The sequence below is a fragment of the Cibotium barometz genome, chromosome 9 (assembly GCF_041138505.1).
Source record: "Cibotium barometz isolate CiBa-2024 chromosome 9, ASM4113850v1, whole genome shotgun sequence".
NCBI lineage: Eukaryota > Viridiplantae > Streptophyta > Polypodiopsida > Cyatheales > Cibotiaceae > Cibotium > Cibotium barometz.
This window is the reverse complement of record NC_141054.1, coordinates 54,391,413-54,535,591: the sequence shown is the minus strand read 5'-3', so window position 1 is coordinate 54,535,591 and position 144,179 is coordinate 54,391,413. Positions and strand designations below refer to the sequence as shown.

The window sequence follows — 144,179 nt, the reverse complement described above, 5'->3', positions numbered from 1 at the left end:
GTGCTGTAAAGCACGCTAGGACCCTTTAAACGATACGCTCGTTTTCGAGCTATCACACGCCCTAGTCCAAGTTCGACCGTAAGTAAGGGGGTCAAAAACAAGTTAAAAACAATCTAAAAACAAGTAAAAATGGGGTGCAAAACACCTAAGAAACCACTTGTGTGAGTTTCAAGGGTAGTTACCAACGCATGTAGGGTACCCACGTCACATGCATCTACATTCTGGTCGGGTGCTAGAGCTTGAGCCACTAGAAAGCGTTTCAGTTTACGCAGGCTCACACCATCCCTCCACGTTAGCATCTTGGCCTTCGGCTGGAACCCAAGGGAGTGCAACCCAAGATCCACGAATAGTGGATAGTGCCTCATCCTCTGACTCAGAAGCCATGGAAGGGCACCCTACCAAGAACCCTGAGGAGACAAGCCAAAACATGCCAGTGTGGGTCCCACAACCCGGATCTAGCATGTTTAGTCGTCTAATAGAGACCTTTAGTAGAGCTACACGCTCTGAACATGCGACAAGCAAAGTAAATGAAGAAGGAGGGGTAGTGGATTCGCCATTCACATCTCATGTAGACCCTACCCTCCCAAAGAGTGTCCATGTGGATATTCTACCCACTTCGTTTAATGAGGGCCCTACTGAGCTACCACATTCCGATGCTCTTCCTAAAGTAGAGGTCCCTAGAAGCCAATCCATAAGAAGTGACATTGCGTCCACTTCAAGAGAACCGTTTGGCATACCAAGTCTAGATGGGATATTTCTCAATGAAAATTGGGAATATGATCTACACACAGAGACTCTAACTGACCTATACACGGGCTACACATACCATGTAGGTTGGTTAGAAGTCCTACGATCTACATCTAGCGCCACTAATCTAGAGGAGCAACAACAAATGATATGTGAGGTTATTCATAGAATTATCCAATTTGAGAGGCAAAATAGGGGAGTGAACCTAGTTTCCACTGGCCCTATGAGGTTTTTGGATACGGGCAAGGCCAAACAACCAACCCTATCACAATTGGAGACTCCCTCGGTGAGTCCCATAGACCCTTCATATGTTGTTTCGCCTGGAGTCTCAATGCAGGTTGAGCCCACGAGCAGTAACTTTAGCTTTCCCACCTTGGCTCAACTTTCCATTAGGGAATCCACAATGCCTACCCCAATGATAAGCATGACAGAAAGCGCACCTGTTACCACTGTAGTTAGTACGACGCCACTACCTAGTGGAACAGTACCTACAACAGTGTGTGCCAGTGCCTATCGACCCTATGTACCTATCGCTACTCATGCTCATGTAGCTCCTACGCCTCTTAGTATACCAATGGCATATGCTCCACGACCGCCTTATCACAACCCTTATCCAGGAGGAGCTAGGCCTAGCCACATGTCATATCCTACATCATTTGCCAACATACTTAGACCAACGCCAACTCCTATCAGCCAGGCTATTCCAGAAGTGCCTCCACCAGCTATGCCTGCTCACCTAGGTGATCTCGCAGCGTTTGCTCAGACGATCGGACGATCCATTGCGGAAAACATGCGGGGCATGCCTGAGAGAGAACCTAGAAGCAAGGCAGTATAAGTGGCTAAGCTCACTCAAAACTTCAGTGGTAATGAGGATGTTAGGAAGCACATTGAAGTCTTTGAACACGTGTGTGATTCCTTGGAGGAGCACAATGAGCTGCATAAGTGTAAAGCCTTAAGCTTAACCTTGAGTGGGAAGGCCGGAGATTGGTATCAAACCTTAAGGGTTGAAGAGCGCACTCACTACCCCACTCTCAAGAGATTGTTCTTGAAAGAATACATACGTGAGGGTGTGCTTTGGGGAGTAGCATCTTAACTCCAAAAAGCTGAACGCAAGGAAGGGGAGTCAGTGAAAGACTTTATAAGTCGATTGAAGCATCTAAATTCTCGCTGCACTCCCGATGAGCGCTTCAATAATAACCAACTGCTCGATAGATTCATCCGAGGATTGCGCCACGAGGACATATACAGTGGCCTAGTCATTAGAGGTCTTACAACGTGGGAAGCAGTCACTGTCCATGCAATCCAACTAGAAGACAACTTGATGATTACAGGTAAAAAGGTGTCTTCGGAGACAAAATCCGTTAGTTCGCAAGTATCTGGGCACGAGCCAATGACGGTAAAACCTATTGCCAAGGAGCCCAAGATATCTGAAGTGTCTGTGACCGACCTTACTAAGGCTCTCCAAGAATACTTCAGGGGTAATCGAGCTCCTCAGAATAGCCATATGTACCCAAGGAGAGAGCAACAATGGTGTTCGGTGTGCTTAGGACCACATAGCATGAGTGAATGTCCCACATTCAGAGTCAAATTCAATGGGAATTTCAATGCATGTGGTAAGTATGGCCATCAATCTAAAGATTGCCTAGTACTTAAGTGAATGTTGGCAAATCAGGCACCACTAGCTTGGTCAAACACACCTCAAGTACCCGCGCTGATGCCTGCACAACCTGGCAACCGTCACAGCACATAGTTCCAAGGAATCCGAATGTAGTCCAGTCTGTGCCGTTACCACCGCCAGTGCTAGGACCACAACCTCCACATCCAAGGATAATCCTAATAAACCAGATGGGTTGTGAGTCACATAGTGCGTGTGGGGATTATGAAGAGGAGATAGACCCCACTGCTCCATATGGGATTGATACGTTTGAAATGATTCCCCAGTACTACATGGAGGATCATTTCGGGCAACTCAAGCCTGTATATCAAGCGGCTGCTCTCACCACAAGAGGACAAAACCTTAATACCTTGGCGAGGAGACCACCTCTTCAATGCTATGATTGTGGTGGACCGCATCGTGTAGCGGAGTGCCCTGATAGGCTACAGAAGATCGCTACTCAAATGCAACCAAATCAAGGGAGCACATCGGGAATGCCGGTACTTACATGTAATCGTTGTGGCATAGATCATTTGATCGCTCAATCTCCACATAATCCTAATGCACCCAAGATTACGCCATTGAATTTGGTTGAGGTCACCAACCAAGCACGAGGAACCACACCTGTTGTACCTGCGAATGTAGTTACACGGTCAATGCTTCAAAATCAAAACTACATTCTTGAAGAGAGGGATACTGCATCAATTGCTCAGGCAAAGAAAAAGAAAACACGACGGAAGAGATCGCTTAATGCCACGAGCTCCAAGCCTAGTTCAAAGACTAACATAGGGACAGGAGACGACCCCGTGTATATGAATGATCCTGAAGATGATTCCGATTCAATAGAAACCATGGGGACCAAAGCCACTACCTTAAGGGAGGAACCCACTCGGGAGCTCACTGAAGGAGAATCAAGCGAGTACAAAAATAAGGGAAAACAGAAGGAAACTTCCTCGGCCCCACAACCAAGTCAATTAATGCCGTCTCGACCACCCAAACTGACTGAGACTCCCCAAGACAAGCGACGTGGGCCAAAAACCCTCAAGAAAAAGATTGGAACTTACCCAAACCCAATTGAGGAGATTGAACAAGTGCAACACTTAAGGGGTTTGGTGGAAGAAACACAAAGAGAACTGGAGCCAAACCCGAGAAAAATCAAAATTCCAGACACAGTGTTTCCTACGCAAGTTCAGCCTCACCGGAACCATAAACCGTTAGCTATACCTAGTATCATTCGAGAAGAAAGTGAGGATAGGACATCAGGAAGTGGGCAAACACCCTTTTTGCTTGAAAGAATGTTTAGTGAGGGAATGCCTGACCCCATCGAAGAGGAAGTAATTCCATCTTCACCAGTCCCTAGTCAAGGGGCGATGTCTCGAAAAGTACCGTTGAATGTGTCTAAGCTAATGGATTTCATGTCCTCTGAAATCAGAACCACGATCATATCCAAATTATACGGAGATCCTGAGTATTCTTAGCTCTTCGAGCATTTCTCAATGGAGAACTAAAGGCGGGGCTACCACAATTTGCAAATATGGATAGACCCGACACGCTTCAAGATGAAGGGGAGCATTGGGATCTACAACCCAACTTAGATGAAGATTCGGTCGTTGAAATACCTGTGAACAAATTGGGCCAGTACTTTGAAGGTGACGAATCTAATGCAACCCTCCCCATTACTACCAAGGGATTAACTCTAAAGGGAATCCTTGATGGTGGTGCTGGAGTGAGCATTGTGACTAAAAACTGTTGGGAATCTACGGGGAGACCTCACCTCGAAGTCACAAACATAGTGGTTAAGATGGCAAACGGAACTATTGCTAAACCTATTGGAATGTTAAGGGACCTTAAGATCAAGGTTCTGGGATACAAGGTACGACATACCTTCATTGTAATGGATTTCTCCAAGCATCCTATGTCATATCAAATGATCTTAGGACGTCCTTTCATGAGGGAGGCACAAATGGTGCATGACTGGTCGAAAAACCATGTCTATCTACAATTCCAGGACTCTGTCATTCGAGTTGATCTTGAGAATGGTCGTGCACATCCTTTAGGAAGCAAGGTTATCATTGATAATCGATCGGATACCACTATTCACTCCGCCCCATTAAGGTATTGCTATACATACAAAAAAGAGACTGATGATGGGAAAGATTCTCCTTATATGGATGTCCTACCGGGTATGATTGAGTCGGATAACGTGGATTGGGTACACCTAGCGGCAACCATAGACACATGGGGAAATAGAGGCACAAGTTGGGTAAATCCTGAGGGGCAAGATATGCCACCGTTAGTGCCAATAAACATGATAGGTGTTATGCACTTGACTCCTGATGGCGAGAAAGTGGCAAACTCCACTGGCACTGAAAGTAGCGAAGACTCTGACCAATGCAACTCTGAGTATGAATCTCAAGAAGAAACTAACTCTGAGCCTGATGGGGGGGATAAATCAAATATTCACCCAAATGTGGAAGCAGGGTGCTCAAGGCCTAGGACAGTGACCTCCTGCAGTTCATCCGAAAGTGAAGATCGACCAAGTGAGTCCGAATCTAATAGAAACAAAAATCAAAAACTTGGTAAGAAGAAAACGAGACATAAGCGTCAACGCTATCGAGCCAATGTACGCACTGCAATAAACAAGGAAAGATCCACTGCAGAATGGCTTAGTTATATAGGAGCCATTGATGGAAGTTAGCGGATAATTGGGGACAATACCTCCAAAGTGTCATGTGGTGTATTCCGCAACCTCATGACGTCGCCCAATTAGAAATTGATGAGAAGCCAAAACTAAGTCGTACTGCAAGGAGGCGGCAAAACCAAGAGTTGGCTCAACAGCAAAAGGAAGCAGAATTGAAAGAAAAAAGCCTGGCACAACAAGAACCAGTAGACTTACACCCCGCAACCGAGCATTTCAAATCATTCACCACAGGGGAACGTAAAGTGGTCTACACAAAAGCCCAACGAACGCCTACCGATGGGAGTAGCGGTGTCTACGATGGCCCTGCAGTAGTTAAGGAGATAAACTTAGCAGATCCGGGTGAGGAGTCTAAACCAGTTTTTATTGCTCAAGACCTCACCAAGGCGGAAGAAGCTACACTTACGAAGCTTCTTAAAGAATTCAAGGACATATTTGCTTGGACATATCATGATATGAAGGGTGTTCCACCCTCGGTGGTGCAACACACGATTCCAATGATTAGCACTGCTAAACCAGTCCAGCAACGTCCCTACCCAATGAATCCTAAGTACGCAAAGATTGTACAAGAGGAAATTGAAAAGCTTGTAAAATGTGGATTCATATACCCTATTGAGCACTCAGAATGGGTTTCTCCGAAAGTCATCGTACCAAAGAAGAATGGGAAACTTAGAGTGTGCGTTGATCTCAAAAAGGTTAATGCAGCCACCAGAAGGGATCATTACCCCTTGCCATATTCTGAACATGTGCTTGAAAGAGTGGCAGGCAAAGAGGCATATAGCTTTTTAGATGGGTACTCGGGTTACAATCAGATCACAATTGCAGTCGAGGACCAAGCTAAAACAGCATTTATCACGGAGTTTGGAGTGTTTGCCTTCCGCGTCATGGCTTTTGGCTTGACCAATGCACCTGCAACATTCCAACGATTGTTAAACACGGCCTTTAAGGAATATCTAAGGGACTTTTGTGAAGCTTTCTTAGATGATCTTTGTGTTCATTCCTCTTGGGACGAGCACTTGATGTGTTTACGAAAAATATTTGAAAGGTGTAGATTATATCGCATCTCCTTGAATCCTTTCAAATGCCAATTCTGGGTTAAACACAGAGTTATCTTAGGGCATATAGTTTCCAAAAATGGGATTTCCACGGACGAGAGTAAAATCAAGGTCATTCTGGAACTGCCACCACCCACCAACTACAAGGGAGTCCAACGCTTTATGGGCCACGTTGGTTATTATCGAAGGTTTATTCTCTTCTTTTCCGAGATAGCTCGACCATTGTATAAGCTTCTCATCGAGTTTATTTGGACCGAAGAATGTGACCGTGCCTATGAGCTATTAAAGAAGGCCTTGGCGAGTGCTCCAATCTTGAGAATGCCTAACTGGGATTTACTCTTCCATGTGCATATTGATGCATCAAACTTTGCTATTGGGTGTGTGTTAACTCAACCTGGAGAACACAAGCTAGACTACCCCATTAGCTTTGCCAGTCTCGCCAGTTGAATGATGCTGAGATGAACTACACCACTACAGAGCGAGAAGGGTTGGCAATGATATATGCAGTAAGGAAATTTCATTATTACCTCCTTGCCACCAAGTTTGTTTTCTATGTGGATCATCAAGCATTGTTGTATCTGGTAAACAAACCATGCTCCACAGGAAGAATCACACGATGGCTGTTGATTCTTCTTGAGTTTGATTTCACTGTTGTTGTGAGACCTGGCAAAAAACATGTTATGGCTAACATTTGTCTCGCATACCTAATGGTGAGGCTCCTATGGGGGTTGATGATGACTTACCTGACACTTCCCTGTTCATGGTGGAGACAATGCCTGAATGGAGTGAGAAGATTGTTAACTTTTTGGTTAATGGCTTCCCACCCAAGGAGCTTCGTAAAGATCTAGCTCGAAAGCTGATCAAAGAATGCGAACCCTATTGCCTAATAGCTGGGACTCTTTATAAAAGAGGAAAGGATGACGTTCTTAGGCGTTGTGCCCGAGAAGATGAGTATCTATACATTTTGCAAGAGGCACATATGGGCGTAGCCGGTGGTCACTTCTCAGGAGACTTAACTGCGCGAAAGATCTTACAATCGGGGTATTGGTGGCCCACTATGTTCCAAGATGCATCACTCTTTGTGAAGGGTTGCGATGAATGCCAACGATACAAGAAACCCCAACGGAAAGATCAGATGCCCCTACATCCAATCAAAGTAAACCATCCATTTGAAAAGTGGGGTTTAGACTTTGTAGGTCCAATTAGCCCAGCGGCCCGAAAATCACAATCTCGCTATATTATTGTGGCCACTGACTATATGACCAAATGGGCTGAAGCGAAAGCGACACGTAAGGCAGATGCGAGGACAACAGCCAAGTTCCTCTTTGAAAATATAATCACACGCTTCGGTTGTCCTTTTGAACTTGTGAGCGACAATTGGACGCATTTTATAAATGACGTGATTAAGGAGCTCACAACAAATTTCATGATCTCCCATCATAAATCTACTCCTTACTATCCGCAAGCGAATGGCCAAGCCGAGAGTACAAACAAGACATTAATCTCTGTTTTGACAAAGACAGTTGAAGCTCATCGCACGGATTGGGATCTAAAGCTTATGACAGCTTTATGGGCCTATCGTACTGCATACAAAGTGGCTATTAATTGCACACCATTCAAAATGGTATATGGCCAAGAAGCAGTCATGCCGTGGGAATTTATCATTCCTAGTCTTCGTGTTGCTACTCAAGAGGGTTGGGATGGTAATCCCTTAGTAGAGCGTCTATGTATCCTTGAGCGGCTAAACGAAGAAAGAAAATTGGCTGTGTACAATGCCCTTGTGGAGAAGGATAGAAGGAAAAAATGGTTTGATCGCCACCTAAAGGACAAGGACATCAAGGTTGGGGATAAAGTCCTAATGTATGGAGTGCGAAACAAAAAGAAGAAGCTCAAATATGCTGGTAAGGGACCGTATTGTTGAAATTTGAGCATAATGATGAGCTATGGTGGATCATACACTAGAATCAACATCATTAACAAAGTGATTAGTAAATGATTAAGATGTAATTAGTGAATAATTAGCAAATAGATTAATGTAGGCATGGATACTCAAAAACCAGCAAAATTCTCATTAGGGCTATGCCTCAATTTATAGAGTTTACATCAAGCATCAAATCCCATTGATTTCTCCATGATTCACTCCCAGAATATCTCCACCTCTTGCCTGATTCTCTCCACCTCTTCTCTTTTCCCTGAATATCTCCCAGAATAACTCCACACTCCTAAATTCTCTCATGCTACCCATTATTCTCTCCCAGTAGATTCTTCTAACCTTTTCACAGGTTCTTTCACAATTACATCTCCTCTTTTACAGCCTCTATCCAAGAGCTTGTTCCCACACACACCCTATTCACTTGTATATTTCAACACCTCCCCTCAAGTGAATACTCCTAGTACACCTAGACCCTATACCAAGTTTACCTCCCCTTACTTGGAGGTCCGCGACCAGTGTCTACTCCTCCCCTCAAGTTATCTCAGCACACCTGGACCCTGTATCAAGTTTCTTTCTTACTTGACAGTCCGCGACCAGTGCCTCAAGTCCCTAAACTCCATAGTCCTTGACACTCTCTCTCTCTCTATGTGTCCAAGGCTACTTACTATAAGTGCCCGTGACCTTGACTAAAGTGCTCACACATTCATCTACCACGTGGCCTACATCATCGGTGGCTCAGAGGTGGTTTTACTTTATTGGGGCAGGTTACATTGGGTTGTGGGGTCTCTCTCTCTTTCTCTCTCAGAGATTTTCACATGGCTCCTCACTCTTTGGAGCCTCACATCTTCTCTTGTCTTCAGTCTTCTTGTCGTGGCAGCTTCTCTCCACGCATCCGTCTCTTCTTTCAGTCTTCTTGGGGCAGTTTCTCTTCTTGTGGCAGCTTCTCTTCTCGTGTCCATGTCTTCCTTCAGATCTTCTTGGTGTGGATCCTCTTCTTGGGAAGAGATATTCTTCTGCTTCCATGGCTGGGGCCATGAGCTCGTCCGTCATCAGGTCATTTTGTTCCATGTGAGCAACATGTTTCAATGTTTTGCTGACAGTTCCTTCGGGCTTTTGATGTTCATCTTGTGTCATTATGCAATGCAAACCCAAATTTATGCGGGAGGTCTTACCTCTTGCCTTAATCTGGACAAGGGCAGTGTCTGTTCCCATTTTTACACTGATGCAATGTGCCCAATACATAATGCGTATAGCATTCATTCTCATGCACATTCCAAATGCAACTCTGGCTGTGAATAATCTTGAATTTGAGTGGGATTTACAGGCATTACCAAGGGTTAAATGCAAAATGATGATTTTCACAATTTTATCAGCACAATTTTACCAGAAATTACATTAAATCAAGGGTAACCAATTTGTACGGGATGGTTGGAGTATCAAACCAACTCCGATTTGCAATCTGAAGTTATAGGGATCTGTATCAGATACCTAATGGTTAATTTGAACCCTCAATTGCACCAAAATATAGTGATTAGTACTGATTAATCACTGATTAGCAAATTAATGCTCTGGTTTGTGTGCAAAAAATAGAGTATGCGGGGAGCCCAGATCTGGTGCTTTCCACTTCAAATGAGCTCAAATGCTTTCAAAGGCATCAATAGCAATGAGTCTAGTAGAGGATTAAGCCAAGAAACACAAGATTTGACCAAATATTGAAAGCTTAATCTCTATTTACCAAAGTCACCTGCAGATTTGATGAAGAGCTTGGATCTCAGTGTAGACTTGATGAAACTCAATTCTGTCTTCACCAGCTTGTAGAGCATGCTTGATTACCCCTTGGGCTAGGAGGAATTAGAAGGATTTGACCTGATGAAGTAGCAATGGTAAAAATAGCTCAGAAAAACGGCGCCCAACAAATCTGCGATTTCTCCCTCACGGTTTGCGCTTTTGTTTGGATAGGATTGAAGAGCTTTGAGGTGGCTACCACATGCTAGAAGGGCTTGCCCTAATTTGATGTGTGCAAGGTGATAGAGACCCTCCACTGGCTGGGGGTGAAGGGGGAAGTGTAAAACTCACTAAAAATTTGATTTTTTGCTAATTATCTACTAATTCTAATTAATTAACTAATGGGCTCATAAACCTAATTGATTCTAGGCATGGCTCTGATACCATGTTGAAATTTGAGCATAATGATGAGCTATGGTGGATCATACACTAGAATCAACATCATTAACAAAGTGATTAGCAAATGATTAAGACATAATTAGTGAATAATTAGCAAATAGATTAATGTAGGCATGGATACTCAAAAACCAGCAAAATTCTCATTAGGGCTATGCCTCAATTTATAGAGTTTACATCAAGCATCAAATCCCATTGATTTCTCCATGATTCACTCCCAGAATATCTCCACCTCTTGCCTGATTCTCTCCACCTCTTCTCTTTTCCCTGAATATCTCCCAGAATAACTCCACACTCCTAAATTCTCTCATGCTACCCATTATTCTCTCCCAGTAGATTCTTCTAACCTTTTCACAGGTTCTTTCACAATTACATCTCCTCTTTTACAGCCTCTATCCAAGAGCTTGTTCCCACACACACCCTATTCACTTGTATATTTCAACACGTATAGAGTATGTGAAATTACCCCGCAAGGTACCATCAGAGTGGAGACTCTCGACGGAGTTAAAACCATTGGATTCCTTAATGGGAGTAAATTCAAAAGATACTATGACCCCCTAAGCCAAGAGGAGTTATATGCAATCCATCAAAAGAAGGCAGCTAAAGAACAAGCTGAGCTTAAGAAAATACAAGCGAGAGTTGAAGCCAAAGAACGTCAACAGCGTGCTAGGCGCCAACGAGAAGCCAACTTGGGAATTACGCAAGTATTTTTCGAGGAGGCAGAGGAGGATTCACTGGAATCTGACGACCCACCTCTAAGAAAAACCTTGCAAACCAATTGTTGCCACCCCAATGACAATTCAAGACCGTGGTAAGGAAAAGGTAACAGAGTGCTCCGCACCACTTCTTCCAGAGCTAGTTTGGATTCCCAAACGATATCGATCAATACCACCTAGCTCAGGAAGGGGGGGGTCACATGAAGCTTCTAGCTCTTCATGCCAAACACACATTGATATAGAAGTTTCTTCATGCTCTACACCTACTCTTGTCAACACCTACTCTTCATGCTCTACACCTACTCTTGTCAACACCCAACAAGAGACCAATGAGTCTATGTCTCCCTTTGTAAAAGTATCATCAGAAACCATTTCCTCCATTCGTCAATGGGAGCGTACACTACCATCTCTGTAATTGGATGTGGCTACAAGGGTCATAAAAAGCTATCTGCCCACATCACAACCTATGACCCGCTGGACAAATTGGTTCCAAGAAGCTGCAACATCATTGCAGAAAATATGATCTACCCAAGGAAAGGGGGAGCATGTACTCACGCTCGACATTCTAATGCTTCCTCCTTAACCTTCTCCCCTGACCATGTAATTGCCAAATTCAAGGGGATGTATATATATAGCTTCATACATTTTTTTAAAAAAAAACAAAGAAAAGAAAATAAAAAATAGTAAAAAGAGCAAGAGCACAAAAAGAGGATAAATATCCGTATACAATCAAGAACTAGATTGACCTATCACAAACCTACTGATGCTATATCTGTGTTTGCAGATATGGCAGATGCATGATCATCATACACTTCATCCACTCCCACCTTTGGTGAGAGGTATCATCTATACCTTTCTCAGATATTTCACATGTGCTATCCTGTTATTGAAACTGAATGGGATCATATAGATGTACTAGCCAGAGAGGAAAATGTTGAGGAATTAGAATGGCTAATTTGCCTATTGACCATGACTGACCCCTACTCCGTAGAGGAAATATCCCCGATAGCCCAATGCTTTCCTTTTCCACAAGATGACTATCCTCACACGGTTACATTCTTGATGAGTTTATGTGGATGGGAAAATGAAAAGGAAATATCTGACAATGATGAATGGACGGATGAAACTCATGGCACTACTGAGGTTGACTTTATTTGTTTGGATGATGCGGATAGAGGCTTAGCCTTAGGGCTAGAGCCAGGACTCTACAACATCCTCTTACCGTATCCTCAGTAGTAGTGTGGTGACTGGTAGGTAGGTTAGTGTTTTTAAGTTTTTTCTCTGACATTCCGATGGCACTCTAGCTCGGCGGTGGTGGCTGTCTGGGGCTTGCGCACAGCTGTTTGGTGGCACAACAGATAGGATGAGTAAGGATTGGCCCTCTAAGTGGTTGTAACAAGCTAATATGAAAAGAATTGTGTATTCTCTCCAATGAGAAGGTAAGTCTACTCTATATACAAGATCATTAGTCTTTTCAATGATTTTAAATGGTCCATAAAATTTAGGAGCTAATTTCACAACAAGGCTCCTTTCAACAACAAGGCTCCTTTCAACACCTTTCAGTCTTCATTTCTCAATTCTTAACAAAACAAAATCACCAATAGGAAAATTCATCTTTTTATGCTTTTGTTCTCTTGTTTTGTGTATTTTTCTTGTGCCTTATGTATAGCCTGCCTAACTTGTTCATGGATTTTTTGAAAATCCATAGTGAGCTCATCTACAACATCTATAGTATGGGAGAAGAGTTTTACCATAAACAATTTCAAAAGGGGCTTTCTTTGTAGCAGAATGAGTAGTGTTGTTATATGCAAACTTTAATATATAAATATACTTATTCCATTGTTTTGGATGAGAAACATAGGTTCTAAGTAATTCTAGAATGGTACTGTTTATGACTTCTATTTGATCACCATTAGACTCAAAATGAAAGGTAGTTGTGAAGTCCAACTTAGTGCCTAGGTTACTAAAAGTGAAAATATGTAAATAGATTTTAAAGAAAAAGTATAAACTTCATATGCAAATAGACGGAATTGAAAATTTCTCAAATGATGGTAATACTTATCGCTTTCTCTTGTAATTTGTAAAAAGTCATTGACTTGTTCAAGTGTGCAACAAGAAAAATAATTCGCAAGTGACAAAAGAGTCTATCGAGTAGTATCAAAGTGGGTACAAGCTCGCAATGAAGAACTCAAGCAATTCTTCCTTCAAAGGCTTCAAAAAAATGAGGTTAGTTCTTCAAAAAACTGAGGTTAGTTAGCCCCAAGTTTCTGAAATTTTTGGCCCCAATCTTTCTGAAATTTTGTTTGTTGTTGACAGCCCCTAAAATGCTCTTGATTTTCCTCTTTTTTTTTTAAGATGTCAAAAGGCTTAGAGTATAGCTTTTGAATGGTTATAAAGCTTTAGGATAAAATGTTTTATAACCTTAGTGTCTAGCCTTAGGCTAGTCTTAACTTAGCTAGGCTAAGCTTAAGCAAAAGCATGGAAGAAAAGCACAGAGCTGATTTCAACACAAAGAAGAAAAATAAGGGAAGAAGCATCGACCACTATCCATTCAAAAGGGAAAAAATTATGTACATAAGCTTGGTTCTTGAGAGTGGGATTAGGGGCTTCAAACTATGAGAAATACATCTATAGCTTCTGATTTAAAGGAGATGCAACTAAATGAAAAGTGGTTTTCTAGACTGAGGTGTGGTATTTCTATGAACAGAGGTGGTTTTGTCCAAAAGGTGGCATTAATTTCTTGCCCTTCATCAAGGATTTAATCTTGTGGTATATATAATTTACCAAAACTATCCATGCTTTATCCAAACGTCTTCATGTGCTTGCCTTCCTTACCCTTTGGACTTTTGTGAGCTTCTTCAAGTCCTTGTACCCAAGCTTTGATATACCACTGTTAGGATCTTTGTACAACTTGAAGAATTAATCTCTCATAACATACATATCAATAGAACAAAACCTTAGACTTAAAAAAATTGACAAGATCAAGTATAGCATAAAAAATAGAAATTAAAGTAGACATCACCATCCACAAGTATTGGGTTGACTCTCCCCCTCTACGTAAGTAGCTCCTCCTTCCTTCTTACAAGAGTATTTAAATATATTATATTGGCAAAAATATCCCAAGGGGTCATTAATAACGTACCCTTTTCTAAAAGTGGGCTTACTTACAAAAATATATAGACTAACCACAAACCTTAGTGCAACTAATAATATTGTGTGAACCCAAAAAGAATGGCTAGCACATGTATACAAAATATTGGGCACATGGTCATAGTCGAAAACGATCAAAATTGTGGTATGAACCACTCAAAATAAATTCTCAATAAATAGCGCTATGCGACACACGCATATACCAAAAATGTCAGGAGATTAACTCAACCATGCATATATCATCATCAATGGGAGTCACACTTCGACCGTGCGCTAGCATCAATGGGAGGCACACTACAACCATGCGAATACCCGCCGCTCATATACCTACTCACAATAAATAATAATGTTAGGTGTGTCACATGCAAATAATCCTGGAGCGACAAATGCAAATAGTTAGGGCTAAAAATACAACAAGTCAGTACCAATCATACATATATTGTCCATGTAAATAATCCTAGAGCAACAAATGCAAATAGTTAGGCCTAAAAATACAACAAGTCAGCACCAATCATACATATCTTGTCCGTACAGATTATGTGAGAATTACCCACATGTGGAGTCACCCATGTAGTACTATAGGTAGTACAATGGTGTCACAAGCATCCCTGATCAACCATAGAGGTGTGTAGCTAATAAAGACTTAATGGAAAAGCTACTAGATTCGAGTAGGAGAAGTGGATAGGGGGTTTGTTGTCTTACCTTAATAAAAAAGCTTGTAAAAAACTCACTACCTTTTCTATGTCTTTCCATGTAGATGTGAAGATTCTTTACCACCCCATACCTTAATGCCATAGAGTAGCACTGATGTGAGTATCTTCTTAAGAGCCCAATTTTTTATTTTTGATTTATTGCATACATTCTCTCCAAAATGTTCTTAGACTTGCCTCAATTCAATGGAAGCTTGCTTCATTGGGTACACTTTCTCAAATGCATAGTATGCTCCTTTACTTGCCTCAATTTGATGGATTGCACATTGTTGCCATCATCCATGGTTTTTGAAGGTACATAGATGCTATGAGAGAATTTGTCACTATGTGCTCATCCTAAAAAATTGGCCATTGAGCATCAAGTTGACTTGGTTGAGTGGTTGTTTTAACATTGTGCATCATCATTCTAATCACACTTAACACCATATATTAAACTCAAATCACATCATTCTATTCATTCTCAATTATACTCCAACTATCCACCAACCCTAAATGCATTATATCAATACCCCAAACAATAATCATTTCTCTCATGTCTTTACACACAAAGTGAACACCACATATTAAGTCTTTAGTTTTTTGTCCTATATCTTTCGAGTGAGACTCATAAAACCCATACAACTTAGTTACAATCGTCAAAGATATATATATGCATTGCCATTCACATACATTAGTTACAATGGTCGGAGGCAGATATGCATAGCCACCATGAATTATTTGAGTGTATACACAGACTCTGTATACACTCAAAAGCAAGCAGCCATCCCCATATGGAGCTCGGCCAACAGCTCAAGAGCTATGAGTTCCCATCGTGAATAAGTGGCTGCTCAAGACTGCCACCCAACGTGGAAAGGTCCACGACTCCTTACACATTGCTACCTTCCAGCAATAACCCACTAAATTCTACATAGCTAACCCTAAGGTTGAAATTGTGGACCCAACATTGATATCAATATTTATGTAGCCCCAATGCTAAGGTGTTTCTATACCCTAAGAGGAAAAGAACATTGTATACATATACACACACACACACATACACACGTATATCAAGCTTCCATCAAATGAGGGACCTCTCACCCCCCTCCCCCCCATGCATGAGTATTTACGCCAATGCATGCATACCCAAGTGTCTATTGCATGACTTTATACCTATATACATGATGAGAAGATCCCCATACCCTCTAAATAAAGTGAAAGATTTCTAGTAAAAATAACCTTCTCATCCTCTCCTCCCCTCAAATTGATGAGTGCTAGTGTTCTCTACACTTTCCAAATGAAGATCAAGTCTTCTACTCCAACAAAAGAATCGAGAAAGGGATTTCCAAGAGGAAAGCCTAATCAGAAGAAAAGAATTACTTCATCAAAAGCAAATCATTTTAGCAAGCAATGAAGAAGAGTCGGCCTTCAAAGAAGAGGCCAACCTCATCAAAAAATTGTGAATGGGCCTTCTAAAAAGTTTCCTTGAACCAAAGCCACACATAATATCCCTACTCTTTTGTAAAGCCTCACCTTCACTAATTTAGTGAAACCTTAGCCAAAAATTACTACATAAATAAATCATCCAAACATATCAAAGGATAAGTTGATGAAACTAAAGCTAAAGATTGTTTTGTAAATCCAGACGTGTCTAGAGTGATTGATAATCATTTGAGAAAGAGTGTTAAAAATAATAAAATAATCATCTATCAACAAATAGAGTGTGCAAACCTACATAACGAACCATTATAGAATCTACATAATGAATATCTCCCGGATCAATGTGGAAAGAATGATCCACAATCATAATAACATCATCATGAACACGTTACTTCAATGTGATTTGTTTTCCTCCCTTGGAGGCATAATCACATGTCCAAATAACTCCTCATATCTAGTGAAAGAAGATGGTACGGTTGTGCTCATGCTACTAATGGTGTGATAATCACTCTCTCAAAAGCCTTGTTTGTGCTAGGCATTAAAAATAACTTGTTGTCAATCTTGGCCACCATTGCTAAGACAAGCTTAGTGGTTAGATTTGTTGATTGATAGGTGTAGTGATGGAGACATTACTATGGTATTATCTAGTACTCTAAGCCCCTATCAAACATATATGTGAGGGGCCCATTTTGGGCAAGATGCAACGAGTGTCATTCCCAAAAGATGGATCGGTAAGGGTTGTCCAAAAATTACAACTTATATATCATGATGTATGTGGTCCAATGAGGACACCATCAATTGGGAGATATCTCTACTTTGTGACTTTTATTGATGACTACTCTAAGCACACCTTGTGTATCTGTTGAAAGCAAAGTCTCAGGTTTTTACATGATTTAGAAACTTTGTTTCTATGGCTAAAAATTTATCTACATGTAAAGTAGGCACACTTTGCATAAATTGAGGATAAGGGTATATGTCAAAGGAGTTTTATGTATATATGGCTGGAAGAGGCATAAAACATCAATGCATAATGTCTTACACACCTCAATAAAATGGGGTGGCTGAGAGGAAGAACACATCTCTCATGGATATGGCACACTGCATGGTTAAAGACCGAGATTTGCCTCATTTTTTTTGGTTGGAGGCAGTTATGTGTGCCACTTATGTGCTAAACAGATACCCCACCATAAATCCTTGTGAGATAATTACCCCTTATGAAGCTTGGAATGGTAGGAAGCCCTTTGTGGTTTAGTTGCATGTTTTTGGTTGTCTTGCTTATTCTCTTGCACACCTGAGAATATGCCTCAGTAAAACAACAACATGATAAGCTAGATAATAAGGTGATAAGCTGGATAATAAGGTGATAAATGCATTTTTATGGCTCAGAAAGCAAAGGGTATAGACTTTAACATCCGATCACAAAGCAAATTTCAGTGGTAGAGATATTATCTTTGTTGAGAAATCAATTCTACCCATGTTGTTATGCAGAAAAACAACAAAATGTATGCTCATAGGACATCTTTGATACACTTCTACCTTTGTACAATGTTGGGTAGTGGAGCAGGTTAATCCTCAATATAAGGTCTTGTAAATTAGCCCATATCGGTTGAAAATTAGCTCAAATTTCAGCCCACATATCAACCTATTAATGATTTAATTGTGGATGATATAGTGGATGAGGAAAGGGCTGCCATATAGTGAAAATTAGCTCAAATTTCAGCCCACATATCAACCTATTAATGAGGCAATTGTGGATGAAATAGTGGATGAGGGAAGGGAATCCATATAGGCATTCAAGGGTATGCCAAAATGGTTGGTACATACATTACGGTATAGAACATTGACTCATCTAAAACTACAAGGGGACAAGAGGTGTAGTTTTAAAAAATTTATGAAAACTACCAAAAATGCTAAAAATCTACAAGTTTTAGACCTTTTCAAAATGTTAAAGGCAAAAATTCCTCAAGTGATCTAAGACATAAAAATGAACCACCTCAAACACACTTGCATGAATAACCTTTGAAAACACCTCTTTTCATCAAATATTTTATTTTTTACAAAATAAAACAGAGTTACAATTTAAAAACTTACTTCATTATTGAAATCTTTCAAAGCCTTCAAAAATTTATGCATACAAATTTAATATCTTTAATTATAACTTTACATCTACATTAAAAGAATAAAAAATGACATTCTTTAAAGTACTTTCAAAGACAAACGTAAAGCCTACTGCAAAAACCTTGAAATTTGCATGTGTTCACAACCAATAGTGCTTGCCAAAAATGGCTTACAATATTTGAGCAAAAATACAATGTCAAGGATATCTAATATAATCCACACCATAGAAACACCTTTCTAAGGTAGTACTTTCCACCTTGAGTGAGCACAGAAGTCGTCTATGAAGACTTCTAACCACTTTTATGCAAGTAGTCCTTGAACACAGTACACATCAATTGTTAAAACTGGTAGGTGCATTTATTAACCCACAAGACATGACTCTACAGGCAAATGTTTGAAAATGAAGTCTTGTGCTAGTCTTTGGGGATAATAAAACTTAATTATATCCCAAGAAACCATCCAATAAGCTATAAGCTTTTTCTCTGGCCACTCATTTTTAAACATACTCAACACTATTTGCATGTTGCGGCATTGACATTCTTTAGGTCCACACATACCCTCAGTTCTCCATTTTTCTTTGGGGATAATGACAATGAATGGTTATCCAATAGTAACTAGGTTCTTTTTTGTAATGTTTGGAACATGAAGTACATCAGCCAGGTACTTCATTTTGACATCCTACATAGATAATGTCATTTTACCAATGTGTGTAATATGTTGCACAATATCATCACTTGTTTCCACATACCTTGATTTTTTCATTTTCTATGAACTCTCCATGAATCAACACACCATACATCTCCAGGATTCCATACATCTACAATCATGGAACTAAGCATATGTTGCATCACAAAAAGCTTCTCACTTATATCTTCAGCTTACTTACTTACTTAAAGATGCTTTTTTTTTTTGCGACTTCCCCCTTTTAATGTCATTCTACTTTCTAGCACTCCTTTGCTATATGATGTGGTTTGCCACAATAATAACACTCTATGCTATTTTCACTCTCATCCTCTTTGCCATCCACCTCAGCCTCTCTAGCTCCCCCTACATCCCCCATCATTAACTACTTAGGAAGAGTCTAGTGAAGATCGAAAAGGACCCAAAGCTCCATGAACAATAGATTGCATATCCACCAATATGTGGGATCGCACATTCTAAGGCAACTTTCAGAACCATCGTGATATGACCTTTGACATGGCCAAAATGCATCTAGTGAATCAATACGTGGATCACCATAGAAGATCAACCACACATGGCACACTAAAGGAGGCTAGCACTTTTTTGATCCCAAAACCAACCTCTGCAAGTCACATAGGAGTCCAACCCAAGTGGCGCACTCGCTATCTTGCTAGTGATCACTAAATGTGGTTGGGGCATACATGGCCGCAACTAGAGAAGTCTACACTAACCCCAAGTACATACCAATCAAAAGGTCGTCCTAGTGAAAGTTCCCATGCATGGAAGGAAAAGGGCCCTTATATAATTTTCCATACACATTGAAGGCCTCACACCCATGATGCGTCTCCAAATAAAGAACTTTAATAACCTCTACTACACCAAGGTCCTCGACCATGCTGATATAGCCACATGTTGTGGTTTTCTAGCTCATCATCCTCTATTCCTTGAGGAGGTGCCAAACAAGAAGACCTCAATGAAGGTCCCAACTTCTACGAGCATATAGATCTTTACAACATTGTCCAATACTTCTGTGGCCACAGATTGGTCACTTTTGAAGACATGCCAGATATTCGGTTCTGGAAACCCTTTGATATTATCATGTGTGAATCTAACTGTTGGCTTTCTTGCAAGTCCTTCATCACGTCCTCTTATGAGGCTGGTGGTATCTTTGGAACCAATGTGGGTTGTAAGTCTCATCCCCTACCGAGCCCCGTCTACTACTTTCCAAATTCTTTATGGGCCTAAAGCTTATATAAAACCCTCCTCAAGCTACATGAAAAGAGTATCAAAGAAATAAAAATTAAAAAAGTTAAAGAAAGAATTATATTGGAGTTTCCACTAGAAGAAGGAGCTTCTACATAGGTACACCTTTACCCCCATGCCCACGACACGTGCAATACATATTAATAGACACATGGGCACCACTTCTTTAAGCACTTGCATTAAGCCTCATTGTTGATAGCCATCTAGGTATATTTCTAGATGAGGGGACCATGGCGGGCGCAAACATGGCCCATGGTACGATGACCCATTGCATGTATCCTCCATAAATCACCAGGAACCTTCCATGGCCTTGCTTTCAACCACTGTTAAAACCACTCCAATGGTTAACATGATTTCGCTCACCTAACCTATTGTAAGGCATTTTGGCATCTTACCCATGCAAAACAGGTACATATTTTTTGTAAGGTGGCATTGGAACATATAAAGTAGCCTTACCATAAGCTTAATGTCAAATGGGAAAAGTATAAGACTTAGTATACATAGTTGCTTAAGACTAGTAATAAAGACCAAACCATTTTTAAGTTTGGGCAACTTAGTGTGAAAACTAGTCACTTATATATAAGTCACTTTTGACACCTCTTGCTTGGTCGCATGCTATTATGTTCTTACTTTCTTGATGGATGCTTGTTTAGATAGGTGTGCTTGTAGGTTTCCCTCTTATATTAGCTTCTTTTTTTCCTGTCTTTTGTGAGAGAGAACCATAGCGAAGGACCATCTCTTCTTGTCTCTGTCTAGGTATTGAGAGCTCTCCCTTCACCTCTTTGGCAAGGAACATTCCAATGTGACAACAGAGTGAAGACATGAGACAAACAAGTTAGCACACCAACATGGGAAGTTAAGGCAAGACCCAACGACACGTGGTTCGGCAAAGCCAAGGTAAGCTTTTAACTTGAACATATTTGGCACTGTTTTATCGGGGACTAGCCTAAGCCTTAGCTCCACTTTTCCATCCATTTCAGGCTATTGCCCGATGTTAATTAGGAGGTTAAACTCCCAAAAATGTATGGTTTTGGAGCCTTGGATGTGTTTGTTTGTTGCTTTTGATTTTGATTTTGACTTTTTTTAACATTAGAGCATTCCATTTCGTCTATTGGTAGGACAAAACCCTAGTTTTTTTATGTGACTGGCATGAAATTAGAGCCCTAGAGTCTTACATTTCATTGCTTTTAGCTAAGAATTGGCTTAATAATTGTGATAAGGAGTAGAATCCACTCCAAAAACATGGGCATTGAGCTCCATTAGGTTGAATTTGAGTGAAGTTATTAATTTTAGTTTATTTATTTCATAAATTATTCATGTATTATTGAATTGCTAGAATGGAAGCATACTAAATTATCTAAAAACAATAAAAAAACACTTAATTAATTAATCATAATCCTTAATTAAGATTAAAAATACCAAACACACCTCATCAAGTTAAAAAAATCACAAAAACCAAGCCAAACTAGCTCCTGGGTAGGGGATGAGAGCCCACAGTCTTGCCCAAAAAGATACGTAAACCGAGAGCCATGAGTTTGGAGACATAAACCATGAGCTTAAACACATGATTCGTGAGTCTAAAGATGTGAGCCATGAGCCTGGAGATAGGTATACATAATATAGTATGGATTAATTATTACAACCATAAAAACTCGTATGGACACACCTACCCATATCCTTGGAAATATTCTTGTCATACAATATGTGCCAGCTACATTTCCAAGGAAAATTTCTTATCCTTTTAGGGAATTAAGTACACTTATTACCCAATAAATGCATACCAAGATAGGCCTATTTTACACCAAGGAAGTATGTGAGCCGAGTTCATATAAAAAAGAACGTGAGACTACAAATGTGAACTTGCATACGTGAGTCATGAGCTGTGTGTTTAGATACGTGAGTCGTGAGCCTAACAACTCAAAAAAAATCCACTAAAAAAAACTTGTCTAAAACAATTCGCATACCTTAACTAGAAACACCAGGGACATTTGATGCGAACACGATATGGACTAATTGTTGGAAACAACAATATGGTGAATTATAACGCATCAAACCAGACCTCTTCAAATCCACCAAACCTTTGGTCCTAGAAAATGACTAGCACTCAGTAGAGTGCTCCCTAGACTCCTTTGGATCCACGTCAAGCAAGGAACCTTAAAAAGAAATAATATAACAAAACATAGACATGAGTGGAGGAATAATGGAATGCCTTAAAATAGAAGCCGACATGGCTCTCTAATAGATTCGCCACCTAGCTTGGTAAATAGCACCTTAAATTGTATAAAGAAGACATTCAACTACCCTATTTTTTGGGTGTAGCCTCAGTGAAGGAGTGGGATCACGATCTAGAACCTCAAGATTTTCTCCCAAAGGAAGCAGTCAAACCATGTTTGACACCATAATGTTTCAAATATTGTGTCGATCTTGAGCTGGGTTTATCCCAGACCATGACCAACAAGTAGCCCAATAAAACTATGGTTATATTCAACACCATAATGTTTCCCATAGGGCAAGAGATCCCATACTCTGAAATAGATGGTCTCGCACAACCACCTCCTTACATTCCACTGCCACATGAATACACAGAAGACATGCTTAGGATGACATATAAAATGGAAAGGGAGGTTACAATTGACATAGCACCTAGAGACGCAGAGTTGGGCAAAACCAAGCTAATCCACATCTCAAATTTGGATGATGATCAAATTTTATGGAAGTGGAGATCCCACTCAACACATAGAGACTTTGCTTAAAGGCAAAGTATGCTAGTGGTTTTGGTCACTAAACCCACTTGAAAAGGCCAACTAGGTCTTGAGACACACTTTTATTATTATGAGATTCTTACCTAGTGGGGCCAAATGGTGAAGCCCTATCACATAGATCTATAACCTTAAGCAAGATGAGGGCAAAACAATGATGTGGGACTGCATTTAAAAAAAATTACTTTTAGTTTTATATTTTGATGCGGTGGTGGGCCAACTTTTTCTCTAGCGTTGGCATTCTACATTGACAAGATTACAAGCTTTAAAAGTAAAGCTTTCATTAGCTTTTTAATAAGCCTGATAAATTTAATATTAAAAGCTTTATGAGATAAAGCTTAGTATAAAGCTTTGATATAAGCTTAGTTAAATTAAAAAAAAGAGGACCATATCTATAAATATATCACCTCTTCTCTAAATTTAGGTTAGCTGAGGTGACAGTTTCAGGCCGAGAAATGCTTGAAAAAGCTTTTATTATAAAGCTTTGTTAAGTTTTTTTTTTAAATAAGCTTTGTGTAATATGATCTTTATGTAAGCTTTTTCACGAGTCGACCATGAGGATGAACTAACAATGATGATGTAGTAAAGTTACTTTAAATTTTGCACAAGTGATTGAAGCTTTAATTATTCAAGCTTATTTTAAAGGGTGCATGGATTATTTCTTGAAAAAAAAAATGCATTTGTGTATTGAGCTAACTTGGCAGGACTCACATCTAGTTCGACGTTCCATATGAGATAAGAAATCCTATCTTTTCTCTTGTTTTTAATTTTTCCTATTCCTTTTAATTGTCAAGAAATGGGTGAATATCTGCACCATCGTACTATTCAGGAACAGCTTGACACCGAAGAGGTTAACGCACTCGACACATTAACCAAAGGTGGAGGTATGTGTTAAAAATTATTTATTGTATACAATTTCTTGTTTGCTTTTGTATCTGTTTTCTGAATATTCTTTTCTTCTAGACCTAGTTAGAAAACTTTGGCTCCTGAAAAGAATTTTGGATACAGTGACCTAACTACAAAGATCGAGATAAGATTAGCAAAAGTTATCTTCAAGATCTAGTTGCCCAAATTCAAGTAAAAATGATTGCAAGACATTTCATAGAAGATTAAGACCAATTTGAAGATTCAAGAACCAAGCAAGTTTCTCTAGTCTTTGATTCAAGTTATCAATTGCTTCACCATCGAATTTAGTGATGATGAGAAAAGTAAAGAAATAGCTCTCAAGTGATTAGAAACCAAGCTTAAGTTGTATACCAATCACAATTACAAAGTTACCAATTCAAGTACAAGATTTTGTCTAAATTTTCAAGTGTTCTAGTTTAAGATTCATCCAAGTACAAGATTCTTTCTAGACCAAGAATTGCTCTAAGTCAAAGATATATTCAACCACAAGATTTATTCAAGAATTACAATTATGATTAATTAATTGTAAGAACAAGATTTATTCAAGTTTTATAATTATGATTTAATTAAAGACTAATCTCTCACTCTCAATTGTAATTATGATTTAGCTAAAGACTAATCTCTCAATTTTCGTCAATTCAAGTATTTTTAATCTAAGCCAAGATTCATTACTAGTATATCAAGTTCTTGCTATCAACTAGGACACAAGATGTCCATCTTTATTCAAGTTCTGATTTCAAGTTTAAGATTAAGCTTAAGATCAAGATCCCCTTTAGATTTCATTGTTTACAAGTAAAGATTCACAAATTCAAGAATTATAAACCTATTCAAAGATTATAATTTTTGAAATTTAGTCAGACAATTACAAGATTAAGATTAAGATCAAAAAAATAACTCTCGAGACTTCATCAAGATTAAGATCAAAAACAAATCCCGAGAATTTAGTTAAACAATTACAAGAGTAAGATCAAGAACAAATCCTCAGAATTCATCAAGTTATTGACAGTAATGTAAGTGATTATTCTTCAATCTTAAATTGATAAGAATTTCCATTTTGACCTAATTCATTTTTGGAATAAGACTTGTAGTTTAATTTTGAGGATAGAGAAAAGTTATGTCGGAATGAAAGTTTCAGAGGGAATTAGCTACTCCGTCTTAAACTTCTATTCTTGTAGTGTCGTGTGGAATTAATCTATGGTATGGGACATTAGATTGGTTTTACATACCTACCCCAGACGTATCTATGTCTTCTATCTTTCACCAACGAGTGTTTGTATGTGGAAGGTACCTATGTGGTATGGGATACTTAGATCCTTTTCACATGCGTTCACTTGTTTGGTTTTATTTTCAGAAATTGTTTGATGTGATGATCTTGTCCTCCACTTGTGCCATGAAGCCATCCACTCATTGATTACGCAACTGAGGACAGTTGATTCCCAACAGGGAGGACTGTTATGACCCATGTTATTTGAATAATAATCATGGTCATTTAAATTTGTATATATTTTTTATGATGCCTATTTCTCATCATGAACACGTTAGGATTGATTGATGTGATGTCCAACAAAGAGTAAGAGACCTCAACAATATGTACGTAGGCCATGTATGTAATGTTTCTGATGCAAAGACCCACACCATATTATGGAGTTCCAATTCCCTCAAGTGCTCATGGCACTCCGACTCCTGTGCCCAACCTAATGTAATTCCCTATGGGTGTACATGCTATAATTGCATATTCAATCATGCCTACAAAGGATTGTCCCAATAGAGTGACACAATTGTCCCATGGTAGCAGAAGCATCTACCTCCACTTTGACAAACATAAGCCTTAACCTATTAAAAGCATATGAGGAGGACTCATTCACATAGCCCCCATTAATGCAATTATAAGGAGGACTCATTTACACAATCCCCCATTAATGCAATTATAAGGAGGACTCATTTACACAATCCCCCTTAATGCAACATAAAAGGAGGATTCATTCACATAGTCCCCCTTAATTCAACATACAAGGAGGACACATTGTAATTACAAGGCTCTAAGCTAAGATGAGGGTGGTAGCCAAAGGAACATCCATAAGGTTGTCAACAAGCAGGAAGCCAAGGCTTCGACTTCAAAGCAAGTAACTAAAGAGCTACAGGTGCAAGTCCCAAAAGCTACAATAGTCCCTAAGAAGGCCAATGGCTCAGAATCAAAGGTCCAAAAGAAGATCTCAAAGAGCACGTGTAAATGTAATGCATGACCAGCTTTGTCAAGGGCAATAACATCGTGACCATTAAATGCGATTCGGGGACAAGAGCTCCGAAGCTGCCTCCCTTTTGGAGACAACCAATGATCTCTTGCTCTTCTCATAAAAAATAAGCCCATAGAATATGAAAGCCTTTGCAAAGAAAATAAAGGAGTTACCCAACCTCATGTTGAAGAAAGAGAGAATGAAACAAGTCCAAGAGCATGTAAGGAAGGTACATGTTGAACTAGAGCCATTATTAGAGTAAGTGGTCAAGTACGAACCAAGAACTGTGTCCGCGTGAATCCCAAAGTCAATTAGAGAGCCAAAGAGGAATCCTGAAACTTTGCCCAACCCCTCCCATATCCATTATTAAGAGCTGCAAACAGAACGAGTTCTAATTAGAGAGCCAGAGAGGAATCCTCACACTTTTCCCAACCCCTCTCCTATCCATTCTTAAGAGCTGCAAATAGAACCAGTTCCAAAGCCTCTGCCTATGGAACCAATCCAACCAAGCCCCACATTGCTAGATGCGGTGAGGGAGGACTTTTTTGAGGTGATCAACAACGGCTTTATCTCATCCCCTTCAGAGGTAGTACCTCCTAGGGAGGATCAATGCACATACCCAGAGTGAGGACAAGCCTAGTGAGTGCAAGTATCAACCACACGTGACATAGCATGCCTCGTAGCATTCTTGTCCTCGAAGGTCCGAGTATGGATAAGTTCTTTTTTATAAAGGAATTATCAACTTTGGAGAGACTTATCAGATTGGATAAATGGGAATTTAAGAGCCCATATAGCTAAACCGTAGCCTAAGGAGGAAGAAGAAGAACCATGTCCCATTGAGCATCCTCCCTCCATAGCCAAAACCAAAGGACAGCCCAAAGTGCCCATGAACAAGCTGGGACACTTTTGAAAGTGACGAAATAAACGTACTGTTACTTGTCATGTATAAGGGACTTATAGTCTCCATGATCTTGGATGGTGGTGTTGGTGTTAGCATAATCACCAAGGATTGCTGGGAAGCCTGGGGTAGCTCGCCACTCATAGGCACAAGACTCATGGCCAAGCTTACTGATAGGAACACAACTAAACCCTTAGGCATCCTGTAGGATGCAAAGATTAAGACCTTCCCACTAAGTTTCCATCACACATTTGTGGTGATGGATTTTCATAGAAGAGGGTCATACACAATGATCCTCGAAAGGCTTACATGAGAGAAGCAAGAATGCTTCATGATTGGGAAAGCAATCATATCTATATATACAAAGGCCCCAATCCTTAAAGATAAACCTAAAGACAAGGATGGGCCGAGGCATTCTCACCAATGAGTCTGACACAACTGCTTGAACTGCTTTGGTTTAACATCTATAAATGTTACAATAAAAGTTATTGGATAATGAAGATGAGAACTAGGATTACGAACCTATCCTAGAGCCTGACGACTCTAAGGATTGTGTCCATGTCTTGGAAACCATGGACACTCTTCCATAATATCTTAGGGTTACACAATTGGGATGAAAATCATCTCCCTGTTTATGCTTGCTGCAATGTCCCTCTTGGGAGCCAACAACAATTTTGAACCTAGAGTAGCTAATGATTCATCTAGTAAGGAACCTCAAAAGGACCAGTGTTACCCACACCGACCAAGAAAAAGAAAACCACATAAAAAGCTTAAGAAGTATCTCCTCCCCATAGAGATGGATCTTCACTGGCTTCTTTAATCTCGAGGTCGTGGATTTACATAAATCCTACACCCAACAATAAAACCCTCTCATGGAGAGGTTAGTACCTTAGAGCAACTTAGTGAGCAAAGACTACGATTCGCTTATTGATGGTTGAAAAACTAAGGCACACAAGTAGTGATTTAACAACCAACTCAAGGATAAGTGCATGGAGGTAAGAGACAAGGTGCTAATATACATTATCAAAAATACCAAATAAAAACTTAAGTATAGAGGTTTAATGTTATAGGTATATATTTTATCATATTTTGATTAATTAATAATCATACAAAAATATGTTTAATTTAATTCGTGCAGGATTCAACTTAATGGAATGTGCAAGTGAGCACAAGATTATTATATATGCAAATGTGCACAAAATCATTTTATGTAACAAGGCCCATTAGCAATTATATTTGGGCAAAGGTTTTTATATGTACAAACCTTAGGGATTTTGATGTGATAAAAAATATGTAAAGCAATACCCTAAAAGTGGGAAAAGCAAGCCCAATTTGTATTGATGTGATAAAAAATATGTAAAGCAATACCCTAAAAGTGGGAAAAGCAAGCCCAATTTGTATGCTTATCTATTCTTAGCTCCTTGGGCTACTTTTATGAATAAAATTCTCTAAATACTCATGTCCTGGAGGTGGAGCTACACGGCATGGGGGAGGGGGGGAGATTGCACCCAATCTTGTCTTGATGGTGATGTTATTTTATTTTCCTTTATTTGTGTTATGCTATGTTATTTGGTTTCAATTTAATTCAAGTCTTTGTTGTAATTTTTAATGTATTTTATGAGTTTTAAATTATTTCTTCAAGAAGTACAAAAAGGATCCCGTGAGACAGTGGTATCAGAGCTTTAGTTTAATTTAATATTCTTGAAGCGGTCAAAGACTTGTGGACAAAGAGGAGAGCTTTAGTTTAATTTAATATTCTTGAAGCGGTCAAAGACTTGTGGACAAAGAGGTAAAAGAGACAAAGGCAGAGGTGATTTTGGTAAATTTTTGGTAAATTTTTTGAATTTAAATTGAAGAAGAACATGTTTATGGATTTATATTTATGTATGGTTGAAAGAAGGCTTGTTTTTAACCATTGGATAACCAATCTCCATCAATCTATTGCCCAAAGGGTAAAGCAAGGTGGAAAACCATTAGTGGGTTTGCAAAACCACAAATCCACCTTTAATTTCACTAATCTGCTTCATAATCCATCCGTATAGATGGAATCAACAAATTGAGAAGATTAGAACCTTGATTTCAGGATTGCTAAACTGTCTCTTTGTCTCTTTGTTCAATTCCTATATAACGGAGGGACGAGAATTGTTCATAGAGTTGTTTTTCAAAATACTTTTGGGTTTTTATTTTCTCCTCCTCGGTGGAGCGCTGAGCGCTAAATTTTTTTACCCAAGCTTGTGGGCAAGCTTGAAATATATATATATATATATATATATATATATATATTTCTATGTTCCCTTCACCTTTCCCCTTTGTTGATGGTGGGCAACACTCCCATTTGCTTTTTTTTTTTCATTTCCTCCTCCTCTCCAAAACGCACGTTGCGTGAATTTTCAGCGTAAGAGGCGCCTTAGTCAAGCACTAATTAAGGTTTAATTATATATATATATATATATATATATATATATATATAGGGCCACATGTCCCTTTTATATTCAAAGCTTTTAATGTAAGGCTTTAATTGAAGCCTAGGAGATATATATATATGTGTGTGTGTGTGTGTATATTTTTTTTAAATGCCTTACTGGCTGGCCATCTCTAGCCATATGTAGCAGCAAGCTGTGAATGTTACCATATTATAGTAGTGATGTGTGTGAACACACTTAGGACCGCCGGGGCACTTTTTCCCTCACTAGGAGGTTTTTTCCCCCGTGCATTGTATATACGCCCATTATCTTCTAGGGCTTGTTATCTTTCATTTTTGGCACTCATAATACACTACTGTGTTGTGCTCAAGCTTCCTCATCTTCTTGAAGTTGTGTGTGCATTCCTGCAACCCTAATTCCAACAATTGGTATCAGAGCAGGCTTCCTCCTCCCGGGCAGCATCACCGGCACCTGCCGCTTCATCTCCTCCGATTGCAACGAGGTTTCACGAGCGTCTGCAGGTTAGTATATGCCGTGGGAAAGCCCGTAGGGCTTGTTCGTTTCAGAATTTTGATCTGAAGTCATTTCGCCCTCCGTTTTTGCATTCCAAGTACTGCGCAGGCAAAATCGTCCTACTGTGCAGATTTTCTGTCAAGATTAAAATCTGCAGGACAGGTGCCCATTCGTCTGTTTTGGGCTGTGCTATATAGCACAGGTCGATTTTATACAGGTTTACCTCTTGCAGACAGCATTTACATCTAGTAGTACAGTCATTGGCCATGGCTGACAACAATGATGTATTCCGCATGTTGGCTGCTGAGGATAAGTTGGATGGCACCAACTATCCATTGTGGGCATATATGATGCGACATGTATTGGTAGCAAAGGGGTTATGGAATATTGTGCAGGGTATTGATGCACGTCCTATTGTGGCTGGAAATGCTGCAAACACATCAGAAACAGGTACTGTTGATGATGGTGCAGGCACAAGTGCTGTAGCAGCTGTTCGAGAACCACCACTTTCAGCAGAGCAGATTCGTTGGGATGGTAGAGATGCGCAGGCTCATGCCTTGATTGCGCTGTCTGTCAAACGTACCATTATCCCACATATTCGCTCCTGCAGGACTTCTAAGGATGCTTGGGATGTACTTGCCACATTGTATCAGGCAAGAAATGAGGCTCGTGTTGCTTATCTCCGAAAACAGTTGGAGAATGAGCATATGAACGAAGGTGATTCTATGGATAGCTTTTTGACAAAGATCAAGGATTTCAAAGAGCAGCTCATTTCTGCAGATGAAATCCTGTCAGACAGTTCACTTGTGCAGACTGTTTTGAATGGTCTACCAGATTCTTATCAGGGTTTTGCTTCCACTCTTCGCTTGATGATGAAAGGCAATCCCAATGCCTTATCATTTGAGGAGTTAGTTTCTGTTTTGCTGCAAGAAGACCAGTCAAGGCAAAACAGGAATATTATGCGTGTCGCAGATCAAGCTTTCGGTGCTAGTCAGAGAAGCGGGAAAGGTAAAGCTGGCTTTTCTTCTAGTAAGCAGAAATCTGCAAATGCTGCGCAACCAAAGAAGGAAGACAAAGATGAGAAGAAGGGTGACAAACAGAAGACATTTTGCAAGTACTGTAAGGGAAATGATCATGTCATCAAAGCGTGTCCTAAGCTGGCTGCGAAAGAGGCTAAGAAGAAAGAGGCTGGTATGGCTGTTGCAGATGCCTCTCCTTCAAACAATGAATCTGCTAATGTTGTGCTAGATACAGAATGGGCATTCAATGCGCAGTGCAGTTATGACCCATCTTTGCATGACACATGTATGTCTGCAGTAGATTCAGATGTATGGTACTTTGACAGTGGTGCCACTAAGCATATCACCTCGCAGCGCAGTTTATTCACTTTCCTTGAGTCTGCTCCCACAGGGAATACTGTCACTTGTGCCAATAACTCCTCTTATCCCGTTAAAGGAGTTGGACAGATTGTGCTGAATGTTGCAAATGGCAACACCTTTACACTTTTTGATGCATTGTATGTGCCAGGGATCAAAAAGAATCTGCTGTCAGTCTCCGCATTTGCCAAAACAGGTTTGGTTGTAAAATTTGTGGATGACAGATGTACTGTTCATGATCTCTCTTGTGGTGACATCATTGTAGCATCTGGTTCACTATGTCGAGGGCTGTATAAGCTCAATATGGATGGCAAATGTGTAGAGGATTCAGCATGTGCTATTATGGATACGCAGGCTATTTCAAATGCAAAACTGTGGCATGCACGTTTTGGTCATCTGAATTTTGCAAGTTTGCTGCGCCTGCAGAAATCTGAAATGGTGTCTTCTTTGCCTAAGCTTGAGGCACCTGTCAAGCATGTTTGTGAGGGCTGCATATTGGGTAAAATGCAGCGTGCTTCCTTTCCCAAAGATGGATCAGTGAGAGCTGAACGCAGATTGCAGCTTGTTCACAGTGATGTTTGTGGTCCCATGCAAACTCCATCATTTGGAAACTACCTTTACTTCGTGACTTTCATTGATGATTTTACCAGGCATGCATGGGTATATCCTTTGAAGGCAAAGTCCGAAGTGTTTTTGTGCTTCAAACAGTTTTTGGTTATGGCTGAAAATGTGTCAGAAAGTAAGATGGGCACCCTCCGTTCAGATCGAGGGGGGGAGTATATGTCTTCAGAATTTAATGCATTTCTGGCTGAGCGTGGGATAAAACACCAATGTACAGTGCCGTATACACCACAGCAAAATGGTGTGGCTGAGAGAAAAAACAGGTCTCTCATGGAAATGGCAAGATGTATGGTTAAGAGTCAAAGTCTACCACATGGTTTTTGGCTTGAGGCTGTCATGTGTGCCACTTATGTACTAAACAGGTGTCCCACCAAAGCATTACAGGTTGTCACTCCATATGAGGCTTGGCATGGCCGCAAGCCATCTGTTGGCCATTTACGTGTTTTTGGTTGCCTGGCATATGCATTAGTGCCTGTGCAACATCGCAGAAAATTGGATGACAAAGCTGTCAAATGTATTTTTGTTGGATATAGTGCTGAGAGCAAAGGCTATCGTTTGTATCATCCACAGACAAAGCGCATTTTGGTTAGCCGTGATGTTGTATTTGTGGAAGATGCAGTTCAGCCCTTGGTTTCATGTACTAAGGAGACAGATATCAGCTCACGTGATGTCTATGATACATTGTTGCCTCTTTTCAGTGGTGCACAGTCAAGTGCAATACCTCATGAGGCAGTTTTTCAGCCTATGCAGGTTTTAAATGATGGCACAGATCAGCCTATATCTGATGCAGATGTGCATGATGCACTTGAGGATGAGAGACAAGAGATTGAGGGCTCTAGGAATATGCCTAGATGGCTGGTGCAGACTTTGCGTGACAGCAAGTTGGATGCCCCTTTGTCTAGTCGCACTCGTTCTGGCTCTCATGGTGCCTCTTATGCGTCAGATTGTTATGCATTGGCTGTTTCTAGTATGTGCGATGAAAGTGAGCCTGTTTCATTTGATGAGGCACAAAGTTCAGAAAATTGGATGGCTGCTATGCAAGCAGAATACGATGCTATTATGAAGAATGGTACATGGTCTTTATGTGACTTGCCCCCTGGCAAGAAGGCCATTGGCACTAAGTGGGTATACAAATTGAAGCGTAAGCCTGATGGCACAGTGGATCGCCATAAGGCTAGGCTTGTTGCAAAAGGTTATGCTCAAGAGAAGGGCATTGATTTTGATGAGACTTTTGCTCCCACATGTCGTATGACCACTGTTCGTAGCATCTGTGCATTAGCAGCTCATAATGGTTGGAATGTACATCAGCTGGACATAAAGACTGCGTTCTTAAATGGAGATTTGCATGAGGAGGTGTATGTATCGCAGCCTCGTGGTTTTGTTCAAAGAGGGCAGGAAAACAAAGTGTGCAGGTTAAAAAAGGCTTTATATGGTTTAAAGCAAGCTCCACGAGCTTGGTATGAAAAAATACATGCATATTTGACTGCACATGGGTTTCAGAATAGTCCAACAGAAAGCACTTTGTATGTTAAACGTGTGGATGGTGTACATCTAATCATTGCTCTCTATGTCGATGACATGCTGCTCACAGGACCAAATAAGAGTCATATTGCTGATTTTAAGGCTGATTTGAATGCCTCTTTTGAGATGTCAGATTTGGGGCATTTGCATCATTATTTGGGGATACAATTTAAGCAGTGTGATGGAGGTATTGCTTTGTGTCAGACAAAGTATATTGAAACATTGTTGCGGAGATTTGGCCTTGAAGACTGCAAGCCTATTGCTACTCCAATGGAGACAGGTTTGAAGTTGAGTCTTCATGATGCTGGAGATCACTTTGATGTCACACTCTATCAGACAGCTGTTGGTTGCCTCATTTATGTATGCATTACGAGGCCAGACATTCAGTTTGCAGTCTCACAGGTGAGCAGATTTATGCATAGCCCAGGCATTAAGCATTGGCAGGCAGTGAAGCGTATCTTTCGCTATTTGAGCGGTACTCGGCATCTTGGGTTGTTTTATCCCAAGGGGGGATCATTGCCGCCAGATTTACATGCTTTTTCAGATTCTGACTGGGCTGGTTGTTATGACACACGCGTGTCCACGAGTGGTTTTTGCTTCATGCTTGGAAGCTCATGCATATCATGGTTGAGCAAGAAGCAGCCTACTGTGGCCACTTCTAGTTGTGAAGCTGAGTACAGGGCAGCTTTCACAGCTACGGTTGAGTGTGTGTGGCTCAGACGCCTTATGGCTGATTTGGGTGTTGGGCAGCCATCTGCCACCACCATCTTCACTGACAGTCAGAGCGCATTGGCAGTTGCGCGGAACCCAGTGTTCCATGCTCGTACGAAGCACATTGAGGTGCACTACCATTATGTCAGGGAGAGACTCTCTGCAGGAGAGATCAGTTTGGCTTATGTGCCAACACAGGATAACCTTGCAGACCTTTTCACAAAGGCTCTGCCTTGTGAGAAGTTCGAAGCTTTTCGCAAAGCTTTGGGCTTACTCCCTTTTGTGGATTCGTCCACATAGCTAGACACTTCCCTATACATGAGTGCTAGCTCTTGTTCACCGCATCACTCCAGGGGGGATTTGTTACCATATTATAGTAGTGATGTGTGTGAACACACTTAGGACCGCCGGGGCACTTTTTTCCTCACTAGGAGGTTTTTTCCCCCGTGCATTGTATATACGCCCATTATCTTCTAGGGCTTGTTATCTTTCATTTTTGGCACTCATAATACACTACTGTGTTGTGCTCAAGCTTCCTCATCTTCTTGAAGTTGTGTGTGCATTCCTGCAACCCTAATTCCAACAGTGAAGAAGGCCTTAATAAAAAGCTTTAGAGAGAGAGAGAGAGAGAGAGAGAGAGAGAGAGAGAGAGAGAGAAATGTAATGACATATTAACGTCTCTAAGAGACCATAATGGCCTATGAGACCAAAATTGAGAGTACATCTGAAGTTGGTGTCTCATCAAAGAGAACAACTAAATGAGACTAAAAAGTACAATAAATTGATTGTCCTGCAGTTATAAGAACAGAACTGTAAGACTCCGAGATGATACTGAGTAGAAAATACTGGAAAATACTGAAAAATGTATATCAGGTAGATCCATGTATGCTGATCAGTTGACGCGTTGCCCTCTCCTTAGATCAAGTATCTTTGCCATGGGGTTGTCTAGAATGGAGAGGTCATAGGAATGAGGTAGGCGCCTCCGATGTCGAGCAATTAATAATGGCTCTGATTTGGCGATGATGAGGATGCCGTGGTCGGGATCCTGGTGGGCGTGGCTGACGAACACGACATAAGATAACTGCTCTATCAGTGGTGACTCCCTAAGAGCGTGGTCGGTGCCCTGATGGCCCAATGGAGGAGGTATCAGGAGGTGTGTGGGCTGGGTTGCTAGTGCTGGTGCCGGTGCCGGTGCCGGTGCCGGTGTCGAAGAAATCTGTTAGGGTCCTCTGTCTAGGTACATCATGGCTCGGCCTCTTGTTTGCCAAGAGGGTCTCTCTGTGTCTCTCCTGAGCTCAAGTAGAAACAATCCCAGGCATCTCTGATCCTCAAACTCCATGACCCTGCGTGTAACGGCCCAAAACCCTCTCGGAAGAGGTAGTGATATCTCCCTTGGATCTCATAATAGACTGTACATCTGCAAATGTAGTGTTCCTCTCTCTCTACCTCCTGGTAGCATAGCTGACAAATGTGGTCATCCAAGATCTGATGCACATATCACCCTGTCTCAATCTACACAGCTGGTGTGATGAGGTCCAGATCTGTCCAATGGCACAACGTATCCCATGTGATAGGTGTACATCCATGTACGCTGGGTGGGTGATATAATCATCTGGTGAGAGGTGTAGAAATGGCTCTTGTAATGAGCCATTTTCGTGTCTAAGGACTTAAGGGGGCTAGTCCATGTCCTCTCTGTGTCCATTCTGATGATATCCATCCTGATTACGCGGTTTTGCTCTGAGCCATTTTCGTGCCTAAGGGCTTAAGGGGGCTAGTTATATGCTGTGTTTGTGCCTATCAATGTATCATATTGGGATTAATTATACACAAGATAATTAATTGGGATATGTTACAGAAATAGGTGATGAGCAATGTGTGTGTGTCACACATAAGGGATCTTGTCTATATCATATTATTTATTATTATTATTTGTGATTTGATGATGGTACAAGGATCACCAATTTAGGTGTCGCATGAGATTTTTGTTGTGCTGCATTTTCTTTTACACAACTGAGGACAGTTGCTTCCTCAAACGGGAGGACTGTTATAGGTATATATTTTATCATATTTTGGATGAATTAATAATTGTACAAAAATATGTTTAATTTAATTCATGCAGGATTTAGCTTAATGGAATGTGCAAGTGAGCACGAGATTATTATATGTACAAATGTGCACAAAATAATTTTATGTAACAAGGCCCATTAGCAATTATATTTGGGCAAAGGTTTTTATATGTACAAACCTTAGGGATTTTGATATGATTAAAAATATATAAAGCAATAACCTAAAAGTGGGAAAAGCAAACCCAATTTGTACGCTCATCTATTCTTATCTCCTTGGGCTATTTTTATGAATAAAATTCTCTAAATACTTATGTTGTTTAGGTGGAGCTACACGGCATGGGGGGGGAGATTGCACTCAATCTTGTCTTGATGGTGATGTTATTTTATTTCCCTTTCTTTGTGTTATGCTATGTTATTTGATTTCAATTTAATTCAATTCGTTGTGTTATGCTATGTTATTTGATTTCAATTTAATTCAAGTCGTTGTTTTAATTTTTGATGTATTTTATGAGTTTTAAATTATTTCTTCAAGAAGTACAAAAAGGGTCCCGTGAATGCAGCCAAGGTCCCTATCGAGTGGTAGAGATTGCTCCTCTCTCCCCCTCTCTCTATGTTCAAGTTAAGAGTTGGCCTTAGCCTTGCCAAATCATATGTGGTGGGGCCTTACCTTAGAGAGGTGATTGCAACTTCTTGGTATGGGGTGTGTTAACGCATCCTCCATTTTGCTCCTCTCGGTAAAGGAGTGAAGGAAGAGCTGTTTATACCTAGATGGAGGTAAAAAGAGAGAGAGTTCATGATGGTTCTCTCTCACAAAAGGTGAGGAAAGAAGAAGAAGCTAATGAAAGAGGGAATCTTCCAAACAAGCCTATCCATCAAGCATGCAAGCTTTAATAGTATACATGCAAGCAAGAATAAAGAAGGAAGGGATCTCACATGTATTCTATTGCAAGAATAGAGAAGGGAGCTCACACGTATTCTATTGCAAGGGGATGATTGGGACTGGCTGTGTATTTCTTAGTGTAACAAATGACTTATATACAAGTGACTAGTTTTTATGCTAGGCCAACCAAACTTAAAAAATGGTATAGCCTCTATTAATAGTCTTAAGCAAGCAGGAAGTCCTTAGACTTTTCCTATTTGATATTAAGCTCAAGGTAAGGCTTCTTTATATGTTCTAGTGCTATTTGAAAAAAGATAAGTGCTCATTTGAGTGGGTAAGATGGCAAAGTGCCTTATGATAGTAGATAGGGTAGGTGAAACTATGTTAACCTATGAGGTGTTTAACAATGTTGTATGTTCATTTTTTTAGTCACATTAATAATTTTGGTAGAGTATTAATCATATGATGCGAGGCTCTCTAAGAGAACCTCTATATCACATGCATATCAAATATATATGTATATCCTTTTATTAGTATATATTTCATCGCTTGTAAGCTGATATACTTGTCAATAAGTATTAAACACCCCTATCATAAATTTATTACGAGATAAAAATGTAAAGATTGCCAATACGTAGAAATAAACATTCTTAGTGCACTCAAGTGATGTCAAACACTTTGATTAGTGATGCTTATTCTGTTGCAAGGGAATGATTGAGAATGATTGTGTATTTCTTAGTGATGCTTATTCTGTTGCAAGGGAATGATTGAGAATGATTGTGTATTTCTTAGTGTAAAAAATGACATATATATAAGTGACTAGTTTTCATACTAGGCCAGCCAAACTAAAAAAATGGTATGGCCTCTATTACTAGTCTTAAGCAAGTATGTACACGAAGTCCTTAGACTTTTCGTGTTTGACATTAAGCTCAAGGTAAGGCTGCTTTATATGTTCTAGCGACGTCTAACAAAAGATAAGTGCTCGTTCGAGATGGCAAAGCGCCTTATGGTAGGTAGAGTGGGTGAAACCATGTTAACCTATATTGTGGTTAATAGTGTTGTACATTCATTTTTAAAGTCACATTAATAATTTTTGGTAGAGTATTAATCGTATGATTCGAGGCCCTCTAAGAGAACCCTATATCTCTATATGTATATGCTTTTATTCATCACTTGCAAGCTGATATACTTTGTCAACAATGAGTATTAAACATCCCTATCGTAAATCATATGTTAGGAGATAAAAAAGAAATGTAAAGATTGCCAATACAAATTAAACAAACATTTTCAGTGCACTCAAATGATGTCAAACACTTTGATTAGTGATGCTTATATATCATTACTTGAGATTACAAAATATCACATGTTTCATGGGAGATCTTCCCCACCAATGGTTCATTGCTAGGGAGTCTCCCTTGTTCATCCCCCACCCATGCAAACTCCATGTCGAGAGCTATTTTTTTTTGTTGCATATGGAAACGTGAAGGGGAGGGGGGGGGATGTGAAAGGCCCAATGATGTGTCATTTTTTAAACGAACACAAGCAAGATTCCATGTATTTTTTTAATGGAAACATTATTGGAGTGTGGTGTGCTTTGTTACTAGCATCTGCAAGTTTAGTGGCCTCTATTGTTGTCCCAGATTTGTCTGATACCACTCACACAACACTAGAGTCTTCTACTTCCTGAGCTTATTCCACATGGTTGGTATGAAATCCTATGCCCACCATATAATATATTGAGTCATGATAGATGGGTTTACTTTCACTATTATCAAGTCACCCATTTCCTAACATCCCCACCAACCATCGATCTACCTACCTATTATTATTCACCTAAAAGCTTGACTATGGCATTGAGGCACGTGTCTACCGTCTGCGATTTTGCATTATAAGTCGCAACAGCAAAGTCCGAGCTTTCGTCCACGCTTTCGGACTTTATTTGCAACATTGCTCGCCAGTATTTTGATCTGCTCCCACTCGCAATTGTCTTGTTTAACCTGCCGCCGCCATGGATTTCTTTGGAAGTGAGCGCTTTGGAGAGAACCTGCCATTCGATCGCATGATTGCTGAGGGCGTCCAGATGTGCCCTTTTCTCAGAAACATTGGACAGTCTACCAATTTCTCCTTCTCGATTCCTGCAAGGTTCCCTACACCTGTAAGTATGCTTATATTGAAGGTCAACAGGTAGATCTTCGTGCCGTGTATTATGTTCAGTGGTACCCCTTCAAAACAAAACACCACCCACACACACACACACACACACACACACAACACAACACAACAACAACAACAACAACAACAACAACACAAATTCACGGAAAAAGAAAAACATTAACCCTGATTTTTGTTCATTAGGTTATTTGGTCTTTGGATATGGATTACACTACCTTTCAAGACAAACCTAATTTTTCTGCTGCTATGCAGTTATGAAGTATGCATAGTGTTCAGCACATCACGTTGATATGAATATGGAGTATGCAGTCCAGACAGCATTTGACACAACTTTTATGGAGTATACTAGTGCCAAGCGTTTCAAGAAAACCCAAGTTTATTCTTGTTACAAGACTCCTTATGGAGTCCTCATAGTGTTCAGCATACTCCATACATTTAGTTAATCTGGTCGCTGATATGAAGATATGATGCTCTAGGTCAAGGGTCCAATGGATCCTCAGGGAATATGCAAAGTGTTTAGCATACTCCATGCATGTCACATACTGGAAGAATATGTCAGAATACGCAGCGGAGATGATGACAAAATCTGAAAACGCAAGAGCAAGCACAGTGCAGAAAATAGACAGCACAAGAGAAGTAGAGAGATAGGCGTGTAACTCTGCTCTATATACACAAGATCCCGGAAATACAAGACACAAAGTGACAAGGGGCTGTGGGGCCATTTTATATGGCCCCAATACTGCAGTCGGCCTGCCCATGGGATAGCCAACAAACTCTATATCTCCACGACCAGCATAAACACCAGTCGGTCAGCTGCAAGGTGTGTCGGCTAGCATCAGAGGGGTCCACGACCTGTCACATACAGTCGGCCACCTCCAGCAAACACACAGATGCAGTCGGCCAAGATCAAGGTCCTCCTGCCACCACAAGACTGCCACCCAAGCCACATAAAAAATAGGAAAAATGGGGGAAAAATAGGAGCAGTGAGGAAAAATGAGAAAACACCTAAAAGGGCGGGCATACCCACAACAAAGGCCCTGGTAAATAGGTATAGACAGGAGATGACTTCTAACACCCCCTCTCGGCTCTTGGCTGTGAAACCATCCCCAGGGAGCTGGAGTGCCGCCGGAGCAACGCCTGAGATAGCGACTTCGTGAAGAGGTCCACCACACTGTCCTCCGTCGAACAGAACTCTAGCAAGATGTCATCAGCAACGATCTTTTCATGAACAAAGTTCCTCTGGATGACCAAGGATTCCACCAGTGGAAACCCAATCCTGCCAAGTAACCTCTGCGACCTCACCACCTCACAAGGAGCACCACAAGTAGCCCGGTACTCTGTCTCTGTTTATGACAAGGCACCTTTTATGGGCCTTCTAGCATTATTTATTTTTGTCCTCCTTGTCAGAATGCGCAACGGAAGACTAACGCACGTAGGAGACGCATCACCATCGAGCTCCACGAACACCCCCAACGGGCACTACAGCATCCCTCCACCGGGCTCCCATCTCCCGGTGAGCTGCCTCCCAAAACACCGGCCAGAGGAGATGACAATGACAAGGTGCCACCACACCCTATATATGGCGCTTCAACTTTCCATGCTTCCACTTATGGGATAATCCAAGGCACGCTCTAGCCATAGATCACAAGCTTGAAATCGCCAACCTTCCAACACCCTCCATCGATTCGAGCTCTGCAAGCCACCGAGGGGGGTCGCCCAGAACCACACACGCCTGAGCCGCCCATGACCACACGCGCCCGGGCTCTGATACCATGTCAGAATGCGCAGCGGAAGACTAACGCACATAGGAGACGCATCACCATCGAGCTCCACGAACACCCCCAATGGGCACTGCAGCATCCCTTCACCAGGCTCCCATCTTTCGGTGAGTTGCTTCCCAAAACACCGGCCGGAGGAGATGACTATGACAAGGTGCCACCACACCCTATATATGGCGCTTCAACTTTCCATGCTTCTATCAAAATACGCAGTGGAAATGATAACCAAACTTGAGACCACAAGAGTAAGTAGAGTGCAGAAAATAGACAGCACAAGAAAGACAGAGAGATAGGCGTGTAAACTCTTCTCTATACACAAGATCTCGAGAAAAACTGAATGAGTACAAAGTGGGGATCATGGGGCCTATTTATATGGCCCCATGGATGCAATCGGCCAGCGCATGAAGTGCCACCAGTCCTCCACGACTGGGCAAAGCTAGTCGGCCAGCAGAAAAACACCACGACCTCCTCTGATCAAGTCGGCCAGTCTTTAGGAACACATGAGGGTAGTCGGCCAGCATCAGAGGCTCATGCCAGCATGTGGCATTCACCCACACTAAGGAAAAATGGGGAAAAAATATAGGGGGTGAGGAAAAATGATAAAACACCTATACAGGGTGGGCACACCCACAATAGAGGCCCTGGTGTCTGATAAAGACAGGAGATGACTTCTAACACCCCCTCTCAGCTCTTGGCTGTGAAACCAACCACAGGGAGCTGGGGTGCTGCCTGAGCAAAACGTGAGATAGCGACTTCGTGAAGAGGTCCACCGTACTATCCTTCGTCGAACAGAACTCTAGCAAGATGTCATCAGCAACGATTTGTTCACGAACAAAGTGCCTCTGGATGACCATGGGTTTCTCCAGTGGAAGCCCAAACCTGCAATGCAACCTCTGCATCCTCACCACCTCACAAGGAGCATCACAAGTAGCCCGGTACTCTGCCTCTGTCGTTGACAAGGTAAACGATGACTGCCTCGTACTGCTCCAAAAAACTGCTCCTGGGCCTGAAGTAGATCTCCTCCCCAAACTGAGTCACTCCAACCTTGGAGTCGGACTCCATCAATCAATCCCCCTCCTGTGTGTAAGAGTCCATGATCCTTCGCATGCCGCAAAAACCACAAGAAACGCAATCCTGTCTCCCAAAGAGTCATCTGCAACCATGAGCTCAACTGCCTCATCAGGAAGCTCCCGTCCAATCTGGTGTCCATCAACCAGATCAATGAACCATTCTGCTTCTGAGTCAAAGAGGCATCACACTGCTCACAAGGATCAACACCTGTTACGGTGCAAAACCAAGTCCTGGAAACCTTCTGAAGACCACGCAAGGCCTTCTGAAACTTGTCAACCACCCCCTCTGAATTCGGAACCACAAAGCCTGGAGAAACCACCTCCTTCTGCAAGTAATCAACTGCCACCTGCCTGGCTTTCCAAAAGGTCCCCGTGGAAAGAACATCCTCATCTACAGGAGGTTCTTTGTCCCGAATACTACGAGACATCAGAGCATAAGTTACCTGTTCAGTTTACTCTGACTGACGAACACAAGAACTACCAGCATCAGTACTGGAGAGTTCCTGCCAACTGCTGCCATCTACTGGCAAGCTATCCACCATCTGGTCCCGGAAAGCGTGCACCTGCAGCGTATCCACACTTAAGTGGCCATTACCAGACTGCCACTCATCACAAACATGAGGACCTGGGAGAGAGTGGTAAAAGCTTGTAAACTCCATTCTCCACTCCACCTTCCCAAACTATTTGGCCTGTTGCTTTGTCCCGGAGAGCAACAAAATGCTCATCAAACTCCACCTGTACGCCAGTCTTGCAAACCTGATGTACTGACAACAGATGAAAACCAAGTGACGGAACATACAACACCTGGGAGGAATGCTTCCCCCCTTTGCCATCGGGAACTATCTCCAACCTGCCCTCACTGTGAATTGGGATAGTGGATGTATCCCCAGTAAAAATGTGACGAGAAAACTTGCAAAGATCCTGTAAACCGGAACAGGAAGGAGTCATGTGCCTGGAAGCACCACTATCTAGAATCCACTCCCGAGTATCCGTTGCGGAGAGTCCTCCAATCTCCTACCTGCCTGAAGAAAATGAAACATCGGTGTCCACCACCTCCAGGTGCACAAAAGCCGGAGTCTTCATGATTGCTGCTGAGGAATCTTCACATGCTTCTCAGCCATCTCTAACAAATCTGCCATCGCGGGGATGTAACTAAAAAAGGGTGGGTGGGTGGGAAAAAAACACTAAACCTGCAAGTGGCTGTCCAGCACCTTAGCCCGCCTTCCTCTTGCAACTTCTCTTCCCGAACAGTCCAAAACAGTCCACCAATCAGCAACTTAACTATCCCCCTCTTGCTTAGAAAACTCCCAAGATCTATCAAGAGCCTAGGGCTCTGATACCATGTCAAAATACGCAGCGGAAATGATAACCAAACTTGAGACCACAAGAGCAAGTAGAGTGCAGAAAATAGACAGCACAAGAAAGATAGAGAGATAGGCGTGTAAACTCTTCTCTATACACAAGATCCTGAGAAAAACTGAATGAGTACAAAGTGGGGATCATGGGGCCTATTTATATGGCCCCATGGAGGCAGTCGGCCAGCGCATGAAGTGCCACCAGCCCTCCACGACTGGGCAAAGCCAGTCGGCCAGCAGAAAAACACCACGACCTCCTCTGATCAAGTCGGCCAGTTTTTAGGAACACATGAGTGCAGTCGGCTAGCATCAGAAGCTCCTGCCAGCATGTGGCATCCACCCACACCAAGGAAAAATGGGGAAAAAATACGGGGGGCGAGGAAAAATGATAAAACACCTATACAAGGCGGGCACACCCACAACAGAGGCCCTAGTGTCTGATAAAGACAGGAGATGACTTCTAACAGCTTCCACTTATGGGATAATCCAAGGCACGCTCTAGCCATAGATCACAAGCTCGAAATCGCCAAACTTCCAACACTCCTTTTGTCCTTTTAAGGACCAGTCGGCCAGCTCCTAGAGGGGGTATATATATGTGCCCCCATGCTCTCACTCCTATCCATCACTTTCTTCTCCATCCATAGCACAAGCCCTACCCACAGAGTCACACACTGCTCCACGCAGGGCTGTTGTACTTGCTTCATATATTCAGATTTCTATCGTGTTTCTCTCATTCTCATGTCTCCGTACCGCTTCCGCATGCACTCTGACATGGTATCAGAGCACCAGGCATCTTTTCGAAGGATTTCATCGTGAAGAAGCTGCTGAATTCTGTGTTTTTCAGAGGCGGCCAGCATTGTCATCATCAAGGGGTGCTGTGTTTCATCAAGGCGGCCTGTTTCAGCCCGGGCATCATCATCGGGACATTGGAGAGGTGTGTTTTATGCTTCCCGGCTGTTGGACAGAATTGGTGGCTGCGTTTCTGCTGCTCCTCCTCTCTACAGCCCTAGAGGTTGCGTTTTCAGCCCCTCCTCCCTCCCCTTTCTGTTGCCCTCTTTTCCTTGGTGCTTAGCCGGCAGTTCTTGGCTGCGTTTTTCAGCCTCCCACCCTACCCTTCTGACAGCCCTTCCTCTATCCCCAGCCTCATCTTCATCCTCCTCTAAGCTTTCCCTCATCATCTAGGGTTTGCGTTTTCAGTGTGGTGCTGCCTTGAGAGAGAGAGAGCACTCCATACAGTTGCGTTTTTTGTGGCTGATCTGCAGCCCTCTTCTTGGTTGTGTTATTTTTTTGAAGCAGTAAGTACTCTTTACAACATTCTATTGTGGGATCATGGCTGAATTGTGGAACAGCCCTTGCTTCAAGCACCATCAGTGCATATACCCATTCTTCCCAATATTCCCAAATCTTCAAAGCTGGATGGCACCAATTTTGACCTTGCTTATTGAGTGCATGATAATCGACACAAAAATGAGAAGACCCATTTGTCTTCTTGACAAACAGGATCGGTGTTGCAAGTGGCGATATGCTGGGGCGGATGAAGCTAGGTTGCAACAATTCTTGGAGTTGGCGGTCCAACTCCGATTCCATTGCCTTGGAAAGGCGATATGGAGGCTTGCTCAGGGGTTTCGAGCCTGGGGGGAGATCGATCTTGTGGTCCTCCGATTTGGACGGGGGGAGCTGGGGAGGGAGATTATTTCGAAAAAAAATCTTATGGAACTTGTCATGAAGTGGGTAGAAGGATGAATGATCAAGCACGGGCATTAAGCCGATCCCATAGAGCAGCTTCGTGAATAAGGGTATCCCTCGTATCCTCTTCCTCTATAGTGTCCGGGTGAGCGATGAACTCTAGAAGATCGTTTGTCTCCAAGATTGCTTCCACTATGACTTTCCAAATGTCGTAGTTTGTGCCAATTTTGCATTTGAAGGAAAAGTCGGAAAAGTGGGTATGTGAATTGCCCGAGGTTGAACGAGTGCCATGATGTATCCCCTTTGAAAAACGTAGACACCAAAAAAGCACAAGACTTGCTCTGTGCACTTGTAGGGAGAGTGGGTGGGATAGAAAGTGAGGAGAGAGGAGGAAAAAACGTAAAAAAATGCAGATCTGCCCCTCCGGAGAATAAAACGCAGGTGTGAAACTCTGCGGGTAGCCACCAAGTTCGCGTGAAAACGCGGCAAGAATCAGCACCAATCAGCCTCCACTCAACGATTCCAGGTATAGACACCTTAGCTCTGATACCATGTTAGAGGGCAGCAGAAAGATGTAGACGAATGACCAAAACATTGAAGCTCCAAGTGAGAGATGAGAAAACAGAAAAATGCTGATGTACTAATCCTCAAGAAAAAGATGGATACAATAATCCCGTTGGCAAGGAGTGGTCTGTCATGTGCATCACAGATGCCATGGACATTCTCTGGGCTAGATCCAGAAGAGGCAAACAGATAAAGACCATGAACCAGTAGAAGATGGACATGGAGCAGGACTTGGAGCAAAAGCATGGATCAGAGGGGCTGTCGGCTGCAGGACAGAGGGTGCTGGTTGCCAGAAGAGCTGTCGGTTGACGTCAGCAAGGTGTAGGCAGCAGGCGCATCAAGGACATCCAGTCGGCTGCATTTAATAGATTTTTATGAACTTGCAACTGGCCGACCAGCAGTCGGCCAGTTTCCCACATACTCCAAGGGCTATAAATAGGGCTCCTTGTTCCTTGTTTTATTCATTCTCTCCCACTAGGGGATTGGATCATTAGAGGTCCCAAAGGGGACAGATTTTAGGGTTAACCACCTTTTCAAGAGGGCAGCCAAGGGCTGCAAAGATATGTACCTTTTTGTATCATAGTATATACTGAATTTCCAGCACTTCTCTCTCTCTCTCTCTCTCTCTACTCTCTCTCTACCTGCGTTTTTGCATCAGATGGTGCGTTTTTGCATCAGAAGGTTTCCAAGAGTGTTTAGGGCTGAAAGAAGACTACCCAGAGCTTCCGCGCGTTACATTGGTATCAGAGCATCAGGCTCAGCAAAGCTAAACACTGATTCAGTCCCAGATGATGGTGTACAGGTCCAAGGTACAGCCTACAGGAAAGTACACGGATTCGAAGCCCAAGGCGGGAACACAGATCGAGAAGAACTCCCAGGAGGTTTGTTGGTGGTGTTCCACAGTGCCAGATGGGGATGGCAGTTCCGTGAGCCAGATAGGTTCTAAGGGAACGGTCCCAAGGGAGGTTGATCCTCCAAGGGTGATGTGAGAGTGCCAGACTCAGTTCCAGGAATGAAGACCAAGACGGTGTTCAGAGTCAGGGCAGGAATGGATTGTGGACTAGAGGAAGACCAGATGCATAGATTTTCATCAGAGACAGAGTGGTTTGGAGAACAGATCGGATTTTCAGAGAAAAAGGTTTGCCAGGGATGGAAGATGACAGGGGGACTTCAGGACAGGATTGGGATGATGACAGTCATCCAAGAGCAGGTTGGATTCCCGTCATCAAGTTTAGCATAGGGGGATGTCATGTGCATCACAGATGCCATGGACATTCTCTGGGCTAGATCCAGAAGAGGCAAACAGATAAAGACCATGAACCAGTAGAAGATGGACATGGAGCAGGACTTGGAGCAAAAGCATGGATCAGAGGGGCTGTCGGCTGCAGGACAGAGGGTGCTGGTTGCCAGAAGAGCTGTCGGCTGACGTCAGCAAGGTGTAGGCAGCAGGCGCATCAAGGACATCCAGTCGGCTGCATTTAATAGATTTTTATGAACTTGCAACTGGCCGACCAGCAGTCGGCCAGTTTCCCACATACTCCAAGGGCTATAAATAGGGCTCCTTGTTCCTTGTTTTATTCATTCTCTCCCACTAGGGGATTGGATCATTAGAGGTCCCAAGGGGACAGATTTTAGGGTTAACCACCTTTTCAAGAGGGCAACCAAGGGCTGCAAAGATATGTACCTTTTTGTATCATAGTATATACTAAATTTCCAGCACTTCTCTCTCTCTCTCTCTCTACTCTCTCTCTACCTGCGTTTTTGCATCAGATGGTGCGTTTTTGCATCAGAAGGTTTCCAAGAGTGTTTAGGGCTGAAAGAAGACTACCCAGAGCTTCCGCGCGTTACATGGTCTCTGTAGGCAGAGGGCTGAAGGTGCTCACCAAATGACCAAAAGCGATGATGAAAAGTGAGGGGAAAGGGCAACATATATACACACTCCATATGAGCTAGCCGACTTTTTCATAAACTCCTACATGACCTGAAAAATGGGCAACCCACATCAGAGGCTGAAACCGGCCTTCAGAAAATCTGACGGGCGGTGAAACAAACACTCACACATAAAACACTTCAACGCCATTGAGAACCTAGAAAAGGAAAACAAACAGGGGGAGCTAGAGTGCTCCTGCAAACAGTACACGGACACCGATTGGCCCCAAAACGCAGTGGCGCCCCTTGCGGTATTTCTTTAATTGATTATAAGAGCTTTGATTACAATAAGGCTGGGAACTCAGCCGTCATAGTAGAACTCCTGAAGCCTGCAAAGAATCTGCATCATGGCTTCTTGTCCACACGGCATCCACAAACAAATCCAGCCATTGTTCATATCAAAACACTCCCACACATTGAGTCTGCATACAGAAGCTTTCTCCCATGATCAGGGCTGCCACAACCATCCATAGCCTCTCACCCTATGAATAGCATCACACCCTGACACATCCAGTGCTTCTGCATCACAACACACTCCCAAACTGTCTCTCAGAAGAGAACTCGTATCACAGCACAGCATACCATACAGTCGACACACCTGTACCAACCCTCTCTACCTTTCAAGGGTACTATCCATCTCTGTCATGGATTCCCTGTCCCCTGCCCAATCGGTAGCAAGGCTGTACCAAACATGTGTCCATTCCTGTACATTCTGCCTGCATGTGACCTATCTCCTGGAGAAACCCAAAAACATGCTTCCTCGAGAAACCTACGACCTGTCCACATGAAACCCTTAGGCCTATTTCCCTTTGAAACTTCTGTCTTGTTTCCATACAGAACCATTCATGGCACCATTCAACAACAGTGCCAAACACGGCATACATCTAGTTACCTGTTCCCTCTTGAAACATCTAGAAACATAGAGATGCCCATAACTGTAGGTCCCTCTGCTCCTTTCTAGCAAGAAGAAAACAATCTGCTCCATGAGCACGCAGCCATGCGAGCTTGCATCACTCCCATGCCAAGAAAACATAACCACGTGACCTGTACTTGCAGCCAATAACCCAAGTACATAGTTGAATTTGCAGCCAAACAAAAACAGCCCATAAACAGTCCCAAAACAGTCCCGAACCCAAAGCAAAGAGAAGCTGAAAGTTCCATCAGTTGAACGCCATCGACATGATGTCTGTGTTCATGAAAAACCAGCCCCTCCTTTCTGTAAAGACACAGCGTTCTTCAAAAAAAGCACACGCCTACAGCCACCTATCCGAACAGGTCAACACCAGCAGCCACCCGTACCAAATAGTGTGTAGCGGTCTCCTGTATTAGCTGTCGTCAGCCGCCTGTACCAGCTGTACCTGTCTGTACACATATGCCTGCAGTCGTATAGTCGTACACCTGAATCTGCAGTCGTACAGCTGAACTCGTGGACTGTACCTGCAGCTGTACATGCCTGTGCCGCCTGTACCTGCAACAGCTTGACCTGCGTCGCCTGTACCTGCAGCAGCTGTACACTGTACCTACAGCAGCTGTACCTGCCTGTACATCCAGCCGCCAGTAAACATGCAGCCGCCTGTTCCGTACAGTACCCAGCTGCCTGTTCCGTACGACCAGCAGTTCTATAGGGGTACTCTCCACGCAGGTGTGGTTCTCTTCTTCTCCATGCAGCCAACATGCACGCCTCCTCCCCAAAAGCAAGAGAGAGAGAAAAGAAGAGAGTCGTGGGCCTCCAAAAATGGAGTAGCCTCTATATTATATAAATTGCTTAGGGGCCTCCCAAGGTTTTAAAACCTTTAAAATTTTAATTTTTTGCCCACCAAAGGTTATAAAACCTTTTTAAATTAAAGTATCTTTGCCCCCTTCACACTTGGGGTTGTCCACACATGGGCTTCCTTTTTAACTCTAATCTGATGCCATTCACATTGTCCACCATGTCCCCGTGCACACTTGCATACTGTCCAGAGAAAAACACAGGGTCGTAACAAAGGCCCAATAAAAATAGGGAAAAATATGGGGGGGGTGCCTGAGCATGGGAAGGGCACCCGTAGACACCAAAATAGCCACCAATAGGAGATGAACAAACCAAGCTGAGTTTGAGTTCCTTTGATTATCCTTAGTCCAATGGGCAAACGGAGAGGGTGAATCTGACTTTGGAGGATATGCCTCGTGCATATGTCTCCAAGAGACCATCAGGATTCAGACTAGGAGAGGTACATCCCGATGGTTGAGTTTGCGCATGATAGTGCTAGGCAATCCAGTCTTTCGTGTTAGTAGTTTGAAAGAGATGCTGGGAGCTGAGGATAGCATTGTGACTCCTTAGGAGCTTGTGAGGTTGATGACCTGTTCTATGTTCCACATGTGATTGATTTCAAGGAAAGGCAACTTAGAAATAAGTTGATCCCTGAATATAAAATTAAGTGGAAAGATCGGGCAGAGGAGGACTCGACGTGGGAGACAATTGCTAGTTTACAGCATAGGTTCCCCGATTTTCTTGCTTAGATAGATTTTGTTTCCAACAAGAGTGGAAATGTCTGGGGAGGGGAAGAATGTTATGTACCTGCAGCTAATCCTCAGATTAGCAGGCCTGGGGTGCCTCTTACACTTGTGGCGAGGCTCGAGGAGTCGAACTCTATCCTCAAATAGCCCTTGGTGATGAACTGAATGTTGGTGATCCAGCCTTGGTTGCCAACCAACTGCCTGCAGTAGATCTCTAACCTACCCTCGTGCTGGGCGGCTTCGACAACAAAAGCTTGTAGACTAGAGTGGTGTCCTCCACGGCGGCGATAGAAGAGGCCAAAATCTGGAATTCCTCAATAGAAAAAGTGCATCTGCGTGCTGCGTTGGTTTGGGTAGTAGACGGAGCGGCTGCTATAGAGTCCTCCAAGAAGAGGGAAAGGGGGGGGGGTGGGGGGGTGGCGTAGGGTGAGCAAGAGTGGGTCAAGAGGAGGGCTGAAGGTTGGAAACCAGGAAGATGGAAACAGGGAAAAAAGGGAGTGATAGATCTCCCACCCCGAACTAGAGCAGGAGGAGGAGGAAGTGGAGGGGGTCGGGGAGAGGTGTGCGCAGGAGGGGCGCCGCGGGGAGAAGAGCATGCAGAAGAGGAAAGATGGGAAGGAAGTGCGCCTGGGGGGTGCTGGGGCTGATGCGTGCATGGCTGGGGTCGGGGAGAGGTGTGTGCAGGAGGGGCGCCGTGGGGAGAAGAGCATGCAGAAGAGGAAAAATGGGAAGGAAGTGCGCCTGGGGGGTGCTGGGGCTGATGCATGCATGGCTGGGGGAGTAGTGGGAGAAAGTGTAGGTGGATAAAGGCGGTGCTGGGCACAGGACGAAGGGAGGGCAGCAGGCGCAGGGAGCTCTCTCTCTCTCTCTCTGCCCTCCCCCCCGTCTCTCTCTCGCTCTCTCGCAGGCTGGACTGCTGTTCGCTGGTTCGCTGGTTCTCTCTCTCTCGCAGGCTGGTTCGCTGGTTTGCTGTTCGCTGTTCGCTGTTCGTGCTGTTGCTTGTTTCTCGCCCACCCCTTCGCCCTCGCCCTCCCCTCTCACCCACCTACCTCGCCACCCTCCTCGCCCTCCCCTCTCGCCCACCCTTCCGCCATTCGCCCTCCCCCTCCCCCACCCCCCTTGCCCTCGCCCTCCCCTTCGCCTACCCTCCTCGCACTCCCCTCTCGCCCACCCTCCACTCTCACCCAGCCCCTCCCTCGCCCTTGCCTACTCTCCGCCCCTCCCCTCCCCTCCCACCGACCCACCCACCCACCCGCCAAAGCACTCCTGCCTCGCCTGCCTGCCTACGCTCTCTCGCGCTGCCTGCCCTTCGCCCCCCCCTCCTGCTGCCTACCTGCGCTCCCCCCTCACGTTGCCTGCCCTTCGCTCTCTCTCTGCCCTCCCCCCGTCTCTCTCTCCTGCGCATCTCTCCCTCCCCTCCCTCCCACCTGTGCGCCCTCTTGCCCGCCTGCACCCCGCCCTTTGTCCCCTCCATCTCTCTCGCCCGCTTCACTGTTCGCCGCCTCCTGCCCCATTTCGAACCTGTGCGCGTGTCTCTCTGCGCCCAAGTATCCCACCCGCCCTTGTTCGCTTCTCTCTCTCTCTCTCTCTCTCTCTCTCGCCCGCTTCACTGTTCGCCACCTCCTGCCCATTTCGAACCTGTGCCTGCCCTTTCCCACCTGCCCTTGCTCAGGCCCCCAAGGCAGCAACATAACTCTCCCTCTCTCTCTCTCTCTTTCCCGTTGCCCATCTCTCCTGCTACTCACATACCACCTGTGCACCTATTGCCCACCTGCGCACCTTAGTTGTAGGGTAGGGTTGTAACCCACCTCCAAGCAGGTAAGGGCTTGCACCTCATGGGGGTGGGGTTCGTGAAGAGCAACCTCTCAAACAGTCCAGCAGTTTGACATGGCCAGCAAGAAAACCTTCTCCAAAACCCTTCTCTCCCCTCCTACCAAACCCAATGAAAAACCATCACCATGGGAGCGGTACCTCCTGAGCATGATTCAACATCTTCAGCAAACAAATTCAGCCTTGCAAAATGAACTACATCAGACAAAACAACATCTTTCAACCCTGGAGAAACAGATTAAGGAACAACACCACGAAAAAGAAAACAGGGAGGAAATCACACAGGTAAATTTACTTGATCCACAGCCTAAAGAAATTCTCATTAAAGAAGTAATATCACAGATTAATGAAGAGAACGAGCAGCAATGGATTGCAAAAGAAATTAGGGTGGGTGGTTTGTCAGAGGGTTGGGAATAGGTAGAGGTATTGGAGGACGAGGAGATTGCGAATGATACTTATGTCCCGGAATGCGAGATTCTACAAAGAAAGTTGTGCAGAGCTATCCCTTTCATCAACATTGGAGATCCCTCAGTGGCAATCAAAGGAAAACATGTGGTTTTGAGGTACGCAGATATGAAAGACAAAATTAAAGTCATGAAGCAAACAAGGTCACTGAAGGGAACGAAGGTGTGGATGGCGGATGAACTCACAGCCACACAACTAAAAAACAGGAAACAAGAACTCAATAAAGTATACGAAGCAAGGAAACAAGGAAAATGGGCAGTCTACCGTAGAGGTAGAGCTGTATGCAGGAGGAGATTGCCCAGCTTAAAGGCGAAGTAGCTTCACTGCGTGAACGCCCAGAAGAAGGGGAAATCCTCGAGGCAGACAAAGAAGCCATGAAGGAGGAGCTCACCCAGACGATTACCAAAACCCTGGAGGGCAAGATGGAAGCGGTAAGAGAAGGATGGGTGGAAGTGGTCAAAAAAAACATTAAGAAAGAAGTACAAGAGGACACGCACATGGTCCAATCCACACTAGATGAAGAGAAGACGTCGCCTGAACATACGTGTGACAGGTATTCTAGAGACAGAGGGGTGCACCCCTGAGGCGGACGGCCGAAACTTATGCATAAAATTAGGCCATGCAGAGGATGCACCACTTCCATTCACCAAGATATGGAGGACAGCCCCACCCAAAGTAAAGCCCTAGTGCTACAGTTCGCAGATGAAGTGAGCAGGCAAACCTTCATGAGACAGAGAGTTATTCTGAGAAACCTACCAGGGGACCCCATCTACTTTGATGATGACCTAACTTGGATGTAGTGACAACATAGGAAATCATGCATGCCACAAATTAAAGCAGCACGCGCTAAAGGGAAAAAGGCACATTACAGAGACGGCCATGTATACATAGAGGGCAAGATGGTGGCATAGCGCCATATGGCCTATGGGACACAGGAAATTATCAAGAAGCACAAGGAGATATATGCAGCAGTTTGGAATTGCAATCATAGTAGCAATGAAACGCGTTTCGCTGTCCCTGAGGCATACGAAACGTTTCGAAACGTTTCGTTGTTTTTGAAACGAGTTTTTTTTTTGACTTTTTTTTTCCCCAAAACTGCAATATCCACGTTAAAAAAAACGTGGCTGCCGTTTTTGTGCGTTTCTGTGCGAGCGCCGAGCAGCCTGCATCTTCGAAGTCACGCCGGCGCACAGGTTCTCAAGCGGCCAGCGGCCAGCCTCGCAGTGCGCACTCTAGCGTGAGTGACCACTGACTTGCCTCTCTCTCTCTCTCTCTACACCTCTCTCTCTCTCTCTCTCTCTCTCTCTCTCTCTCTCTCTCTCTCTACACACACACAGCCGTGCTGCATTGCTGTCGTCTCTCTCTCTCTCTCTCTCTCTCTCTCTCTCTCTCTCTACACACACACGTCACACGTGACACGTTCTCTCTCTCCACCTCTCTCTCTCTCTCTCTCTCTCTCTCTCTCTCTCTCTCTCTCTCTCTGTACACACACACGTCCTCTTTACACACCTCTCTCTCTCTTTAGTATTTCTCTCTCTCTCTCTCTCTCTCTCTCTCTCTCTCTCTACACACACGTCACACGTCCTCTTTACACACCTCTCTCTCTCTTTAGTATTTACACCTCTCTCTCTCTCTCTCTCTCTCTCTCTCTCTCTCTCTCTGAACTACAGAATTATGATTAAATTTATAAGGCTGAAAATTAACCTGAACTTTGAACTTTGAAGGCTGAAATTTTCTTGAACTTTTTACAGAATCGAGATGGGTCGCAATCGTGATGCTGTATGGGCCCATGTCACCTCACTTGGAAGATACGGTGGGTCTGGGGCCGAAAAGTGGAAGTGCAATTTCTGCTTATTAGTGACCGGCGGGAGTGTAACCCGCATCAAAGCCCATTTGTCTGGCTTGAAGGGTGAGGGCATTTGTGCTTGTCCCAGGGTACCAAAGGCTGTGTATGACAGTCTACAAGAATGGAAGAAAATCCAAGAAGGGGTTGTAGACTCTAACACAGGTACAGGTGTCGAGGAAGAAGAGAGCTCCGAGGCAGTGGCAAAGAGGGGGAAAACTCATGTGGCTGAAAGCCAAGATTCCTTTGCAGGTGGTGTGTATACAGGTACGAGCTCTATGCCGGTAGCGGCTCGTTCTAAATTGCCGGTTGTGGGGTCTCTCAAGAGAGGCAATATCAAAGCAGGTTTTCAAAAGCAGGCTGTGAAAGAGGCAACTCGAGAGCTCACTAAGCTCTTCATACAATGTGCCTTGTCTTTCAACATACTACGCACAAATCGTTGGAAATGTGCCATGCGTGCCGTCAGTCGGATTGGGTACGAGTGGGAGGGACCCAACTATGAGACTATGCGCACTAAAGAGCTACGCAGAGAGCGTGCACAGGTGCATCACGAAATTCAGCCATTAAGGAAGACTTGGGAAAAGTATGGTTGCTCATTGCTTTGTGACGGGTGGTCAGATGTACGCAAGAGAAGTGTGTACAACATCTTGGTGTCCTCTTGCAAGGGCACAATGTTTTTGCGTGCCATTGATGCATCCCAGCCAGGCACAGTGGTTACAGGAGAGTTCATTTGGCGCCATTTGCGTGAGGCTGTTTTGGAAGTTGGGCCGGAAAATATTGTGCAGGTTGTGACTGACAATGGTTCAAATTGTGTCAGTATGGGCCGCATGCTTGAGGATGAGTTTCCACGCATTGTTTGGACACCATGTGCCAGTCATAGTTTGGATCTTATGATGGAGGATATGGGCAAGCTAGGTTGGTTGCAGGAAGTATTAAATACAGCTCGCTTCATTGTCAAATTTGTCACAAAGCGGCCCAAGATCCTTTCTATCTACAGGGCACAGGGTGAGTTGGAGCTGTGTAAACCCGCCACCACTAGGTTTGCATATATGTTCATAGTGCTTGATAGAGTAGTAAGAGTACGAAAGGGACTCTTACGACTAGTGGTGTCCAAGGAATGGTATGACTGGGAAGCTGAAAATAAGTGTTCAAAGTCAGATAAGTTTGTTAGCACTATCATGGGTGCTGAGTGGTGGGCAACAGCAGAGGGATTGGTGAGGATTTTACAACCTTTCTACAGCGTATTACGAATCACCGACATGGAGGGTTGCACCATGGGCCTCTTATATGGGTACATGGACAAGCTCGGGGAGTGCCTTATAAAGGCAACTGGTATTTCTGACATCCAGTAAGTATTATATTTTACTTCTCTTTAAATTTCAGCTCTAAACTTTATTTAATATAAACTCTAAATCGTGATTCGTGATTCGTAATGTTCAAAAAACTAGGAAGGCCAGCCTCCGTGCTATTTGGCAAGATCGTTGGGATTGGTTTCATAGACCAATCCATGCAGTGGCCCACATTCTCCATCCTTTGTGGAGACACGAAGATCAGGCATGTTGCGAGGAGTTGGAGGATGGTTGGACTGAGTATGTCACAGCATGGGTGGGTGGAGATGTGGATCAGTTGGCTACCTTGGAGCAGCAGCGGCTTGCCTTCCGCAACAAGACAGGAAAGCATTTTGGGTCACCGACTGCTGAGTTGCATTCAGGGATGTTAGAGCCTGTATCTTGGTGGGAGAAATATGGTATAAGTGCCCCACAGTTGGTGAGTATTCATTAAAGTTTTATGCTCATGTCACATGATATATCATGATTCATGCATGTGCTTTCACCTGTGTCATGGATAATGAATCATGTCTCATGTGTGATTTTTCGGGTTTGAATTTTGGCAGAGGAGGCTTGCTATGAGAGTGCTTTCACAGGACTGCAGCTCAGGTCCTTGTGAGAGAAATTGGAGTACATGGGCCCTTTTCCACACAAAGAAAAGGAACAAATTTACCACTCCACAATTAGAGCGGTTGGTTTATTGTCATTGCAACCTCCGTCTACTTGAGCAGAGAGGTACTTCTATAGAGCCGATTCAGGTGAATGTCGACAAAATCGACATTGAGAAAGTGAAAGACATCCGAGAGATCCCACCTGATGAGCAGGACATTTACACCATGTTATATGAGGAGGCGATGCAGGGAACCAGGCAAACACGTAGCCGCTCTCGAGCCAGGGTGGGCAGGGATACACATGGTGCTAGCAGTAGCAGGAGTTTTGTACGTGGCACAGATGATGGTGGTAGCACGAGTGTTGCATGTGAGACAGCGACAGCAGCAGAGGTTGTAGATGACTCTTCTGATTGGACCACAGCTTCTGAGGCATCTGATGTTGCAGATGAGGATGAGGATCTTGAGTTGGATGATGCAGAGGAGGATGAGTAGGCTCTCAGAGTCTAGTATCTACTTAGTACCTACTACCTAGTCATGACTCATTCTCATTTTCATTTATGATTTTTTGACATGTATGATGTATTATGTCATGTTTGACATTGGAGGCTACTAGCTAGAGCCTTGGATAGTGTTGTTATTTTTAGATTTTTTTGAGTTTCTTTCATGTATGGTGTTAGTGACAGTCACATGTCACATGTGACATACTCTCATTTGCTTCAGCCATAGCCCATGTGGCATGTGACATTTATGATGTATCATGTGACATTTCTCATTTTATGGATTGCCACTCTTTGGTCGTGACTCCTTTTGCCATTTGGTTACTTGTAAGTTGTAAATCGTAAATTATTAAGTTGTGCTAATTTATTTGAGCCTATGAGATCAAGGTAACATGTGTCCCCCCCCCCCGGGGACCCTTGCCGTTTCATACTTCTGGGCTTCACCATGAAACGTTTCGAAATGCGTTTAAAAAACCTTTTTTATGAAACTCCTGGCTACTATGACTGCAATGGGGCTCTATGGACACATCTAGGCAGACTAGAGGAGGTTATGGAGAATCGGGACATCATGTTTCTGACAGAGACACATGAAAGCCCAGAGAGAGGCCTACCACGGGTAGCAGGGTACCAGTGGGAATCAGTGTATAGACAAGGGATGTGACAGGGCACTTCTAGAGGCTCAGGTGGGATCGCTATACTATTCAGACGAGCACTACACCAGCGTATCAGGGTGGTGTCGAGAGACCCAGAGGCACGCTACATGTGGATTAGCCTACAGCTCTCAGAGGTGAGAACAGTTTACTTGGCAATATGCTTCTTCTTGTCGAAGGGGTCGAGATTCAACACAGGTCACATGGAGGACCAGATTGGAGGAGGCGAGAGAGGGGCCCTTCCTAGTGAGTCTCCATACGCCACTCTATCCGCAGATATCCTACACTATTCGACCATGGGGGAGGTTCTCCTGATGAGGGACTTCAATGCATGCACACAGAATCGACAGTGTGAATCATTCGACTTCACAGATCCCCTCATCCTACAGGCACTAGACGATGTAGATGCAGGGACCACGAGGATGTCAGAGGACAGTGGGCCAGACAGTATAGGTTATGGGCAACACCTTCTGGACCTGGGAGCTAGACACCATCTCGTTATTTATAATGGGATGTCACAATGGCCAGAATCGGGAAGACTCACATGTTTCCCATCATCAAGAGGCAGCAGCACTGTGGACTACATATTGAGCTCGCGGGAGAGCACAGACCTGATAGACTCTTTCACTATCCTCCCTACATGCCCCATTGGTGCGGACCATACTTATTTGGCTTTTTCTCTTAGGAGCTCTCTTGATCTGCCACCCCCGACCACTCAGGCATCTCGTACCATCTTCCACTTTACCCGGGAGCTTGAGACGTTTATGATTCAAAAGTACATGATGGCCTCTTTGGTATGGACCCTACAGCACCCATCGATGTACTGATGGCCCAGCTTTCACACATACTGCACATAGCAGCTAGCCACAGCTTTCCACACCATCTCCAGACAGGGAAGCCACCTAGATCCAGGGACATGCCCCAGAATAGATGGTATGATAATGAGTGCAGAGAGCTTCATCGACATCTCCGAGCCCAGATAGCGAAAGGGGAAATAACACAGTAGTAGGCCAGTAGACAGATGCGGTCTCTTACATGCCGTAAGCGACACACATATGAGGCTCAATACTGGGACATCTACCACATGCTCATGAGCAAAGATGCAGCCACACTGCTTGGCGACGACTCAAAGAGCCACGCCCCCCCACCCCGATTACTGATCCTCAACGCTGGCAGAGTTATGCAGAAGGGCTTTATGATGTTCCGCACCAGCCACTCATCCCTCGCCCCACCGAGACTCCACCGACCTCATCGGTTTTCTTTACTACCGATATGGTATCTCGAGCTATACATAGATTCCAACATGGGAGAGCTGAGGATCACACCGGCTTACAAGGTGAGCATTTCATTTATGCAACTGACACACTCTCTCCGTTTATCGCTTACGTCTTTAACAGGGCTCTGGTAGAAGGTTTCCCGGCTGAGTGGACGATGCACACTATTGTACCGATCCACAAAGCTAGGGACATGTTGGACCCTGGTAATTACAGGACTTACAAGGTGAGCATTTCATTTATGCAACTGACACACTCTCTCCGTTTATCGCTTACGTCTTTAACAGGGCTCTGGTAGAAGGTTTCCCGGCTGAGTGGACGATGCACACTATTGTACCGATCCACAAAGCTAGGGACATGTTGGACCCTGGTAATTACAGGACTATCATGATTGGTCATACCTTGGCCAAAGTCTATGGAGCTATCCTGGAGGCAGAATTGAGCACACACGCTGAGAGGGAGGGGCTTCGTGTCCCTGGTCAGGCAGGTTTTCGGCGAGCCTTCTCTACTATTGATCACATTTTCACCCTGAGATGCCTGATTGACCAAACTCGGGCACGGAGACAGAGACTCTATTGCTGTTTTGTGGACTTCCGCAAAGCCTTCGACATAGTCCTGAGAGAGCGCCTCTTCCACCGCTTACAGACACTGGGCATACCCCTCGACATGATGTGGGGGATTTACAGATTATATGAGCAAGTGTATGGATGAGTTAGATGCCCAGGGGGACTATCAGTATGATTGCCAGCACCATTGGTGTGAAGCAGGGCTGCCCTCTCTCCCCGACACTCTTTGGCTTATACATCGACGAGGTAGCAGACTACATCATACACGGAGGAGGCTCTGGGATTGACATCTCAGGTACGATTGTACACATTCTATTATATGCTGATCATATCATTCTTGTGTCGGATACTCGGATAGGGCTACAAAGGCATCTAAGGGCTCTGGATACTTTCTGTGCGGAGCGAGGACTCACAGTGAACCTTGGGAAAACCAAGGTTATGGTCTTTCATACATCAGTAGTAGCAGTCAGATGCCAGACTATCCTTACACGAGCCTGGGGACAGGTAGAGGTGGTGGGCTCATATGTATACCTTGGGGTCACATTTACCAGCTCATCAGGGAGATTCTCTATGGCACAGGCAGCCAGAGACAGAGTGACACGAGGGTACGCAGCACTAGCAATTTTGGAACGCCAGTGTCACCAGGCACACTTCCAGGAGCCCCATACTAAGGGGTGGCTATTTGATACACTAGTTACTCTAGCATTGATGTATGCAGCAACAGTATGGGCACCAGGTTTGGCTACATCCTCATGGACACAGATAGAGCGCCCTCAGATTTTGATGCTCTCACGGATGATCCGCAGCAAACCTTCAGTACCACATGATATCCTTCGAGCGGAGTTTGTTGTACCACCTATGTTAGTAGAGGCCATGTTCCAGACTATATCTTTTATACACAGGATGCGGGAGCTCCCACTAAATCGGGTATCTCGGGCTGCTTTTGAGGCATCCAGACAGCTTGCTGAGGAGGGACATACCTGGTCGTGGTACTCCTAGGTGGTACAATGGATATCATCACACAGGATTGATATTGACAGATTACCACCCTTACAGTATGACCTAGCTGCACCACACAGACGCCTCTCTCAGACAGAGAGGAACAGAGTCATGAGACATGACATTTGGCAGGGCCACATACAGGAGACTTGACTATCTCCCAGTCAGCCACTCCCGACGAAGATGCTCCACTACAGAGACCACTTCTTCAGCACCTCCACAGACGGCTTCATCCAGCGACCACGATACTTGGAGGTCCACTTATCACATGGAGCCAGAGTAGCCATTGGGCGACTAAGGGTCTCATCACACCAACTAGAGATCGAGACTGGGAGAGCAGCACGCATCCCTCGAGCAGAGCGCATTTGCAGATTATGCCAGACGGGGGTAGAGACAGAGGAGCATTTTGTTTGCAAGTGTGGTGCTTTGCAGGAGATCAGGGCATGCTATCCTGAGGTTTTTAGAGGGACCACATCTCTTAGACAGATCTGGGAGAGATCGGACCAGAGACAGCTAGGCAGACTACTACTAGCACTACAGAGACGCAGGGAGATCTTACTTCAGACACCCGCACATCATAGCGGAGGAAGACAGTCCCAGTTGACTGACTTCTTCCAGAGATTGGCACCAGTAGCCCAGCCACACACATTGGGAGTGACATCTTAGCGAGCGGAGGAGATTCGAGCTAGGCGACGACCCAGACTAGCCGGCTACCAGACACCACGGCTACACCACAGAGAGATCGCGGCCATCCGGTCTCGACACCAGTAGGAGGTCGAGGAGCAGCTGGCACATTTTCGCTGTGATCCAGGATGCATGTTCCAGACATTTACGGCATCCTCAGATCGGATGTATGACATATTGTACCCAGACTATGGGACTGGATGGAGTTAGGAGTAGATAACATATCATACTTGTATCACCCCTTCAGCATATAGAGACGCATTAGTAGCCCTAGTACTCCATCCACACCCTCTCGTTTGTACACCACCATTGAGTCCCCTATGGTCGTGTTGTCATACTTGTACATTTTATTCTCACTCCACATTTTCCTCTTGATGACTGGAGGAACATCATTGTACTACTTGTTTGTCTCATAGGCCGATTTTGGCCTTTTGCAGACGTTAAATATCTTTCTTTCTTTCTTTCTTTCTTTCTCTCTCTCTTTCTCGCTATTGGGAACTCACATCCCACCTTCTCTTTGAACAAAATTATAAATTTGATGATATATTAGTTCCACATCTCAAAAAGGTGCTGAATGAACATAACTAATTTATATAAATACATACATACAGGATGAAAAATAGCAGCCAAGCACTGAATCTTGCACCAGATTGGTGCCTTCTTGACCAGGCATGTGGGTAACAAGAACATTCCCTTTATCAGCAACTAGTTAGTTTACCTTTCTTCACTTTGACAGATTTTGCATGGCAGCACTCGACAACGTCAAATTTCCTGTTTCTAGCATTATGCATGATGTATAAATATTTATGAGTATTGGCATTCATTAGTCTTACCTGGATTGACTTGATTTACAGGTGAAAGGAAATCACGGCCCTATATTTGAGGATGGTCCTAACTTTGAGTTGGCTTTCAAGCTGTTTCATGGCCGCACTGGTGTGGTTCCATTATCCCGGCAGACTCAGATGGCTGGTAATGATGTGGAGTCTGAAGCTAGGAGTGTGAAGTTCCATCCTTTGGCTGCGTCAGCAGCTGCAATCAGCCTATCAGCACTCGGGGTGTCGGGTCCATTTGGCTTTGACGCTTTTATGTCCAAGAGAATAAAGATCAAAGGAAACAATAAGCCTGAGAAAAAGAAGCAGCAATCTGAGAAGAAGCCTTCTTCAACTGTAAGTTTGTTCAGCTTTGAAAATTTGTTTGTTTGGAGGCCCTTTTTTGTCGCTAGTCTTGTTGCTACAGCCTACGGTGAACCTTGGCTGAAATTTATTTGTTATTACAAATGCCGCAAAGTATGTTGTCAAAGATCTGACTATCCCACTCCATCGATTACATGTTTGTGGGTGCTCAATGATGCTCATGTGTAGCTCCAACCTTTGAAAGAGAACACTTGAAAATCGACTCTCAAGTTTATTAACTGTCATTAGGTCACTAAATTACCGTCTGGTAGCCCATAAAGTCTAAATTGACCCTCCGTAAATAATTTGGGAGCCTTTTTTGTCACTCAATCAACTACTACCTAAACACTTTGCCCCTAGGTAGTTCAAGATCCATGAAGATAGCATCTCATTTGCCACATAATTTTTGCAATGGATATAGCAATCCCCTTAACTTTTAGACTTTTTGCCTTTCATTACTACATTCGCAATTAAATACATACATAAACTTGGATGTTCTTATTCATTCCTGTCACCTGCCTGAAAACATTGTATGATTGAGAGTGCATGGATCTTTTATACTTGTGTGTGACCAGCACTAGTGTCATGTGCACACATGGACATGGTTGGTTTTCCAAGGCTAATCCTTGATCAGGAAGCAGATAAATAGTATATTAGGGCATTAACAGGGCTCAGAAGACATCCATTTGGGCAAGGATCAGGTTGGCCAGATTTACAGCAGCCTTTGAAGGGTGTCGGCCAGCATTTGATTTATGGATTTGTCTTTGCTGCTGACCGACAGCAATTGGCCAGTTCATAGTGTTTTTTGGAACCTAGGCCAGATTTAGTTTCATCATTGGATCCTCTCTTGAGGGCAGGTCATAGATAGGCCTTAGGTTACCCTTTGGGAATGCCAAAGGCCACAGATTTGTATAGAACATACATCTTTTTGTATCATATGAATACACTGAAAATATCTCTCTCTTCTCTCTGTCTTTGTTGGTGTTTTGCATCAAGGTTCCTATTCAGCATACTTAGGGTACATAGAGCTTCCGCGCATGCGACATTGGTATCAGAGCTTCAAGCTCAGCAAAGCTAAGTGTTGAAGGTGTCATGTCATGTGCATGATCAATGCCATGGACAATCTTCAGATGCTGATCCAGAAGAGGCAGCCAGATAAAGACTATGAACCAGATAGGATCAGAGATTGGAGCACAGTTGCTTTGGGCAGTGTGGAGCAAGGCTTGGGGAAAACAAGAAGAGGATGCTGTCGGCTGCTTGGAAAGGGGGTACTGTTGGTTGGACACAGGCTCTGTCGGCTGTACCAGAGAGCATGGTGGCTGATACGCATCAGGATATGGCAAAGGGACTACATGTGCATCAAAACATGATTTATTTGTCCAATCAACTGGCCGACCAGCAGTCAGCCAGTTCTCCATAAAGTCAAAAGAACTATAAATAGCACAAGAGGCTCCTTGAAAGATTCATTCAATCCTCTAGGGATTGGGTCATTAGGAGTCCCATAGGGGGACAGAATTTTGGGTGTTATCACCTTTTCTTCAAGGCAGCCTGTGGCTGTAGACAAGTACCTTTTTGTACTATATGAAATATACTGAATTTTCCAGCACATCTCTCTCTCTCTATATTTGCGTTTTGCATCAGCAGGTTGCCAGTAGTGTTTAGGGCTAAAAGAAGACTCCCAGAGCTTCCGCGTGTTACATGTCACAGGAAGGTGCACAGGTCCAAGGAGAGTAACACAGCCAAGGTATGAATCCCATGGGCCTGGTTAGTGTCAGCAAAACCCAAGGGAATGGCAGCCCTGAGGGTCGGATGCCATTTGGGGCATACGAAGGAAGGCTCTCGGGAAAACGGTTTCAAGGGGATGGAGCAAGAATGCCATGATCAACCTTGGGGAGTAGACCATTGTAGTGTTCAGGGACATGGCATGAACAAAGTGGAACATTTGCACAGGTCTCAACACGAGATATGGAGTGGAGTCAGAGACATGGCAAGGTTTTCATTGAAAAGGAAGGAAGGAAGACAAGCTTGGGAGTCCATGAGGAGACAAAGGGATGATCATCCAAGGTCAAAGGATGGAATCCGGTCATCACGTTTAGTAGGAGAGGATGTCGTGTGCACACATGGATGTGGCTGGCTTTCCAAGGCTAATCCTTGATTAGGCAGCAGATAAATAGTAGATTACGGCACTAGCAGGGCTCATAAGACATTCATTTGGGCAAGGATCAGGTCGGCCAGATTTACAACAGCCTTTGAAGGGTGTCGGCGGCCAGCATTTGATTTATGGATTTGTCTTTGCTGCTGGCCGACAGCAGTCGGTCAGTTCATGGTGCTTTTTGGGGCCTATATAAAGGCTAGGCCAGATTTAGTCTCATCATCTGATCCTCTATTGAGGGCATGTCATATATAAATGATCTATAAGCTGTAAGTGCTCTCAGTATGAAAACCCTCATCTCAGAGGGCATGTTTTTACATGTCACAGTTCAACACCCCGATAGTTCACAAAATGCATAGAGGGCGTCTCATTTCTCAACAGTAACTTAACATTAGTAATGGCACTCACTTTTTTTAAGATTTCTAGCTTTTCCTTTTTCAAATCCTCCCTTGCCTGGTGGCTCTCATGTGGTCCCCTTTGACCTTGGTCTTCAAACTCTAGAAATGCTATGGCAGACAAAACAGTGCGATTCCAAATAACACAACAATATGAACCATGACAAAGAGGTCCTTGAACTAAAAGAGGAGATTGCACACTTGAAGGTCCAGCATGAGGAGTAGACTGAAATCTGACCTTTCCATTAAGTAATGGTCCAAGCAAGCGGAGGAAGAGGAGAACACCATTGCCGCTTTACAGGGTGTCGCCACGCCATCAGTGCCGTATAGTAGCAAAGGCCGTGTGCTACATGTCACATGCATGGATGTGGACATACTTAACTCTCCTATTTTAGTTAGGATTAGGAACCTTTTTAGGCATCGACCAGCCTACTTATGGGATTTTTGGTGTTTTGTTGTTCAAGGACCCTGGCCGACAGCAGTCGGGTAGACGTAGGGGCAGTTGCATGAGCCTATAAATAGACAAGTGCAGTTCATTGTGTATTCATCTGATCCCTCATAGCTGGGACAGGTCATAGGCATAGATGTTACCTTTTGGAGGCCATGATTGGATAGGATTTATGTACGTCTTGACATATATATGAGAAACACTGTTTCAGCAACATCTCTCTTTCTTCTCTCCGTTTATCTTTGTGTTTTGCACAGTTCTTAATACAGGCAGTTCTTCGGCATGTTAAATTGGTATCAGAGTTTGGTGGAAGTCCTAGAGGTGCTGAATTAGTGCAGATTTGGAAAGGCACAGTACAAAGGGGGCTGTTTTTGGTCTTGACAGGAAAATGCTGCCAAGTGGTTCTTCAGCATTAGGTATCCCGGTGGTGCCAGAATGAGGGTATCCATGGGGTATAAAGCCCCTAAGTGGGTGTTGTGGGGTATGAAGCCCCTAGATGCTCAGCCCGACAACCATGGTACAAGGATGAAGGGAGGAACATGAAAGAGTACACAGAGCGGAAGCAAAGGGGCACTAGAATGTGCTGAACAGAGAGTGCCAGAGAGAGAGAGATATGGAGCAAACTATGCTGAATATACTGAAGCAAAATAGTCCCAAGCAAGAGACAGTACAAGTCTCATAAGTGAGGGAGCAAATATGTACGAGATTGAATGAACAATGAGAGGCCAGCACCTCCTATTTATAGTTGAGGTGAGCTGGCCAACTGGAGCTGCAAAACAGGCCAACTGGAGCTATTGGACTGGCCGACTGGAAAATGCCAGAAAGGCTGGGAAAAATCCCAAAAAAATACATAAAAAAGGGGCGGCCAACCCACAAGCAAGGGCCATGCAAAAGGGACCAAATGGGCACCATAAATGAGCAGAAACTGGGGATGAATGTGCTAACACCCCCTCTTAGCACTAGATGCTGAACAAACTCTGAGAATTTGAAGATGAGGAGCCAAGGAAGCCTGAGAAACCGGCTTGGTGAACAAATCTGTAGCATTCTCCGTGGAAGGACAATACTCCAAATGCAAATCTCCAGCAAGAACCCGTTCACGAACATAGTGATACTGAATCTCAATGTGTTTCGTACGAGCATGAAACTCAGGGTTCTTGGCAACGGCGATGCAACTCTGATTGTCACACCAAAGAAGAGACATAACTTGAGAATCTAATTGTCTACCTATACCAAGGATCTCCAAGTGATGTAGCAAGATTCTCTCATCCTACCAACCAAATGTACACTATCAGTCTACCTCGCTAGATTTTTAAGGTCTCTCAACAACCCCATATGGTGTCACGTGCATCCCGCACTTGGATGCCGCGTAGACATTCTGTACAGAAGGTGCAGGACCTGGGATGGTGAACTGGTCCCATGTGAGCCCAGTCCGGGACGAGTCAGCCAGGGATCCATCTTAGTCGTCCGAGGTCAGGTGTGCATTGTCCTGCACATGAGTCCAAGGTCAGGTGTGCACTGTCCTGCACATGAAGCAGTGCCAGTCCGCGCTGTGAGTCTCCCTCTGGAATGATGTCAGATGTGCTGTGTATCTGGTTTGCAACTGGATGCCAGGCATCTGTAGGCATGTCGGGCACATTGATGGCAGGACAGAAAACATAAATCCCGGTCTTCCTATGGAGTGACAATCCCATAGGTAAGACACAGATCCAGGCATGAGCCTCCCTATGGAGTGACAGTCCCATAGAGGCAAGACACGGCACAAATACTGGCTCTTCCATGGCGTGACAATCCCATGGATAGAACACAGTCTAGGTCACACACGGGTGGCACCAATCTGGCTCCCGTCCATACGACACCATCATGCTAACACACGGTTGGCACCAGTCTGGCTCCCGTCCATGTTATGCAAAAATACTAGCCCCTTCACATGAGACACCGGCCTGGCCTCAAATGAACAAGACACAAATTTGGAGATGGACCAAATGGTCGGCGAATTGGTGACAGATGCTACCAGTCGCTTTATCATGAATGGTAATCTCATAACGAGAAAAGATCACCTCCACATCCTGAGCTGTAAGAGCACTCACTGACAAAAGGTTAAAAGCCAAATTTGGAATATATAGAACGTCAGAGAAGTACCTCTTGTCCTCGGAAGAGCGGAAGATGGGTATAGTGCCATGTCCATGCACTAGCACAGAAGAAGAATCACCCAGAGTGATCTCGCCTGATTTGGCAGGGAAGTCCTTGAACCAATCTCAATGGGGTGTCATATGAGCAGTAGCACCGCTATCAACAATCCAAGACCATGATTGAGAAGTCACAAGAGCAAGTATACGCCAAGTACCTGCTAAGAGAAGGATGCCATCATCCTTCTTGGGTTGAGACATTGCCGTAGAGGAAGAGTTCTTTGCTGCTTCATCATGCTTCTTCTTGTGACATTGGGGTGACTTGTGACCCTTCTTGCCACAATAATGACATTCAATGTCCTTATTCTTTGAAGATTTGTTGTTGTATTTATCCTTGTCGGAATCCTTGGAGTTCTTGTCAGAACCCCCTTTCCCTTTTTTGCTGATTCTTCCCTTTATCTCGTGCTACCAAAGCTCCATCAAGGCCACCAGAGGTGCCAGTCCGCTCCTCAAAGCGGGACTCAATCTGCATCATGGAGGGGATAACTTCCTCCCAAGTAACTGGAACAAGACAAGGAGAAGAAACAAGAGACTGAAAGTATGCATCAAACCTCTCGGGAAGCTTGGAGAGAAGCCGAATAGCCATGTTCTCTGTAGAGACGTCCTTGCCACAAACAGCAAGCTCGTCCTGGAGATCTTTCATCTTGGAGATGAAAGCCGATAAAGATGGAAAGGCAGAAACCGATAAGTTCATAAGTTGCTTTTCCAACGCCAAAATCCGACCCGGAGACTTAATCTCATAGAGATCTGCAAAAGCCTTCCAAACTTCATGTGCAGCATCTGCTATACGCATATGAGAGAATAGAATCCTAACAGTTCAACATCAGAAAGGAGAAAACGCGCCGATCATTCGACTGCCAAATATCAATCTGTGCCTGAGTCGCACGACCGGAAGCAAGGGTGGGAGGGGAGGCATTGGCCGGTGCAACAAGCCAATCCCAAAGATCCACGCCACGCAAGGCCGATTTCACCTTCACCTTCCATAGGGTGTAGTTGGAACCATCCAACTTTCCAGACTCAGCAGACATATGAAGAGAAGTCGGTGTAGCCATCACAAAAGCTTGGGCTCAATCTCAAGAAATATGCACAAACTCTAAAGTGGAAGTGTCCTCCACAGGTACCAAGAGAGTGCCACCAAAGCTTGCAACACCAAAGACCCCCTCTGCAAAGGAGAAAGCCCACTAGAAAGAAAGAAAGATATATTAACGTCTGCAAAAGGCCAAAATTGGCCTATGAGACAAACAAGTAGTACAATGATGTTCCTCCAGTCATCAAGAGGAAAATGTGGAGTGAGAATAAAATGTACAAGTATGACAACACGACCATAGGGGACTCAATGGTGGTGTACAAACGAGAGGGTGTGGATGGAGTACTAGGGCTACTAATGCATCTCTATATGCTGAAGGGGTGATACAAGTATGATATGTTATCTACTCCTAACTCCATCCAGTCCCATAGTCTGGGTACAATATGTCATACATCCGATTTGAGGATGCCGTAAATGTCTGGAACATGCGTCCTGGATCAGAGCGAAAATGTGCCAGTTGCTCCTAGACCTCCTGTTGGTGTCGACACCGGATGGCCGCGATCTCTCTGTGGTGTAGCCGTGGTGTCTGGTAGCCGGCTAGTCTAGGTCGTCGCCTAGCTCGAATCTCCTCCGCTCGCTAAGATGTCACTCCCAATGTGTGTGGCTGGGCTACTGGTGCCAATCTCTGGAAGAAGTCAGTCAACTGGGACTGTCTTCCTCTGCTATGATGTGCGGGTGTCTGAAGTAAGATCTCCCTGTGTCTCTGTAGTGCTAGAGAGGAAAACGCAACATAGAAGGCTGCTGTCCTGAAGAAAACAGGCCGCCTATGTCCCAAACTCCACGTGGAAAAAAAAACACTGGTCAACAAGTTCCTGATGGGTGAGTTGATGAAGCCAATATGAAGGTGAAGCGACCAGTGTTGGGGTAAAGGCATTATGCCCACCCTTATAGTGTACTAGCCCATAAGTTTTATAGTACATAGTACACTTAGTACTTTTAATGTACTAAGTGCACTATGTGTGTTGAGATATCGAGCTCGTCTAGTGAGGTGGTGGCCACTGATGACCCGCCTGGGGGATAGGCCCCACACTTACACCACTGGCATGGTTGGTGAGGTCTTGGGTGATATGCGGCCAGTGGGATGACAGGCTGTGTGACAGCCATTCTAGAGACTGGCATAGTTATAGCGGCAGCTCATTTAGTCGGGTTCACACTATAGAGAACCCGTGTATGTATTGGTTGAGTACCTTTCATATTATGTGTACTCTTATCTTGTATATGGTGTGTTGAGAGTTGAGTGAAGAAGAAGAAGATTTTCAGCCTCTCACCTTGTGTGTTCTCTATTAGGGTTTTGTGATTGTGTGTGTATGCTTGCAAGAGCTCAAGCTCTCTTCCCCCCTGCATCTTTTCATGGTATCAGAGCCTGGTTCGTGCTAAGGGCTGAGCTGCAAGCAGGAGAACCACAGGAAGCGGTACGAGGGTAAGAGCTTCAACTACTCTTCCCTATTTGTGTTGGTGACTACACCCTTGTCGGGAGCTCTACGGGAGGCACCGGCAAACGATCTTTGATTGAGGAGCTTTCTTCGCGGGAGTAAAGCTATAGGGCAACTATTCTGTCCTATCGGGCAACAATTTTCTGGGCCGAAAACGCGTTTCGGGCGCGTCTGGACCTCCGTTTTTCAGAAAGCAGGCGACTTCGAGCACTGCGGGTAAGTCATCGATTCTCTGCAGAACTCTGTTTTAAGAACTGCAGGAAGACAGATTGACTGTGCAGACACTGTGGGTGCTACAAAGAGGTCTACAGTTGCCATTGGGTGTATGTATGCACATTGAGGTCACTGGTTGTGACATTTGAGAGTACTACAGTACCGCTGCAGAAATATAGCAGTTTGTGCAGGACAAACCAGAGTGCTGTTTCTGGTTAAATTGTGTGTTTGGCAAGATGTCAAATGATGGGATAACCCAGATTGTGGTTGAGAAGCTTGATAAGAATAACTTCCATGCTTGGAGGTTCAGGTTGACGAATTTCCTGATGGGAAAGGGCTATTGGGACTACATAGAAGGTGAGCATGAAGAGGCACCGGAGATACCGGATATAAATCCTACTGCTGCAGATGTAAAAGAGTTTAAAGACTGGAACCAAGGAGCCAGGAAAGTCATGTATTGGCTCTCCATTAGTATACAAGACACCATGATTGGGCACATTCAGGATGCCAAGTCCCCTAAGGAGGCGTGGGACACCTTGGTAAAGCTTTATGAAACAAATACCAAGGCACGCAAGATACAGTTGAAGAATGAACTTCAATTTGTGGAGAAAAAGAGCATGTCTGTGAATGACTATGCGTTGAAGATAAAGGGTATTTTGGAATCCCTTGCATCTATTGGTGTGTCAGTAGATGATGACGATAAGGTGGAGGTCTGTCTACGTGGTCTCGGGCCACAATACAAGGCGTTGAAGACGTCTATTCAGACTCGGGAAAACATTCCCAACTTTACAGATTTGGTGTCTATGCTAATTATCGAAGAGAAGAGCTTGGGTGAAGACCAACAATCTTCACAAAGCAAAAACAGTTCAGAGCAACAGGCCTTCTACACGAGTTCAGGAAGAGGACGAGGTAGAGGAGGCCGTGGACGCGGTCAAGGAGGTGGTCGAACAGGTAATCAAAATTATGGCCAACAGCAGTAGCAACAACAACAGTCTCAGAATCAACAACAACAACAACAACACGCAGGTGGAACAGGCAAATTCAGAGGCAGGGAGAGTCAAAGAGGCCGTGGAAATTGGCAAAGGCAATATAATGATGCATGTGAATGCTATTATTGTGGTAAGCCTGGACATGTGCAGGCAGAATGCTATAAGAAGCAGGCTGACATGCAAAATGGGAAAGTGCAGCAAAACAACTATGCATCCTCACGCAGAAATAATGAGGATAATGAAAGGTTGTTTGTTATGCAGCATGTCGTGAATGCCATGTCTGAAAATATTGACGCAGCATAAAAAGATGATGTATGGTATGTGGATTCAGGTACTTCGAACCACATGACAAGTCATGGGGAGTGGTTCAAGGAGATGAAAAACCCGGAAAGACCAGGTTTTGTGGAAACAAGGGATGACACTGCTCATCCAATTGCCCATGTTGGAGATGTGCCATTGTCTATGCAGGATGGCAAAGTGAAGTACCTTGTAGATGTACTTCACGTTCCGAACATAACAAAAAATCTGGTTTCAGTTGGCCAGATGATTGAGCAGGGTTTGCAGGTTCGGTTTAACCCTGATGGTTGTTATGTTGAAGACTTTAAAGACAAGTGCAGGTTGGTTGTAAAAGGCAACAGAGTGGGCAGAATGTTTACGTTGAATGTAGACATGCCTGAAATGAGTGTTGCGATGTTTGCAAATGGTTCAGGAATTGTTGCAGACACAGACATATGGCATAAAAGAATTGGACATGTGAATGTGCAGAGAATGAAGTCTATGCAGACAAAAGGAATTGTGACAGGGCTGCCAAAATTTAAAGTGGGAGGTATGCAGAGAATATGTGAAGCATGCCAATTTGGGAAGCAAACAAAGCATGTGTTTCCACGTAACAGATATGTGAGCAGAAATGCACTAGATGTTGTGCATTCAAATGTATGGGGTCCTACGAAAACCATGTCTATGGGAGGCTGCAGGTATTATGTGACTTTCATTGATGACCACACAAGGAAAGTGTGGGTATATTTCATGAAGGAGAAGAGTGAGGTGTTCACTCACTTTCAGAATTTCAGAGTTTTGATTGAAAAGCAAACAGGGAAATATGTAAAGTGCCTAAGGTCAGATGGAGGGGGAGAGTACTTCTCCAATGAGTTCTCTGAATTTTTGAAGAAGAATGGTATTCGGAGACAGTTTACATGCAGATACACTCCGCAGCAAAATGGAGTTGCTGAGCGGAAAAACAGGCACATTGCTGAGATTGCGCGAGCATTGATGGAAGAGAAGAATATGCCGCATAGCTATTGGGCTGAGGCTGTTTCTACAGCAGTATACATCATGAACAGGACTCCAACTGCAGCCATACATGATGTAACTCCAGAGGAGAGGTTTACTGGCAGAAAACCAGATTTGTCTCATCTGAAAGTCTTTGGATGCATTGCATATGTGCATGTGTCAGATGAGCTGAGAACTAAGCTAGATCCGAAAGCTGAAAAATGTGTGTTTATTGGATATTCCCTTGAGCAAAAGGGATACAGGTGTTATAACCCTGCTACACGTGAGTTGAGGGTAAGCAGGGATGTTGTCTTTGATGAGATGAGCAGCTGGTATGCTGCTGAAAAAGAAGCTGTTGGGGCTGATGTGAGTGGAAGTGTGGTTGCACAGAATGCAGGTCAGCAATCACAATCTTTGAGTGGACCAGGAGAGTCCTCATCTAGTGGGTCTGTTGATAGACCATGGAGTGGCAGGCTGCATCATAATACCAGCCCTGCAAATGTGATTACTACATCACGTAAAGGAAAAGAGAAAGTGGTTGAGCCCCTTGGTATGCCTGATATTTCTGCAGGGCATTCTCATGTTGATGGAGAGTCTAGTGGCTCAGATATGAGCCTTGATGAGGAGCTTGGGATCCCAGCTATGAGAACACCTGGTGTAAAGAAGGCTATGGAAGCCATGAATGAAAAGCTGCGAAGATCTGGGAGAGTGAAAAATCCTGTGCAGAGATTTACCTAGGATGGTTATGTGGCACATCACTATGCATATATGGCAAAGGTTGTGCAGGTTGTTGAGCCCACATGCATTGATGAGGCTGTTGGAAATGTGTGTTGGGAGAAAGCTATGGATGAGGACATGGATGCACTATATGGAAATGAGACTTGGGATTTAGTGCAATTGCCTGAAGGCAAGAAAGCCATTGGATGCAAGTGGGTATACAAAGTAAAACATAACAGTGATGGAAGCATAAACAGGTACAAGGCTAGATTGGTAGCCAAAGGATATGCGCAGACATATGGGATTGATTATGAGGAAACTTTCAGCCCAGTTGCCAAGATGGCAACAGTGAGAGTTGTGATAGCAGTGGCTGCGTCAAAGCAATGGTCTTTACATCAGATGGATGTAAAGAATGCATTCTTGCATGGGGATTTGCAAGAAGAGGTGTATATGCTGCAGCGACCTGGTTATGAGGATGTGGGTCACCCCGAGCGTGTTTGCAGGTTGAAGAAAGCCTTGTATGGCTTAAAACAAGCACCAAGAGCATGGTCTGACAAGATTTCTGAATATCTTGTCACTATTGGCTTTCATTTAGCCTATGCAGATTTCTCGCTGTATGTGAGACATGGTGATAGAGGAGTTGTGCTTGTTGTCATCTATGTAGATGACTTGATCATTACGGGGGACCATGATGCAGAGATCTTGCTAAGACAGAAGTTTGAGATGAAGGATCTGGGGGAGCTCAGATATTTCTTGGGCATTGAGGTGATTAGGTCACCACATGGTATTGGATTATTGCAGAGACAGTATGGCTTGGACATGTTGTCCAAGTATGGTATGACAGGCTGTAAGCCTATTTCCGTGCCATTGGATCAGAATGGCAAGTTGAGTGCAGATTCAGGAGAGATCTTGGAGGATCCTACTATGTATAGGCGCATAGTAGGAAGTTTGATCTACATGACGATCACCAGACCAGATTTGAGCTATGTTGTTGGGTTGGTGAGTCGGTTTATGCAGGTTCCACGGAAACTGCATTTGGATGCAGTGAGACGTATACTGAGGTATGTGAGGTCTACTTTGCATTGTGGACTATTCTATGAGACTGGGACAGAGATATGTGTACATGGGTACACAGATGCTGATTGGGCTGGTAGTATCTCAGATAGGAGATCTACTAGTGGATTCATGTTTTCTTTGGGGAGTGCTGCTGTGACTTAGAGCAGCAAGAAGCAGCCTACGGTTGCTCTATCGAGTACAGAGGCCGAGTACAGAGGAGCTGCTATGGCAGCATGTGAGGTAGCTTGGTTGAGGAAGCTACTTGCAGATTTGGGTCTATCAGTGGATAGACAAGTTGTCATTTTCTGTGACAACATTAGCAGTATACAGTTGGCCAGGAACCCAGTCTTTCATGCTCGCACAAAGTATATAGAGAGCCACTACCATTTCGTCAGAGAGAAGGTCTTGGCAGGAGACCTTGACCTTGTTTATGTCAGCACAGAGGATCAGGTAGCTGACATCTTCACCAAAGCATTGGGTACAGAGAAGCTCCGCAGATTCAGGGCTTTGCTTGGTGTACATGAGATGGAGTTGAGCTCGAGGGGGAGTGTTGAGATATCGAGCTCGTCTAGTGAGGCGGTGGCCACTGATGACCCGCCTGGGGGATAGGCCCCACACTTACACCACTGGCATGGTTGGTGAGATCTTGGGTGATATGCGGCCAGTGGGATGACAGGCTGTGTGACAGCCATTCTAGAGACTGGCATAGTTATAGCGGCAGCTCATTTAGTCGGGTTCACACTATAGAGAACCCGTGTATGTATTGGTTGAGTACCTTTCATATTATGTGTACTCTTATCTTGTATATGGTGTGTTGAGTGTTGAGTGAAGAAGAAGAAGATTTTCAGCCTCTCACCTTATGTGTTCTCTATTAGGGTTTTGTGATTGTGTGTGTATGCTTGCAAGAGCTCAAGCTCTCTTCCCCCCTGCATCTTTTCAATGTGTACTAGAGCAAATATACATGTGTGATAGGGGAGTCATACACTCATACTGTGAGTTGACTTATCCCCACATGTCTCTCTCTCTCTCTCTCCTTCTTCTCTGTGTGTGTGTCTCCCACATGAAACCCTAACTCTCTTCCTTCAACTGGTATCAGAGCTGGCAAGTTGAGGATTGGTGTGTTGCTTCTGCTGAAGCTTCAATGCACGATTGGAGCTGTTGATCCTGAGGAACTGCCGTCTGCCGTTTGCTGCCCTTCAACCCGTGCGTGTGCTGTACGGACCTGCGTGTGGGGTCGCCTGGGTGTGCTGCGTGTGCAGAACTGGTCGCTGGTCGCCTGTGTGCAGAACTGGCCACGAGTTGCAGCAAGCCGTTGGGCGTCAGACGCCTGGCCACAAGAGGGAGTGGTTGTAGCGCTGGCCACTAGGCGGAGGCGGCGGCAACAAACATAGCCTGGCCACAAGGCGTAACAGAAGGGCATGTTTACGTGTCCCCGTGGAGGTCCCGTCGCGTGTAGCGCTGGCCACTAGGCGGAGGCGGCGGCAACAAACAAGGCTTGGCCACCGCAAGGCATAGCAACGCACACCACAACGGGCCAGGTTGGGCGAGCACAACCCGCCACCATCTGTGTGCAGCCCACCAGCTTCGGTGAGAGCAGGTGCCTCCGACAGTGCCTCTATCGCAGAAGGCTGCTGCTCCGCCTGCCGCCGCGTCTGGTTCCGTCCGCTCTGGGAGCTGCCCACATGTCTGTGTGGCCCAACTGTACCTCCGCGATGTCAGCTGTACTGCGCAATTGATCCCAAGCCCCGTACTTGCTCAACCGACAACTCCTCGTGCTCGCCCACCTGCACGAACACGAATACAGCATCATCACACGAGTCATCTAATACAAAGCCCACCTTTTTCCTGCAACAGAAATTGTCTGAGGTATTTGCTTCAATTTTGGGATTTTGCATGTCCATTATCATCAATTGAGCAGGTACAGGTCCAAATGGCTCAGATTTTGAGCAAAATTGGCAACATTAGGTGACATTGGTCACATTCCGGGTCAATTTGCAGGAAATTGGGTGTCAACATTTGGGGCTTTTGATGTAATTGTGCCATTGGGCATTCATTCATGCTGTATGATGTGAGCAATCTCACATTCGGGCCAAAATTGCAGGAAATTGGAGTGTAAATCAAAGGGCTTTTGTGCCAATTGGGTTGATTTGCATGCAGGCACTGGCATTTGATGTTTTGGGCAATGTGTTGATGCCTGTCAAGCACTCAATGTGCCAGTAAATCAAGGGGCTTTTATGTATTGGATGTATATGTGGCCAGGGGGAAGCATTGTGAAGACTCTGGATGCCTTCATGTGCATTAATGTACCATTCATGATCAGAAATTGATCTTGAATCAAGGGGCTTTTCAAGATTTTGTGCTTGTTGAGCTTGGCAAAGCAGCAGGGAAGACTTTTATGCCTTGAACCCTCAGAAATCCACTTGCAGTCAAGGGGCTTTTGCCCAATTTCTGTCCGGGACTGTTGTATGCAGTGGTGAGGACCGTCAAGGTCTGATTTTCACTCATTTGGATAGACAAGAGAGCATTTATTGCTACTGTACTTGCTGGTACAGATTTGGTACAACTTTGTACAAGTTTTGGCATGGCTGTACATTGACTTGAGTGAGGAAAAGGCTCATTTTCAGCTGCTGTACTTGCCGGTACAGATTTGGTACATCATTGGTGAGCACTTAGTACTGTTGTACAATACTTTGGAAGGGGAACAGAGCACATCTAAGGTGCTGTCATAAATCTGCAGCAACCAGATTTTGGTGATTTTATCACATTCAGTGGGAGGAGAGTTGCATTCATGGGAAAACAACTGTGAGCACTTTGTGTGCTTTGGTGCAGTGTTTGCACATCTTGCAGGGAGTGAGGCATTGACAAAGGTTGCATATTGCTATGGCAACCACATATAAGAGCTCTTCATTGCTTCACATCAAGAAGCTTGAAGGCTCACATAATTATGACATTTGGCAAACCCAGTGCTCTAATGTGTTGCTCCAGAAGAAGCAGCACAAGGCCATCAAAGAAAGGGGTGTAATGCCCGCTTCTGTTACTGCTTAAGAATGGGAAGATATGGATGAGCTAGCAAGATCCACCATCATGTTGTCTGTGTCAGACACTTTACTTTTCAGCATACGTGAAGAGAAGACAGCTTGGGGAATGTGGCAAAGATTGCAGGACTTGTATGCCCAGCAAAGTGCCTCAAGCAAAGTGTATTGGTTGAAGAAACTCATAGGTCTTCAAATGAAGCGGCATTCTCGCTGGCACCTCATTTTCAGATCATGCGCCAGTTATCCTGACATTGGAGGAGAGGACACGGGAGCCCAGCTTGCACTTGAGGATCCCAGAGAGGGTACTTACAGATCCCAGTCTCGCTGAGGACATTGAGAGGATCTGGCATGATAGTCAGTGCTCTGACCAGGATGCAGCAGGCCAGTGTGCCTAGGGACTCATCGAGCTTAGCTCTTTTCTGCACGCTGCAGCTTTGACACGGCTGGGAGAGATTCGCGAGCGGGAGCATCGGTTGAGACGCAGCCTTGCTTCGCTACAACGTCTTCAGGAGCAGCAGCCTGCATGTGAGTGGTTGGCGTCACAGCTGAGCCAGGCACGCCAGGAGGTTAGAGAGGCAGAGGAGCAGAGACATGAGTTTTACTATCGTCGTCAGGCCTCTCAGTGGACGCAGCTTGGTGATAGAGTGACTGGGGAGTTTTTTGAGATCACTGGACCCCGCCATGCTCGGGCAGGAGTCCGTCAGCTTGGTAGACCGGATGGATCGGTAGCTACTGAGCCCGGGGAGATCAGAGCCACTGCCACTGCATTTTATAGAGACCTGCTTTCAGCGGAGCCAGCCCACTGAGGACAAAGATGCTTGCAGACAGACTGTGTGGGCCCATGTGCAGAGGAGGGTCACAGATCGTATGCGTACAGTTCTTGGTGCACCTCTTTCAGAGATTGAGCTTGCCGAGGCCTTGAGGGTCCTGCCGCGACATAGTTGCCCAGGGGAGGACGGACTGACGCCGGCCTTTTTTATGCGCTATTGGGACCTTTTGGGGCCAGGCCTCCGCAGGGGCTTTCAGTATGTTTTGGACACTGGGGTGATGCCACAGAGCTTTTCAGAGGGCTTGATCTTTCTTATCCCCAAGGGGGAGGGAGTATCAAATGATATTCGGCATTGGAGGCCTATTACGATTCTCAACACTGTTTACAAGGTCTTAGCAAAGGTCTTGAGTTTGAGGATCCAGCCCTTTTTGGGGGAGTTGATTCATGCTACCCAGACAGGATTCGTCAAGGAGCGCAGTATCCTTGACAACATCTTTACTTTCTGGGAGGCGACGGCCCGAGCTAGATTTCTTGGCGAGGACTTGGTCGTGATGCTTCTCGATTTTGAGAAGGCATACGATAGAGTTGATTGGGGTTTCTTAGAGGGCACTATGCTTCGCCTGGGCTTTGAGCCAGGATGGATCAGAGGGGTGGCGGCTCTGTACTCCACAGCTCGTAGCCAGGTGTTGATTGCAGGAGGACGGGGGCCGAGTTTTGAGCTGACCAGATCAGTCCGACAGGGGTGTCCCCTCGCCCCTTTTCTTTTTCTCTTCTTTGCGGAGGCTATGAGCATGTATTTGACGGCAGAGGAGGTTGGTTTGAGAGGACTCCAGCTCCCAGTCCGGGGGGAGGACCTGCTTGATGCTGAGTTTGCAGACGACACGGGCTTATTTTTGCATGGCCAAGAGGCCAATCTTCTTCGGGCAGAGCAGTCGCTCTAGGTTTTTAGTGTAGCTTCGGGAGCATTGATCAATTGGCGCAAGACAGTGGCCTTTTGGATCAGTAGTGCTCCCACTCTGGCATGGAGCCCGGACCCCGGTTTTAGATGGATTCCTCCTGGCACAGCAGTGCGGTATTTGGGATGCCAGATTGGACTAGATTTGTCACCTGAGCAGCAGATTGCCCCGCTTCTTCTGAGCATTCGGAAGAAGCTTTTGTATTGGAGTATAGCTCGACTATCCTTGGCTGGGAGGGTGGTGGTGGCAAATCAGGTGCTGCTAGCGACCATGTGGTACATTACGTCTTGCTGGATCTTCTTGAGCTCTTGCATCAGCCAGGTACAGAGGCTGATCAGGAACTTTCTTTGGTCTGGGCAGGACGGTCAGCCAGCCAGCCCGGGCAAAGGTTGCATGGGCAGTTATTACACTTCCGCTGGCTCAGGGAGGCTTGGGCATTATAGAACCAGTCGATCAGAGTAGAGCCTTATTGGGGAAGCTTATTGTTCGGGGGCTGCTTCCAGGCGCTGAGCCTTGGAAAGAGCTTCTCTTGCAGCGGCGGCAGGCTCGGGCTCCCCCAGCAGGGGGCACTTGGGCACCAGAGATTCGCTGGATCTTCATAGAGATGAGGAGGACAGGCCTCAGTAGAGGATGGGAGGACAGATTTGCTTTGAGTATCCTGAGAGCTTGGGAGCTGCTGAGATTGGGGCTCTCTCAGCGACCTCCTTGTGTTGAGGAGTGGGCCAGACAGCCGCTCATCTGGAGCCCAGCGGTTCGCACAGAGCAGGGTCATATGCTGGGTTCTCGGCCTCGTCTAGCTTGGGGACCTTTAGCGGCAGGCCCAGCACGCAGTTTTGGAGACTGGCAGGCCTTCTGCAGTCTCCCAGAGGAGATCCAGGTGGAGAGGCTGAGTCACTTCAGAGGGGGGATGATTATGAGGGATGATATTCAGGAGGCACTCACAGAGGAGTGGTTCACGCCTTTCGAGCGAGTGGCCTCACGGTGGATGGGAGCCTTTACTCAGTTGGAGATCCTGATTGCTGTCAGAGCTTGCACTGAGGATGGCAGATGCCTCTACTATGAGATTCAGGATGAGGGCAGACTTCAGAGAGTGGAGGTGGAGTCGCCTTTGGTTGCAGAGTGCACCTTTTAGAGGATACGGGTAGTGGCCGCCGCTTCTCGGAAGTGGCATATTGACCCCGACCCTGCTGATGTGCTCCCGGATTGGCGCATATGGGCATATGCAGCGCGCCCCTTGGCCCGGTTACAGTGGGACCCTGGGGAGTACGAGTGGCATGATCCTTATGCATCCCTTGAGGCCATAGAGATCACCTTTTTCCAGTATACTGTTCGGCTGGGGAGACATTTTGACGGCGAGGAGGATGGTCTCTCCAGCTGCAGCGGGGCATTGGCGGCTACAGGGACTCTCACAGGAGTTCCTGGAGGATTTCTGGGCTCGGCTCTGGGCTAGTCGACAAGCCCGCAGGATCTCGACTTTCCAGTGGCTGGTCGCCCACAGGGGCTCAGCAGTTGGCACCTGGCTTGTTTACAGCGGTCTTCCGGCGGCCTGCGTCCGATGCGGCCACCCTATGGAGACACAGAGACATTGCCTTTGGGATTGCCCTCAGGCGCAGCAGATTTGGCTGCGGATGCTGCGTATTCTGGCCCCCCTCTCTCCAGAGGGTCTGTTTATGTGGGGTGCTGCTGCTTGGTCGACTTCGTCAGGGCCTGCTATGGACTATGAGATGGAGCAGGACAGTCAGGCCATCAGATTCATTAGGAGCCAGCCTCGCCTGGTTCCGGCACCGGATTTCTCGTCCGCCAGTTGGACACAGGAGAGGGATTTACGATGGGAGCTCCTCAGCAGCCTCACCATCTGGTTCACCTGGAGGGCCCGGTGTTTCACGGCCTTTGAGGGGAGACTGGAGCCACCAGCAGAGACTGTTCGGGGGATTTGGCAGGAGTTGATCCACACCCTGCGAGGACAATATGACCGCATCCGGGGCGACTTGGACGAGGTGATCTTGCGGCGCCAGGCCTTTCACACCACCTGGCGCAACGGCCCCTTCTACACCTTACACACGGGATCCCCCCATCGGCATTACAGGCCACCTGTTTGGCTATCCCCCCCCCCCCCCCCATTGTATGATTTAGCCCCTCAGTCCTTAGTACTGATGCTTGTATTTTGCAACACCTAGGAAGAGTCTCCCGGGCTGCCTTGCTGTATTCACTGCTCTGTTTCTCTTATGAGCAAGAGAGATCTTTTGTAGCCCTACGGGCGTCTTTATATAACTAATGAAAGGATCTTTTCTCGGAAAAAAAAAGAAAAAGAAAAGGTCTTCAAATGAAGGAAGGGGTGTCTACGACAGCCCATCTAAATGAGTTTAATGGTGTTGTCAGCCAGGTCATCAATCAAAAGTTGGCAATGGACGATGAGTTCAAAGCCACCTTTCTCCTATGCACTTTGCCAGAGAGTTGGGACACATTCAGGACAGCCACTAGCAATTCAAATGCTATGCTGTCATATGCAGATGTGGAGGGTGCTCTCCTTCAAGAGGAGATGAACAGGAAGAACAACTCTGTTGGAAAGTCCAATGCAATGAATGCACGTGGGAGATCCCAGCAAAGGGGTAAAAGCCAAGAACGGGGAAGGAGCAAGTCCCGCTCCAAAAAGGACTTGGAATGTCATTATTGTGGCAAGAAAGGACATTTCAAAAAGCAATGCTACAAATGGAAGAATGATCAAAAGGAAAAGGGCAAAGGAAAAGACAAAGACAAAGATGCAAAGCCAAAGAGCAAAAGTGGAGTCAAGATTGAAGAAGTCAATGTGTCACATGCAGGTGACAGTGAGGATGAAGTCCTATTCATGTCTTCACTTGATGCCCATTCACTCCTTGCAGAAGATGGTCATGGTATGCACTCGTGGATCATTGATTCTCAGGTGCCTCCCTTCATGTCACAGGTTGCAGAGACTTGTTTGTCAAGTATATTGCTGGCAATGAAGGAGTAGTTTATTTGGGTGACAACCATGCATGCCAGATTCTTGGCAGAGGTGATGTGAGGCTTGTGTTTTCAGATGGCTCACAGCTTATGCTCCATGATGTCAGGCATGTGCCTGAGATCAAGAAGAACCTGCTTTCTACTGGACAGCTTGATGATGCTGATTATGTTACCACATTTGGTCGTGGAAAGTGGAAGATTAGTAAGGGCTCACTGGTTGTTGCTAGAGGCTCTAAGGTGGACACTCTTTACTTCATGCATGCTGGTGTTTGTCACCATGCTAATGTAAATGCAACCGAGCTGCCGGAAATCTCTATGTGGCATAGCCGGTTGGGACACATGAGTGTCAAAGGAATGGAGCAATTGTCTCGTTTTGGTTACTTGCCTTCTCTAAAGTTCTCAAGTTTTCAGTTTTGTGAGCATTGTATATATGGCAGGCAACTCCAGTGCCCCCGCAAGAAAGCTCTTGGACAGAAAGATGCTCAGTTAGAGCTTGTGCATACAGATGTATGTGAGATGCCTCAACTTTCTTTGGGAGGGGCAAAATATTTTTTGTCTTTTATTGATGATGCCACACGCAAGGTGTGGGTTTATCCTCTTTGTTTGAAGAGTGATACATTCTCAGTGTTTGAGAAGTTTGTTGCTCATGTTGAGAATCAAACTGGCAAAACACTGAAGGCTTTGCGTTCCGACAATGGTGGAGAGTATATGTCCAAACAGTTTCAGGACTTTTGTGATGCTAAAGGCATCAAGAGGGAGCTCTCTACTCCTTATGATCCTCCACAAAACGGGACAGCAGAGAGGATGAACAGGACCATTCAGGAGAAGGTCCGTTCTATGTTGTCACATGCTGCGTTACCTCATGGTTTTTGGGCTGAAGCTGTTATGACAGCCGTTCATCTTATAAACAGGTCACCTAATACGAGGCTTGGTGGGAAAGTGCCAGAGGAAGTATGGACAGGGAAGCCTCCGTCCTACAAGCACTTGAGAGTGTTTGGTTGCGTTGCGTACGTGCACATACGCAGGGAAATACGCACCAAACTTGATCCTAAGTCTCACAAATGCATATTCCTAGGATATGGTGACAGAGGTGAAATGGGGTATAGACTTTGGGATCCAGTGAATAGAAAGATTATACGCAGCAATGATGTCATTTTTGATGAAACATGCATGTATAAGGAGCCTGGCAGAGTCATCTTTGATGATGATGGACATCATGGACAACAACCAAGGGCTGTAAATCAGCCATTACAGCAACAAAACCAGCCCTTGAATGGTGCTGAAAATGGTCCAAATGGACAGCCAGAGATGGCAGAAGACATCCCTATGGATATCCCTCAGTTAGAGGAGAGACCGGGCATGATCTTTCAACCTTATGGCATGGAACAGGAGCCACCAATAGGTGATATGCAGGCTGGACAGCAACCTGCAAATGATGGTCATTGGGTATGGAGGTACACAAGACCCTCTAGACCCCCTGACAGGTTTGTTCCAGGGGATCACTGACTGTGGGGAGCTCTCTTGTTATAAGGAGGCTTTACAGAGGGTAGACAAGGCTCTTTGGGAGCGTGCTATGAAGTCAGAGATGGATTCTCTGCACAAAAATGGAACATGGAAGTTGGTGCATTTGCCTACAGGCAAGAAAGTTTTGCCATGCAAGTGGGTTTACAGGCTCAAAGTTGCACCTGATGCAAAGCCAAGATACAAAGCCACGTTAGTGGCTAAGGGCTTCAAGCAAGAATATGGTGTGGACTTTGATGAGATCTTCTCTCCAGTGGTCAAAATGACCACACTTAGAGCTGTATTACCTTTGGTTGCTCATGATGATCTGGATTTGATTCAGATGGATGTGAAGACTGCTTTTCTTCACGGTGATCTCCATGAGGAGATATATATGCAACAGCCAGAGGGTTATGCAGTAAATGGAAAGGAGAAGCTTGTATGCAAGCTGAAAAAGAGTCTTTATGGGCTCAAACAGGCACCAAGGGAATGCTATCATAAATTTGATACATTCATGAAATCCCAGGATTTCAGGAGGAGTGACATAGATCACTGCTTATACACCAAAAAAGCTTTGGATGGCAGTCTGTTGATCCTCATCTTGTATGTTGATTGCCGGCAAATCTCGTAAAGAGATGGATGCCTTGAAGAAGAGGCTGCATCAGACCTTTGATATGAAGGATTTGGGTGATGCAAATCACATTTTGGGTATGCGGATACTTCGGGACAGAAATCAGCATGTGTTGTATTTGTCTTAGAAGGAATACATTGGCAAAGTTTTGCAGAGGTTCAATATGGATGGAGTGGTTACTAGATACATGGCCAAACCTGGCAAGAAGCATTGGGAAGCAGTGAAAGGTGTCATGAGATACCTGAAGGGCACACAGGATATATGCATCTGCTTTGGCAAACAGGATGCATTAGTGCATGGTTACACGGATTCGGATTATGCCGGTCATCCAGATAACCGGAAGTCTACTACCGGTTATGTGTTTACATTCACAGGAGGTGCTGTGTCATGGATATCCAGGATGCAGAAGTGCACTGCCTTATCTACTACAGAGGCCGAGTATATTGCAGCCACATAGGCTTGCAAGGAGGCATTATGGCTATCTCGGTTAGTGGTTGATTTGGGTTATACAGGGGATATTCCATTGTTGCATTGTGACAGTCAGAGTGCCAAAGAACCCTGTCTCTCATGCAAAGACGAAGCATGTGGATGTGAAGTATCACTTCATCAGAGAGGTGATAGAGAACAAGCTGATTCAGCTTGTCAAGATTCATACGGATGACAACCCGGCTGATCTGTTGACAAAGAGTTTGCCTCCAGAGCGGTTTGCTCATTGCAGACACTTGGTGGGCATTGGATGAGGCCAGTTTCAGCCTTGATATGGCCTTGTATATTATCATGTACATGCTGATTTTTCTTTTCCTTTACTTAAGGGCACTTTGCCTGTGGGAGGTTGTTGGGGTAAAGGCATTATGCCCACCCTTATAGTGTGTACTAGCCCATAAGTTTTATAGTACATAGTACACTTAGTACTTTTAATGTACTAAGTGCACTATGTGTACTAGAGCAAATATACATGTGTGATAGGGGAGTCACACACTCATACTGTGAGTTGACTTATCTCCACATGTCTCTCTCTCTCTCTCTCTCTCTCCTTCTTCTCTGTGTGTGTGTCTCCCACATGAAACCCTAACTCTCTCCCTTCAACCAGCAGGTGCCGTCCAGAAAACACAGCATCAAAGGGGCTGCAAATCTGAGAAAAACGCAGAGGAGAGGGTGCTGAAAACAGGGTTGAATCTGGGGTAGCAAAGAGGTTGCTAAACCAGGAGCGATGATACCATGAAAGAGTGCACAGAGCGGAAGCAAAGGGGCACTAGAATGTGCTGAACAGAGAGTGCAAGAGAGAGAGAAAGAAAGATCGAAAGATATATTAACGTCTACGAGAGGCCAAAGTCGGCCTATGAGACAAAAAATAATACAACTCTGTTCTTCCGGTCATCGGAAGAAAAGGAAAAGAAAGAAAAGAAAAAGTGTGCATGTGTCTGGATACAATTGTGAATCATCATGGATCGGTGGAGCCCATGTACAAACAATATAAAGGGGGGTGGGGATGTGGATGGAGTGCTAAGGCAAGATGCATCTCTATATGCTGAAGGGGTAGTACAAGCATGCTATGCAGATCTATGTCTAACTCCATCCAGTGCCATAAGAGAGAGAGAGAGAGAGAGCGAGAGAGAGAGATGGAGCAAACTATACTGAATATACTGAAGCAAAACAATCCCAAGCAAGAGACACTATGTACAAGACTGAATGAACAATGAGAGGCCAGCACCTCCTATTTATAGTTGAGGTGAGCTGGCCGACTGGAGCCGCAAAACAAGCCGACTGGAAAATGCTAGAAAGGCTGGGAAAAATCCCAAAAAAAATACATAAAAAAGGGGTGGCCAGCCCACAAGCAAGGGCCATGCAAAAGGGACCAAATGGGCACCATAAATGAACAGAAATTGGGGATGAATGTGCTAACAGAACAAGGGGTTGCAAGTTTCCAAGAAGGGATCTAACTCTCAGCCCAAGAAAGGTACAAGGCTTTTGTCCAAGGAGGGGACAAGAAGAACATGTGTACACAAAATAGAGCATTAGAGATTGGAGCAATCCAAGGTTGTAGTAGAAGGTTTTCAAGACAAGATCAAAAGTCTTGAGTGCCTCAAGTCTTTGAAGTAGGATGCCAAGGATGGAGTCCACATGGAGTAAAGGGATGATGTCAGTCATCCAAGATTAGTTGGATTCCAATCATCAAGCTTAGAAGGAGGGAATGTCACATGCACGGATGTGGACAGAAACTCAGTACGAAGGCCTTTGTGTGAATATATGCTCGTGTGTGTGTGTGTGTATGTGTGTGTGGAGTGCGTGTGTGAGAGCATATCTTGATACAATGTTCTACACCCACTATTGGGCACTAATGACGTTAGTGGGGATGTCATAGTATCTAGTCCATACTATGCATAATGAAGTTGATAGTTATATAGTCTTGTGGGTTGACTACCATGAGTATATAACATGCAGCTGTTCCTAAAAGGTGAATTTGGGCATGTTCCTGGATTCATCTAGGTATATATATACTTTACTCTCCTATTTTAGCTAGATTTAGGAGCCTTTTTAGCATCGACCAGTCTGTTTATGGGATTTTTGGTGTTTTGTTGTCCAAGGACCAATTGGGTAGATGTAGGGGCAGTTCCACGAGCCTATAAATAGACAAGTGCAGTTCATCATGTATTCGTATGGTCCCTCATAGCTGGGACAGGTCATAGGCCTATATGTTAGCTTTTGGAGGCCATGATTAGCTAGGATCTATGTACATCTTGATACATATATATGAGAAACACAGCAACATCTTTCTCTCCTCTCTGTTCATCTCTGCATTTTGCATAGTTCTTAATACAGGCAGCTCTTCCACATGTTACACTACAAGCCAAGTATTTCGCTTTCTTGTCAATGAGCACACACATTGTAGGTGTCGGGTAGATGTAGGGGCACTTCCATGAGCCCATAAATAGGCAAGTACAGTTCTTGTCATTCATCTGATCCCTCATTGCTGGGATAGGTCATAGGCATAGATGTCAGAAGAAGAAGAGTTTGGTATGTCTATTGCAGACTCCTCAGCTTCTAATGCAAGTAAGGATCAACATCTACAAACTTTGTGCAAGAGGATTGGGCCTTTCTTGTTTGCAGCTATGATGCCTCCAAGGAGGACCTCTCTCTGAATGTTAATGTGACATCAGAGGCGGTATGGTAACTTTGATAGCGGTGCCTCTAGGCATATCACCTGGAGGAGGGATTTGTTTACCAAGCTAGGGGTTGCTCCAGAGAGAAAAAGAGTCTCGTGTGCTAATAACTCTTCTTATCCCATGAAGGGAAATGGTGTGATTGTGCTCACAGCAGAGTAGATGAGTCGAATCTACGCCTTCGCGCTGTGCTGTATGTTCCAAGGATGGAGAAGAATCTCATATCTGTTTCCTCTTTTGCTATAAGAGGACTCACGTCAGTTTTGAGGATGACAAATGCACATCTAGAGACCGTGAGGAGTATGTGATAATCACTTCTAGGACATTGTACCACGGGCTATCATCTCGACATGCGTCACCATTTGGCCGCCCAAGTGGTCATTCTCTGTTTCGTGCCAATGTATAGGAGGCCAGGCAGCTTTCATGCTGCTCGTACTGAGGCCAATATTTGACTTGAGTGTCAGGGCTCCTAGCTCCAGGCCTGCCAGTGAGCTAGTTTCGTGCTCGGGAAGACGTGGGATTTACAGGTTCCATGAACGGGAGATTTATCCATTGCATAATGCATGTGCACACATAGGTGCATGACATGTTTTCGTGTGAATGCTTGCTATGGCTTGTCTTGTTCACGGGTAGGGAACGCTCGCCCGTGGACCATGTGTGTCCCTGTATGTTGACAAGGTTTTGTGGCATGTGAAGTGTTAGTTTCTAGCCTTTTATAGTTTTGCAAAGGTTTTATAACCTTATGTGTTCGCATCTCATTAAAAACCGAGATGCCCAACCTATTCTTTGCCCGGAGCCCAACTTATAGCTATTGTGTACTTAAGCCTTAATCCAATCGTGTAGCTCATTGAATGAGCCCATTTTTGCCCACCTTAATCAAAGGGGATTTGTCATATGTCATTACACCCTTGGATCCCCATTTGTGATAAACTCCACGTATCTCTCTAACTCCCTGCAGAGCTAGTCGACTTCTCTTGGCACTCTCAAGCTACCCATTGTTTTTGCTCATATCAAGACTCAAGACCTATCGGCATCCATTTACAATTCCGAGACCATATCTGTGTTTCTCATCATCATCTTCATCATCTTCTACCATCTAATCAGCCTATTTCATTGGTTGACCTCATAGTTGTCACGGTACGAATATATGATACCGTACGGGAATTTTCAGTACGATATGAAAATTTGGGATACCGTACGATAAAATACTTATTAAAGAACACCTATGAACATAGACATTTTCAATTTGGAAGGGTAGAGTCTAGAGAAGTTGTTTCAAACCAAAATTTCATTAAAAACAAGGTTGAAGCGACAAACAAAAGTACATGAAGCATAGAGGTGCGATGCGATCATGCACGCTAGGCGAGTACCAAAAGAGGGCCAAGGCCCAAGGAGAGACTAGACAAAGGCATCACTATCAGAGCTCTCGTTGAAATCATCCTCATGAGAAGAGGACACATTAGTGGCCTCGCCGAAGTCGCCATCACTAAGGAGGTTGCCCTCATCATTGATTTTGGGCTCTCTAAGCTCATGTGAGAAGCCAAAGGGAGCATCCTCATCTGCAAGAGCGAGTGTGGAGCTACCCAAACTGAAACCGGCCTCTGGCAGAAACCAAAGTGCGGTAGACTAGCAGTCACCCGTCCACTTGTAGTCTAGATATGAAAACAAAATAGATTGGAGCTAGAGTGCCCCAAATCTGAAGATAGAACGACACCTGTTGGCCCCAAAGCTTGGCGCCCCTTGCGGTATTTCTTTATTCAATTCCCAAAATATGAAAGGCTGAGTACAACAAAACCAGCCAAGAGAATACACCTGTATGGCCACTCTGGCAGCCCACAATACCTCTTAGCACAGAGGATTCACACACACAGATCTGTGTCTCAAAGCAACACTCTGTGCTTCCCTCTGTTCAGCCAAGACCATTCAGTAGGACAACCTTGAGCATACATCTGGCATATCTCATGCACCTGATTCCACAACTCAGCACAAACATACATTCACTGTCCCAATCTCTGTTTCCACCCTTTTCAATATGCCATACCCCTCCTCTCACAAGGGGCCAGATAGCACAAATCTGCAGCAGCAAACATAAGCCAATGGAAAGAAAGACAGATGAACAAATTCAGAGCTTACCAAAATCAGCTCGTGGATCTGCACCGGAGGAAGTGATTGTACCAGTCTGTACTTGCACACTTGTTTCAACAACTTTGCTTCACACGTGTGGGTGTACCTGTCTGTACCTTCCTCTCTGCATCCACTTCAGTGCTGTACCTGACTGTACAGACCATAAAATCTGCACTGTACCAGTCCGCACAGGCCACGTGTCACTGTACTTGCATGCGCTGCCTGCAACCAGTCTCTGTACCCGACTGTACCTGCTCAACCAGTCAGCGCCGCCAGTTCCAGTTCTGTCCAGCACTTGTCCAGCGCCTGCTCTGTCCGTACAGTGTACCTGCAGCCGTACAAGGCTGTACTTGCAGTCGTACCAACCTGTGCTGCCTAAAAATTGCAGCTGCAGTCACCTGCAACAGTCTGTACCTACTCCACAACCGCCGCCTATGCCTGCAGCAGTACCTGCTGTCGTACAGGACTGTACGGGTGCTGTACGGCTTGTTCTAGCACACAGAAATCAGTAGCTAAACTTCTCTGCAGAGCAGCCGACTAGTTCCCACGCTTCTTCTCCACGCTTCCTTCTTGCACGATTCCCAAAAGCTAGAGAGAGAGAGAAGAGAGAGGCATGCACTCCAAAAGTGGAGTTGCCCCCTCCCCAAACTTGTCCTAGGGTCCCAACTTTAATAATTGTTAAAGTTCCCTAGGGGCCACTGAGGCCTAGGGGCAACCATACATAAAACATTAAAATATTAATGTTCTAGTTCCCCCCTTCACACCTGGAGTGTCCACACATCATTATCTCTGTCCGGGCATCCCAAATGTGAATCATTTAATATTTTGACTCAGCAACCACCATGCCCACACTTGTGCTGTTCCATTTTCACAGGGCCATGACATAACCCCCCTCTTGAAAAATGGCAAGCGTCCTCGATTGCATTCTGGTGATACAGCAAAATATCCAAAGTGAAATATACAATATGGCAAGATCAGCGTCCCAATCTCTCTAAGCCATGCACATGTATCAATATCATTCACTGCAAACCAATGGCGTAGTAGTAGTCGAAGTTGTATACCATTGTGAACCATACACAACCACAACATCCCATGTGACTAGTACACATATATTATAGAAGTCCCATAAACAGATGTACTGTCAGCCATCAGTACCTTCGGGTGAGAGAAAAACTGCACCAAGCGACCTCTAGATGTCATTTGAGCCTGTCTGTATCAAGGGAGTGGAGGTGCTACCCCCCTCTTGAGCATCAGGCAATGCTCCAGACCCATGCTCTGCTGAACCTGAATGAGTCACAAGAGTCGGCTCTAACTCAAAGGCATCGAGATAAAGCTGCAAAACTTGAGGTGAATCTGTTAAGTCACCTTCCTCCATCCACTTCGAATCCATCGGTGAATAGTTCTTGAACTTCACAAGATAGCGACGGGAAACTTTACCGCGTACCTTTCTTTCCTTATGTGCCAGTATCTGCTCTGGAATAAGAACATCATCAAGTTCCCCAACTTCCGGCTGAGCCTCATCTGATACATCCTCAGGCACATCCCCACGGAAAGGTCTAAGGAGACTCACGTGAAAAGCATTGTGAATCCTCCAGTGATCTGGTAGCTTCAAACGATAGGCTACCTCACCAATCTTTTCCAATACTTGAAAAAGCCCATAATAACGCATGCTCAACTTAGGGAATAAGCGCTCTTTACCCTTCATCTTCTTGAGTCTAGCCTTTTCAAAGCGCAAAAGAACCCAATCACCCAATGCAAACTCTAAAGCACGTCTGTGACGGTCTGCGGCTTTCTTTTGCTTCTGCTGAGTTTTCTGGAGTGCCAACTTAACTCTCCGATAAGCTTCATCCATACTTTCCACATACTGATCAGCCTCAAAGATCTTATCCTTTGTATGCAAAATGGGTGGTACCTTCTTCCCTCCTTCCACAATCTCAAAAGGCGCCTTACTTGTCGAGGTATGAACAGTGTTGTTATATGCAAACTCCACCAAAGGAAGATACTTTCCCCGTTGTTGCTTGTGCTCTGACACATAACACTTAAGAAGATCCAACACTGTAGAGTTAGCCTCTTCCGACTGACCATCTGTTTGTGGATGAAATGACGATGAAAACTTGAGAGTTGTACCCATGTTGTCAAACAACCCTCTCCAGAACAAACTCGTCATCCGTGGATCACGGTCACTAATGATAGACGTAGGCAAGTCATGATACTTGAAGATGTTCGCCATGAACAACTTCACCATATGATCCACTTTGATCGTCTTACGCACGGGAATGAAATGGGCCTGCTTACTGAACCTGCATATGATAGTCCAAATGCCATCATTGTCCGTTTGTGTCCGTGGAAGATCAAATGTAAAATCCATGGCAATGCTCTCCCAAGGTCTATGTGGAATAGGTAAAGGCTGTAATAACCCTGGTGTCTTTTGACGGTCAAACTTTACCTTCTGACATACGATGCATTGCCTCACAAAGGCATCAACATCTCTTCTCAAGGCTGGCCAATAAAAGAAAGTCTCCACTGCCTTTACCGTGGCGTCAATACCTCTATGACCTGCATACGGTGAGCATGACTTTCAATTATAACCTTGAGTCGCAATGGCCTGGTAATACACAGTCTGCCATGCATCAATAAAAACCCATCTCTGAGAGTGTAATGCTCATGCCGCTGACCCTCAGACATCTAATCATACAACCTTTCAAAGTCCTCATCATGGGCATACTGCTCTTTCATTTCATCAAGCTCATGATGATAAGCAAGTGAAACTGCGGAGACCTGTGGCTTGCGTGACAAAGCATCTGCCACTACATTCTTTTTGCCTTCCACATGCACAATCTGAAAGTGAAACATAGACAAAAAGTTTGCCCAACGCATATGCTTCTCTGAAAGCTTAGTTTGCGTGAGAAAATAACGCAAGGTCTGATGATTTGTCTGCAAAGTGAAATCAGCTCCAAGCAAGTAGTGTTTCCATGTAGAAAGAGCGTGAATTACAGCCAACATCTCTTTCTCATAAACCTGTAAATGCTTCTCGGCATCTTGCAATATTCTACTCTCATAGGCGATCACATGTCCCTTTTGCATGAGAACTGTCCCAATGCTACTTCCGCATGCATCACACTGGACAACAAAAGCCTTTCGGAGGTCCGGTAACACCAATACTGGATCCGAAGTAAGCTTTTCTTTGAGCTTTTTGAATGTTGTAATTTCCCGATCAGCCCATCTAAACAGAGTTGCCTTCGTTGTTAAGGCATGAAGGGACGAAGCAATTTCAGCAAAATACCGTATGTACTGCCTGTAATAGGAACACAATCCCAAAAAGCTGCGTACATCATGCACGGTTCTCAAATCTGGCCAATTAAGAATTGCTTCCACCTTTGCTGGGTCCATATGGACTCCATGCTCAGACACAATATGCCCCAAGAAATGTATCTCTGGCAAAAAGAACTCACTCTTCTTGCCATTAACAACCAACCTATGGTTTCTGAGTTCTGCAAACACAATGGCCAAATGCCTTCTATGCTCTTCCTCAGTTTGTGAATGCACAATCATATCATCAAAGAATGTGCCCACAAATGCTCTATGAGGCTTGAAAATCCTGTCCATCATTCTGTTAAATGTGGCAGGTGCCGTATCTGATGATACCCGCTTTTCAAGTCAATACGACTAAAGACTGTGGAGCCTTGTAAGCGGTCCAAAATGTCATCGATCCTCGGTATGGGGAATCGATTCTTGATGGTGTTCTTGTTCAGCACCCTGTAGTCAATACACATGCGCCAAGAACCATCCTTCTTTTGCACTAAGAGTACAGGTGAGCAAAAGGGTGATGAGCTAGGCTGTATCAACCCTTTAGTCAAAAGCTCCTGCACCTGACTCATAATTTCTTCCTGTTGGGCTGCACTAACACGGTACGGCGGTCGATTCGGTGGAGTACTACCAGGAATTAGATCAATGGCATGACCTTCTGGCCTCTCAGGAGGAAGTTCTCTTGGCAATGACTCGGAAAAACAATCTTGGAACCCACATAAGAAATCAGTCCTGTCCTTATCTAACATAGACAAATTAGACTTAGACTCATCATCTTGTGCATCCTTTACATAAATCAAGTACGCGGAAAGATGCTTTTTCATTACTGATGAAATTGCCGAAGCGGATACAATAGGAACAGATTTTCCTTTAAGTTTTACATCCAAAACATGTTCTTTTCCTCTATGAGTCAGAGTGATTTTCCTATTGTATGTATCTACCACCGCATGTACTCTGTGGCACCATGGCATACTCAACAAAACATCACAGCCATCCAGAGGCATGATGAAAAACTCTTTGCTGTCCACATAACCCTGCAAATGAAGCCTGAGCTTCCCAATGATAGGAGTAACGGGTTCTGCATACCTTGGACAAGCCATGTTAGCCTCATATAACGGCCCCATCTCCTCTACACGAATCCCCAATCGGCCAGCCAAATCTGGTGAAATGAAGTTGGCTCTAGCACCTGTGTCAAAGAATATCAAGGCATTCTGATCTCTCACTTTGCCCCATGCCCTGCACAACTTTGTCTCTTCACCACCTGGCTGTTCCCCAACAAGATCAGGAACTAACCCTGCAGAAGGTTTTGGTTTCTTTGACTTGGGCTCTCCTTTATTGTCAGAGTCCTTTTGGGACTTTCTCTTGGGACAATTAAATGACATATGTCCCTCTTCAGTGCAGTAAAAACATTTCCGAGCATCTCTCAAAGCTTGTCTTTCCTCAGAAGTTCTCTTGGGCATTGGCAACTTCTTATACCTCGTCTCTGAAGACCCTTTAGTATCACGAGAAGCATGCCCAGATTTTTCAGCTTTCTTACTCGAGTTCTTACTTCCTTTAAACCCAGCTGATCCCCCAGTGAGTAACGCATTAGCTGTCATAGCATTCCCTATCATCTGTGACATGTTCGTTACTCGAGTCTTGATACAATAATCACGCACCTCTTTGGGCAGCCCACAACAATATATCTCTACCTGCTCAGACAAAGGCACTGCACGGTAAGAAGTCACTGGGAGTAACGCTTCCCAAAACTTCTTGTTATAATCTTCCAAATTCTCACATTTTGAAGCATCCAACTTGTGCCATGCAGTCATAACATCCACCTCAAATGTAGATGTGAGCCATACGGAAGAGAAAACCTGTTTAAATTGTACCCAAGTAGTGGGTGCTATGCCCTGCAAAAGAAGAGTAGACCACCACTGCAAAGCATTGCCCTTGAGAAAAGTGGCAGCTTTCCTCACCCCATGCCTCCCTGAGGATAACCCCCAGTCATAGATTGGAACACCGAGCCTCCACCAAAATAACCTGGATGCATAGTCTGCTAAGGAATAGATGGCTTCTTCTTCTTCTCTTCGGGCTGTGTACAACGGAACCTTGAAACCGGCCTCTAGTAGAAACCAAAGTGCGGTAGACTAGCCGTCACCCGTTCACTTGTAGTCTAGATATGAAAACAAAATAGATTGGAGTTAGAGTGCCCCAAATCTGAAAATAGAACGACACCTGTTGGCCCCAAAGCTTGGCGCCCCTTGCAGTATTTCTTTATTCAATTCCCAAAATATGAAAGGCTGAGTACAACAAAACCAGCCAAGAGAATACACCTGTATGGCCAATCTGGTAGCCCACAATACCTCTTAGCACAGAGGATTCACACACACAGATCTGTGTCTCAAAGCAACACTCTGTGCTTCCCTCTGATCAGCCAAGACCATTCAGTAGGACAACCTTGAGCATACATCTGGCATATCTCATGCACCTGATTCCACAACTCAGCACAAACATACATTCAGTGTCCCAATCTCTGTTTCCACCCTTTTCAATCTGCCATACCCCTCCTCTCACAAGGGGCCAGATAGCACAAATCTGCAGCAAACATAAGCCAATGGAAAGGAAGACAGATGAACAAATTCAGAGCTTACCAAAATCAGCTCGTGGATCTGCACCGGAGGAAGTGATTGTACCAGTCTGTACTTGCACACTTGTTTCAACAACTTTGCTTCACACGTGTGGGTGTACTTGTCTGTACCTTCCTCTCTGCATCCACTTCAGTGCTGTACCTGACTGTACAGACCATAAAATCTGCACTGTACCAGTCCGAACAGGCCATGTGTCATTGTACTTGCATGCGCTACCTGCAACCAGCCTCTGTATCCGACTGTACCTGCTCAACCAGTCAGCGCCGCCAATTCTAGTTTTGTCCAGCACCAGCGCCTGCTCTGTCCGTACAGTGTACTTGCAGCCGTACAAGGCTGTACTTGCAATCGTACCAGCCTGTGCTGCCTGAAAAACTGCAGCTGCAGCCACTTGCAATAGTCTGTACCTGCTCCACAACCACCGCCTATGCCTGCAGTAGTACCTGCTGTCGTACAGGACTGTACGGGTGCTGTACGGCCTGTTCTAGCACACAGAAATCAGTAGCTAAACTTCTCTGCAGAGCAGCCGACTAGTTCCCACGTTTCTTCTCCACGCTTCCTTCTTGCACGATTCCCAAAAGCTAGAGAGAGAGAGAAGAGAGAGAGGCATGCACTCCAAAAGTGGAGTTGCCCCCTCCCCAAACTTGTCCTAGGGCCCCAACTTTAATAATTATTAAAGTTCCCTAGGGGCCACTAAGGCCTAGGGGCAACCATACATAAAACATTAAAGTATTAATGTTCTAGTTCCCCCCTTCACACCTGGAGTGTCCACACATCATTATCTCTGTCCGGGCACCCCAAATGTGAATCATTTAATATTTTGACTCAGCAACCACCATGCCCACACTTGTGCTGTTCCATTTTCACAGGGCCATGACACAAACCACGCCGCACATAGGTATGCACTATGTCCTTGGAAGCACCATGAATCGTGTATCCACGGCTTCCTACTTGCACTCCTCTACCACTACCTCCACGCCCACGACGAGTGCGAGTAGGTTGTCGATCAAACAACTCGAGCTCTCGATAGATCTCTGCATAGATCCTCTCCTCCTCCTCATCTTACTCTTTGTTAACACTCTCAAGAGTGCCCCCTATGAGCTTGAATGCATCCACATTCACCTACATTGTACAATGATCAAGTGACAAGCAATGTATTAGAATTTAGTTTCAATAAACATTGAAGTTTGAAATTTGAATGCTTATAACTTATAAGCTATAATTTATACCTGTCTCACCGATTCCATCTTTTGCATTGCGCACACCATGCGCAAGTTAGCACGGCAATACACTAGCCGCTGTAACTATTGCGTGCTCAAGCGATTGCGTAACTTCGTGTGTGGAAGTGAGAAGGAACTCCAGTTCCTCTCACATGCACCTGAAGAGCAATCTTGAGTTAGGATTCTCAAGGCCATCTTTTGGAGGCTTGAGAGCGCATACCCAAATGTCTCCCACCAAAAAGAGGGGCTTCATAGGAGATTCCCTCTTCCAACAGGTAGTAGATGCAAACGCGGCTCCCCCCCCCCCCCCCCCCCCCCCCCCCCTTAGTCATTGTAGCTAATGAGCTCCTCAAGGAACTTCCCATGGCGATCCTCCAGCAATGCTTTGGGCAAGAAAGCATCTCGGGGTTCAAGTAGCTCCACGTTGGTGACGAGGGCGGGTGATTTGTAAGCCGGATGCAATAATGCAGCAAGACCATGGATAGGTCTTCACATCCACTTCCATGTCTTCTCCACAATGGCAAACATACCATCGCGCTTCTCCTCGTCGATGGAAGGAAAAGTGTGCAACTCTGCTATGGCCTCTCTCATGAAGTGAACGAGAAGGCCCATGGTGTCCCCCTCCATGTCGGTCACTTGCAATACCCTATAGAAGGGTGTGACCGCAATGACAATAGTGCGGACCAACGGCCAAAACTCCTCATTCAAGCAAAGCCGTTGCATGACTTTGGCCTCCGCCGATTCTCGCTCATCCCACTCATTCCACATTGTGGAGACCATTGTTTGGCGAAGGGAGGATTTCACATCGTAGAGGCGCTCCAAGAGGAGCCACATGTAGGCGAACCGTGTAGATGAAGGCTGCTTCAATTCCAACTTGCTATGTTCGCTGAACATGGCAAGCACCTTCACCTTTGTGTTGAAGAAGGTGACAATAGACCCAGCTTCGGTCATTACTTCCTTCATCCACACTAACTTGCCCATATCCTCCATGAGCAAGTCAATGCAATGGGAGGCACAAGGTGTCCATACTATGGAGGGATAGTCCTCCTCGAGCAATTTCCCCATCCAATGACACAATTTGAAGCGTTGTTGGTGATTACTTGCACCATGTTCTCCGGTCCGACCTACATGTCACAATGCACATGAATGGATGCAATGAGTGTATATGGTATGAGACTTGAGTCATGACATATTCACATATCACTTATGCTAAAGCCTAGACTTTAAACTTTAAAGACTTGAGTGCAATTTGAAACTTACCTCCATGATGGCTTGCTTAATATGGCGATATATGAATGCGCCCGATGTTTTCCTCCCCGCCTTTCCGGAATGCACGCCCCGCACAAAGTATGTGCCAAGAGGGCAAGAGACAAGTATGTTGATGATGCCTCTCTTCTTCCGGTCACTCCATCCATCAGAGAGGATGCTACACCCATACATGTACCATGCCGCCCGCACTGGATTGAGAGATCTATCGATTCTCTCCCTCTCACCCACAAGCCTCTTTGTTCGCATGTCATGATAGGAGACGTTGGTCCATCCTTCACATGGGCCGACATTTGCAATGGTCGGCCAGCTCCTAGATGCTCACGACCTGCCCATAAATGCCATAAATGCTCATAATACTTGTCGGTTGCCACCTACTTGCTGTCAGCTGCCACTAAAAATGCCTATGAATCCTAATGAAGTCTAATGTGCTGCTTTAGATGATGTACTCAGCCTATACCGCGAGATACATGCTGAATACCATGCGTAAATGCTTGATAAAATGCTGGAAAACACTAGATAAATCTTGATAAATCCCGCGTCGTTCTTGAACCTCTGAACCTCCTGAGGCGATGTTGGAGCAAACTTCCATCTTCTTATGTGGAAGAGAACGCCCTGCTATTGCCTGTTGAAACCCAAAACTTCATTCACTCCTTTGATGATGGATGCCATTCTTCCCCAGAGAAAACGTGGGAAAAACATGTATGCCTTGCAGATGCAAGAGTGACTGCTAGGATGACTATTATGCAAGCCATGTGCAACCCTATATGCTGTGCGAGAATGCAGATGGATGGGTTACTAATGCATGCCTAAGGGGAAATCCGTAAGGATGGCTTGCAAGATTTTGAGAACTGGGTTTAATTGTGCGGAAGCGATTAACATGATGACTGACTGACTGAATGAATGATGGAATGAAAATGATCTAAGGCTGGTTACCCTATAACGCTTTGATACAAATGTGACATGTGACGGATTGATCGTAGTAATCACAACCTTAGGCTAACTAAAGTTCACTTAATGATGCTTAAGAGATAGACAAATAGTGTCAATGCAATGCAATGCAGCTATATTAGATGAATGGTTACAATGACATCTAAATAGATTTATATTGTTGTCCTAGATGAAGATCCTTCTTGGGATGAGGGGGATATGATGAATGCTGATGATGAGGACTGTTCCTTGCTCCAATGCTGAGGTCCACCCTTCGATGCCGGCTTCCCTCTATGTAGGATGGTAGGAATGATGAACTATGTGCTGAATATGCTGGCTATACTGCTGATCTGCTTCTCCCTTGCTCCATGGATGAGAAACGCTAAGAAGAGATGAGACCATGGACTGAATATGATGCCTATGATGACTGTATGCTGAGTGAACTGCAGTCCCGTTGACTTCCCTTGTCTCATGGGAAGGAAAACGCTGAAGAGAAGCTTGGATGCTGGACTGAATCTGATGTGCTGCTATATATATGTGTGAACGATGCTGGTCGGCCAGCTCCTAGATGCTCACGACCTGCCCATAAATGCCATAAATGCTCATATTACTTGTCGGCTGCCACCTACTTGCTGTCAGCTGCCACCAAAAATGCCTATGAAGCCTAATGAAGTCTAATGTGCTGCTTTAGATGATGTACTCAGCCTATTCCGCGAGGTACATGTTGAATGCCATGCTTAAATGCTTCATAAAATGCTGGAAAATACCAGATAAATCTTGATGAATCCCGATTAATTCCTGATTAATGTTTATGATGCCATGTCACTTGTACACCTTTCAGGTGTGCACGTGACATTCCCCTCTGCTAAATTGTTGCTGGGTGGTATACCTGGCAACCTTTCGACTCCTCTGGTGATCCTTCTCCACTGAAACCACTGCCCCCTTCTGACTTCTTCTGTCGGGGTGGAGGTTGATGGTAGGAGTTGAATCCTTTTTGTCAAAGACTTGTCTACTATATGGGAACTGAATGGGAAATGCTGCTAAAACTGCTTGGAAATACCTGAGTCACCCTTGACCTATTTGTGGAGTCCTTTCACACACCATCTCCGTCGTTCCTGAACCTCCGAACCTCTTGAGGCGATGTTGGAGCAAACTTCCCTCTTCTTATGTGGAAGAGAACACCCTGCTATTGCCTGTCGAAGCCCAAAACTTCATTCACTCCTTTGATGATGGATGCCATTCTTCCCCAGAGAACTCATGGGCAAAACATGTATGCCTTGCAGATGCAAGAGTGACTGCTAGGATGACTACTATGCAAGCCATGTGCAACCCTATATGCTCTGCAAGAATGCAGATGGATGGGTTACTAATCAGGCCTAAGGGGAAATCCCTAAGGATGGCTCGCAAGATTTTGAGAACTGGGTTTAACTGTGCGGAAGCGATTAACATGATGACTGACTGAATGAATGATGGAATGAAAATGATCTAAGGCTGGTTACCCTATAACGCTCTGATACAAATGTGACCTGTGAGGGATTGATCGTAGTAATCACAACCTTAGGCTAACTGAACTTCACTTAATGATGCTTAAGAGAGAGACAAATAGTGTCAATGCAATGCAATGCAGCTATATTAGATGAATGGGTTACAATGAGATCTAAATAGATCTATGTTGCTGTCCTAGATGAAGATCCTTCTTGGGATGAGGGGGATATGATGAATGCTGATGATGAGGACTGTTCCTTGCTCCAATGCTGAGGTCCACTTTTCGATGCCAGCTTCCCTCTATGTAGGATGGTAGGAATGATGAACTGTGTGCTGAATATGCTGGCTATACTGCTGATCTGCTTCTCCCTTGCTCCATGGATGAGAAACGCTGAGGAGAGATGAGACCATGGACTGAATATGCTGCCTATGATGACTGTATGCTGAGTGAACTGCTGTCCCGTTGACTTCCCTTGTCTCCTGGGAAGGAAAATGCTGAAGAGAAGCTTGGATGTTGGACTGAAAAAAATCTGATGCGCTTCTATATATATGGAATGATACTGGTCGGCCAGCTCCTAGATGCTCACGACCTGCCCATAAATGCCATAAATGCTCATAATACTTGTCAGTTGCCACCTACTTGCTGTCAACTGCCACCAAAAATGCCTATGAAGCCTAATGAAGTCTAATGTGCTGCTTTAGATGATGTACTCAGCCTATACCGCGAGATACATGCTGAATACCATGCTTAAATGCTTGATAAAATGCTGGAAAATACCAGATAAATCTTGATAAATCCCGATTAATTCTTGATTAATGTTTATGATGCCATGTCACTTGTACACCTTTCGGGTGTGCACGTGCTCTACTAAACTGTTGGTGGGTGGTATACCTGGCAACCTTTCGACTCCTCTGGTGATCCTTCTCCACTGAAACCACTGCCCCCTTCTGACTTCTTCTGTCGGGGTTGAGGTTGACGGTAGGAGTTGAATCCTTTGAGTCAAAGACTTGTCTACTGTGGGAACTGAATGGCAAATGCTGCTAAAACTGCTTCACGGCGTACAACAAATATCATTCTACCGGGTTCTAATAATGTACACTGCTGATGATGAGCGAGTTTGTCACCATGCACTGAGTGCAGAGTGCATGTGACACGTGGGGACTCCACTTTCTCTAGAATCGACTGAATCTGCACTATGAGTTGAAGTGGATCCCTTTGCTTATGTTTTCTGGAGTTCTATTTGATGTCATTGCCAGATTGGACACTCTGTCTTCTGATGACCTAGCGCCTTACAGTAGTAACACGAAAAGATGCACCAAGCGCTCCTCCACGACCTTGTCCATATAAAGGCGAGCCTGTGGTATGCCTGTAGTGGGCAGATTAACTGGTGCTATCTATTGCACTGAAACTACGGACTGAGTTTTTCTCTGTCTGGCACTGTGGGTGATTAAGTCTACCATTGTACTGGCAAGGTCTGGCATATAGCATAGTAAAGAACAAGTAGACATTCTTCCTTGGTATGACCTTACTTGGAACATTTCGTACACCAGACATCTGATTGTAGTCCAAATCTAGCTTCTCCTACACCTCCACCCTAAAGCTTAGTCCATGCTGCCACAAGTCTATCTTCGACTGTCTCTGGCTTCCAGCTTTTCTTCTTCTAGTTCTTGTGCTTGGATTTTGAATGCGAGTCGTCATCCGAAGTGTCTTCCTCTTGCTCATCCCCTAAAGAATCCTCTTGAGACTTTGTTTTCCCCTTCTTCAAAGTGGAACTCTTCCTTAAACTGCACTCCGATCTTTGAGCAGCCTCTACCAACCCATCAAATCCACAAATGCTATCGTAGGTTTCAACTTCTTCTCTAGATCTCGAACAAACCATTCTCCCATGAGGGCCCCAGTTGGCCAGTCGACAGGATTAACCCAACTTTGCAGAGTTCGAAATTTGGCCACATAATCTTCTACCGGCAAGCTCTTCTGTTTCAGACACCGCAATTTATCCAAGACCTATGAAGAGGTCTTATCCTTGCAGAACGGATGTAGAAAGGTATTGCGCAGGTCCGCATAAGTTGGAAATGCGTTGGGGCCATACTGCGCATGCCAATTTGTCGCTCGTCCATCAAATGTGCCATTGAATGTGTTGCGCTTCTGAATTGTAGTAATGGTCAAGTGGCATGCCATTGGCCAACCGGGCGTTTTCAAAATTTGCCACATGCGTGTCTGGATCCTCCTCCTTACCATGGAACTTCGGATAGATAAGAGAGATGGTGGGCCATGATTGAAAGCTGTGGGGGCAAGGTTACATTGGCAAGGCCAAATGGACTTGAAAAGGCTCTTGGACCTGCTAGAGAGTGATAGCAGGACATGTTGAAGGCGATTCCGCACCTACCCAGCAAGCAGCAAATCTATTATTTAGTAAATTCTGAGCCGCACGAGAGGTTACCACTAGTGGAACATTGAAGTCGTCCATGTGCCGACTATCCTCCGAGTGAACACTAACATTGTCTTTCTCGAGCCTGACAGTGGCGCCTTCATCTTCCTCTGCAACATGACATCATTGTCATCAACATGCTTCCAAACGAGCATTACAACGCCATTCTCGGTCTGTCATTGACGGATAAGATGCATCGTCCGACATAAACTTGGGAGATGATCAGAACCCTCGAATGGTCCGAGTAAGTGCCAAACTTGCAGAGGAATGGAGACAAGGAACTGTTGTCAGGATACAAAGATGTGTTTGCTTGGAGTTACACGGATATGAAGGGTATTGACCCTAGTTTTTATCAACATAGGATTAATCTCAAAGAAGATGCAGTTCCCATCCGGCAGCAGAGGTACCGGATTGATCCGAATTATGCCCGCCAAGTGAAAGAGGAAATTGACAAATTGCTGAAAGTAGGTTTCATTTATTTGATTGATAGAGCTAATTGGGTGTCTCCAGTTGTCATAGTTCCCAAAAAGAAAGGCAAATTGAGAGTGTGTGGATTACCGAAAATTGAACGCGGCCACAGTCACAGATCCTTTTCCACTTCCGTTTACAGACCCATTGTTGGATGTAGTTGGTGGCCATGAGATGTATTCATTTTTGGATGGATTTAGTGGATATAATCAAGTAAGGATGGCACCGGAGGATAAAGAAAAGACAGCCTTTGTCACAGAATGGGGGGTGTTCGCCTTTAATGTAATGACTTTCGGGATGAAGAAGCCACTGGCCACACTTCAGAGGATGTCCAAGAAATCTTGTATGACTTATCTCACAACATTTATGAGGGGCTTTGTGAATGACTTAAGTGTTTTCGAGAGGCATTCACAACATTTGCAACACTTGACATTATGTCTACAGAGGTGCTGTGAAACCAGATTGAGTCTAAATCCATCAACGTGTGCTTTTGCAGTAAGTAGTGGAGTGTTGCTTGGCCACATTGTTTCAGAAGATGGGCTAACAATGGATCCTCAGAAGGTGACTGTCATTGTTCGATTGCAAACTACACGTAACACTAACGAATTGAGCAGATTCTTGGGAGATCAAATGTCATACAAGGTTTCTCAGGTATCTGGCACATGTGGCATGTCCACTATATTTGCTCACAAAGAAGAATGCTCCGTACATATGAAATGAGAAGTGTAAAGAAGCATTCTGGCACTTGAAGATGATATTATCCACAGCGTCGATTGTGCAACCTTCGGATTGGGAGAGGTAGTTCTATGTCTTTGTGGATGCATCAGATGTTGCTATCGGCAATGTCTTAATGCAACAAACCAAGGCTGGATGGTTTCGTTCAATTTATCATGCCAGTCGAATGTTGTTTGTAGTTGAGAAGAATTACTCCACGACAGAGAGAAGCTTTGGGCCATAGTTGCAATGAAACGCATTTCATTTAGTTTGAATGAAACGAAACGTTTAGTTTGAATGAAACGCATTTCATTTAGTTTGAACGAAACGCATTTCATTTAGTTTGAGCGAAACGCATTTCATTTAGTTTGAATGAAACGAAACGTTTCATACAAATGAAATGCGTTTCATTCGTGTCCACCTGGGAACTGTACGATTTAAGCGTTTTTAACCTAGATTCTTTAGTTTTAACTTGAAAACATGTTTTAATGTGTAAATGCTGCATGTTTAATATTGTTTTGCAGGGAAGGCAACATATTTTTTACATATAATAAACTTATATATAAATTTTGGGACCTGTAACCCCCCTGTTTTGTATGAAACGTTTTTGAAACGTCTAGGATTTGAAAGAAACGTTTATGAAACGCGTTTCATGAAATGCCTGGCAACTATGCTCTGGGCATGGTATATTTTGTTAACAAGTTTAGGCATTATCTTTTGTGCAATGAGATCATCATGCATTTATTTATCTGGTGAGCAAGCTTAATCTTATAGGTAATTTGGCAAGATGGATGCTACCTGCTGCAAGAGTTCGAGTTCACCATCGAACATAGACCGGGAAACGAGCATGTAGTTGCTGATTTTCTATCTTGCATAGAATCCGGAGAGCCGGCAGATGGTGTTCCAGATCAATTTCCAAATGCAGAATTGTTTATATTGGATATTCCACGAAATACATAGTATGATGAAATGTTGTTGTTCTTGATGAATGGGACATTTCCAGAAGGCATGAGCCAAGATCATTGGAAGAGGTTGGCACTTAGAAGCAGAACATTTACAGTTGTAGCCAAACAATTGTACAAGATGGGAATTGATCGAATCTTGAAATGGTGTGTCCCAGATCATGAGAAGATAGCAACAATTAGAAAAGGTCATTAAGGCTTCAATGGAGGGTATTTTTTGGAGAAATCATAGGCCGGAAGATATTCTAGGCTGGATTATGGTGGCCGACAGTGGTGAAAGATGCATGGCAATTCGCTAAAGCTTGCGATTTCTACCAGAGATTAGGATAACCAAATGTAGCAAATAGAATGCCACACAATCCAGTGTTGCCTTTGGACCCATTTCAAAAGTGGGGATTGGATTTTGTGGGTCCATTCCAACCACTAGCTCATAGAACTGGCAATAAGTATATACTGATAGCCATTGATTATTGCACTAAATGGGTGGAAGCCAACGCTCTTAGAGATAACACAGTTGCATCTGTAGCAAAATTCTTATATGAAATAATTATGACCAGGTTTGATTGCCCGATAAAACTGGTTAGTGATCAGGGTGGACATTTCTTGAACCAAGTTATCCAGAATCTGACTGAATATCACATGATTATTTATAAAAAGTCTACATTGTATTATCCACAAGCCAATGGTCAGACCGAATCCACCAACCAAGTATTGCAGCAAATCCTGAAGAAGATTGTGAATGAGAACAGAATAGACTGGGATTAGAAGCTATATTCAGCACTCTTGGGCATTCAGAACAACATATAAAGTGGCAACTAAAAGTACTCCCTTCTCATTGGTCTATGTTTTGGAGGCAGTAGTACCAATGGAATTTATAATCCCCAGTTTTCGGGTGGCAATGAGTCATAGATTATCGCCGGAAGAATCAATTACACATCAGCTAGAGCAGTTGTTGGTGTTGGGAGAAAAAAGGCCCCAGAGCAATTGGAATGCTGATGTTGTCCAGAAGCGGCGGAAGCTTTTTGTGGACAGAAATGCGAAATACAAAATTTTTGATGTAGGTGATTCAGTATTATTGTTTAATTTCAGAATGGGTCCACATCCGGGTAAACTCAAGTGGAGATGGACAGGTCCATACCGGAAGCTCAGCATTGGAACATTTGAATTTTGAATTAATATCACTAGATGGTGTGAAATTGCCAAAGCCCATAAATGGATTCAGATTGAAGCTGTATTAATCATGCATTGGCTAGTGTGCAAAGCCGTTGAGTTATTATTATTGTATCGTGGGGTGGCATGTGCTTCATTTCTCTTAGCCGTCCTTCCACATCAAGTTGTGTGCATCGTGATTCTAGTCATCATGAACGTGTGTCTCATTTTCTTGAATGTTTTACGCCACACCCTGTATCTCTATCATCAAAACTCGCATTTTTCACAATCACTTTTTCATTCGCAAAATTCATTGTCATCTCACTCTTACTCTCTATCTTTCACTTACAATCGCTCTTGTTGCTTTCTGTTTCCTTTCGCAAACATGGTGGAATTCGAGAAGCTTACTGTTGTTCTCAATGTGAATGTTATTCACAACCGTGTTTGGCTGGAACGATGGGGCTGTTGTAGTTCGCATCTCTTCCGTGGAACCCTCATTCCTTTAGCAATGATTTAATGGAGAAGTTGCAGGAGGTGCAGAAGAATGGAGTCATCAAGACAGTGACACAAGGCACCCAGTTGTTGACTCCGGAATATGTGGCTCAAGTTTTTGAATTGCTAGTGGAGGGACAATAGATATTCTTGCAGCATCAGATGCTGATATGGAATTCTATTTTGGTTCCAAGGGAGCAGGTAAGGAGTATAAACTGGCAAATTATAAGGATGCACATAACAGATTACATTTCAGATTATTGAGATGATAATTCTTACTCACAAGTTGACATATATGTCAAAGAGGGCAATGGGATTGTATTTATATGCATCAGTTGGGAATTCCGTTGAATGGGCACATATTCTTTTTGACCAGTTATAGGCAGAGTTGAAGAGCATAGGCCCTCAATCAACGACAAAGATTGGCCTGCATTTTCAGTTTTTTGCAAAATGGAGTCCCCAACAATGTGCCGAACCCATTGACAACAGCAATAGGGGCACGAGGGTTCCTCCATGGAGAAAAGAAAAGAAAGAAAGCCCATGACAAACCGACTCTGGATGAGGTTATTGGAACCAAAGAAGAGATCCAAAGGGAATTTTTGGCAATCTAGAGGAATTCCAAAATCTGCAGAGTCAAGATGGTGCAGGCCCATCCAGAGCAATTGCCTTTTCGGAAGAGGTGGACACCAATTTATTAAAGGTAGCCTATCAATATATCACAATGTGTGCCACAAAAACCATAGAGGCAATTACAAGCATAACACCTCAGAAGGATACGTTGCAAAATGAGCTGAATTCTACAAAAGCTGAGTTGGAGAAGATTAAATCAAAGCTAACAGAGCACTCAACAGTCAATCAAAAATTGTAGATTTTCGAAGCAGAGTAGGTGCACTTCAACAAATTGTGTAGAATTTCCGCTTTGAAGTGAATGAGGCTAATCAAGTTAAAGCACAAATGTGAGAGGAGATCTTAGATTTTCAAAGAAAATATACAGATGCAGAACTTAAATGTCAAAAAAAAAATATTAGTACAACATAAATTTTGTATGGATCAACATGAAAAGGAGGCTCAAGTAAACAAAGCGAATCTTCAAATTTTGTAGAGTAGGATCAATGCTTTAAATACCAATGAGGATATAGATATATATGAAATGTCAGCAAAATGATGTAGATAACTATGAAGGTAGAATCCGTGATCTTATGGAGCATTTATATGCCGGATATATCAAAGAATTTGAATACATTAGTGATCTTGCGTGCCACCCAAATTCCCTTCCAACACAAAAAGCTAGATAATCAGTCCGGAGCAGGTGGATCTAGAGATTGGGGATCTGGAGCAGGCACATCCGGAGAAGCTGAATCCGAAAGGCATACAGAAACAACAATAGCAACAACAGGCCAAGTTTCAGGCCAAACTATAGATAAAGACGAAAAGGTGATGGCCGAGGCAGATGAAAGTTTTCAAAGACTTCAAAGAGAATGCATTATTTTTAAAGAACAAGCTCGTGCCTTTCATCACAATTTAGAGCAGTTCAAGAGTGAAGCTGAAGCTATGAGGCTTGCTAATCAAGAACTCAAGAAGAGATGCTAAGCTTGAAGATCAGCGAGTTCTTGATTCAGTGAGAATTACAAAGCTGAAAGAAAGAATTACTTCTTCCAGGGAATTGAGAGACGTTGTTAGAAAGCTGGATCAATATGAAGAGAATATTCAAAGGCTTCATACTCATCATGCTGAATATGAAGAATTGATGGAGAGTAAGGAGAAGCTTTTGGAAACACAAGTTGCAGAATTGAAGACATCAATTAAAGTATTAGAGCGGGAGCTGGAACGGTGTTACACCTGCATCTTAGACACAGTGGAAAATCTAAGATCTAGACGATTACCTTTACCGGCCAACTAGCATGTTGTGCCCACTTCAGCAAGGAAGTTCCGCCACTCGCTCAGCAACCATCTGCAAGTGCTCCAAAAGGTCATTAACAACATCCGGAACGTGCTCCAAAGCCAAGACCTTCCACAATCAATAGACATCTCCTTCAGCTCCAAGTAGATCACGAAGAAGAGGTGCCGTTACCTGACTATATGGTCACAGTAACCATCCAAAAGATACTGAACAAAGTGCAGAAAATCCTGATTCAAGATACACAGAACAACAAACAAAATTTTCAAATTATTTACATAGCTTTGAGTCTACTTCCTTTTTCTCATTGTCTGTGCAATGTTGCATTCGCTTGCAATATGGATAAACAAACTGTTCATTGTTTAATTCTATCATAATGTTTACTGTTAAATCTTCTATTACTGTCCGCCAACACTTGCCCTTTATTTATAGTGTCCTATGGGCTAGTTGGCTAGCTTTTAGGATTGGTTGATTGCCAACCCTAAATATAATATTGCGAATGTCCAAAAATAATAAAAGTGTTCACATTGGTTGCTCATTGGGCACTTGGACCAAGTACAATGAAGTGGTTGAAAGCCCCAAAATTGACCAAGACTTAGCCATGAAGACGCTCTTGGAAGTGGGTAAATGGTAAAGACATGTCCAGGTGACACATGGTCAAAAGAAATGTTTCGGAAGAGGAGGAGAAGGAAGAAGGAGAGGGCCCATGGGCACTCAAGTTGTTACTATAGAGGGGGTCTATAGAGAAGGGGGGGGGGGGGGGTAGGGGGGGATTTGGATTTTTTTTTTCCCCCCCCCCCCCCGAAATGTCACTGGCCAAGAGGTTTCGAGTTTTTTTAGAAATGTTTTGCTTCAAAATGTTTGAGAGCTTTCGAAATGACGAAACACCTTTTTTTTGTGACTATAACGTGGCATCATCCTCTTTTTAATCAGAAAAACTACTGTCATTGCTCCTTTTTTTAGGGAGGTGCTTTCCATTGTTGGGAAGCATGACATGGCCCCTTCTGATACACGCACATAGCAAGGCGTCAGATCTCACTGTCATCTTGTGTGCTTAGGCACTTTTTCTTCAGTCTTTTCAGACCTTTGGAAAGCATTGTAACCTTTTTTGGGTTTCGTAGGTAATTTTTGGCCTCATAAATGCAATTTACTTAACACTTTATCTATAACATGAAGGAAATGAACTTGCAAAATATCCGTGTGGTGCATAGCATGGGTTTTCATAGTTTAATGAATCACTGCTTCGAGTTTTAATGTTGTGCCAGGACCATGAAGCTTGGAGTAATGAATGGTTACAGACTGGCAATTGTCCTATTGCAAAATCCTTTCGAGCAGTTAGTGGTGTCTTGCCTCTAGTAGCAAAAATTTTACAACCTCCTCCAGGTATAAAGTTTCGATGCCCACCTGCCGTGGTGGCCGCCCGTGCAGCTCTTGCTCGAACAGCTGCAGTGAAATCATTAAGACCACAACCTCTACCCACGCGAGTTTTGGCGGTCGGGATGTTGGGGATGGCCCTAAATGTGCCCTTGGGGATATGGAGGGAACACACTGAAAAGTTTTCACCAGCTTGGTTTACTGCTGTGCATGCATCGGTGCCATTTATTGCAATGTTGCGAAAGGCTGTCCACATGCCCAAGTATGTGATGGCTTTCACGTTTGCTGCTTCGATACTAGGCCAAGTGATTGGATCCAGGGCAGAGAGGAGGCGGATTGAGCTTGCTAGTTTAAAGTCAGTTGAAGCTGCATCAAAAGGTGAGGAAGAAACAGTGGGAGATTCTTGGCCCTGCGCTGCAGCTGGGAAGTGTGAGTCAAAGTCTGAAGTGGTATCTGTTGAAAAGATTAAGGCTCCTTGTTCTCTACAATGTGAGAAAGAGGCACGGAGCTTCTCTATCGAACCAGGCCCCTCTCCTGATTCACTCCGTGTGTTTTGATTGTATGCTAATGAATATGCACATTTGGATATCTTGAGATTTTGGGCCAAAAAATAATTGGGCTTTGCATTTAGCAAGCCTATGGTAAGGTAAGGATAACCTTTGAAGCTCTCAAAAGATCTTTCAATTCTTCAAATGCACGATAACAAGCATTTGTTTTTTAAGTTCCAGCTGTATGACTGGATGGCACGAAGCCTTCACTGAATGATTTTGAACTGTGTTTTTGTTGCCTGCCCTTGTAAAGGAGGCGTTAGTGGTATCCATCTAATTTTGGCCTACTCAAGTTACTTTATGAAATTCAATGAAGCAAATGTCATTTAGCATGTTTTTTTCCAAAGGAAGTAATGTTTAGAATCTTATCTCCCCAATTTTTGGTAGAAAAAATGTTAAAACTAGAACTCAGAAAAAGTGTGTGTGTGTGTGTTCCCAACAGTCATGTAGGGACCGTCTCAACAGCGTCGGAAGTAGGCATATTGATCAAGAGGAATGTGCCCATAATGCATCTGATTTCTATTTTGCCATATTGGCCACAGTTCCCAAAAAGTAGACCACACCGAAACTTGCAACAAATAGACGACCAGCTGTACATGGCCATCTTTGATTGCTTCTAGGCAATCACATCCCTAGCCCCCTACAAAGGGGCCTCAGTTGTATTATGATGTTTTGTTTGTGGGTTTTCACTTCGCAAAATGAGGTTTCCCATTGGTAATATAAGAATTACTAAAATAAAATGTGTGTTCCCAACAGAGGCAAGCCCCTTCTAGGGAATTTTTTCTCTTGTTAAAGTAATTCCCTCTTGTTATGAACAGTTGCTAAGAGGATCTTATAAAAATACTTGCAATTTGTGAATGCTTAATTTACTTGGACAGCTTTTTAACTTGCTACAAAAGCCTTCAAGTAACACAATTCTCTCTCTCTCCCACCGCCTCCTTTTTCCCCCCATACATTATTTGGGTGCCCTATTGTAGTTGTCCTCTTGTAATGGCAGCCCATAGCTACAGAGACAAAGCCACTGACCTTGTCTCCATGGTGCTGTCATTGTGGTGCGGGGATCCCTTGTCTCCATGGTGCTGATAAGTCTCGGTGTCATGTTATGGCTCCCTTGTCTTCCCTGCCAGGGAAGCTTGTTGATGTAAGCAGCTGGCACTAACAACATTTCAGAACCTTATCTCTAAGAATGTTTCACCCTTGAAAGAGGCTATCTTGTTCGGTGGGCACAGCAATGAGTGAAGTCTGGACAATGGAAGGAAAGAACAAAAGCTCTTTCTTATTGGGAGCTTTGCTAACACCTAGGCAGCCCCCCACGCATTGAAAAGACAATTCTCTTAAGAGTTTTAAGGTTACCTTGCAATGTGTTCCTCATTTCCATTGTAATTCTTTCTTAGGGTTCCCATTTCCATCCATTTACATTCACCATTCCAATACTAATCTTTGACCAAAATGGAGGAGCTTTGCATTTCTCGAATCATTAAATGCATACCCACAATTTCTAACCCCTCTCCTTGGGGATGCATTCCTAAAATTCTCTCCCCCAGACCCTGCACCTTAGACACACTTGGTCAAGAAGATGGTCTACTCTAAGGTCACATGTGTCATCCAAACCCTTGCCAAAGGTGGTCTATTCTAAGTCACATGTGCCATCAAATGTGGAGAACAACGTGCATTCCCTCAAATATAAAATGCATGCCCACAAGTTCTAACACTCCTCTTTGGGGATGCATTCCTGAACTTCACTTTGTTGAGTCACCCTACACACACTCCGTCAAGGTGTTGTATTAGGGGGTCACATGTGTCATCCAAACCCTTGCTAGATTAGGCTACTCACTTGGCCACATATAATGACGATAGGCAATGTTAGGCCAAGGCAAAAGGACATATCGTATGGCACAAGAAAACCGACAAATCACATGGGCATTTATCATGGACAAAGTTATGTATATTTTAGGACCGTGCTTAGGATTGCACAAGCAAAAGTAATTGACAAGAGACGAGCCCATATTGCCAATAAAGATGCACAAAGTCAAGGCACAAAATGTGGTGAATATGAAAGGTAAAAACAAGATGGAGAAATTGATGTAGCTTGAGTTGATGATGATGAAATTGCGGAAGTGGAAGTATGTGATGCTGCATGTGTTAGTGATGCCCATGGTGATCATAATCTCATTCTTCATGCGAACAATCTTTAACACAAGCAGATTAACATATGAACAACCCCATTTTAAGTTTTTTTTTCCTTTCACACAATTACCCTTTCAGTTTTTAAGGCTCTTTGCAGTAACCAAGGGACCAACATTGTAAAATATAAGAATCAGATAAACATATGAACAACCCCATTTTTTAAGTTTTGACCTTTCACACAATTACCCTTTCAGTTTGTTAAGGCTCTTTGCATTGACCAAGGGACCAAGATTGTAAAATAAAACCCTAAAACCTTGGGATTTTCAACCCTGCCCTGTGCTGCTATAGTGACCTTAGGTGGCTGGTGATCATGCTTGCCCCTGCTACTGTGGATTGCATCGTGAAGCTATGAGTAAGCGAGTTGGTACTAATTCTAATGTTGGAGTTAAGGAAGGCAAGCAGCCACTGTGTAATATGGCTATTCACTGCTCTGAAGAAGAACTGACAACCAAGTGCACTACTGCTGAACTGAGCTAAGCAGTGAGTGTAGAGATTCTTCTATTGATTTGTGTCAGGTTACTATGCTCTAAAGCTCTGGATGCAGGACAAAAATGGGCTTCCATGTTGTAGGTTTGTGCCTGCTGCCTGCGCTTGGGGAGCTGGAATGCTGTTGTTGCAGCTACAGGCGAAGATGGCTTAGGCTAAAATTCCCTCTCTACAGAAAAGCCCTAAAATTCCTTCCCTAGTGAGACAAGGAAGGGAAAAAAAAAGACGAAGAAAAAAGACTAATTGCTAAAGTCTATCCCTAGGGGGCTTTTGTACCAACCTGAAGTCCTAATGTGCTAGGGAGGGTTAAAGTAAAGGATAAAACTTTTCATGGGATAAAGAAATCTAGCATCCAATTAAGACGCTTATATAAAAGGATAATTGTTTAAGGCATAAGTATAATCTTATTTAGTAATTTCCATTACATTGGGACTGTTTGAATAGCCAAGATGCAAACAAACTCTTCACATTCCAACCTCCAAACACATTCCAACCTTTTGCAGGTTGGAATGTGAAAGAGTTTGTTTGCATCTTGGCTATTCAAAGTTTTAGATGGGAGGTGGAGATGATTTAGAATGAATCCTAAAGGTGGAGTGAGGTTTCCTTGGAATCAACCTTGGAGACTTTTACAATCATCTCCACCTCCCATTTGAAACTTCCACCATTGCTTACATCATTGAATACACCTTTTCATTTATTTATTTTTATCCACTTACATGCAATATTTTAAAAATCGTTGACCAAAATAACAATATGAATGCACACATCGAGACCCTATCGCGTCCCCTAAATCCACAATGAAAATCTTTAATGTGGGAAAATAACCTGCCTCCCCTCAAACATAAAATGCAAATCCATAATTTCTATATTGAACCCTCCCTATAGTACCTGACTCAGCGTCCTCACTTTATGCCCTTCCGTCTTGTTTGGGTTCGGTTCTGGCCCCCTTTGAGTACGCTTGTGGTGGTCCTCCCCGTGGCTCGTTCTCGGGGTCCCCCTCGGGGCGGGGCGGACGTCAAGGATCCAGGTCCTACGGTCTAGCCTTAGCCCTCAGTAAGCAAATCGATCACTTCGTAGCTATGTGTTCTCTTTTTGAATCTTGTGGTACGTCCCGTTCTTTTGGTTGAAACTGGAGCTCCCCCAAACGACAATCAATTCTATTCCGCATTGAGTCAAATTTCGGGGTACCTTAGCATGCAAGAAACCTACATAGAGATTTTTCATGCATGAAAGACAAAGATATGTACAAAGAAAATTGTAAGAATTAGAGATGATAAATGAACACCATGTTATCATGTCATACGTGCTCACAAAAACCATCATAGAAGACAACGTTCCAAGGTTACAAGTCACTAGAAATGCCATTAATAAGTAATGATGAAGGGATACAAGTGTACAATGCCATACCTCCATTTATATACCTTAATACACCTTAGAAACTATGTCCTTCTAATACCCTTCTCCTTATAACCAAGAGCTATAACCTTTACAACTATGGTTCAGGTGCCCCACACCATGATCACCCATTGACACCATGATCACCCATTGACACCATGTTCACACTTGAGACCAAAGGTTTGTAGCCCATACATGTCATCCATCCCCTCTTAGAAGATTTTTTCCTCACCAAAATGAAATGCTGGGACACAAAGATTAACATAACTTTGTCCTTGTACTAGAAGAGCCCATTGTGCACCTTGAAATGAGGATAAGCATCGGTTGTCCTATTGTAGCATTTGAAACATAGGAGAAATTTCATCATCCAATACGTACTCATCTTGAATACCAATGATCTAGACCTTGTGTAGATCCCAAAGATGGAGGAGAAATTTCATGTTCACATTCTAGAGAGAGAATCACCTACCATATTACCTCTCCCAACTATACATGAAATCTGAAATCATAGTTTTGAAGGGTGTCCAAGTGTATCCTTTGCTTTGGGGAAAGGCCAGGCTTGAGTGATTTGGCCTTGCCTTGAAGTAACTACCATATAATAAATGTTGCCACTTTTTGATAGCATTTATGATGGCTAACATCTCTTGATCATCACATGTATATTTCTTCTTTTCTCATCTAAATTTTTTCTTTCATAAGTAACTACCCCATTTTCTTGATACAAATCAACTCCTATGCCTCATCCGCAAGTATTAGCTCTAACTATGAAGGGCCTAAAAAAATCAATACACAACTTGTGAAATCTTTTCCCTATAGTAGAATCTCAAAAGAATGCCTCTTTTTTAAATTTGTCTAGAGGAGTGCTAGAATTTCACACATTGGACTTTATTTGGGTCAACCATAATGCCTTTTTCATTGACAATATGTCTCTTGGGAGGTCTCAAGAGGGCCCTGTAAGAAATTTCATGTCATCTTTGCTTCAAAAATAGTTGGCTATACATTTTTGGAGCATAATAAGTGAGATTTTATATTTGCTTCAAGAGCTTTCCAAAGATATCCCACATGAGGAGGCGTTGATGTAAGATAAGGGAGATATAACTTCTTCCTCCAAAATTTAAATTTAATTTTTGATAATGTGTTCATAATGGTAGCATGTATCTCGTTGGTCCATGCCCCCTTTTCCACTTTCCTTAAGACTTTCCTTAAGAGGCCCTTTTGAGACCCCAAATTTTGGTGGTAACCCTCCTAGCTTGGTGGTAGCACCCACACCTCTGGAAGTAGGGCTTGTGGGTTCAAAAATATACCCAAGTAGCATGTATTTTAGTACAACTCTTGCATTTTAAAAAAAAACTTTGTGGGATTTAGCGTAGTGCTCTAGAAGCAAGGGGTTTGTGGGTTCAAATATACCCAAGTGGCATGTATTTTAGTTACCAACTCTCACATTAAAAAAAATTAAATATCCCTCTTAAGATTTGTAGAAGAGATGAGTGATAATTTTTTATTCTAGATGCTCACAAGAGAGACACTTTCCTTGACACATAAACCTCATCTTTAGCATAGATGCCCTCAAGAGAGATCCACTTTTCTTGGCACATAAACCTCATCTTTGGCTTATTTACGTCCATGTAAAATCTCTTAAGTTCTTCAACCAATCGCATCGCAACACTATGCCAATGGAATCCATATATGAGATAATCATCTCAATCACACAAGAACACTCTGGAGTCAAGAAAATCTTAGTAGATTTACACAATGATGTGTTGATTGACTGCTTCCATTTGCAATTTCCACTTTGAATGGGTGCCCCAAATGTAACAGTTTAAAATTGACAAGGGAGTTAGTGTCACAACACTGTGAGTAGTGCTAAAATCCACAAGGATATAGGCATTCTATTTGTTCCTCACTAATACCTTTAGTTTTAAGGGTGTTTGAATGCAAGCATGCACTTTGGGACTATTTTTTACAAAACTCTGAGTATTTCTAAAATCCACAAGGATATAGGCAATCCATTTGTTCCTCACCAATCCCTTGAGTTTGAGGGGGTTTGAATGCAAGCATCTTGCCATTGACTCCTTGATTTTATAATACACTTTACAACAACATTAGAGCCCACAATTATGGCACTAGACACACAATTAGTATTTTATTTGGTAACATTTATAAGGTCCTATAGCCTTTATGAAGGGGGCCATGGTTGAGAAATAGTACATGCTCATAAATTTTGAACTTAAAATTTGTGACAAAGGGCTTATATATGGTCATTAGCCTTCTTGGCTATCTAATTCACTAGAATTCAATTAAGGTCATGTCATTGAGTGGATTTCTTGGGAAATAGATTAAATTAGTATGCTGGTTTATTTGCTTGAGACTCCCCATTAACAAACTTTTCAAGGGAGTGTAAGAGAATAATTCTTTATGGTTCCACTAGTCAATAGCATGCCAATCGACATCCAGGTTTGTCATCACCCATTTCTCTAGATGAGAATGCACACCATATTTGAGATTGGATTGATTACCAAGTCATAACCCATAACTGAGATGGGGTAGTAATACCCTTTGGTCATTTCTTGGGAGAATCCCAAGGTGTGTTTGATGACCCTTTTACATAGGTCTCTTGTATGCATTCACTTATAATTGTATAAAGTTTCCTCCTTTTTTACTCCCATGTAGTAGCAGCATCCCATTTCCATAATTGGGTGTTATGAGTGCTAGAATTAAAGAAGCCAAGTTAGCCTTGAGGAATTATGGTTTCTTAAGGTATGCACAAATTAATTGATCAATGAGCATGTGAAAATAAGATTCCTATGCTTTACCAATGAACTCTAACAAAATTTTATGTGCATCTAGTTCTTTGGATGCACAAGCTACATTGTTTTCTCTTCTTCTTTATGTGATTGCATTAGGACTAGGCCATTTAGCATCAAACTACATTGGCAATGGCCCAAAAAACTTTAGGGTGGTTAAAATCTACAATTTAGCCAAGTAAATTCAACAATTATATTGTCTTACACAACCTTGGCTATCCATCTCCACTATAAAAGATCTTTTACATCCCCGTAAAATAGGCGACAGTCTAGATGTGCAATTTACAAAAGACAAAAAGAAATTATTCATTTGTCCAAAATATTGGATATCAATGCTCCACCCTCATATTGAAATGTCCAAATACCATTTACCTCATGTTTGTTCATCCCTTTGTGTGGTTGAGCATTTTGAGCACCCAAAATCCTTGTATGTACATGTTGCCCTATAGGCTAGGTGGTGTAGAGATAACTTAGACAAGATTTTTCATATTACAAAATTGGCTAGGTGATGTAGAGAAAACTTAGTTAATATTCATAAACTTAGATAAGAGTTATCATACACATGCTAGTATGATACACATGCTAGAGGGGACCATTATCCCATAACGATCTACACATGGAGTAGGTAGACTTTACTCTTGGACATGCTATCCAAAGCTAGCAAGGCCTAAGATGAGCTTGGATAGGAATGGAAGGTATACAAATTGCATGAATTGATTTTTTGGTAGTCCTTATGGGGTTTTCATTACTACAGATGGTGGCATTGACTATGACCACAAACCATAGCATGATCATGGCCTCCCCATGTGTATCAAGTCTTTATGAAGACCCCTTCTCCATATAATTCACCAACCATCATCATACCATCACCATCAGTTTATTCACTATCTTATATCAATATACAAATGTTGGCTCAAAATGAATTCATTGGATTAGAAATAAACCATAGTTGCACTCTTATTGAATAAAGTCTGAGTATAAAGATACATGCTATGCATCATGTGAGGTTAGTAAGAAATAAACCATAGTTGCACACTCTTGAATAGAAGACTGAGTACAAAGTTGCATGATTTGCATCATGTGAGATTGGATTAGTAAGAAATAAACCATAGTTGCACACTCTTATTGAATAGAGGCTTAGTACAAAGCTACATGCTTTGCATCATGTGAGACATTAGGACTCTGCAAGATATGAGAGTGGTGAAAAAACAACCTAGCATTTCAAACTTGCACAAAACACACTACGATTGAGTATCCCTTTGTGCACAAGCTAATGTTTTAGTGAGGTCCAAAATGGTCTACAAACCAATGACAAAGACTTTGGTTGTGGTGAAGTGTGACCTGCCTCACATATAAAGTGATCAAACCCTTTGCAAGGGGAGGAAGAGAGGGGCATATGACTACATAACTGCAAGGTGTAAGCAAAATAAAATACTAGTAAATCCTATGGTGACTTAATAGATTATTATTCAAAATCAAATAAGTATATGATGAACATAAAGATAAATGAAATTAAATCCGTACATGCTATGAGAATAAAGATCAAACTCCGCATCAAGTTCCTCTCCAAGGTTTAAGTCTTTAACTTGATCACACCATGAACTGAGAATACATCTTTTGGTGAAGAAGATCATACAAATTCTAAGAGAAATAGCAAAGGGAAAGTGTATTTGTGTGGGTGCATGTGAACACCTCTTGTTAAGAGGGTGGATACTTGTAATGGGTGTGAACATAACTCTGATAATGTGCCACATTAGTGAACACTAGTAGCTTTGTAGGTGACAGTTGTCACCATGCATGCATATCTTTTACTAGAAAAACACTATAGAATCAACCTTGTACGTTGTTCGTAGAAGTATTACATACTTTTGTCGTTTTGGAATAGTTCCATCTCTTCCTCTGGAGCTTGATTTTTTTCCAATCCAACCACCACAAACAATGATCTCTCTCAATAATCAAAAGAGCTTGTACATAGACTTAGTAACCATAAGAAAAGTTGGTGACTATGATATTATAGAAATTTCAAGGATACACACTTGGTCTTTCCACTTGCAAGTATGCATGCATATATAATGGTGTACCATTGCAAGACCATATATGATCGTAAGAGGAGGTAAGCTCTCAAGTGAACACAAAATCACAAGCTTTAGATGTTATCTAGTTACATAAGCTATTTTCAATAAGTGTTTAGAGTTATTAATTTTTGAAGTCAAGAAGAAAAGATAAGAGAAGCTCATCATCCAAGCCCTTTGACTTTTCATCCACTTCATCCTTTGATGGAAAATAGGGAGGAATATAATATTTTAAAACAAAAGTTAACGGCTTCACTTTGTAAATGAAAGGTAAAAATCTTATCTATGATTTTAAGTAATGTAAGAGATGTATTGTTAGATATCCGTAACGCCGCTATACGGGCGTTACCAAAGGAGGGGACGGCCTCTGGCTCACCACCCAGCCATAGAGGAAGAATGAGGATTGCCCCTCATCCCCCAGGCTATATAGTGTGTAGCCTGCCGTCCACACTAGCTTGTTTGACCATCAGACTCCGGATGGTCCGCCGTACTCATACTCAGAGTAGTATCCAGCTTTTTGAAGACTTCCCTCCAAAAGTGGCTGTTGAACTTTCTATCTCTATCTGACACTATATCTGCGGGCAAGCCATATAACTTGTAGAGATGTTCAATAAAGAGTTTTGCCAACTCTGGCATTTTTACCATTTTTTTGGTGGCAATAAACTTTGCCATTTTAGTTAACCTGTTCACTACCACCCACACCGAGTCATTCCCTCGACTCGTCTTGGGTAAACCGGTAATGGAATCCATGGAAATTTTTTCCCATTTCCGTCACTTATTGCATTACAGCACATAAGTCTGGACGTCCTTGAACAAACTAGGCCAATAAAATTATCGTTTGACTAGTGCATAGGTCTTTTGTATCCCGGGATGACCAGCACTTGGACTATCGTGACTTTTTCTAAGAATGCATGCTCGAAAGTCACCAATAGTTGGTACACACACCCTACCCTTGTAGAGTAAGTACCCGTCGTTAATGGAGTGTTGGAATTAGGGTTGCAGGAAAGCACACAAAGCTTGGAGAAGAAGCAGCAAGAATGCACACAACACAAAGTGTATTAGATTGTGTCAATGTACAAAAGATAAGTTAGCCCTAGAAGAATGGGCGTATATACAAGCAGAGAGAAAAAACCTCCTAAAGAGGGAAAAAGTGCCCCGGCGGTCCTAAGTGTGTTCACACACATCACTGCCTATATATATACCAACAATTAGGGTTGTAGGAAAGCACACAAAGCTTGGAGAAGAAGCAGCAAGAATGCACACAACACAAAGTGTATTAGATTGTGTCAATGTACAAAAGATAAGTTAGCCCTAGAAGAATGGGCGTATATACAAGCCGAGGGAAAAAACCTCCTAAAGAGGGAAAAAGTGCCCCGGCGGTCCTAAGTGTGTTCACACACATCACTGCCTATATATATATGGCAACAAATCCCCCCTGGGAGTGATGGTGTGAACGAGAGCTGGCACTCATGTATAGGGGAGTGCCATGCCCGAAGTAGATCAGTCCACAAAGGGAAGCAAGCCCAAAGCTTTGCGGAAAGCTTCAAACTTCTCACGAGGAAGCGCCTTTGTGAAAAGATTGGCGAGGTTGTCCTGTGTTGGCACATAGGCCAAGCTGATCTCTCCTGCTGAGAGTCTCTCCCTGACATAGTGATAATGCACCTCAATGTGCTTTGTGCGAGCATGAAAAACTGGGTTTCTCGCAACTGCCAATGCACTCTGACTGTCAGTGAAAATAGAGGTGGCAGACTCCTGTCCAACACCCAAGTCAGCCATAAGCCGTCTGAGCCACACACACTCAACCATAGCTGTGAAAGCTGCCCTGTACTCAGCTTCACAACTAGAAGTGGCCACAGTAGGTTGCTTCTTGCTCAACCAAGATATGCATGAGCTACCGAGCATGAAACAAAAACCACTTGTGGACACTCTTGTGTCATAGCAACCAGCCCAATCTGAGTCCGAAAAAGCATGTAAATCTGGCGGCAACGATCCCCCCTTGGGATAAAACAACCCAAGATGTATGGTGCCACTCAAGTAGCGAAAGATGCGTTTAACTGTCTTCCAATGCTGAGACCCTGGGCTATGCATGAACCTGCTCACCTGTGAAACTGCAAACTGAATGTCCAGCCTAGTAATGCATACATAAATGAGGCAACCAACAGCTGTCTAATAGAGTGTGACATCAAAGTGATCTCCAGCATCATGAAGACTCAACTTCAAACCTATCTCCATTGGAGTAGCAATAGACTTGCAGTCTTCAAGGCCAAATCTCCGCAACAATGTCTCAATATACTTTGTCTGACACAAAGCAATACCTCCATCACACTGCTTAAACTGTATCCCCAAATAATGATGCAAATGCCCCAAATCTGACATCTCAAAAGAGGCATTCAAATCAGCCTTAAAATCAGTAATATGACTCTCATTTGGTCCTGTGAGCAGCATGTCATCGACATAGAGAGCAATGATTAGATATACACCATCCCACACGTTTAACGTACAAAGTGCTTTCTGTTGGACTATTCTGAAACCCATGTGCAGTCAAATATGCATGTATCTTTTCATACCAAGCTCGTGGAGCTTGCTTTAAACCATATAAAGCCTTTTTCAACTTGCACACTTTGTTTTCCTGCCCTCTTTGAACAAAACCACGAGGCTGCGATACATACACCTCCTCATGCAAATCTCCATTCAAGAACGCAGTCTTTATGTCCAGCTGATGTACATTCCAACCATTATGAGCTGCCAATGCACAAATGCTACGAATGGTAGTCATACGACAAGTGGGAGCAAAGGTCTCATCAAAATCAATGCCCTTTTCTTGAGCATAACCCTTTGCAACAAGTCTAGCCTTATAGCGATCAACACTGCCATCTGGCTTTCGTTTCAACTTAAAAACCCACTTACATCCAATGGCCTTTTTACCAATAGGCAAATCACACAAAGACCATGTACCATTCTTCATTATAGCATCATATTCACTTTGCATTGCAGCCAACCAATTTTCTGATTTTTGTGCCTCATCAAATGAAAGAGGTTCTTCCTCTTCACACATACTAGACACAGCCAAAGCATAACAATCTGATGTATAAGAGGCATGTTGAAAACCTGAACAAGTACGACTAGTCATAGGTGCATCAATCTTACTATCACGCAAGGTTTGCACTAGCCATTTAGGCATACCTCTAGCCTGCTCATTTTCAGTCCTATCCTCATGAATTACATCCTGTAAATCTGCATCAGAAATAGGCTGATCTATGATGTCGTTTGAAATCTGCATAGGCTGAATATTTGCCTCATTAGGACTTACATTTGAATTCCTACCTGTAAAGAGAGGCAACAACGTATCAAATACATCCCGTGAGCTCACACCTGTCTCTTTGGTACATGATAACAAGGGCTGCACAGCATCTTCCACAAAAACAACATCTCGACTAATCAAGATATGCTTTGACTGCGGATGATACAATTTGTAACCCTTGCTTTCAGCACTGTAACCAACAAAAATGCATTTGACAGTCTTATCATCCAATTTTCTGCGTTGTTGCACAGGCACTAAAGCATAGGCCAAGCAACCAAAGGCACGTAAGTGACCAATAGAAGGCTTCCTGCCATGCCAAGCTTCATATGGAGTAATAGACTGCAAGGCCTTAGTGGGACACCTGTTGAGTACATATGCAGCACACATGACAGCCTCAAGCCAAAACGTATGTGGCAAAGCTTGGCTCTTAACCATACATCGTGCCATCTCCATAAGTGACCTGTTTTTCCTCTCAGCAACACCATTTTGCTGAGGGGTATACGGCACTGTACATTGGTGTTTTATTCCACGACTAGCCAGAAATGCATCAAACTCTTTAGACAAGTACTCCCCCTCTCGATCAGAACGGAGGGTGCCCACAATACAATTGGATACATTTTCAACCATAAGAAAAAACTGTTTGAAGCACAAAAACACTTCGGACTTTGCCTTCAGTGAATATACCCATGCATGCCTTGAGTAATCATCAATGAAAGTCACGAAGTACAAGTGTTTACCAAATGACGGAGTTTGCATAGGCCCACATACATCACTATGTACAAGTTGCAATTTGCGAGTGGCCCGCACAGAACCATCCTTTGAAAACGCAGAACGCTGCATTTTGCCCAAAATACAGCCTTCACAAACATGTTTCAATGGTGCCTCAAGAGGAGGCAATGAAGCAACCATATCAAATTTCTGCAAACGCAGCAAACTAGCAAAGTTCAGATGACCAAAATGAGCATGCCATAGTTTTGCATCTGAAACTGCCTTTTCATCAGAAACTGCATTTGCTGAATCTTCCACACACTTGTCATAAGAATTGAGCCTATACAGCCCACGAAACAAGGTGCCAGATACAATAATCGTATCACCAAAAGTCAAATCATGAACAGTACATCTGTCATCCACAAATTTGACTACAAGTCCAAGTCTAGCAAGCGCAGAGACAGACAATAGATTCTTCTTTATCCCTGGCACATACAAAGCATCTGAAAGTGTGAAAGCGCTGCCATTTGCAGCCGTAAGCATAATTTTACCAACGCCCTTCACTGGGTAAGAAGCATTATTGGCACATGTGACAGTATTCCCATTAGGGTCAGCCTCAAGAGAAGTGAACATATCACGATGCAAGGTAATGTGCTTTGTAGCACCACTATCAAAATACCAAACATGAGAGTCAACAGAAACTGCCAAACATGCATCATGTACAGATGGGTCATACTGGCAATACACGCTAAATGCCCATTCTGTATCCTGCACAACATTTGCAGAATCTGCATTTGTAGAAGCATCCGCTATTGTGGCTGCATTAGACTCTTTCTTCTTTGCCTCTTTAGCCTTTAGCTTAGGGCAATTCTTAATGACATGATCATTTGCCTTACAATAGTTGCACCTGGACTTTTTCTTGCCTTTATCAAGAGCCTTCTCAGACTTATTGTTGCTACCTGTGGAAGGAGAAGAAGTTGCAGACCTACTAATAGGAGAAGAAACAGTGGAAGAGGCTGCCTTACCACTTCTTCTCTGCTGCTGGGCAGCAATAAATGCTTGATCAACTGCACGCTACCTAGCCCTGTTTTGCCTAGACTGCGCTTCTTGCAAGAGCTTGTTGACTAAAGTATCATACTTGACAGCATCAGGTCTGTCCTCATTAAGAAGTCTCCACGTGGAAGCAAAAGTCTGATATGTCTCAGGTAAAGCATCAAGAACAGTCTGCACAAGAGAATGATCAGGAATAATCTCACCTGTAGAAATCAACTGTTCTTTGAGATCTTTGTGCGCTTTTGCCGCACAGGTCGTAGCTGGGGACTTGCCGGACACCGTATGCGAGCCACGAATGGCTGCAAGCATACAACCAGGGAAGGAAGCTCAAACAGAATGCAAGGGTGTGTCACTCACCGCTCAACCGCCGCCTTGAAGGATTCCCGCGTCGCAGCTATGAAGAAGGAGCCGCCGTCGCCGCTCTACCGCCTCTCCGCTGCCGTGCCGCTACACAGTGCTTGATCGCTCTCTCACTCTCTCTCTCTCTCTCTCTCTCTCTCTCTCTCTCTCTCTCTCTCTTTCTCTCACGCAGGAGAAGAAAACCAAACAGATAAGGCAAGAGCACTCTTGTATTCACAACACGAGAATGAGGATTTTAGGGTTACATTTGACTCTTATAGGTGACTTGGCTGTTCACACTTGGGCGCCCATACATGGCTGGCCGACCCTAACCCTTATCCTACTGATATTCAAGGTGCGCCTCTCATCGGCGATCACCCAATCCCTTCATCCTTAACATATGGTGCCGACAAGCCCGGCCCATGACTCAGAATATTTAAATTAATGACGTAAAACATAGTACGTCTCAATGTCCGTCATAGGTTAACATGCCCCCCTTCCTGATGTAGATTCCGTCCTCGGAAGCTATGGTATAGTAAGCTCGAGAGGGTTGTTGTGGTAGACCGTCTGCAAAACAGGGAACTAGAGTGAAGGTATGCTGGAATTCAAAAGATATAAAGTGTATAAATTCAAGCATGTTAGACCACAATGGATGTTGCTATGAGAACTTAGTTTAAGGGTCACATGAATGAGCTAGTGTAGCAAATTAACAGGAGTTTAAAATTATTGAAAGTAAATCAAGAGTAAGCAAGGTGTCAAAGGTTAATCAAGGTTTATAACTGGCCTAAGTCAAGGAAAATAACCAAGCTTAATAAATAAACACATGACCACACTGTGTCTACTCTAAGAACAAGTTAATACCACAAGCCTAGGGAAACAAGAAACATCAGAGTTACAGGAGCTTTTTGCCTCTTTTTTTTCTTTTTTCTTTTTTTTTGCACGTGACAACTTTTACACACAATGGCGACCTTCCTAAGGCAAAACTAACATCGATCCTGGTACCATGTTTAACACAAGGCATTATCCAGGAATCTATTAGCTCACTTTAGGCAAGGCTACCCCCTACCAACCAAGGCATCGGTCTGGAGTAGAATACTCCTCGCCTACCAAGTATCAATAAGGCGATAGGCCAACATTAAAGCACATCATAGACTTGTATTGCCATTTATTGTAGGCTTTTTTTTTTAATAATCTATTTCTTTTGATCTTCGCTCCTGAACTATAATTTGTCTTGCATCCTTTCGACAAAGGGGTAATAGCTATGTCCTAGAGGTCAACACACACATGGCCAGGTGTCAAACATTAAGATGGTTTGACCCTAGACCTAAGACAATCGTATTCCGAGGTTAACTAAAGACGTCATGCTGCCTAGGAATATTTCCAATAAAGTTAAGCTCATTAATGATTTACACTAGCATGCAAGCAACTTCAAAAACTAAGTAGTACATTGACAATTTCCATGTGGTCATGCATTATAGTTTATGCAATTGATTGAACAGTAAAAACGAAAGAGAGTGGGTATGGAAGAATTACACCTGTAATTGGAGATCTTGATTTGACGAGACAGCTTGCAATTTGATGTAGATATATTTTGATGAACGTTGCGGCAGTCTCAGGACTTGAAAGCGAACCCACCTCAAACTTTTCAACCTGTACAATCAACTAACAAGCACTATACCTCGAGAGGCACATCAGTGTGAAAATTTCAAGACTTGTTTAAGGAATCTAAACTAGAAAAAACTTGAAAAGCTAACCTACCTACCAGTCACCACACTACTACTGAGGATATGGTAAGAGGATGTTGTAGAGTCCTGGCTCTAGCCCTAAGGCTAAGCCTCTATCCGCATCATCCAAACAAATAAAGTCAACCTCAGTAGTGCCATGAGTTTCATCCGTCCATTCATCATTGTCAGATATTTCCTTTTCATTTTCCCATCCACATAAACTCATAAAAAATGTAACCATGCGAGGATAGTCATCTTGTGGAAAAGGAAAGCATTGGGCTATCGGGGATATGTCCTCTACGGAGTAGGGGTCAGTCATGGTCAATAGGCGAATTAGCCATTCTAATTCCTCAACATTTTCCTCTCTGGCTAGTACATCTATATGATCCCATTCAATTTCAATTACAGGATAGCACATGTGGAATATCTGAGAAAGGTACAGATGATACCTCTCACCAAAGGTAGGAGTGGATGAAGTGTATGATGATCGGGCATCTGCCATATCTGCAAACACAGATATAGCATCAGTAGGTTTATGACAGGTCAATCTAGTTCTTGATTTTATACGGATATTTCTCTTGTTTTTGTGCTCTTGCTCTTTTTACTATTTTTTGTTTTTCTTTTCTTTGTTTTTTTTAAAAAAAATGTATGAAGCTATACATATACATCCCCTTGAATTTGGCAATTACATGGTCAGGGGAGAAGGTTAAGGAGGAAGCATTAGAATGTCGAGCGTGAGTACATGCTCCCCCTTTCCTTGGGTAGATCATATTATTTGCAATGATGTTGTAGCCTCTTGGAACCAATTTGTCCAGCGGGTCATAGGTTGTGATGTGGGCAGATAGTTTTTTATGACCCTTGTGGCCACATCCAATTGCAGAGATGGTAGTGTACGCTCCCATTGACGAATGGAGGAAATGGTTTCCGATGATACTATTACAAGGGGAGACGTAGACTCATCGGTTTTTTGTTGGGTGTTGACAAGAGTAGGTGTAGAGCATGTAGAAACTTCTATATGAGTGTGTGCCTGGCATGAGGAGCTAGAAGCTTCATGGGGCTCCCCCCTTCCTGAGCTAGGTGGTAATGATCGATATCGTTTGGGAATCCAAACTAACTCTGGAAGAAGTGGTGCGGAGCACTCTGTTACCTTTCCCTTACCACGATCTTGAATTATCGTTGGGGTGGCAACAATTGGTTTGCAAGGTTTTACAGGTGATGTAGAGGGATTCAGCTTATGTTTAGGGACCCAAATCTGGTCATTTCCCTCGTAGTACCCTTGGGCTACTAATAATTTTTTAGGGATCCATCGCAATGTTACATTGCCCTTTCTCGGATGGGTAGCTGCTTTCCTTTTACGAGGCTTCTTGGTGGCTGAACGAGATTGAGCAGGGGAAGTAGCTGTTAACGAAGCTTTGGGGACCCATTTGTATGTACTCTTTGGCATAGTAAGCAAAGCTTTAGGGACCACCTTGCCTGTTTCCACTCTTGGCGTTGAAGCGTTAGAGGGGTGGCCAACAATCGAAGATGGTTTTGCCACTGGACTTTGTGATTTTTCGTTATCTAATATTTGAGTGGATGACTTAGTTGCGGGATTTTGAGCGGTCAGACCTAGTGTTGGTTCTTGCATTGTGACTTGTCTGGTTGCCCAATCAATATTACACTTGGTGGCCATCATCCATTTGCACCCTAAGATTACAGTCCCTTCCATGGTACCAGCAGGCATAACCAAAAAGCTTTGAATTATGGTTTCCTTGTCATAAGCAACCGGAGTGTGCAAAATTCCTGAGACAGGGGTTTTTTTCTTGTTGATTCCTTGAACTTGGATAGAACTCTTGGTTAAAGGTGGTTTTCCCAGTTGACACCACACGCCATATGATAGCAAATTGTGTTGAGCTCCTGTATCCAATAATGCATTATACAGCACCTCCTCGTAAGGACTCTGTAACTCAATTGGGTATCTTAGAGGTGGGTCAGATTCCAGTGAATCCTCCTCTGCCTCCTCGAAAAATACTTGCGTAATTCCCAAGTTGGCTTCTCGTTGTCACCTAGCACGCTGTTGATGTTCTTTGGCTTCGACTCTCGCTTGTATCTTTTTAAGCTCAGCTTGTTCTTTAGCTGCCTTCTTTTAATGGATTGCATGTAACTCCTCCTGGCTCAGGGGGCCATAATATCTTTTGAATTTACTCCCATTAAGGAATCCAATGGTTTCAACTCCGTCGAGAGTCTCCACTCTGATGGTACCTTGCGGGGTAATTTCACATACTCTATATGGTCCCTTACCAGCATATTTGAGCTTCTTCTTTTCGTTTCGCACTCCATACATGAGGACTTTATCCCCAACCTTGATGTCCTTGTCCTTTAGATGGCGATCAAACCATTTTTTCCTTCTATCCTTCTCCACAAGGGCATTGTATACAGCCAATTGTCTTTCTTCGTTTAGCCGCTCAAGGATATATAAACGCTCTACTAAGGGATTACCATCCCAACCCTCTTGAGTAGCAACACGAAGACTAGGAATAACAAATTCCCACGGCATGACTGCTTCTTGGCCATATACCATTTTGAATGGTGTGCAATTAATAGCCACTTTGTATGCAGTACGATAGGCCCATAAAGCTGTCGTAAGCTTTAGATCCCAATCCGTGCGATGAGCTTCAACTGTCTTTGTCAAAATAGAGATTAAAGTCTTGTTGGTACTCTCGGCTTGGCCATTCGCTTGCGGATAGTAAGGAGTAGATTTATGATGGGATATCATGAAATTTGTTGTGAGCTCCTTAATCACTTCATTTATAAAATGCGTACCATTGTCGCTCACAAGTTCAAAAGGACAACCGAATCGTGTGATTATATTTTCAAAGAGGAACTTGGCTGTTGTCCTCGCATCTGCCTTACGTGTCGCTTTCGCTTCAGCCCATTTGGTCATATAGTCAGTGGCCACAATAATATAGCGAGATTGTGTGTTTCGGGCTGCTGGACTAATTGGACCTACAAAGTCTAAACCCCACTTTTCAAATGGTTGGTTTACTTTGATCGGATGTAGGGGCATCTGATCTTTCCTCTCGGGTTTCTTATATCGTTGGCATTCATCACAACCCTTCACAAAGAGTGATGCATCTTGGAACATAGTGGGCCACCAATACCCTGATTGTAAGATCTTTCGCGATACAATGGTCGAGCTATCTCGGCGAAGAAGAGAATAAACTTTCGATAATAACCAACGTGGCCCATAAAGCGTTGGACTCCCTTGTAGTTGGTGGGTGGGGGTAATTCCAGAATGACCTTGATTTTACTCTCGTCAGTGAAAATCCCATTTTTGGACACTATATGCCCTAAGATAACTCCGTGTTTAACCCAAAATTGGCATTTGAAAGGATTCAAGGAGATCCGATATAATCTACACCTTTCAAATATTTTTCGTAAACACATCAAGTGCTCATCCCAAGAGGAATGAACACAAAGATCGTCTAAGAAAGCTTCACAGAAGTCCCTTAGATATTCCTTAAAGGCCGTGTTTATCAATCGTTGGAATGTTGCAGGTGCATTGGTCAAGCCAAAAGCCATGACGCGAAAGGCAAACACTCCAAACTCCGTGATAAATGCTGTTTTAGCTTGGTCCTCGACTGCAATTGTGATCTGATTGTAACCCGAGTACCCATCTAAAAAGCTATATGCCTCCTTGCCTGCCACTCTTTCAAGCACATGTTCAGAATATGGCAAGGGGTAATGATCCCTTCTGGTGGCTGCATTAACCTTTTTGAGATCAACGCACACTCTGAGTTTACCATTCTTCTTTGGCACGATGACTATCGGAGAAACCCATTCTGAGTGCTCAATTGGGTATATGAATCCACATTTTACCAGCTTTTCAATTTCCTCTTGTACAATCTTTGCATACTTAGGATTCATTGGGTAGGGACGTTGTTGGACTGGTTTAGCAGTGCTAATCATTGGAATCGTGTGTTGCACCACCGAGGGTGGAACACCCTTCATATCATGATATGTCCAAGCAAATATGTCCTTGAATTCTTTAAGAAGCTTCGTAAGTGCAGCTTCTTCCGCCTTGGTGAGGTCTTGAGCAATAAAAACTGGTTTAGACTCCTCACCCGGATCTGCTAAGTCTATCTCCTTGACTACCGCAGGGCCATCGTAGACACCGCTACTCCCATTGGTAGGCGTTCGTTGGGCTTTTGTGTAGACTACTTTACGTTCCCCTGTGGTGAATGATTTGAAATGCTCGGGTGCGGGGTGTAAGTCTATTGGTTCTTGTTGTGCCAGGCTTTTTTCTTTCAATTCCGCTTCCTTTTGTTGTTGAGACAACTCTTGGTTTTGCCGCCTTCTTGCAGTACGACTTAATTTCGGCTTCTCTTCGATTTCTAATTGGGCGACGTCATGAGGTTGCGGAATACACCACATGACACTTTGGAGGTATTGTCCCCAATTATCCGCTATCTTCCGATGAGCGTCAATGGCTCCTACATAACTAAGCCATTCTGCAGTGGATCTCTCCTTATTTATTACAGTTCGTACATTAGCTCGATAGCGTTGGCGCTTATGTCTCGTTTTCTTCTTACCAAGTTTTTGATTTTTGTTTCTATCAGATTCGGACTCACTTGGTTGATCTTCACTTTCGGATGAACTGCAGGAGGTCACTGTCCTAGGCCTTGAGCACCTTGCTTCCACCTTTGGGTGAATATTTGATTCATTTTTCCCATCAGGCTCAGGGTCAGTTTCTTCACTACTTTCAGTGTCGATGGAGTTTGCCACTTTCTCGCCATCAGGGGTCAAGTGCATAACACCTATCATGTTTATTGGCACTAACGGTGGCATATCTTGCCCCTCAGGTGTTACCCAACTTGTGCCTCTATTTCCCCATGTGTCTATGGTTGCCGCTAGGTATACCCAATCCACGTTATCCGACTCAGTCATACCCGGTAGGACATCCATGTAAGGAGAATCTTTCCCATCATCAGTCTCTTTTTTACATGTATAGCAATATCTTAATGGGGCGGAATGAACAGTGGTATCCGATCGATTATCGATGATAACCTTGCTTCCTAAAGGATGTGCACGACCATTCTCAAGATCAACTCGAATGACAGAGTCCTGGAATTGTAGATAGACATGGTTTTTCGACCAGTCATGCACCATTTGTGCTTCCCTCATGAAAGGACGTCCTAAGATCATTTGATATGACATAGGATGCTTGGAGAAATCCATTACAATGAAGGTATGTTTTACCTTGTATCCCAGAACCTTGATCTTAAGGTCCCTTAACATTCCAATAGGTTTGAGGTGAGGTCTTCCCATAGATTCCCAACAGTTTTTAGTCACAATGCTCACACCAACACCACCATCAAGGATTCCCTTTAGAGTTAATCCCTTGGTAGTAATGGGAAGGGTGGCATTAGATTCGTCCCCTTCAAAGTACTGACCCAACTTGTTCACAGGTATTTCAATGACCGAATCTTCATCAAAGTTGGGTTGTAGATCCCAATGCTCCCCTTCATCTTGAAGCATGTCGGGTCTATCCATATTTGCAAATTGTGGTAGCCCCGCCTTTAGTTCTCCATTGAGAAATGCCCGAAGAGCTAAGAATAGCTCAGGATCTCCGTATAATTTGGATATGATCGTGGTTCTGATCTCAGAGGACATGAAATCCATTAGCTTAGACACATTCAACGGTACTTTTCGAGACATCGCCCCTTGACTAGGGACTGGTGAAGATGGAATCACTTCCTCTTCAATGGGGTCAGGCATTCCCTCACTAAACATTCTTTCCAGCAAGAAGGGTGTTTGCCCACTTCCGGATGTCCTATCCTCACTTTCTTCCCGAATGATACTAGGTATAGCTAACAGTTTATGGTTCCGGTGAGGCTGAACTTGCGTAGGAAACACTGTGTCTGGAATTTTGATTTTTCTCGGGTTTGGCTCCAGTTCTCTTTGTGTTTCTTCTACCAAACCCCTTAAGTGTTGCACTTGTTCAATCTCCTCAACTGGGTTTGGGTAAGTTCCAATCTTTTTCTTAAGGGTTTTTGGCCCACGTGGCTTGTCTTGGGGAGTCTCAGTCAGTTTGGGTGGTCGAGAGGGCATTAACTGACTTGGTTGTGGGGCCGAGGAAGTTTCCTTCTGTTTCCCCTTATTTATGTATTCGCTTGATTCGTTGAGCTCCCGAGTGGGTTCCTCTCTTAAGGTAGTGGCTTTGGTCCCCATGGTTTCTATTGAATCAGAATCATCCTCAGGATCATTCATATACACGGGGTCGTCTCCTGTCCCTATGTTGGTCTTTGAACTGGGCTTGGAGCTCGTGGCATTAAGCGATCTCTTCCGCCGTGTTTTCTTTTTCTTTGCCTGAGCGATTGATGCAGTATCCCTCTCTTCAAGAATGTAGTTTTGATTTTGAAGCATTGACCGTGTAACTACATTCGCGGGTACAACAGGTGTGGTTCCTCGTGCTTGGTTGGTGACCTCAACCAAATTCAATGGCGTAATCTTGGGTGCATTAGGATTATGTGGACATTGAGCGATCAAATGATCTATGCCACAACGATTACATGTAAGTACCGGCATTCCCGATGTGCTCCCTTGATTTGGTTGCATTTGAGTAGCGATCTTCTATAGCCTATTAGGGCACTCCGCTACACGATGCGGTCCACGAGAATCGTAGCATTGAAGAGGTGGTCTCCTTGCCAAAGTATTAAGGTTTTGCCCTCTTGTGGCGAGAGCAGCCGCTTGATATACAGGCTTGACTTGCCCGAAATGATCCTCCATGTAGTACTGGGGAATCATTTCAAACGTATCAATCCCGTATGGAGCAGTGGGGTCTATCTCCTCTTCATAATCCCCACACGCACTATGTGACTCACAACCCATCTGGTTTATTGGGGTTATCCTGTGGATGTGGAGGTTGTGGTCCTAGCACTGGCGGTGGTAACGGCACAGACTGGACTACATTTGGATTCCTTAGAACTATGTGCTGTGACGGTTGCTCGACAGGTTGTGCAGGCATTAGCGCGGGTACTTGAGGTGTGTTGGACCAGGCTAGTGGTGCCTGATTTGCCAACATTCGCTTAAGTACTAGGCAATCTTTAGATTGATGGCCATACTTACCACATGCATTGCAATTCCCATTGAATTTGACTCTGAATGTGGGACATTCACTCGTGCTATGTGGTCCTAAGCACACCGAACACCATTGTTGCTCTCTCCTTGGGTACATATGGCTATTCTGAGGAGCTCGATTACCTCTAAAGTATTCTTGGAGAGCCTTAGTAAGGTCGGTCATAGACATTTCAGATATCTTGGGCTCCTTGGCAATAGGTTTTACCGTCATTGGCTCGTGCCCAGATACTTGCGAACTAACAGATTTTGTTTCTGAAGACACCTTTTTACCTGCAATCATCAAGTTGTCTTCTAACTGGATTGCATTGGCAGTGACTGCTTCCCACGTTGTAAGACCTCTAATGACTAGGCCATTGTAAATGTCCTCGTGGCACAATCCTCGGATGAATCTATCGAGGAGTTGGTTGTTATTGAAGCGTTCATCGGGAGTACAGCGAGAATTTAGATGCTTCAATCGACTTATAAAGTCTCTCACTGACTCCCCTTCCTCACGTTCAGCTTTTTGGAGTTGAGATGCTACTCCCCAAAGCACACCCTCATGTATGTATTCTTTCAAGAACAATCTCTTGAGAGTGGGGTAGTGAGTGCGCTCTTCAATCCTTAAGGTTCGATACCAATCTCCGGCCTTCCCACTCAAGGTTAAGCCTAAGGCTTTACACTTATGCAGCTCATTGTGCTCTTCCAAGGAATCACACACGTGTTCAAAGACTTCAATGTGCTTCCTAACATCCTCGTTACCACTGAAGTTTTGAGTGAGCTTAGCCACTTGTACTGCCTTGCTTCTAGGTTCTCTCTCAGGCATGCCCCGCATGTTTTTCGCAATGGATCGTCCGATCGTCTGAGCAAACGCTGCGAGATCACCTAAGTGAGTAGGCATAGTTGGTGGAGGCACTTCTGGGATAGCCTGGCTGATAGGAGTTGGCGTTGGTCTGAGTATGTTGGCAAATGACGTAGGATATGATATGTGACTAGGCCTAGCTCCCCTTGGATAATGGTTATGATAAGGTGGTCGTGGAGCATACGCCATTGGCATACTAAGAGGCGTAGGAGCTACATGAGCATGAGTAGCGATAGGTACATATGGTTGATAGGCACTGGCACGCACTGCTGTAGGTACTGTTCCACTAGGTAGCGGTGTCGTACTAACTACAGCGGTAACAGGTGCACTTTCAGCTATGCTCATCATTGGGGTAGGCATTGCGGATTCCCTAATGGAAAGTTGAGCCAAGGTTGGAAAGCTAAAGTTACTACTCGTGGGCTCAACCTGCATTGAGACTCCAGGCGAAACAACATACGAAGGGTCTATGGGACTCACCGAGGGAGTCTCCAATTGTGATAGGGTTGGTTGTTTGGCCTTGCCCGTATCCAAAAACCTCATAGGGCCAGTGGAAACTAGGTCCACTCCCCTATTTTGCCTCTCAATTTGGATAATTCTATGAATAATCTCACATATCATTTGCTGTTGCTCTTCTAGATTAGTGGCGCTAGATGTAGATCGTAGGACTTCTAACCAACCTACATGGTATGTGTAACCCGTGTATAGGTCCGTTAGAGTCTCTGTGTGTAGATCATATTCCCAATTTTCATTGAGAAATATCCCATCTAGACTTGGTGTGCCAAACGGTTCTCTTGAAGTGGACGCAATGTCACTTCTTATGGATTGGCTTCTAGGGACCTCTACTTTAGGAAGAGCATCGGAATGTGGTAGCTCAGTAGGGCCCTCATTAAACGAAGTAGGTAGAATATCCACATGGACACTCTTTGGAAGGGTAGGGTCTACATAAGATGTGAATGGCGAATCTACTACCCCTCCTTCCTCATTTACTTCGCTTGTCGCATGTTCAGAGCGTGTAGCTCTACTAAAGGTCTCTATTAGACGACTAAACATGCTAGATCCGGGTTGTGGGGCCCACACTGGCATGTTTTGGCTTGTCTCCTCAGGGTTCTTGGTAGGGTGCCCTTCCATGCTTCTGAGTCAGAGGATGAGTCACTATCCACTATTCGTGGATCTTGGGTTGCACTCCCTTGGGTTCCAGCTGAAGGCCAAGATGCTAACGTGGAGGGATGGTGTGAGCCTGCGTAGACTGAAGCGCTTTCTAGTGGTTCAGGCTCTAGCACCCGACCAGAACGTAGATGCATGTGACGTGGGTACCCTACGTGCGTTGGTAACTACCCTTGAAACTCACACAAGTGGTTTCTTAGGTGTTTCGCACCCCGTTTTTACTTGTTTTTAGATTGTTTTTAACCCGTTTTTGACCCCCTTACTTATGGTCAAACCTAGACTAGGGCGTGTGATAGCTCAAAACGAGCGTATCGTTCAAAGGGTCCTAGTGTGCTTTACAGCACCGTGTTCGCCTATCTAGAGCTCTTGTAGTCCTCAAAACAGTCCGTTTCCTTTGGGGGGAAGGGGCGAAAGCCTATTTGCTTATGGAGGAAAGGGTGAGGGCTTTATCCCACATGCTCACTTTACTCCTTGGGGAGTGGGCTACATATAGGGCACAACTTCCCATAAGCTCTCACTTGAAAGAAAGCTATGGAGGCTCACTCTCCTATATATATATATATCAAAAGACCAAGATCGAGACCGGGGTCGTGGTCGTGGTCGTGGGTCAATTGGGGTTCTTTTTTTTCAAAAAAATTTTCTCCAATTAGAAAATCTTTCCTCTCCACACGTTTGGTTCTTTCTTTAAAAAAATTTAATTTTTTATTTTTTATTTTTTTAGATTTTTTTCTAATTTTTATTTTTTATTTTTTTTTAAGATAAGTTTTCTAGGGTTTCTTTAGGGTTCAGCCTTGGCCGCGGCGCAGTTCGCACACAGCACAGATCTCTGGGGATTCAAAAATTCCCCCCGCACTCAGATAACCAGATAACAGGATTCACGCCCACACGAGGAGCGGAAAAATAACAAAATAAACAGAAATACAGAAGACAAATTGCAGAAAACAGATTGCAAAACACAGAAACACCTTAACAACAAACACACAGTTGCTTTCCTGCAGTGTAGATTAAACTTCACGCAGTAGCCGAGCTGCAAATTGGAGCTTGGTGCAGGGCAACTCCCCGGCAGCGGCGCCAAAAATGTGCGCTTTTGCCGCACAGGTCGTAGCTGGGAACCGTATGCGAGCCACGAATGGCTGCAAGCATACAACCAGGGAAGGAAGCTCAAACAGAATGCAAGGGTGTGTCACTCACCGCTCAACCGTCGCCTTGAAGGATTCTCGCGTCGCAGCCGTGAAGAAGGAGCCGCCGTCGTCGCTCTACCGCCTCTCCGCCGCCGTGCCGCTACACAGTGCTCGATCGCTCTCTCACTCTCTCTCTCTCTCTCTCTCTCTCTCTCTCTCACGCAGGAGAAGGAAACCAAAGAGATAAGGCAAGAGCACTCTTGTATTCACAACACATGAGAATGAGGATTTTAGGGTTACATTTGACTCTTATAGGTGACTTAGCCGTTCACACTTGGGCGCCCATACATGGCCGGCCGACCCTAACCCTTATCCTACTGATATTCAAGGTGCGCCTCTCATCGGCGATCACCCAATCTCTTCATCCTTAACATATGGTGCCGACAATCCCGGCCCATGACTCAGAATATTTAAATTAATGACATAAAACATAGTACGTCTCAATGTCCGTCATAGGTTAACAATCTTTAATCTTCGCAAGAAAAACATTCATGTCATCATCTTCTTGCATAATCTTCAATTCTAGCTCTTTACGCAGGTAAGCGATTTTTGCCTCGTTACGACCTGCATACAAACCAGCTAGAATATCCCAAGCTTATTTTACTGTTTGAGCTAAACGAATATGTGGGGTGATGTTACGTTTGACAGAAAGTGCAATCAAGGCATGAGCCTGCGCATCTTTACCATCCCAACGAGCTTGTTCAGCAGTGGGTAAAACAACAGCAACAGTAGAGCTACTAGAACCTGCAACATCCTTAACAGATCCTACATCCACAGAACCTGGACGTACATCCGTACCCTGCACAATGTTCCACACTCCTTTTGCAACCAAAACATGCTGCATCATGTATGCCCAAAGTGGGTAGTTGCTGTCTCCATCCAGTTTGTCTTCAGCAAACAACATGCGAAATACATCATTGCTGTTATCAGCCATGGCCACTGACTGAAACTGATGCAAAAGCTACTTGTAATGAAGCAAAGACTGAACAGAAGACAACTTGTGCTATGTAGCACGGTCTACAATAGAACACGTGTGCCTGTTTTGCAGAAAACTGCATTGTCAAAATTTCCGCAGAAAATGACGAAAACACCTGTGCAGAACTTGAAATCCAAAAACGGAGCCCAAAACGACCTCAGATGCAAATTCTGAGAACGCTAAGCCCAATGAGCTTATTTGCAGAGTATAGGGACCTGCAAGCGCTCATGAAAACTCACCTCAATCAGAGAACGTGAGTCGGAGGGTGCTGGCGGCGTAGCCCTAGGAGCCGATGCCTGCTCTGATACCAATTGTTGGAATTAGGGTTGCAGGAAAGCACACAAAGCTTGGAGAAGAAGCAGCAAGAATGCAGACAACACAAAGTGTATTAGATTGTGTCAATGTACAAAAGATAAGTTAGCCCTAGAAGAATGGGCGTATATACAAGCTGAGGGAAAAAACCTCCTAAAGAGGGAAAAAGTGCCCCGGCGGTCCTAAGTGTGTTCACACACATCATTGCCTATATATATATGGCAACATGGAGTAGTTAGCATACTTCTCCCCCCGACGAAGTTTAGCACCATCCTTTGAAACCGTGTAGGAAAACAAAGGTGATGAAGGGCCTACGTCTGAGCTCTTCGGCTCAAAACTATACCCCGAAGACTCGGCTAGCCTCTCCGGACTAACTCTCGCCTCGCTACCCACCGCACCTACGGCCAGTCTCTCCGGACTAGCATTACGTGCCGGCGAGGAAGGTGGGTGCGGCTGTGACAAAGTGCGTACGCGTATAGCGCGCCAGACCTCTGTAAAGACAGGATCATGCTCACATAAGCCACCACGGAGTGATTCCAAGAACTCATTCTTGAAAACCGTAAAGCTTAACTCATTAATTTGTGGCATGCGGCTAAGCGCATCTACCACAACATTATATTTACCCCTTTGGTAGCGAATCTGAAGGTCAAACTTCTGTAGGAGCTCCGCCCACCGAGCTTTCCGACCTTTCAACTCATTTTGACTCGAAAGCCATGTCAGGCTTTCGTGATCCGTACGTACTTCAAAAGTGGCACCATATAAATAGTGTCTCCACTTTTTAAGTGCATGTACGATGGTTAGTAACTCCCGCTCGTAAGCCGAGTAGTTACGCTGAGCCCTATCTAATTTCTTGCTCTCAAATGCAACAGGGCATCCCCTTTTGCAAAAGCACGGCTCCAATGGCCTCACCCACCAACATCTATTTCCAAGACAAACGGCTCAGTAGGGTCAACTATAATCAAAACAGGTGCAGCTGTTATGGCTACCTTAAGTTTTTCGAAGCTTCTTTGTTGGTGTCCCTCCCAACATATATTCTTTGTTTCGTGTGCAATTGATCCGTTAACGGGACTGCGATCTTCGCATAGTCCTTTACATACTGTCAGTAAAACCCCGACATGCCAAGAAAAATCTATAGTTCTTCAAGATTTTTCGGGGCTAGCCACTTGAGAATAGCTTCCACTTTCTCAGGTTCCATCCGCGTACCATGGGCGGATATAATATGGCCCAAATAGTGAATTTCTCTTTCAAAAAATTCACATTTTCTCTCCTTCGCAAATAGCTTGTGTTGTCGCAATAACTGGAACACTAATCGCAAATGTGCCAAGTGTTCTTTACGCGTTTTGCTGTACACAAGAATATCATCTAGGAAAACTACTACGAATTTTCCTAAGTATGGACGTAAAACACTGTCCATCAGCGTCATAAAAGTCACTGGAGCATTGGTTAGCCCAAACGGCATAACCAAAAACTCAAAGTGACCGAATCGTGTCCTGAATGCTGTCTTTGCAACATCCTCGACCTTAATTCTAGCCTGATGATACCCAGATCTCAGGTCGATCTTAGAGAAATATTTCGACCCATAGAGTTGATCAAACAACTCGTTCATACGTGGCATGGTTGTACCATCTATCAAGAAAAATTCCAAACTACTAATAACCACATTATCAATCCACAGATAATGACTGAGCTTGCCTGCGAAGCCATAGGTTGCTAGATAATTGATGGTAATTACATAAGCCCAATGTCTCATTACATCATACATTCAATATAAATGCAAACATCACAGTACCTCGTGATGATGAACTTAGGAATTTCATCCTATCCCTGTTTGGTAATTACACAAGCCCAATGTCTCATTACATCATACATTCAATATAAATGCAAACATCACAGTACCTCGTGATGATGAACTTAGGAATTTCATCCTATCCCTGTTTGGTGTTGGTATGAAGTATAACTATGAGAACATTGTTTGCTGCCTCCTCATTATAGCGGCAAAGCTACCTAGTCATCACAGGTGGCAATCTATACCAAGCTATAACCGATGACAAGCAAATAAACGAGTACTCTTGTAAGAACTTCATAACCATATCTCACACCAAACTCATAATCACTACGGATTAAATGCCAGGGCTTGCAAAATTGAATGTTGTCTGAGGTAGAGGGGATCATCAAACTACGGATGACCTTGACAACTCAGTAGGACTAGTGATGTGTAACTTTTAAGTTACTCCACTCTCCTTGCTTATTCCATACCATCGAACAAATCGGTCCCTCGATTTGAGCAACGTCAACATATTTATGAGTACCTCGATACTCATGGATTGTGGTTCGGTAATTTAAAATGTTGATCTAGAGTATCTTTCACTCGAGGATCTTAATTTTATTAGCAGCTATGTATTAGTAGTGAGTAACTACGTACCCACTATCATCACACTAGTAGCTCCATACTAGTCTGTGAGTAACTCCGTACCCAATGGCGTACCTCCCCCGAGTGGGAGTACCATATACAACCATCTATAACAAGATGCTTAAGTCACTTGCTGCTAAGAAGTGACCACAAATTGACCCCTCCATTGCACATTGCAGTACAATCTCTGGTATTACAACATGAATTTTTGGACGTTCTTATCATAGAGGTCAACTTAAAAACTAGTGCATAGGTCTTGTGGAGTCTCGGCTGACCTAACCACACCACTGGTGACTTCCTACAAAAAATGTGGCGCCAAAGTCACCACTTATGTACTTTAACTCCGTAAAGTACATGGTCTTCATCTATCATCTATGGAAAGTTGTAAAACATTCCTGCGATGGATTTTTATCACCCTAAAATTATTGTGCACTATTTTAGTGTGAAGAGCTTTTTTCCTGGGTACCATGGTTCACCCCAAGCTCATCTGTTCTCCGATTTAACAAAAGATATGTCTGCCTCCGAACACTCCAGTTCAGCCCCAGACTTTGAGTTTACTTCTTAACACTCCGATTAAGTCAAAACTCACCAGATACATTAGGATTTACCACTAAGCTCTCCGGCTTAGCCTCCTATCCTAACTCAGCCCGAGTTTATGTACACTACATATGTCGGATCCGATACTAACAACAACCAGGCTCGTCTGGAGTGAGATACTACTCACTATTGCCATGTAAAACCTTATTAAATCCTAGAAATGCTCCACTCATTCCCCAGGGGTCATACGACTTATAGGGTTTACATGCACATGAACTTTGTAAGCAAAATAGCCTGTCATGCAATATTACAATTGCTTATGTAGGAAAGTAATATATTTCCCAAATTCATATGGTAGCAACTAAAATGTGCTCACAATCGCACACTTATGTTGAACATAGGCAAGACTATGCTTGCAAAATGCTATAGGGCGTCCCCCATGCATGAAACTGTCTAACCAAACTAGTCTTACTGCTAACCTCTAGATTTAGATCACTCCGGAAGTAAATCACTCTGTTAGCACTAGTACACCATCATGGTCTTGCTACCTAGAGCTTCTCCGAACTCTGTAAACTGGGTTTTATCCCAACTTAGGCTATATTTGGTAATTTTCAAAGTTCAAATTTTATCTTGCACACTTTATCACTACAGACAAGTGTACATACAGACCTGCCAAAGAGTCAAGTTACATGCACAAGCTTTGGCGTCAATTTGTCAATGCCTATGTGTTATCCTATATTGGTAATTTCCCTACACATTTGTGTTCTATTCAATTCCCTAGCCATTACAGTATTGTGGATTGCATAGAATTTACCAAACAATTGGTTATGTTGTTATCATCTTGGTGTGATTCCCCACCCTAGCCATGGTAAATTTAGTTCCCCTCTAAAGGGCCTTGTCTAGCCATATTGTTGCTCTAAAGGTGGAGGGGATATATCAGGCCCACTCACTACTTCCACAAGCATTCCTCTATTCTCATCAGCAAATCTAGTATGGAAAATCAACCCTATTTTAAGGTCAATTTTTCTAAATTCAACGGAAAAAGCGACATGAGGATTTGGATACTCACATTACAACATTTCAAACAGTATGCCATGCCAATCAAATGGTGACAAATTAGGTGAAGTTGGAATAGTTCCCTACTCTAGTGACATGGCATACTCATTTTTCCACTTTCAATGCCCTCTGAGGCTGCATTTTTTGATTTGGATAGGTTTCCAACTGATATCAGTGTAGCTTTATAGAAACTTAAAACTAGTCCATGGAAGAAGTTAGAGACAGTCAAGGAATATGATGTAAAAGTATGTAATTGATAATCATCTGAATGTCAATTTTAGGCTTCATGATTATTTGTTAGTGAAATGGTTTATTGGGGCCTCCACAAAACATTCAAAGTTGTTTGTCACATCTAAATCTTTTACTTTTTGCAATCTATTCATGACAATCTTGGATTTATGTTGGGGGAAGCTCAAGAATCGTTTCGTGATGTTAAGTGTTCAAATCAGTGTTATACAAGAAGGAGGATTGCAAGCTTAGTAAGCATTGTACTTGTGAAATGACTATAAATGTATGTTAATATAATTCCAATCTTTGGTAGCAACAAAAATATCTACAAGTGACACAAATAGCCTTCAGTTCTAGTACATCAAGTGAGAGCTATGAACCAATTTTGTCGTTTGTTAAGGACAAGGGAGACTAGGTGGATTTCAATGCTATTATTATAAAGGAGGTGGTCACATCGGAAGACAAATTGTGTGTTGTGGTAACGACACTAGCTAGGAATAATAGAGAATGTGACCTTACACTGACCAAGGGAGCTAGAACTTATTGGCCCCTTGCCATCAACATAGTGGTTATTGAGATGATTTTGGCAAGTAGGGAAGAGTATCTCTAGGTCACACAATCAAAGGGTCTAGTTTGGGGAAGGTTCCAAATAAGAAAAACAAGTTGGTTGGATGAGCATAAGTAGGTCCGAGAGGAGCAAGTCACCAAGATAGTTTTAAAAAATCTAGATGTCTACCACAAGCATGTAGATGTCTAGGATGGATAGGTAGCTCCATGACAAACTTAGAGTGTGTTTTTTGAGGGAGCTTGGTGGAGGGAGCTTTTATTGGCAACTCTTTTCTCTAAAAAATGTGGACATTCTCTCTCCAGTCCCTCCACCACTACCTCCAGCCTAGCCCACCACTACCTCCTACAACCTCCACCACCACATCTCAACCCAGCCCACTTTCTCCCCTCTACCTCCTACAACCTCCACCACCTCTCAACCCAGTCCACTTTCTCCCCTCTAGCCCAACTTAGCTTATCCCTTCTCTCTCTCTCTCTCCCTCTCTCCCTCTCTCCCTCTCGCTCTTTCTCCCTTATCCACCTCTCGCTCTTTCTCCCTTATCCACCTTTCCTCTCATTCTCTCTCTTTCCCTCTATCTCTCTCTCTCCCAACCTCTTCCCTTTCTCTCTCCCTCTCCCTCTCTCCTTCTCCCTCTCCCACCCTCTTCCCTCTCTCCTTCCTTGCCCTCTCCCTCCCTCTCCCTCTTCCTCCCTATGGATAATCTCTCCTTCCCCTTCTCTCCTAACCTCGTCATTTCTTTCTCCCTCTCCCTCCCTCTCTTCTTCTCCCTCTCCCACCCTCTTCCCTCTCTCCTTCCTTACCCTCTCCCTCTCCCTCTCCCTCTCCATCTCTCACCCTCCCTATGCATAATCTCTCACTCTTTCTCCCCTTCTCTCCCTCTCTCTCCTCCTCTCCCACCCTCTTCCCTTTTTCTCTCCCTCTCCCTCTCCCTCTCTCTCTCTCTCCCTCTCCCTCTCCCACTCCCTCTCCCACCCTCTTCCCTCTCTCTCTCCTTCCTCTCCCACCCTCTCTCCTTCCTTGCCCTCTTCCTCTTGCAGCCTCCCTATGCATAATCTTTCCTTCCCTCTCTCTCCCTCTTTCTCCATGTCCCACCCTCCCTCTCACTCTCTCTCCTTCCCTCTCTCTCCTTATCTCCAGACATTTTTTCCTCCCTCTCCCACCCTCTTTCCTCTTTCTCTCCTTCCTTTCCCTCTCCCTCTCCCTATCACACTCTCACTCTCTTCTTTCACTCCCTCTCACTCTCCCATCTTCCCTCTCTTTTCTCCTCGTCTTACTTTATCTCTCTCTCTCTACTTACTCTATCCCGCATGCAAATGCATGTATGAGCCATTCCAATACATTGCATTGCATGGCATGGAATAGCATTAGGATGTTATTACATATGCATGTCATTACATTTCATTGCACGGTACTACTTTATAATGTGTAGTGTTGCATGTGATTGCACGCCATTCCATGCTTGCGCATGTCATTTGTAGAAAATTATGGTGGATAGGCTACAGTGCCATTCATATCAATAGAGAGAGAGCGAGTAACAACAACTAGATAGCTTGCA

General features: G+C 43.9%; 2 protein-coding genes and 1 pseudogene across 2 annotated transcripts; all 3 read left to right on the top strand.

Annotated features, from left to right (window-relative positions):
- Window positions 1-39,082: 39,082 nt before the first annotated feature.
- LOC147635716 (uncharacterized) lies at window positions 39,083-110,498 on the top strand. The gene is made up of 3 exons (XM_086803118.1): window positions 39,083-39,385; window positions 61,882-62,193; window positions 109,510-110,498. Exons 1-3 carry the CDS (start codon window positions 39,239-39,241, stop codon window positions 110,173-110,175), a joined length of 1,125 nt encoding a protein of 374 aa, XP_086659244.1. The 5' UTR covers window positions 39,083-39,238; the 3' UTR covers window positions 110,176-110,498.
- Window positions 54,105-57,005, top strand: LOC147635718 (uncharacterized). The gene is made up of 3 exons (XM_086803246.1): window positions 54,105-55,766; window positions 55,867-56,185; window positions 56,313-57,005. The coding sequence occupies exons 1-3, from the start codon at window positions 54,334-54,336 to the stop codon at window positions 56,847-56,849; spliced, it is 2,289 nt and encodes a 762-aa protein (XP_086659372.1). The 5' UTR covers window positions 54,105-54,333; the 3' UTR covers window positions 56,850-57,005.
- LOC147635717 (uncharacterized) lies at window positions 57,146-61,875 on the top strand (annotated as a pseudogene).
- Window positions 110,499-144,179: the final 33,681 nt, after the last annotated feature.

What these genes read in the sequence shown, in the direction of transcription:
- LOC147635716 (XM_086803118.1), top strand. Translation starts at nt 39,239, where the DNA reads ATGGATTTCTTTGGAAGTGAGCGCTTTGGAGAGAACCTGCCATTCGAT. An exon ending in CTGCAAGGTTCCCTACACCT is followed by an intron (nt 39,386 to 61,881) that starts GTAAGTATGCTT and finishes CTTGATTTACAG; the next exon opens with GTGAAAGGAAATCACGGCCC. An exon ending in AGAAGAAGCCTTCTTCAACT is followed by an intron (nt 62,194 to 109,509) that starts GTAAGTTTGTTC and finishes ATGTTGTGCCAG; the next exon opens with GACCATGAAGCTTGGAGTAA.
- LOC147635718 (XM_086803246.1), top strand. Translation starts at nt 54,334, where the DNA reads ATGGGTCGCAATCGTGATGCTGTATGGGCCCATGTCACCTCACTTGGA. An exon ending in ACTGGTATTTCTGACATCCA is followed by an intron (nt 55,767 to 55,866) that starts GTAAGTATTATA and finishes TCAAAAAACTAG; the next exon opens with GAAGGCCAGCCTCCGTGCTA. An exon ending in GTATAAGTGCCCCACAGTTG is followed by an intron (nt 56,186 to 56,312) that starts GTGAGTATTCAT and finishes GAATTTTGGCAG; the next exon opens with AGGAGGCTTGCTATGAGAGT.